This window comes from Rattus norvegicus, chromosome 5 (genome assembly GCF_021556685.1).
Source record: "Rattus norvegicus strain SHRSP/BbbUtx chromosome 5, alternate assembly SHRSP_T2T, whole genome shotgun sequence".
Taxonomy (NCBI): Eukaryota; Metazoa; Chordata; class Mammalia; order Rodentia; family Muridae; genus Rattus; species Rattus norvegicus.
The window spans coordinates 78,793,222-78,932,756 of record NC_141538.1 but is presented as its reverse complement, the minus strand read 5'-3'; the positions used below and the strand labels follow the sequence as shown (position 1 = coordinate 78,932,756).

Here is a 139,535-nt window from a genome sequence, read left to right as displayed (position 1 = left end):
TCTTTTACAAGAGTGCAGAAGAGAGAGAGAAACTAGTAAAGGCTGAAAGAAAACTCATTGAAAATAGAGTTAAAAAAATCATAGAACTGAAGAAGAAAGTCTGTGGTGATTTGGATAAAGGATTTCTCATTATTAATCAAAAGGGCATTGACCCCTTTTCTTTAGATGCCCTTGCGAAAGAAGGTATCGTAGCTCTGTGCAGAGCCAAGAGGAGAAAGGCTGACTCTTGCTTGTGGTAGGATAGCTCTGAACTCCTTTGATGACCTGCATCCTGACTGTTTGGGGCATGCAGGGCTTGTCTGTGAGTATACACTGGGTGAGGAGAAGTTCACCTTTATTGAGAAAAGTAACAATCCCAGTTCTGTCACTTAACTGGTTAAAGGATCAAACAAGCACATGCTGACTCAGATCAAGGATGCAATCAGAGATGACTCGAGGAATGTTAAATGCTACTGATGATGGCTGTGTTGTCCAGTGCAGGTGCAGCAGAAGTGGCACTGGCAGAGGCTCTGATTAAATACAAGCCCAGTGTGAAGGGCAGGACTCAGCTTGGAGTCCAGGCATTTGCAGATGCCTTGCTTATCATTCCCAAGGTTCTTCTGCAGAACTCTGGTTTTGGCCTTCAGGAAACACTAGTTAAAGTTCATGCTGAACATTTAGAATCCGGTCAGCTTGTAGGTGTGGATCTGAACACAGGTGAACCGATGGTGGCCTCAGAAATGGGTGTGTGGGATAACTACTGTGTGAAGAAGCAGCTGCTTCCCTCCTGTACTCTGATCGCCACCAACATTCTCCTGGTTGACAAGATCATGAGAGCTGGGATGTCCTCTCTGAAGAGTTTAAGCCTGCCTGTGATGCTACAGAGTGTTGGGAGGATTGGTTATTTTTGTCCAAGCTTCAAGTGATTTGGTAAAGAATTTTCTCTTCTTGATTGGAGAAAAGGAGCAGGACATTTGACACCTATTCAAATTATAATACTGTAAATTTTTATTTAATTTTTTTTTGCATTGAGTGAACACACTCAAAGGAGGTCTTTTTAAATCCACTGAACAAGATGTTTTCATTACAGGGATACAAAATTACATAATAAGGTAAGCATTGTTGTCTACCAGGTATGTTCCTTAAGTGTTCTTTGAAATTTTGTAATGGTTTTCTCCTAAATAAGGCATGGTGTTGCATGCCTGTAAGCATAGCACTTTGGAAATAAAGTCAGAAGTTCTGCACCAAAAAACAAAACAAAACAAAACAAAACTGTAATATCTGTAACATCTGTATGAAAAGGTTAGCTTAACACAAGTAACTCAGGGTTGAAGCCATTCTGGGCAAGCCATGGCATGAGCCAGCCCAGAGAAAAAGGTTTCTAAAGATACTTTTAAACTGGGGTAAAATTTTTATATAATTCCCGACCTAAAAAACAAACTTCTAAAAGATAGGGTTTAAAGCAATCTTTCTTTAATGAGGTATTGAAATAGTACCTCCATGTATTTGTATACAATAACTGTTCTTGTTAAACTATAATATCAAAAATAATGATTTTTGATTTTAGAGACTAGATTGTTAAAACTGTTAAACACTGGTTTTGTCTTCTATAAACTATGGTTATGCTCTATGACTTCACTCTCAAAAAAGAAACTTGAGGCTGGATCCCTCACTCATCACAGCTGTCCTGCCTCCCCTTGTGTTCTCCCGCCTCGTGCTCTCCTGCTACCGCCCCACAGAAATGCTTCAACTACCCACAGTCCTTCACCAGATGAGGCCAGTGACTCGGGCCTATGCCAAAAATGTAAAATTTGGTGCGGATGCTCGAGCCTTAATGCATATCTTTTAGCTAATGTTGTAGCTGTTACAATGGAGTCAAAGAGAACAGTGCTTATTGAACAGAGTTTGGGAAGTCCCAAAGTAACAAAAGATGGGGTCACTGTTGCAAAGTCAATTAATTTAAAGGATAAATAAAAAAATATCGGAGCTGAACTTGTTGCCAATGGCACCACCCCTGCACTGTTCTGGCACAGTCTATTGCCAAGGAGGGCTTTGAGATGATCAGCCAAGGGGCTAAGGAAGTCGAAATCCAGAGAGACCTGGAGGACGGCTGTTGATGCTGTAATTGCTGAACTTAAGAAACAATCTAAACCTGTGACAACCCCTGAAGAGATTGTTCAGGTTGCTACAATTTCTGCAAACGGAGACAAAGACATTGGGAACATCATTTCTGATTCAACGAAGGTTGGAAGAAAGGGCACCATCACAGTGAAGGATGGAAAAACCCTGAATGATGACCTAGAAATTATTGAAGGCATGAAGTTTGATAGAAGGTGTATTTCCCTGTATTTTATTACCACATCCAAAGGTCAAAAATGTGAATTCCAAGATGCCTATGTTTTGTTGAGTGAAAAGAAAATTTCTAGTGTTCAGTCCATTGTACCTGCTCTTGAAATTGCCAATGCTCATCGGAAGCCCTTGGTCATAATTGCTGAAGATGTTGATGGAGAAGCTCTAAGCACACTGGTTTTGGACAGGTTAAAAGTTGGACTTCAGGTTGTAGCAGTCCAAAGCTCCAGGGTTTGGAGACAATAGGAAAAACCAGCTTAAAGACATGGCTATCACTACTGGTGGTACGGTGTTTGGAGAAGAGGGCTTGAATCTAAATCTTGAAGATGTTCAAGCTCATGACCTAGGAAACTTTGGAGATGTCATTGTCACCAAAGATGATGCGATGCTTTTGGAAGGAAAAGCTCACATTGAAAAACGTAAAAGGAAAAGGTGACAAGGCTCATATTGAGAAGCATGTTCAAGAAATCACTGAGCAGCTAGACATCACAACCAGTGAATATGAAAAGGAAAAGCCTAACGAGTGGCTTGGTAAACTTGCAGATGGAGTAGCTGTGCTGCAGGTGGGAAGGACAAGTGGCATGGAAGCGAGTGAGAAGAAAGACAGAGTTACAGATGCTTTCAATGCTTCGAGAGCAACGTTTGAAGAAGGCATTGTTCTAGGAGGGGGCTGTGCTCTGCTTCGGTGCATCCCAGCCTTGGATTCATTAAAGCCTGCCAATGAAGATCAGAATATAGGTATAGAAATTATTAAAAGAGCACTTAAAATTCCTGCAGTGACTATTGCTAAGAATGCAATCTTGATAGTTGAGAAAATTCTGTAGAGTTCCTCAGAAGTTGGTTATGACGCCAAGCTTAGAGATTTTGTGAACATGGTGGAAAAGAGAATTATTGACCCAACAAAGGTTGTAAGAACTGTTTTACTGGATGCTGCTGGGGTGGCCTCCTTGCTAACTACAGCTGAAGCTGTAGTGACAGAAATTCCTAAAGAAAAGAAGGACCCTAGAATGGGTGCAATGGAGGGATGGGAGGGGGTATGAGAGATGGCATGTTCTAACTCCTAGAATAGAGCTTTGCCCTTATCAATGAACTGTGACAGGAAGCTCAAGGCAGGTTCCTCACTGATAACTTCAGAGAGGTCACCTGAAGAAAATGACTGAAGAGAAGGCTGCCTGATCACTGTAACCATCAATTACTGGTTTCCTTTGACGATATATAATGGTTTACTGCTGCCATTGTCAACACCTACAGATAGTTTATTTTGTATTTTTGAATAAAGTCATTTGTACATTCCTGAAAAAAAGGAAACTTTATTTTGATATTGCAAAAACAACTTTTAAATATTTTAAATATTTAAATAATAAAGCTATGGGACACTTTACATTTTATTAAATATTTTATTATAATGTCTTTATTAATATATGGTGGTTAAATGAAGGAAATTTTAATGAAAATAGCTATAATGATGATGGAAATGATGACTTTAAAAATTATAATGAACAACAATAATCATTTTGGACCCATGATGGGGGAACAATCAATAATAGAAGAAGCTCAGGCAGTCTCTATGATGATAGTTGTGGATCTGATATGAAAATAAAGGATATAGTAACACAAGATTTTTATTTTTAAAAATATAGCTACTGATTAATGCAATATGATGCCAATTAGATATACATTCCTGAGGTCATTTTGTCTTTTCCTTTTCATTACATTAGGTATATTGCCTGCAAATCATGTTAATGATTCCAGGAATAAAAATTAAGAAGTTTTAAGTTAAACTACCTTATGATAACAGCTTGTCTTAGTTAAAGGTTTTACTGCTTTGAGCAGACACCATGACCAAGGCAAATCAATGACAACATTTAATTGGGGCTGGATTACAGGTTCAGAGGTTCAGTCCAGTATCGTCAAGGCAGGAACATGGCAGTGTCCAGGCAGGCCTGGTGCAGGCAGAACTGAGAGTTCTACATCTTCATCTGAAGGCTGCTAGCAGAATACTCACTTCCAGGCAGCTAGGATGAGAGTCTTATAACCCATACCCACAGAGACACACCTATTCTAACAGGGCCACACCTTCTAATAGTGCCACTCCCTGGGCCAATCATATACACACCATCACACAGCTCTCTCAGCCAAAGTCCTTGCCATTTTCCCCAACTTGTTAACCCTTTTCTGTACTGATAGTATCATTAGCATAAATGTAATTAATTATACAGATAACTGTTATATTCTATAATGATATACCATATAAATGTCAGAGTTATGTTTATGGATTAAAAGGTTTTATTTTGATATTAAAAGAGGTTCAATTCAAAACTATGAGTTTTAAGGCTCAAACCTAACACAGATTGACAGTCAGTAACTTTATAAATAATCAAATCTTTTAATGTGTTCAGAAATATATTTGAAGTCATTCTAAGAACTGATGTAGTTAATTATAAGATTAAGCTTTATTTTGTCTCCTATTTTATGCTTGTAAGGTATAGTTTAGAGCAGATAACTAAAAACATACAAAGGCTGTTTAACTCAGATATGCTTGGTAGGAACTAGCCCTCAAACCCATCAGAGATCTGCTGAATATGACATTTATTTGTTTAAATTTACCATGAAGGACAGAGACTCCCTGATCCTAAGAGTGACCCCCCTGCGCCCCCAAGTTCTCCAAGAAGATATGGACATAATGATAAAGGACACCACTGGGTTGTGGTACCATAAACACTGGGCATAATTGCTTCAATGTCTTGCTCACTGCCAGGGCCCTGTATGAAATGTGGACAAACGGGACAAATGATGAATTGATTGCCATGAGTTGCTTAAGACAAGGTGAGGCCAGTCTCTTCCATGTTCTTCCTCCACAGAAAAAGCCTCTTCATATTCTAGGCCCGATGGCCTAAGACAGCCATTGCTGATGTGTGGCTCAGTGGCAGAGAGATCTATTGCAATAATGGAAAGCATAGATTAGCATTCCTCCAACGTCAAGGCCAAACCATAAAGCAGGAGATTTTACTGACAAAGATATTGAAAAATGTTATCAAGAACAGTCACGGATTGTCCAGTTTGTCAATAAACAAGACACAGCAGATGTTGGTCCTTCACCTTTATATGGGGGAGCCAATTCTGGCAGAACACCAACCATGCTTCCACTAAGGTAGTTGATTGATAGTCATGTTTAGGTAGAACAATGGCTATGAGGAAAAAAATTACAGGCACTAGAATAGCTAGTTGAAGAGCAGCTGGAGGCTCAACATGTAGAGGAGTCCAACATATGTCTCTAGTAAAATGAAATATATTTTTTGCATATTATAAAGCACATTACAGGTGTGCCACACAAACCTACAGAATGAGCAGTTGAGGAAAACTCTAACACTTTCAGAGAGATGCTTAATAAACAGAAAGGGGTTACACAGACCCCTGGAGATAGGTTACATAGTGTTTTATTAACGTTAATTTTTAAACGCTAATGAACAAAAACAATTGCTCTTGAGAGACATTGTAAAATATCTGCTGATCCCTCTACATGGGGAACAAGTTTGAAAATGGCTGAGACATGAATGTCTTCAGCCAGGGCTTCAGCAAATCATTACCAACAAATCTTGTTGGCTACAGAGTCCTCGGGACTTATTATTAATGCCAATCTTTCAAATGGCATGGATCGAAATTTATTGCAGTTATACAAGTATACTTGTATTGGTTATACAAGTCTGAACTGACTTATAGAGAAAGACAGATGCCTTTCCTCATTGAACATAGAGCAGAGAATAGCCTTTAGCTGATTTATGCACATTGCACATTCTATACATGTGTATTAGTCAGGGTTTCCATTGCTGTGAAGGGACACCATAGCCAAGGCAACTCTTACAAGGACAACATTTAATTGGGGCTGGCTTACAGGTTCAGAGGTTCAGTCCATTATCATCATGGCGGGAAGTATGGCAACTTGCAGGTAGACATGGTGATGCAGGAGCTGAAAGTTCTTGATCCAAAGGCAAATAGAAGACTGACTTTCAGGCAGCTGGGAGGAGGCTCTCAAAGCCCACCCCCATAGTGACATATTTCCTACAACAAGGCCACACCTGCTCCAATAAGGCCACATCTCCTAATAGGGCCACTTCCATGCGCCAACCATATTCACCATCACAGTGTGTTAATGCAGAAATGTATATTACTTTTAAAAGTTTACAGAGCAAAAGGACCAAACGTCAAAGAAGACAAGCCACTCAGGTGATCAAGCCTCACAGAATCCTCCAATAGCTATTTCCTGAAAGGTTTCATGAATTTTACAGGAAAGTGAGTGGAACTTGTGAATATCATCCTGAGTGAGGTCAGAGCCAGAAAGTCATGTGTAGTGTGTACTCACTTATAAGTGGATATAAGTGCAGGATAACCATGCTACAATTCATAGACCCAAAGGAGGATGTGTGCACCTTACTCAGAAGAGGAAACTAAATAGTCATAGGAGGTGGATGGAAAGGGGGAACTGTGTGAAGAAGAGAACAGGGATGTCAATTAGGTGTGAGGAGATGGAGGGAGGGAGAAGGCTGGGAGTGAGAATGGAAATCAGCAGGGTCACCTCTAGTTGGAGACTTGGGAAAGGAGAGGATATAGGGAGTCTATAGGTGTGACTCTAGCTGAGATTCCTACCAGAGGGGGATATAGAGACTGAAGTGGCCACCTCCTATAGCCATGCAGGACTTCCAGAGGAGGGAGGGAGTCATCAATCCACCCATAAAACCTTCAACTCCAAATTTGTCTTGCTTACAACATGTGCAGGGATAAGAATGGAGCAGAGACTGAGGGTACAGCTAACCAATGACTGCCCCAATTTGAGATGGATGCCATGTGAAAGAGTAAACTATTAATGATACTCTGCTATGCCTTCAGACAAGAACTGAGTATAACTCTCTCCTTCATCTGGAAGCCTCTCCATCCTGAGAGGTTGGAGGCAGATGCAGAGATCTACAGCCAAATATCAGACAGAGCTTGGGGAATCTTGTAGAGGAATGGGAGATAGAAATGAGCAAGGTAGAAGGGTCAAGGACACCAAACATAGACCTATATAATCAACTATCCTGGGACGATGGGTCCTACAGAGCCTGGGCCACCAACCAGGGAACATGCAGGGGCCAAACCTAGACTGTCTACACATCTGTGGCAAATGTGCAACTTGGTCTTCATGTGGGTCCCCTAACAAGTGGAGTGGGCTTGTCTTGTTCTCTGTTGCCTACCATTGGATCCCCTTCTCCCCTACCTTTGGGTCTTAGTGGGAAAGGATGTACCTAGTCCTGTTGGGACCAAATGTCCTAGGGTGGAGTGGTACCCATGGTGGGGGCTCCCCTTCTCTGAGGAGAAGGAAAGGGTGCAATGGTATTTGTAAGGACTGGGAAGAGAGGAGGGAGGGGGCTGTGATGGGATGTAAACTGAATAAAAATATCTGCATACAGAACAACTTCAAAATGGCCATTTAAGATTGTCTAGTCTCACAGACTGTTCCAGTCAGGACTGCAATTAAAGCCTTGGACTTTTCCATCACATAGACACTAGACAGCCACTGTTACAGCCAGCTTTCTTAGGACTTGACTATCTATCCAATTTTCTTACGGCCCCCAAAAGATGCTGCAACCCCCAGGCAGCAGGAAGCAATTTTATGAGAACAATGTCCCATTCCCAAGAGGTGGGTGGGTGGTTTTTGGTCATTTGATGTGTGGTGGATGTTAAGGGGGTGGGGGAGGAGGAAGAAGGGTTGACAGCAAGTTGTTAATGGTCTCGGTCAGGCAGGAACAAAGGCAAGGAGGTTGGTTTCAGGAATCTTTTTCTCCTTTTTATTTCATCTATCCTTCTTTCTCTCCTATCTAGTATTAAGAGAAAAGAGGGAAGAAGGGATATAGGGAAAAGAGAGAAAAGGGATATAGGGATGACATGATAAATCACTCAAACTATTGAATCTACTTTTGAACTAAAGAGCATTAACAGGTCAATACTTTACATCGGTATGGACTTTTGTATACTGATAGAAATTTAAGGTTACATTTTGCTGCAGCACGCTATGCATGCATGTTTCAACTCTTAGGCATTGTACTTATGGAACTAATTTAAAGATGTAATGTAAAGTTCTAGTCCCTGAAAGTTACGGTTACAAAATATTAGGATAATTAAGAAATGCAAGTTTGTGGTCAGTCTGAAATGGAAACTTAAGGGTTCTTTGGAAAGTCAGTTGTGTTGAATGGTGTTTTGCTGGGAAACACATGAAGCAATGTTTTCCTGAAGTGGACACTGGTGAAAGACTAAGGCAGAGTTGTGATGGAATGTTTTCACTGAAGCAGACTGTCTTAGTTAGGGTTTTACTGCTGTAAACAGACACCATGACCAAAACAAGTCTTATAAAGGTCAACACTTATTTGGGGCTGGCTTACAGGTTCAGAGGTTCAGTCCATTATTATCAAGGTGGGAGCATGGCAGCATTCAGGCAGGCATGGTGCAGGAGGAGCTGAGAGCTCTACATCTGCATCTGGATTGATAGTGGAAGACTGACTTCCAGGCAGTTGGGTAAGGGTCTTAAGACCATGCCCACAGTGACACACCTACTCCAACAGGACCACAACTCCAGATAGTAACACTCCCTGGGCCAAGCATATTCAAACCATGACACAGACACAAGAGAAAGGATGTTCTGCTAAAGCAAGCATGTGAAAGAACACGAGTTGAAGGATTTTTTGCCAAGGACGTGCATGTCTTGGTCTGCCTTATGTTGTGTAGTTGAGCTCCATTAGTTGGGACTCCATAGAGAGAAATACACCAAAAAACTTCTGGTGGTGTACTGCAGTTTTCTGGCCACTTCCTCAGGCTTGGGTTGATAGGAAGAATGATGTCAGCTGGGACAGATGTATGTGCTGTGGCAAGACACATGGAGAGCATGTGATGTTTGAAGAGAGTATAAGTACAACTTGATGGACAGTGACAAGGCTGAGCTAGGCTTACTTATAGAGCTAGCTGTGCAATGCTTGTGGGTCTCGTGTCTTTGCTGAACTTTGCTTCACCGAGAGAGGCACAACTGTGTAGAGGCTGAGGCCTGGCTGTCTCTGCTAGGTCATGGCACCCCTGCTGATTCATGTTTGCTATCTACACTCTACCAGTCTTGACTGCTGGTGTATCTGTGAGGTGTTTGCGAGTGGATGGAGCTGCATGGGCCAACCTGTGAACTGAACGGCCGATTTCCAGTCAACACAGATGGGAGCTGCTCCAAAGAACCTTTCTAAACAGCTCCACTCCCTGTAGCTTTCCTTTCCCACTACCTCTGGTGAGTGGTGGGCTACAAGGGAGGTTAAAGCATTTAAGAACCATCATTAAAAATCAGGTTTGAAAAAATTAGTTACACCAGTCAATCAAACTTGTGTTCATGTTTTGTATTAGTTTAGATAACTACAGATATAACCATTTTCAGTCTCCTGTACAAGTTTTCAAAGTTAAACAGATAGTAAATAGTTAGAAAGAAGCAATGTTTGCCTATTCAGATGAACTGTAGATAGACAAAAGCTCTTCAAATACTTCAGAGATCTACGGACTGTGGCGTCTAAAGATTTTGTTATTAACAAGGCTTTTCTTGACAGCTTTTCTTGACAGGTGCTCCTGGCAGCACCCCCATTCTCCTTCAAAGAAGATAATGGGCACCAGAGAACCCCCCTGTGGAGTATTCTTCAAATGTGGCAAAGCTAGCCACTGGGCAAGAAAGTGCCCTTCCCTTGCCTCAACTCCTGACAGCATGCTGTCCAAGCTCTGGACAAGCAGGACAAGGAAGCTGACTGCCACAGCTTGCTAAGTAGGCAAGTCCTTCCATGTTCCTGCTTCACAGGTAAGTCTGTCAGATATACTGAAGGGCCAGAAGCCTGAAAACTGAATGCTCTAACATTACAGAGGAACCTTGGCTGACTGTACAGGTTAGCTATCAACCTCTGTCATTTCTGCAGTTTTGGAAGCTGCTTACTCTGCACTTCCTGTCTACTCCGATAATATTTATCCATCTCAGGTCTCTGACAGGGTTGAGGACTAGATAGTTATAGTCTCATAATTAAGCTTAAATTGTTTAGGATTTAAGAACATGTTTTAAGGTCTAAAAAGATATTTATAGGCTGATAAATGTAAGTTATGATAGAAAATGATTTAGGTATAGAACCTTGGACTCACCAAGATAGGATTGGTCTCATTAGAATGCTTTCTCCAGTGTTGCTGTCTTACTTAGGGTTTCCTTGCTATGAAGGCACTGACCAAGGCTCTTATAAAGGCCAATATTTAATTGGGAATAGATTACAGGTTCAGAAGTTCAGTCCATTATCATCATGATGGGAAGCATGGCAGTGTCCAGACAGACATGGTGCTACAGAAGGAGCTGAGAGTTCTACATCTTGATCTGAAAGCAGTCAGTAGGAGGCTCTGGGTCACATTGGCCAGACTTGAGCATGTATATGAGACTTCAAAGCCCCACCTCCACAATGATAGACATTTTCTAACAAGGCCAATAAGGCCACACATCCTAATAGTGCCACTCTCTATGAGCCAAGCTTATTCAAACCACTATAGTTGCCATGCAAATGTACTGGACATTGTCAATATAATTCTTACCTGATAGTTTTCATACCTGTTCTTGCTGTATATAGTTTATTGATATTTTAGGAAGAGCCTTTTATTAGACCGGAAGGTAGAGACATTGGGGTGATGTTTTTATGCAGGGTGCAAAGATCGTCTATATATTATATAAATGCTGATTTCTGATTCAGCAAAGATCTGATTACAGGCCAGACTTTGCTATTGTTGAGTCTTATCTGTCTCAGTGCTTCATAAACACTCCCTCCCTCACCCGATTGGTTAAAAAAAGAATGGAAAGGCCAAGAGCTGAGGCAAGAGGAGGAGGCAGGAGTTCCTGCAGAGACAGGGAGACCAGGAAAGAAAGAAACATGGGCAGGGAGGCAGAGGAGCAGGCAGGAACCAGGACCAAGATTGAGAGATAATGAAACATGGGACACTACTTGGCCAGGACAATACTGGCCAGGGCAGTATTGTCGGGCTAGAATAGCTAATAATCTGCCCAGCTATAGTGCCTAAGCTATTATAAATATCTTATAACTATGTTTATTATTGTAAATATAGTAGGTCTTTGTGTCATTATTCAGAACTGGCGCTGGCAAAGAGAGGCCTACAGTTATGTGTGTGTGCCTGCACGCATGTGCACACAGGTAGTGGTGATGAGGTACAGGCCTATGTAAATGTACAAAAGGTCCTACCATTCCCATTAGAAGGTATTTCTCCAATATAGACATACATAATTGCATAAAGAATACTTTTTGATGGCATTGCTCATGATAGTAAACATTATGAACCTAAGTGCATGCTTATCTGTGTGTATGCATATCTGTGTGTGAAGGTGTGTGTGCACATGTGTCAGTTTTCAGGTCAGAGTTCAATGGCAGATGTCTTTCTCAGTCATTTTCCACCATACTGTTTTTGAGATAGGGTCTCTCACTGAACCTGGAGTTCTTGGTTTAGTAGATTAGCTGGCCAGCAAACCCCAGGAACTTCCTCTTTCTGCCTATCCTGTAACGGAAATTATATACCCATCCCGTGCTTTGGGCTTTTTATGTAGTTGCTGGGGATGGAACTCAGGTTCTCATGGTTGTACAACAAGCACTTTTTTGACTCAGTCATTCCCCAAGCCCTGAAAGCACAATTTAAAAGCCAGACCCTAAGGACAATTTAAACATATACTTTGTTATATATTTACCATATAGATGTTTAAAAGAATGAATAGTTCTGTACTTTGTGGTTATAGTGGGTAAGAATATGGGTGTGAGCAGGTGTGGTAGCACATGTAATCCCAGCTCTGGGGACTCTGATTTAGAAAATTGTGGAGGCCAGCCTGGTCTAAACAGTGAGTTCCTGGTTTAGACAAGTTTCCCTCCGAATAAGAGCTCAGTTTGTATCCCTGTGACAGAGTGCTCCTCTAGGGCTGCCTAACTAGTCAGACTGAATCAAGTAAGAAAACAAATATATTCAGAGTACTGACAGCATAGTTCAGTGGTAGAAGCCTGTTTAGTATGTACCAGGCATTGGGGGCCATTCCAACACAGCACAACATGCTATAGTACAGGTACAACGGAATACAACACAGCCAGACAAAACCAAACCACTCTAATCCACTGTCTAGACTCAAGCCTCCACTCCTCATTTACTTTCTAGTTTGTGGTGCTGCGGCTGTGTCCCTGAATCTCTCTGTGCCACAAAGATCCCACTTCATAAACCTGTTGAGAGGAGTATATGAGTCCAATACTTCATTTTGTACCAGGAAGAATTAACACTTTATTAACCATGATTATTATCAGTGATATGGAAAGGGTACTTGTGAGGTTTTAATTGGTATGATGATAACACACAATAATATGTACAACAAGATTCCACTGCTCTGGTTAAAAATCTCAGTGTACACACACGCCGGTGATTTGCACATGTGGAGACTGGAATTTCCATATATGATAAGTTGCTAATTATTCTTGTCTAAAGGCTAACATTGCCTCAGCGACTGTGGAAAGGCCTTCAGGAGACCCAGCTGTAAGGCATTTTCTCAACTAGTGGTCAAGGTGGGAGGACCCAGCCCATTGGGGGTGGTACCGTTCCTGGGCTGGTGTTCTTGGCAAGCTGAGCAAGCCAGGGGAAGCAAGCCAGTAAGTAACACGCCTCCATGGCCTCTGCATCAGCTCCTGCTTCCTGACCTGCTTGAGTTCCAGTCCTGACTTCCTTTGGTGATGAACAGCAATGTGGAAGTGTAAGCTGAATAAACCCTTTCCTCCCCAACTTGCTTCTTGGTCATGATGTTTGTGCAGGAATAGAAACCCTGATTAAGACAAATTGGTACCAGCATAGTGGGGTATTCCTGTGACAACCTGACCAGGTTTTGGGGAGGACTATGGAAGGACTTTGGAACTTAGAGCTAGAAGAGCTATTGGGATGTTAGGAGCTTTGAAGATAATGTTAAGAACAGTGCAGAAGATGGAGGCCTGGCTTCTGAAATTTCATAGGGAAGATTAAAGACTCTTGTCAGGGCTATGTTGTTTTGATTGTGAAGATTCTGTGGTTTTGGTTAGCTGGGGCTGAAGAATCAGCTGTGATTAACAAGATACCAGAACACTAAAGCAAACCTTTGCAGTACTGGAACTATTGATACTTGTCAGCTGGAGCTAAGAAATTAGTGGTGATTAAGAAGAGACCAGCGGGGTTGGGGATTTAGCTCAGTGGTAGAGCGCTTGCTAAGCAAGCGCAAGGCCCTGGGTTCGGTCCCCAGCTCCGAAAAATAGAAAAGAAAAAAAAGAAGAGACCAACATCATTGAGGTGAGATCTTCTGGGAAGTGTTTGAGAATACAAAGAGGCTGTTTTCCAGAGATAGCCAACGTGTAAGAGTCACCCAAGTGGTACTGGTTTTGAAGGCATGAAGGGGTCATGAAGAGCAGCTGAGGCTGGACACTGTGAGAGGCTATGGAAGGCCATTGGTGAAGGTGCAGCCTCAGTTGCAGTTGATGGCCCAGGACTGAAGGGGTCATGCAAAGGAGTTGAGGCCTGGCACCATGAAGAGAGCCTGTGAGAGGCTATTGGTGAAGCCTAGTTGCAGCAGAGGACCCCAGCGTATTGGAGATGCCAGTACCATGAGATGACCACCAAGAGCAGCAGCAGCAGTGGAGTACAGGCATCTGGAGCCTAGAAGACAAGGTGTGCGCTACAAAGGGCAGAGCTGGAGAAGTGACCTAAGCCCTTGGAGGAGCCCAGAAGATTGTGAGTGGATCCCAGACGTTGAACAGTTAGTTTGATTTTGCTTTTGATTGTTTGTGACTGTGCCCTGATATTCTTCCCTCTTGAAGGAAGAAAGTATTTTAGCGGAGTCCATAGTTAAGAGATTTTGAATTTTAAAAGATATTGGATATTTTAAAGGGATTGAACTTTTAATATGTAAAGTCTGCGGGACTCTCAAAGTTATTTAGATCTTGGGGATGAATAAAAAAGTAAGGGTTGAGACTTAATAGTGATGTGTTGTGTGTCAAGTTGACAAGAGGGTCAATTGTACTGGCTGGTTTTGTGTGTCAACTTGACACAAGCTGGAGTTATCACAGAAAAGGAGCCTCAGTTGTGGAAAGGCCTTTAGGAGACCCAGCTGTAGGGCATTTTCTCAACTAGTGGTCAAGGTGGGAGGACCCAGCCCATTGTGGGAACACCCTGGGATGGTGTTCTTGGCAAGCTGAGCAAGCCAGGGGAAGTAAGTCAGTAAGTCAGTAAGAAACATCCCTCTATGGCCTCTGCATCAGCTCCTGCTTCCTGACCTGCTTGAGTTCCAGTCCTGACTTCCTTTGGTGATGAACAGCAATGTGGAAGTGTAAGCTGAATAAACCCTTTCCTCCCCAACTTGCTTCTTGGTCATGATGTTTGTGCAGGAATAGAAACACCGACTAAGATAGTGGCCATCTTTTACTTGGTTTTTATTCGACATGGCTATGAAAGGATCCACCTGAAATTAAGGAAAGACACTTTCCCTAACCTTGGGGACTCAAGGCACTCAAATCTCTTTGAGCTTCCTTTTACTAGAGGTTGAGTAACATTAAACGCTGTGAGGTAGGTGCTGGTTCGTGAAGGGCCTTTAATGTAAATACTCTTTCATATCTTCTCCTTTTAAATGACCAAAGCTGTCGTGACTGCGCCTCTCGCCATTTGACAGACAACTCTTAAGGCTCTTCCCAGGTATCGGACTGTTTCGACTAGGAAATGTCAGTCAAGCCGTCCCTTTCAGGGGATTACGGCAGGATAGCTATCATGGTGGCCTGGCAGCTTTGAATACTGCATTGAAACCGAGGACATTCAGCTGTAGTTTTGAGCACCATTATGACGATATATGCTCTAAAGGTCTCATTTTAGGCTTGTCCATCCTAGTCAGCTTGCACTAGCTCTCGGAGACGTCACTTTCAACAGGGTAAGTCTCAGTGACATTTTGATGGGGCTACCTATCTTGGGCTATGTCTGCTTAGGCCAAGGGGAACACGTTCCCTGGTGACTCAGCAAAAAGCTCTTAATTGACACACACAAACTAGGTCATGATTGCTAAACACAAAGCTTTGACTGGTGGGGCTAGAAGCTGCTCCTAAACATGCTCCACCCTCTTTCTGGCTCTAAAAGCAGCCTGCTTCTTAGTCTCATGGGGTCAGTTTTGAAGGCTTCTTTTCCATGTATTATTTCTGTATCATATTAGGCTCCTATAAAAGTCTCTCTAGAGTGACCTTTCATTGGCCCACACACAGTCTTTACTACAGGTAGAGCAGGCTGAACTTGTTGCATGGAGAGAAGACAGCACTGGGGTGGTGTTCAGCCTGAGCAGGGGTACTAAACAGAAGAGGTGGAGGCAGCAGCGGGAATGAGAAAGTAGCTGGAGAGCTTCAGAGAGCAGCTCATGGCAGGAAACTGTAGAGAGAAGAGCCCAAAGGTAAGGAACCGTGAAGAGCTGAGTCAGTGAGGCTGAAAGCCCCTTCCATGGAAGACTTGTAGAGAGAGCTGACCAGGGTTCAGAGCCAAGGGTCCTGATAATTGAAGTTTGCTGCTGTAACACCAGCTGCTGGGTTCTGTGCCTAGAGTGATAGCCTCTGACCTGAGTTCCTAAGGTTCCAAGTCTCTGGCTGAGCAATTTTGGAGCAAAAGACCCCTGACTAAGGCTTGCTTTGACCTGAGCACTTACATGTATAGTATAAGCCTCTGGCTTTTAAAACTTACAGTCATACACCTCTGGGTCTCAGGGCTGGACTATATGCCTCTGAGTCAGTAAGCTTCTAATGCTCAAGAGCTCAGGAAGGCTAACACTAAGGAAGCTACTCTTGACACTTTGAGATTTTATTTATTTTATGTGTATGGGTGTTCTGTCTGCACACGTATGTTTGTTCACCACATGCATGCAGTGCCCACAGAGGTTAGTCAGATCTTGTGAAACTTGAGTTACAGATGGTTGTTAACTGCCATGTGGACCCTGGGAAGTGAACAAGGGTCCCCTGGGAGGGCAACCATGCTTTTAGGCTGAGCTGTCTCTAGCATCTATTTTTGCCATCTCTGAACATCTAAGTGAATCAAAAAGACCCTTGGCCAGCCTTTCACGACATTTGGACTGCTCTCCTATAGTACATAACTAGGAGAGTGTGTATGCATCAAAGTGCTGACAAGTTTTGAATTATTTCTGAGGAGTAAACTGAGGGGATAATGGTACTGGGAGGGGAGAGACGTATTTCTGTACTTCAGTATTGTGCATTAATGACCACTGCACACTTATTTTGGAAGAAATACCGAACCAAAGAGCAAGAATGTCCACTAAAAAGGGACTGAGGTTCAGAGAAGTATGTAAATCTATAGTCAGTTTCAAGGCCCCAGGAGGGAGAGTAGCACCAGATTGGGGAATATGGGAGTAAGGGTGGGGAGAAGGTAAATATACTCTCCAATCATTAATAAACACGATGGTAATATAGTTCTTTGAATTAATGTTGAAAAATGTTTGTGGGGGTTGAAAACATTTACCTAGAACCTTGATCCCCACCTGTGTTTGTTTTTCTGTCACTGTGAAAAATGACCATTTAAAACAAGTAAAATTATATTTGGCTCACAGGTTTAGAGGTTTGGCACATGGTCACTTTGTTCCATTGCTGTGGACTTGAGGTGAGGCTGGACACATGGCAGGCTGTGTGTAGTGAAATAAAGCAGCTCCTCTCATGGCAAACAGGAAGCAGACAGCAATGACAGGAAGAGACCATTGCAACACAGACCCTAAGGACACACCTCCAGTGACATACTTCCTTCAATTAGCCCAACCTCTTGCTTTTCCATGGGCAATGAAACTGTGCAATCATCATTAACCTCTGATTAGGCCAGACTCTGAGGATCCAATTATTGTCCCAAAGTCCAGCATCTGGCATAACAAGCATTAGAGAAGGAGCGTGTGTGTGTGTGTGTGTGTGTGTGTGTGTGTGTGTGTCCCCATATCCATGTTTTATCACTATGAACCAAACTGTACCTGGTGCTGTACCTTAGGTCTTGAAACATCAACAAATCTTACATTTCATAATTTTTCTCTTGGGTATGAGATGGATGAGGTATCTGAACAAGAGAAAGGATTATTTTTTATGATAATTATAAAGATAATGTAAATTTCTTTGTAACTGTAATATTACTACAGGAAGAAAGATAATGTAAATTTCTTTGTAAGTGTAAAATTACTACAGGAAGTAATATCATTGGTGTTTGTTGCTATTTCGCACTTGTCTGTGTTACATTCGGAAACACATGCATTCAAATTTCAAGGCATTGCTAGAGCCCTGGGGAGTCCATTTTGGGGGAATATATGCAATTTCAATTCATTTTTAGGGTCTCTATTATTTTTTTCTCTAAAAAAAAAGCATTTGATCTGGACCTAATTTCTTCGTATTCATATAATCCTTTGATTTGAATTCCATTTTGCAGCTGTACACGACCATAAGACCTCGTGGATAAACTAGAGGCTTAAAGTTAAAAGTCGGGATTTCCACTAAACTCGGGTTAAGAGGAAGGAATCTAAACCACGTCTTGGTAGCTCAAATATCGTGGTTCCCGGCTCGCAGCTCGCTCGGGAGGCTAACATTGTTAGATGGGCATCCCTCAGTGCGATCTCTCGGTGCAGGTCCCTCTGTGCTCTAACTTCGGGGTTGCTCGGAGGCTCGGCCTGAGTCAGCTCGCTGGCCGAGAAGTTGGGCGCGAGGTGCAGGGCGGGGCTTCCTCCTCCGACTCGAGCCCCGCTCTACTTTTCCGAGTCCGCGTTTCTTCCTCCGTCCGGGCGCGTGTTCCTTCAGCTCCGGCCAGGCGGACGTGACAGCCGCAGACCTTCAACGCCAGAGCCCGGGGCCGCACGCCTCGGGGAAGCTCTCTGGCTCAGCTCGGCCGCCCACAGGCTCTTCAGGAGCGGCCGCGGGTCTCCTCAGGCCCGGCCCATCCTACACCTCGCTGGTCGCCGCAGCATCCCGAGCTATGGATACCGGCTCCGACTCAGGTCAGAGGCCGCGTGCGTGCGGCTGAGGGAAGAGGCTGAGGTGGGGTTGGCTCGCCGCGTCTCCGCTCCGCGCTGGGGAAGCTTGGCGGCGGCAGGTGGGCAGGACGAGGCGCGAGCGAGCGAGGGCGGGCGCGCGGGGGGAGGGGGAGGATGGCTCAGCTCTTTCTAAATATAAGAGCCGGCAAGAGGCGAGCAAGCCGGGCGCCGTGCCGAAGAGCCGCCGCGCGGTCTCTTGGCCGCACGGGTGGCAGCGGCGGCGGCGGCTCCTCAGAGGCGCGAGGCTGAGGGGAGCTCCCGAGTCGTGAGCTCGCGAGGCGCGGCGAGAGCGACGCTCGCAACGCGGAGGACGCAGGCGGCGGGCGGGCCTCGAGGGCGCAGCGCGTCCCGCGTGAGAGACTCAAGGCGGCCCCGGGCCCCTGCGACACCGCACGGCGACGGCCGCGAGCCCCCCTCGCCGGCCGTCCGCCCCTCCCTCGCTCGCTCCCGGGCGCAACATGGCTGCGGCGGCCGCCTCCGCCTCCCAGGACGAGCTGAGTAAGTGCGGCGCAGAGCCTGCGGCCGCGAGCCGGACTCAGCTCCACACAGGGCCGGGCCCGGCCAGACACTGGAGGCTGGTGGGACGCGGGGCCCGGGCAAGAGGGCGTGCGGTGGTTTCGGTGTGCAGGGGGCTCGGGCGCTTGGGCCTGGCGGGAGGGCGGGCGAACGGGCGAGCCGCCGCCGCGGGCGCTTGTAGGCCTCAGGTTTGCACTGTCACGTCGTGAAATTGAAACCAGAGCTCTGGGCATAGCTAGCCCTGCTCGAAATCTGCTTCGGCCCGGGCTCTGGGGGATCCCGGTCTCCTGACTTGCTACCGGAGCTGGCGTGCGGCCTGTCGCCCTAGGTTGGACAGTGTCCACCCGTCCGTTCCGTCTGACCCCCGCATGTCCCCAGATTCTGACTGACGGGCGACTTCTGGAAATGGAGCTTTTGGGAAGGAGAGAGGGTGCCTTTTCCCCCTCACGTCCAAGGAATCAGCAGAAAGGTCACAGATAGGAGATGACTTTCAGGTTGAAGCAGTAAAGACCAATAGGGCCGCTGTTAATGGTAGAAAAAAAAGGACCCAAAACGCGGGGTGACTGAGCTGTCAGAAAGGAGAGACAATCCCACTCCATGCCAAGCGTTGCAATTTTCCATGGGATGACGATCCAAGCTCTCTGGGAGCAGTGGTCACTCTTAGTGCCAGGCCGCCCAGCCTGCTGCCAGTATTCCACTCTATGCTTTGTGGGAAGTGTAGTTCTAGGATGTTGTCGGCCTATTCTGGGGTCATAAATATTCAATTTTCATGGAATATGTAGAATAATTTATTTCGTTTTGGGTGGTTAATTCAAACGCTTTAGGGTATTTAAGAGCAACCCCCCCCCCCATGTTGCCCTTCAGTAAAGACTAAAGAAGAAAGGTGCTATTTGGGAATGATGTATATTTTAAATGCCGGGATGGGTGAAGTGTTGTAAGCTTATGTTTGTGAAGCTTATGTTATTAAAGCGTCTCAATCGCCATGTGAAAGTAGTTAAACTTAATTCATGTTTCTTTGGTGCTTGGCAGTTGAAAGCTACTTTTATGAATGTGATCTCACTTTTGCCCTCATAACAACCTTGTGTGACAGGTAGGTAGGAATTATCCTTGGTTTAAAGAGGAGGCATAAACGTTTAGAGGGATTAAGTTCCTTGCTGCTTTGAACTGGTGGAGCAGGAGTACTAGTTGCTGAAGTAAACGTTTGGTATGACTCTGGGAAGAAAGAAGAATCTGAAGAGAGCAAGATGAGGTCTCAGGGTGAGGAAAGGTAGATGTAAGGTAGCCACAACGTTGAGTGTTTGCCTGTCAGTCCCAGTGGAATCACCACTTGACCTTTGAAGAGACCAATTTCTCAATTTTACTTCTCAGTATTTTTATTGTGGTAAGATACACATTACAAAACTTATCATCTAACCATGTTTTAAGTGTGTAGTTCAGGGTCATTGTGTACATATGCTCTGTTGTTTGATCACCACCTTCATCCATCTTCAGAATTCCTCATCTTGCAAGACTGAAATTCTGTACTTGTTAAACAACTCTCCTTTCCCTCCTCTTCCTTGCATCCCCTGGCAGCTACTTTTCTGCTTTTGTCTCTGAACTTCCCTAGCTAACTTTTCACTGTGCTTGTTTTGGCGTGTGGTTGTTTTTTTTTATTTAATATAATGCCTTCAAAGTTTGTCCTTGCTGTAACATCTGCCATGACTTTCTTTTGTAAGATTGAATAATGCACCCTGGCATGTAATACATTTCTTACCCATTCATCTCTCTATGGACAAGTTGCTTTCAAATTTTAGTTGTCATACATAATGCTGCTCTGGTCCTCCCTTCGGTTCTTCTGGGAATATACCCTTAACTTTTGAGGAACTGCCATTTTTTGGTTTGTCGTTTGTGGCTCTGGGGATTGAAGACAGGAATGTTCACATACTAGGCGAGTGCCCTACCACGAGTTACCCTTACTCCCAGCCTGCCATTTGTTTTCTCAGTGACTGTAACCACTCCCACTCCCACCATCATTGCATAAAGGCTTTCACTGCTCCATATCATTGCCAATAATTATTGTTTTCTGTATTCTCACTGGTACCATTTTAGCAGATATCAGGTCATCTGATATTAATCAGGAATAAAAAATATATATTTTAAAATTGATATATCTCATGGTGTTTGGGTTTCTGTTGTAACACTAACTAAATTAACATTTCAGTTACTGGTAGAGATGGGAAAGAAAATGAGAAAGAATTAACAATTTGGAGTGGCTCACGTGTTTCTGTATCTACAGTCTGTACCTGTATATCAGGTACCTGTTAAAATGCTGATAGTATTTCTGGTTAAGGGATTTATTGACATTAGCAGCAAATGTTAAGTTAGGAACACATTGTCCAATTCTAGCTGTTCTGTTTTCTTTGGTCAGATTACCAAAGAAGTGTGTTGCTTTAGCCTCTGTTTTTATTCTGGAGAGATTAAAGACTTGATATTTGGTACCATAGAATAAGGAGATCATATACATGTACACAGGTTAAGATATATCAAATGAGGATGGTAACATTTCTGGCAATCCCAAGCATTTATAAAGCTGAAGCCAGAGTGACTATAGGTTGAGGTAAACCTGAAGTAAATAGCAAGAGTCCTCGGCCCTCCCCCCTCCGGTCCACAGAAGCAATTTTTTATTTTCGGTAAGAATGACAGTATTAAGAGGAGATGAATAGTAAAGGTGCCTTGAGGGCTCCAAGAAAAAGGCATCTGGTGGTATTTTACTGTTTTTGAGATTGGGCTTGTTATGTTGCACATGCTAGTCTCCAACTCTTTGGCTCCAGTAATCTTCCTGCCTCAGCCTCCAGAATGCTAGGACTAGTACTAACTACAGGCTGTTACTACTGTGTCTGACTTTCTGTATAATACATGATAATAGCATTCCTCTGGGTGGCAGCATCGATTTTTATCCTACTAGTTTATTATGGAACGCAACACTCAGAGAAACTGAAAGTGAACACACACACACACACACACACACCCCACCTGGTGGCATATTGTTCAGTTACATTAAGTCCTCTATCTTTCATATACACAGCCACTTTTAATTATATTGCCATAGTACACTGTAGGAGCTCCTGAGTAGCAAAACTGACATTCACTACATTCTTCCTTCTGTTATCCCTTCTTTCTTTCCCCTCACCCCCCTTGAAACAGGGTGTGAGTATATTGTCCAGGCTAGCCTCAAACTATTGGCTCTTTTACAGGCATGGACTACCATGCCCAGCCTTTGGTTGATTGAATGATATAGACCTTTGAACTTGGAAGTGACTAAAAGGTAGGAAGACGAGATAGTCTTCAGTTTTGTTAGATTTTATGTTCTTTTTAAAAAAATATTTAAATCATATATTTTTCTTCAAATCATATGGTTATAACAGAATAGTAGTAAAACTAATGTTTTTTTTGAGAGTAACTACTCTCTTGTACTCTAGAGAGGTCCTCTAGTTTGTACCTACTTACTGATTCCTGAGTGACTGAGTTTGGTGCTGTCAACCAAATGGTACCATTATCTTAGAGCATAGTTAGGGCTTGAACTTAGGTTCTTTGATTTAAAAAATTATGTCAGTTCTGCTCTGTCAGCGGTTAATTTCCTTACAGTTATACTATAAAGAAGTAGTTATATTTTCAATTTTTTTCTTTTAGTTTCTTGTGTAAGGATCAGAATCAGGGTGAGTATGCTGGAGAAAGCTTCTATTGTGCCAGTGTTCTATGTTTGATGAGCAGAATGTACTTTTGGATAGTATGTGGAAAGAGAGATTAATTAGTTCATATTAAAAGTGTTTTTTAAAATCTAGTTTGTAATTACTTATGTCTGGTTTTCTTTGTATTTAGGCTCATATTTGCAATTGGAGTGAATTCAGTAGAGGGCAGATAGCTAGATTTTATTCTAACATTATCCTTTATTAGTTTATGGAAAAACCAGCACTGTAACTGATTGAGTAGCTGGGAGAGGTGCTCCTGACATAGGAAGAAAGGACTCAAGAGTTTTTGCTTGAACGACTGCTTAGTAGTTTCATGGCCTTGGCTTATAACTGTTAGGCGGCATTCAAACCTGATCTTTGTTGGGTTATAGACACTCTTTAAGAAGCAACATATAATCTTAAGATTAATTTGATCTTAGGCACAGCCATGTGAAATCTTAGTGGTATCATATAATCAACATTTCCAGCAATCTTCAGAGTGGTTTTTTTTAGAGGGTATGTGGCAAGCTGGTATGTAGTTGGGTAGTTGAATAATTAATTATTTGGTCATACAGAAATAGTGCTTCAAAGCTAATCATTGTAATCACAGATATAGACTATTGAGTTGAACTTTGTAAAAAGGCTGTCAAGCCCATATCATTGAATTTTGGTTACTTAAGCAAATAGGAAGTTAAGTTAAAATGGAAAATGACTACAGGATTTCTCTTTCTCTCACTCTCTCTTATCCCACAGTTTATTACTACTCTATTCTTTTTGAATTATGCTTCAGGTAAACAATAATTTTAATAAAGGCCAATGACAACAGTTGGCATGGAGATACTGGTCTTGTTCAGAAGATAGGTGTTAAAACTGTAGGCAGTGCTAGTATGCTCAGATGGTTTGATCCAGTTGTTGATTTCTCCTTTTAGTCCTAACCAAGACTCTTGTATTATTTGTTTTATATACATATTTCCCAATTCAGTAAGCAGACTTTTAAGATTGAGTGAATAATTTTTGGTTTTGTCTTCAGAGTGCTTATAGTTAATTAGACACTGATTTATATTGTCAGTATAAATAGCTAATATGAAGCATGATATGAAAAATGTTTAATATGGGTCTTTGGAAACCTCAATGAATGAGTATAGTATTCTAGGGTCTAAGGAATAATCGCTTAAATTGAAACATGGAAGAAGAGCGATAATCATGCATTTTAAGAAAAAGGCTAAATAAGTCATATGAGAGGAATAAAGATGTGTTTTCTGTGGCTGTATGAAGAACTAGGAAAAGAAATAAACTTGGTAGTCTGAGATTTGGTAAATAGTGCCTTCATTTTTTGGGATCTAGAACAAATTACTTTTCTGAATATCCTTTCTTTCTCATAAAATGGAGTGATGGCAAGAAATACTCATGGTGGTGTTAAGATAGTTATATGTGCAAGTGCTCTGTATAAACAGTTTGGGAATCTAAATTTACTAGCATTTCGGTATGGGGAAAGGCAAGAACAGAAAACACTAGAAAGTTAGGATGGGGCCAAGGTATAGAAATGCCAACCAATGTAAAGAGTTTGAACTTAGTTCTGTAGACAGTAGAGAACCAGCAGAGTTCTGAAAGGGCTGTTACACAGCAGGAGAAGGTCTGCTTTATAAGGATAACAGATGATGGTGGTGAAATAATTAATTGCAAGAATCCACAGATCAAAAGCACAAGATTACAAGGAGGGGATCAAAACGGGTAAAGAAATGCAGGGTCTGAATTGAGACAGTGGAAATGGATTTGGCAAGGAGATAATACTAATTGGAGTCCTAAAGTTTGTAGAAATGATTGGGTTGTTATTGTATAGGTGACGGTTATTAAAGAGAGGGAAGAATTAGGTACAATCTAACTGGAGACTGTAGGATAGGGAAATGGGGCAGAAAGTAGCTTTTAGGCAGACTTAGAGAATTGGAAATGGAGAAGAAACAAAAATAAGATTATAGTCAACAAATGAATGAATGCTGGAGAAATCTTTATTGAATAGTTTAAGAAGAACGGTTTGGATGGTAATTCTGAAATTACAGTCAAAGCTGGTTTCAAATTTATCCATTTATCACTTTTGGTTAATGTGTCCTTGAACACAAAACTGCCTACCTTTGGGCCTTGGTATTCCCATTTGTAAAATAGGGTTATAACAAAACAAGCTTATAGGGTTCTAAGAATGGGAAGAATTGATGCATGATGCATGTTAAAAACTTGGTAGTATTTGGCACATGGGTTGCACATGGGTCCATGTGGGAAATTTGATTCTAAAGCTTTGAAGAGGTGGGGATGATGGGCTCATAGGAATGGATGGCTTGTTCTGAAGATAGCTCTTTGGAGCCTGTGAATATGTAGGGAGGGTTGAGATGACAATATTCAAGGAGCTAATAAGTCCTGGGAGAAGTCCTGGAGTTATTGTTATTAACTTTTGTTTTCTCCTGAGTTTTGAGACAAAGTCACACTATATAGCCCATGCTGACTTCAAACTCTTGATCCTTGTGTTTTGACTTCCTAAGTACTTAAGCATTTATATTTTTCAGTTACATTCTGGTAACATGTGTACTGGCTAACTAACCCTCTTCTTCCAAAACCACTGTGTAACTGAGATACTTCCTTCGATTTTAATGTAAGGTTTTAATATACTTATGATATGCACATATTTATATGATAATTACATGTTGAATTAGTACTGGAGTTTTAAAATCTTTAGTCAGTTATTATCAGTATATTTTTTGAAGCTTTAAGTAGGCTCAAATTCTGTTTATGCAATACCCTTCTTCACCAAATTTGATAATCACTGTATTTTTCCTTATTCTATTTGCAAAGGAGGGCATCAAAGATGTTAGCAAGAAATGAAAAGTGCTTATTTTTCTTAAAATGGTAGCTCTGTGTACAAGTCTTAATTGTATTTTTTTTGGTGTTCTAAATAATAGATTCTTTATACAATTGCATATGTACGAGTGGATGAACATACCATTGGTGATCCAGAGGACTTTTGTCAAGATTGGATAAACCATGTATCACATTGATTGTAGAGGTTAGTAGATTTAGTTCCTGAGGATATGTGCATTTTTATAGCAGATTTAAAAATGCATAGGTTATTAGGTAGAAATTTCCACTAAGATCTTCACTTTTCCCCCCATTTTTCCTTTTTCCTTTCCTAGTAACCTGAGACAACCAGTGAAGTTCATATTAGTTTGTATGTGTCTGATACTTTTATTCTCTGTGGTGATAAATATAAAAGAATGAGCAAAAAAAGAAGAAAAAAAATCTAAAACTTGAAGTTATTAGTTAGCAATGTGCACAGGTAGAAACAATGAATGACAGTTTATAACTAATGTGATCTGCTATACAAAAAACATTTTACAGTTTCAGGAACATTGTTATGGAATCAATTATTTTAACTTTGACAAAGAGGTACTGTAGGAGGCATCTTTATGGTAATTGGGTATTCCTGATTCTGCTACTTTAATATGTACTGTGATTTTTTTTTTAAGAGCTGTTTTATTCTGTTAGTGTTACAAAGTTTTGCTTTTCGATAATACTGGATAGTTCTTTGAAACTCCATGAATTCAATACTAGTGACTACTTGCGGTTTAGTAACTTCAGTCCAAAAGTCTATTGTGTGCCTGCCTATCTTCTATAATTCTTAGACTAATTTAACTATTATTTTATGACTTTAGTATGTATACTGCTAAATACAGTATATAATGGCTAATTCATTTAAGTGGAATTTTGAGGGCCGGAATGTTTTATAAATCAGATTTCAACTTCAGAATAAATTTGGTTTATTTTTGCTGTTTCTCATCTTTTTCTGTGGTATGTGGAGGAATAAAAATTGGGAGGTTGGAGACCTGTTTAGTAGAACAATGAGCACATTGCTTATTCCACCCTAGATTCTTTGTTTTGGAACCATGAGAAATGTATAATACTTTTATGATATACTGAAGACAAGCAGTCCAGAACACAAGTGCTAGGATTTAAATTGTGACTTTTTAGGCAGGAATGGTGGTTACATGCCTGTGTGGTAATCCCTGTATGGAGGAAGCAGACACAGGAGGATTACCACAACTTTGAGGCCGTCCTGGACTACATAATGAGTTCCAGGGCAGTTGGGGTTATAGTGTGAGATACTGCCTTAATGAACAAAACTCAAGCAAAGAAACAAACAAAAAAATTCAGAAATTTTCACATCCAAATGAGCATTTTTCTTCCAAGTAATTAACTGCTTTTGATGGATATTAACTCTTCTGCATTGGACTATTATGCAACCTGAATTCTTATGTAGTATCTCCCTCAAACTTGCTTTTGTAAGCCAAAGTGATCTTTCTGCTCACTACCTTATTAAAATTAATTTCTACCTGGTTCCTGCCAGTTGCTTGCTCTGAGGAGGAAGGCCTTTTTAGAGGTAGGAGTATTTGTAAACTTAAGAGTGTTTATTAGGACTCTGGTACTTAACTCACTGCATCTCATAAATTGATGAGGACTCTTGTCAAATCATCTGGTCCAGCTGTCATACTGCCTTCATGATTTCTTTCCTATGTGTATGTGTGAAGAGGTGAGAAGTTGAAGGCAGTAAGGAAATAAACTTGTAGGGAGTTGAGGTGAGCAAGAAGAGGGATGCCTTTTTATGGATCTTACTGAGTTGGTAGGGAGTTTAAAGTAGTCTGGCATCTTATACAGAAGGCAAGGATTTCATACATACCAGGAAATAGATTTGTAACTTTGCCTTGCTTAAGGAGTTTGCTACTAGTTTTGTAGATAAAAAGGCCCATGACTTCTGAGGATGAAATAATATCTATCCACCCCTAACATGTACCAGTGGCAAACTAAAGAAATTCTACCCAAGTTGAGCTTAGCCAAACAAGGAGTTTATCTGTGCTTCCTACTGGAGCCTGGGTGAGGGGCGACTTAAAGGAGAGCTCATTGCAAAGAATGTCAATTGTCACGAAAATTGAGCAAAGAGCTGTGTAGATGACTCCTCTTTTCTCTGCAGTTGTTTACTGTTTATGTGACTGGGGAAGGAATAGCATAACATTTTGGGCTCTTGAGCCTCCAAAGTTTCATTAGCTTCCAAAGTCTTAAGATCCTTTCCCCCCTCTCTATGAGGGAATGTTTCAGTTTGGAGAAAATAACTATAAAGGGCATTTTTAATTGGGCATTTGTCTTGGCCCTGAGGACAGAGAGACAAACATGCTTTGCCAGCCTTAGTTCTGCGGGGCAGGAGTACTAGAAGTGCTGCATAGGTAAGGAGGGCCATGCCGGTCCCCTCAGACTGTCCTAGCTAGAGGTAGGCAGCTTTTGCAGGAGCTGACAGATTGTTTCATTCTGGGATTCAGTCATTCCTTATTCCCAATATACTATTGTATTTGTGCTTTCTACAGGAGCACTTGGCATTTGTTTTTTAAAAAGTATATTTGCATTTAGTTGAGTTCCTTTTAAAAAGGCTGGAGTAGGGGCAAACTTCTATTTTAAAAAATCTTAGGAATGAAGATGGGAATTCTGATTTCTAGTATTATTTTATGAAGAAAAACCCTGCTGTCCTTATTTGGGTCCTGCAGGTGTTACAGAGTGACAGTTAATGACTTAAAGTGGTATTTAGGAATCAACAGATGGAGTGGACTTTCAGGACTAGAACTAGTTAGATTTATAAGAGAATAATCATATCAGTCAGGTCTTTCTTATTTTTCAGTTTTAGCCTCAAAATAATTAAAAATGGTTTTCAATGTTTGAAGATTCCCAGTCTCTTCTTTACATGTCTTGATCATCACTTCCAATTGTATAATTTAGTTCAATTTTTCTTAGCTTGTAGGTTCCCATTTTTGAAAACACTGCTTGGGTTCTGCTTATTTCAGGTTGACACAAGAATCAACTCACAACAGTGAGTGTCTGTCATACACTCACTATTTTCTTTACTCTTAAATATTTCTAAGAAATATTTATTATTATTTATTGAAGCTGAGGTAAGTTACAGGGCAGCCTTGTGTTTAGAGCACTTGATTTTCTATGCTTCAGTTGGTCCCCTTGTCATTTCCCTCTTTTTCTTTTTTCCTTTTGCTGTAGAAACAGCTTGCTGTAACTCCTCTGATTTGGATGAGTACAGCTTTGGCACATAACAGGGAATCTTACTTTCTTGTCATGGCATTAAAACATGTCTCATTTTCATCCTAATTATAAGTAATCACCAGTTTCTTTTCTTATTACAGTTGTTAGATGCATAAACTTCTAAATAGCTTTCATAATGCATAAAGAATTACTATTCTCTGCATTCAACCAGTATTTGAGCATTTACTTTCTTAAAGGAGCTGAGTTGAGTATTTGGTTAAAAGAGACTCAGTCATAGGTTCTGAACATAAGCTGGAAGAAGATGGAGGCATAAGCATGCAGTAGGGTAGAGTCTGATCAAATTGGTCTAGAAAAGGGAAGATTGAGCAGTTACAGAATATGTAGCAAAAGATGGTGATCATCAGAAGTATAGAAAATGTAAATGATGGGGCAGGTGTTGGGAGGGTGTTGAGCTGAGACAGCTCCAGGATGCCTCCTGTAGCTGCATTCAGCAGAGGCTGGGAGATTTGAATTGCCCACAGAAGAGAATTTTTGGAGTCAGTATGAACAGAATTGGAGTTCATTAAGAAGAAATCATGGGAATCGTTAGAAAGAGGGGTGCTCAGTGAAAATATAAGACAGACAAAAGTGTGGGTGTGGGTTACTCAACAGAGAGTTGCAATTACTTGTCTCTCTAATAATTATTTAGATGATTTTGGTGGGTTCTGAAGTTACATCTAATAGGGTTGTTAAGAGACTTAAATGTGGCCATAGGATGGTTTCTAATGTGCATGTGTTGTGTAGGATTACACTCAGTAGAAGTCAACCTTGGGTTATAGATTTCTTCTCTTCCCTCCTGAATTTTTTTTAAGCCTCTGTACTTTGTATCCTACCCAGAAAAGGACTATAGTGAGCCCATAGGACCAGGTTGAAAATGGTGTGTGTGTATAGTGTAGTGAGTAGCTTATGAGTTGGGCCGCAAGTAGGATAGATTTAGATATGTGTAGACAGAAGAGCGGTCTAGTGCATTTGGGAGAGTGCACTATGTTGAGTGACTTGCTTGGTCAAAAGAACTGGACTGGGATAAACTGGATGTGGTGGCACACATTTCGATTCTAGTACTTGGGAAGTGGAAGGAAGAGATCTGGAATTTGAGGACAGTGAGCTAGAGCAAGGATGTCTCAAAACATTTGGGCTGGGAGAATGTATGGCATATGTAAGAAACAGGGATTTGGATGGCTTTGGGGAGTGATAGCGTACATAGGTAAATGTTTGTCTAGGCTAGACAGCCTACTCCCAGGAAAGATTCCCTTTCTGATATTAATTACAATGCATCGGTAGCATGTTTTTTAAATGTACTTCATGGAGGTGTTTTTCTTTTCTTCTACAAGGTCTTTATTTATATTTGGATCAAGTTGATCGCTGGCTTAAACCAAGATGGTACTTGCAGTGAATCAAAATACTTAGGAACAGAGAGGGACCTTTCGGAGAGCCTTGGAATTTCAGCTAGAAATTGTTCAGATCTTCTTTCAGCTTTTCCAAGCCTTCATGCCATTCTTTCTTCAGTTCGACTTTCTCTGATTTTGTGATTGATAGGATGGGGTTGAGATATCTATCATATTTGTAGTTTATGATTCTAGATTCAGCCAGTCAGAGGAGGCTTGACTTTTTTTTTTTTTTTTTTTTGAATCCCAATTCTGAATACCTGAAGAAAGTTGCATCAGAGATCTGTCCTGATTGATATATTTGATACTGGCTGTGGTCAAGGTCAAATGAATGCTGTATACAGTTGTCTCAGGATTTAGTATCTTCTCTGTCTTCTTTTTCTGCTGAAACCAAGCTATATTTTAGCACACTGGAAGGAACATTGTGATCAGAGATGAACTGCCAGGTAATAGCTTTGTAATCTTGATCAACATAGATTTGTAGGTCCTTTCATCTCATATAAAGTGGAGTGACTTTTACCTACTTGAATAATGGTTTGTGGGAGAGATACTTCTGTGTCTCGTTTAGTTATCTTTGGCAAGCGTGTTAGGTCATGAGTTCCAGTTTTTATTTTCATCTATAAATACAAATATCTATATTATATCATGTTTTTCTGAGACCCAAAAGACCCCATGGTCATTTTACATACAAAAATTTAAAAAAAGTAACTATTGTTGAGAAGATGTTCATAAATTATTTTATTATAGTCTAGGATATTTTTGTGGTAATTAACCAGATAATTAAAAATATGCTGCAGCTTTAGGTGGTAATTGGTTTGCTATATGCTGGGACATGGTCTAGGTATTTCTCAGCTTCTTTTCCAAGCTCAGCTTAAGACCTCTAATATTTGTTTTAGCTTTTATTTTTCTGTGCTGGGTATTGAACTCAGGTTTTACACATGCTAGGCAGGTGTTCTACCACTAAGCTACATTCCAGAGCCCCTCATTTATATTCTGACATTTACTCTCATATTCATAAAACTTGATGTCTTCATTAGAAAATTATATAAAAACAGACTTATCACTCAGAAATACCTGTTTTCTTTTATGCTCTTGAAGTAATTAATAATTAAACAAATGTCAGGCAGTATGCTTTTTTTCTTTGCATAATCTATGAGGAGTGTTGTGATAGCAGGTTGTCCTGAAAAGGTTACCCTTTCCCATTCTTTTTGTGTTTTCCCCACAAGTAATGGTATGACTTAGAAATATATCTTTATATCTTTTTCCTTACATGGATATAATAGTTGGCATTGCTGAACTAGAAATTTTTTTTTTTGGGGGGGGGGAGTTACGCTTTAAAGTAGTTCTAAAGGTTTTGGTACTTTTCCTTAGACCAAATACTCTTATTTTATTCTTTTACATTTAAGATTCTTTAAAGGTTCTGTGATTAAGATTCTTTCCTTATTCTTGAAATAGAAATTATTTTAATTGTTCTGTACTTTTTAAATAAAGAAATTTATTGTTATCGAAATTTAAAAATACAAAGAAACGTCAATGATACATTTTCTTCCCTCTTTTATACATGTAAACATAAACAAAATTTTTGTGTATATATAATATCTTTAAAATAAATGTTTCAAGTAAATCCAAGAATATTAAGAAGAAATTGTGGAGAACTATGGTGAAGACTTGAGTTTGTTTGAGTTGTGTTGTCAGGGATAGAACCCTGAGAACATGTTAAGCAAATGCTCTATTACCGTCCTTTACCCCTACTTAATTGACTCATGCGTATTCTATCTCTCATAATTTTTGAGACTTTTTCTACTAGCTTCAGATCCTTTCTTTTAAAAAAATTGTAGAGATCATTCAAGTCCTCTGCTATTGCTCTTTCTTTCCCCCTTTGTATATTTCTTCTCCCTCCTCTCCTAGACATGGTCATTTATTCCTGTAGTGTTTATATCATGAACAGTATACATTCTGCATTTAGAAACTTTCTATAAGTACAAGTGCCTTGTACACGCCTATCTTTCTGACTTGTTTTCTTGCTATGATCTTAAGATTTTTTTCCAACATAGTACTATTGTTCATGTAAATATGACTCTTGTTTTTAATCACTTGTGACCCGCTACATTTAATCCACTCTCCTGTTGACTGATTTTTGGTTGCTTTCAGTTTTCACTCTTGCTATTGACCCTGTGACTATGAATGGTTTTATGCATATGTCCTTAGCTCTTCTTAGAAGATTTGTTCCTTCCACCTCCAGGATCATGCGTGCTATACAAAGTGCTATACCCAACGGCCTGCCTGCCTGCCTATCTTTTCTTTCTCTTTCCTTCCTTGATTTTCTTTGGATTTTGGGACAGCATATTTGGAACTCACTACACTGGCTTCAAATTTGTGGCAGCTCTCTGGAGTCCTATATGTGTGAGTCACTGTATCTAGCTTGGTTCTCTAAAGTATTTGTATTCAGTTTTTTTTTTAAAGTTAAAAACATACAAGATATTTATAATGTACTCCTTTCCCTTTTTACTTTATAGAACTAGTTTTTTAAAAAATATCTTGTTGGTATTTTATGCTCTGTGCTTGAGAGTATGTTTGAATTTTTCATTTCCAGATTTTCATTCAATGTTTAAAATACCTTAGTTTTTAATCCATATTATTAATTTACCTGAAAGTATTTTTTATGATATTTATTTCTGGTTATCTTCTGTATTCTCTATTTCAGTTTGTTGATTTGTTCCTCTTAAATATTTTTGTTATATAGACTCTTAATTACTGTAACTTTATAATAAGTCTTAAGATGTAGTAGAGTGACTAACTTTGTGGGAATTATTGGTTATCTTTGATATTCCATCTTATTTTTATTCACATTCCACCTGATTTTTATCTTTTCAACTTTCATGAATTCTTTTCTATAGAACATATTCTACTATTTTTATAATGACGGGTTTATTTGTAGATTTTTTACTGTCTTCCAGATATTTTTGACTCTTCTGGTACAAAATAAAGTCATGGTGGACTTTTGGCTAGGGACGTAGCATGACGTGTGTATAAGGCGTTGAGATTGGTTTAACCTCTTTGTAGAGCAGAAGGCCTGAGGTTATGAAGGCAGGCAGCAGGGTTTCAGCTGCAGTTGGCCTTGCCAGGTGATTGCTGAGCAGAGCCTTTCTACTGAGCTTTGGATGCTGAGTATTGTGGAAGGTTAGTGTCAGTTTCTTTAAATTGTGGGGACTTAGGCATTTTAATCATAGAATCCACCAACCTGTTTCATCTGATACAGAAATCTGAATATTTCTAATCTCCTTATTCTAGCCATTAGAATTGTTATAATTCAGAATACCATTTTCCCCTATAAGAACTTTGACGTGTTGCACACATTTTAATACTTCCTTTTTGGAGTCTGTTCTCATGTATCTCAGTTGTCTTCTTTACCCTGATCCTGTATGCAGCATGAACTTCTTGTTCCACATACTCTTCTCATAGCTATTATACAAGCTATGAGATACTGGCAGTGTATTCTTTATACTGCATTCTCATGAACCTTTAGTTCACTTTGCTTAGAAGTAGTAATAATGTGTGCTTTCTGTGTTGTCTGGGTTTTGTATGTAATATCATATTTGCTGTAGATTTTATAGAGATATATTTTGTCAGAGTGGTAATTTCTTTCTAGGCTGGTTGTTTTCAAATCTACATTTACCAGCTCTGCTCTGTGATACTGGGTTTCTGTATTTTCCAGACTCCTCTACCAATTAGCTTCCTGTCTTAAGCCTCCCCCTTTCTTGCCTCAGTAAGAATATTCTTTCTTCCTTCTAGAAATTGTATTGTTTTATCTTTCATATTTTGAGTTTTGGGAATGGTGCTAAGGATGGAACACAGGGGCTTGTTTATGCCCATACTCCATCACTGCCTGTCTTTAGCTTTTCATATTTAGATTTATGATTCATCAGAAATTTATCTTCTTTCATGTTTGATGTGATGAGGTAGGAGTTACATTTTGTTTTCCCATAATACAATGCAACTGTTAGTGCAGTTTACTGAAATAACAATATTTACTTACTCATTTCATTCATAACTTTGTTTTAAAACAGGTGACTCGTTTATGTTTATCTTTTAAGGATTTTGTATTTTTTTCAACTGGTCTGTTTTTTTTTTTTTTTTTTTTTTTTATTAACTTGAGTATTTCTTATATACATTTCAAGTGTTATTCCCTTTCCCGGTTTCCGGGCAAACATCCCCCTCCCCCCTCCCCTTCCTTATGGTTGTTCCCCTCCCAACCCTCCCCCTATTGCCACCCTCCCCCCCATAGTCTAGTTCACTGGGGGTTCAGTCTTAGCAGGACCCAGGGCTTCCCCTTCCACTGGTGCTCTTACTAGGATATTCATTGCTACCTATGAGGTCAGAGTCCAGGGTCAGTCCATGTATAGTCTTTAGGTAGTGGCTTAGTCCCTGGAAGCTCTGGTTGCTTGACATTGTTGTACATATGGGGTCTCGAGCCCCTTCAAGCTCTTCCAGTTCTTTCTCTGATTCCTTCAACGGGGGACCTATTCTCATGGCATTCGCCTCTGTATTTGCTGTATTCTGGCTGTGTCTCTCAGGAGCGATCTACATCCGGCTCCTGTCGGTCTGCACTTCTTTGCTTCATCCATCTTGTCTAATTGGGTGGCTGTATATGTATGGGCCACATGTGGGGCAGGCTCTGAATGGGTGTTCCTTCAGTCTCTGTTTTAATCTTTGCCTCTCCCTTCCCTGCCAAGGGTATTCTTTTTCCTCATTTAAAGAAGGAGTGAAGCATTCACATTTTGTTTTGCACTTTTTTTTTTTTTTGGTTCTTTTTTTCGGAGCTGGGGACCGAACCCAGGGCCTTGCGCTTCCTAGGTAAGCGCTCTACCACTGAGCTAAATCCCCAGCCCTGTTTTGCACTTTTAATTATTGTAGTTTTTGGCAACTTTTGATATCTTGTCATATAAGCTGTTTTTCCTCTTCAGCATCAATTAGTTTGATAAATACTGGTGTTTTTTTTCCTCTGACTTTTTTCTTTTTTCTTTTAAAATCATCCAGGTTATCCTTTGTAAATCTTAGTGCTTTGTAGAAATGGTAGAGTCAGACTTTTATTTAGTACTCTTTAAAATACTTTTGCATTGATATTGGATAATGTTTTCTACAGATCCGTTTGGGGATAATTGACGTGTTGTTAGTATGTATAAATTGTAACTCTTACCTGAAAGGCTCTGAAACAGAATATTTGATTTTTGTTTTTAGATTAAGAAGCTTTATGTATTTATAACTTGGTAGCTTATGGATGAGATCCAAGTCTAACCAGAAAATTTCCTTATGTCTTCCATTTACTTATATAATAGGCTTAATATACTTGCATTTTGACTGTGATCTATGTTAGTTCAAGTATAGCATCAGTAGTAGTCTTGGATTGTGAATATCAGATTTTAAATTATTGGATGAAGAGATCTGTTTTATTGTGATCCATGATTATTGGGTACTCTTTGAATTTTCTTCAATTTTTTACAGCACAGTACATTTTGGTTTTCTGTTTAGAGGTCTTACATAATTTCCCCTTAATATCTCTCTCTCTCTCTCTCTCTCTCTCTCTCTCTCTCTCTATATATATATATATACACACACACACACATATATGTATATATACATACACATATATGTATATATACATACACATATATGTATATATACATACACATATATGTATATATGTATAAACACATGTATATGTGTATGTACATATATATGTTTTTATGTGTCACTGAAAAAGATTTTTTCAAATTAGATAAATTGATTGACACAGTCTTGCCGTATAGCTCAACCTGGCCTTGAATACATGTTCCTATTGCCTTAGCCTCCTGTGTGCTGCAATTACTAGTTGTGCTATGTGCCTGAATCACAAATTCTATTTTTAATGATTTGTTATTAGTATATAGACAATTAACTTGTTGTATATTGTTATTTTAATAATTTATAAATTTTGTTGTTCTGAAAATATTCTTTCCAATTTAGTGCATTTTATTATTTTTGTCTTATTATTTTGAAAAAAATTTGCAGCAAATATTTTAGTAGATTTATTTATTTATTTATTTATTTGCAGTGCTAGAGATTGAATTTGGGGCCTTGCAAGTGATAGACAAGTGCTTTACTACTGACTTACATTCTTAGCCCTTGAATAAAATTCTTCCGTTTTTTCATTTTTTATTGGTTATTTTATTTATTTACATTTCAAATGTTATCTCCCGTCCCCATTTCCCTTGTAAACCCTTTATCCCAATCCCTCTACCCCCTGCTTCGATGAGGGAACTCCCCCCCCCACCCACCTACTCCCACCTTACCACCCTAGCATTCCCCTATATTGGTCTCCACAGGACCTCCCTTTCTATTGATGCCAGATAAGGCAATCCTCTGCTATGTAAGCAGCCGGAGCCATGGGTCTCTCCATGTATATTTACTCTTTGGTTGGTGGTTTAGTCCCTAGGAGCTCTGGGGGTCTGGTTGGTTGATATTATTGTTCTCCTTATGGGGTTGCAAACCCCTTCAGCTCCTTCAGTCCTTCCCCTAACTCCTTCATTGGGGTCCCAATGTTCAGTCTGATGGTTGGCCATGAGCATCCACATCTGTATTGGTAAGGCTCTGGCAGAGCATCTCAGGGACAGCCATACCTGGCTCCTGTCAGCATGTACTTCTTGGCATCAGCAGTAGTGTCTGGGTTTGGTGTCTGCAGATGGGATGGATCCCTAGGTGGGGCAGTCTCTGGATGGCCTTTCTTTTAGTTTCTGCTCTACTCTTTTCCCTGCATTTCCTTTAGATAGGAACAAACAACACTATGTCAGTATTTTTGAGATGGGTGGTTAGTCCCATCCCTCAACATGGGGCTCTATATATACCCCATATAATTATATGTGTGAGTTTTATGTGTGTGAGTGCTTTTCTGCATATACATGTGCACAGCATGGCATTCCAGATGCTCTTAGAGGGCAGAAGAAGATGTTGGATCCCTTGGAACTCCAGTTACAGATGGCTGTGAGTCTCCATGCTGCTGATAAACTAAACCCAGGTCCTCTGCAAGACCAGCGAGTAGTTTTAACCACTGAGTCATCTCTCCAGTCTCTGAATGGAATTCATACTAGTGAACTTTTTCTGTGTTATTCCCCAAATAATGGAGAACGTAGTTAGTATTTTATCATTAAATACAAAGCTGTAAATAAAAAAATAAAATTCTTATCAGATTAAAGAAGTTCTCTTTTTAACCGTATTCAACATGGATAATTTATTCCTGTCTTATTAACCTGGGTACCTTTTAAAAATTTGTTGAAATATTACAGATTTAACTTTTTTTAAATCCTGCTAGTATGATTAAATACATTTAAAATGTACTTAAATGTTAAATTTTAACATTTTAAATGTTAAACTGATTTTAAATGTTAAACTAACTTTTCAAACATTTTTGAAATAAGCCCTCCTTTAGCACATGATGTATTATTTTTATGTAACATGTCTTTGCTTTGCTATTTGACTTACAATTTTTACTTGCCTTTGTGTTCAAGTAACCTACACTTTATTATATATACACATAATATGTATTAATTATATGATTATGATTTTATATAGTACATGTTATATATGATTTTATATAGTACATGTACTTTACTGCCACGCTTGACAAGCTTGGATTTGACAGTTTGATCCCTGAGCACACATGGTAGGAAGAGAAAACCAATTCTAGCAACTTGCCTTTGGACTTCCAATAAATGTACTCTTTTGTCTGTTGGCACATGGGATTTTAACTCTCAGGCTGGCCTTAGTTTTCTTTTGGTGGTGGTAGATGGAGGTGTTAACATCCAGTATAGGACTCCTATTGCCTGTGAGATTCTACATTTAATCTTAGCTGAAACGTGTTCTGAAACTAAAAATGTGGCTAAGTTTCTAATTTATATTATTAACACTGAACCAGAGTTGCTGTTGAAGCAATGACTTTGGTTTTAGGACATCTTGCTCTAGTCACAACCTCTTCAAACAGTTTGCACTCACTGTGGAGTGCCATGACAGTGGCCATGACAGTACTTGGTGATTTTTAGATGATCCTACCTGTGTTGCTGCTATCCCCACTCAGAGCATGAGTGAGGTCATTTTTCCTTGTGCTTTAACAAAAACTGCTAGGCAGGAATCTGTGCACATTTAAAGCTTGTGATTGGTGGAACTGGAATCTGTGTACAACTTTGCTCTGACAGTTTCATTGGGCCAGTCTGAGGCTTCCCTTCTATGTACAACTACCCCCTGGGTTGCAACTTTTGGCTCCCGTAAAATTTAGTGTCTGTCTCTGTCTTTGCCTTTGTCTCTGTTTCTTCCTCTTTCCCCCTTCCTCTTCCCACCTCACTTTCCTTCCCTCTCTTTCTTCTCCTTCCCCCTTCCCTCTTCTTTTCCCTTCTGCCCCCCTTCCTTTTTTCTTTCTTGCCTTCCTTCTTAGAGCTCATGTAGTGCTGGAATTACAGGTATGTGACACTATGTTAGCTATTAGATGTGATTGTTTTATGTTAGATAATATTCTGTAATGGTTAATATTGTCAACTTGATAGAATTTATAATCCATCACCGGGGAGACAAATCTCTGGATGTAGCTATGAAGGAGTTTCTAGATTAGGTTAAAGTGGAAAGAAGACAGATCCTAAGTTCAGATAGCACCATTTCATGAACTAGGGTCCTGAGCTAAATAAAAACGAGAGAGGCCTGGAGAAATGGCTCAGTAGTTAAGCAGAGAACTGAATTTGAATCCTAGCACCCATCATGGCAGACTCACAACCACCAGCTCTGGGATCTGATACCCTCTTCTGGCCTCTATGGTCAATCATACTATATGTGTGGGCATGTGCATGCATGTACACACAAAATTTAAAAACATAAAAGTATTGTTTTTAAAGGAGAAAGTGAGCCGAGTACCAGCTTTCATTAGTCTTTGTTTCCTGAATAGGAATTCAATCTGACCAGTTTCATTGTATTCTTAATACCATGTCTTTCCTGTGCTGATAGATTGTGTTCCCATACTGAGATCCAAAATAAACTTTTCCTTTCCAAGCTAATTTTTGTCACTTATTAAATCATAGCAATGAGAAAAAAAAAGTCCTTTTCAATTCTGTGAATATAGTAAGGGTTTTTCCCCCCCTTTTCTTTTCTTTCTTTTTTTGATACTGGAGTTTGAACCTAGGTTTTTGTACATAGTAAGTATATACTGTGCCCTAGACTAAACCTGCAGCCCTCTAAATCTTTCCGTCTCTGTCAGCCTCTTTTCTTCATCTCTTCCCATCCATCTATCCATCCTCCTTTCTTTAAACAGGGTCTAATTGTGTATTTCAGGTTAGCCTTGGGCTGTTTCTTCTTTTACCTCAGCCAGCCCTTTGAGTGCTGAAGTTCTATGCTCTATCTTGCTTGGCCCACATCTGTTTTTAATCACATTTCAAAACACATTTTCCCCTTCTGGGCTCTGTGAGAGTTTCTAATAATTATGTGCTTGTGCTTTACATATTTTATGTTTTATTTCACAATGAATAAATCTTAAAGACTCCAGAAACAATTTAATTTCCTACATTTCTCCATATGCTAAAGGAGCATTTTAGATAGATTTTAAAGACTTGAATACAGAAAGCAAAATCATAAGGCATATGAAAATATAGAAAAATATATATCTTAGGTCTCTCCAAGGCTACTACTAGGTTCAGTACTTCAGAGTCTAGGAGGACTCAGAACACTGAACAGATATTTGTACTCTTAGATTTATTACAGTGAAACCCCCAAAGGGAAAAATGTATGGAGTGAGTCTGGAGGAAACCATGTGCAAGCTTCCAAGACTCCTTTGCTGGCAGTCACACAAAACAGGCTTTAATGCCTAATTCCTCTCCCATTGAGTTGATGAGCTATGACATGAGTGAAATGGTGTCTACTAGGGATAGTCATCACAGACTCAGTGTCATTCTTGTCATTTGGAACTGGTCACATTGACACTATTTGCCCAATGTAACAGAATTCTCCAAGAAGTAGAATAGTGTTTAGCATAAAGTATATTGTTTGTATAAACAATTCAGACATGGTGACCATTCTTACCTGAATGGTGAGAATGCTCTTGTCCATGTTTCCAGATGTCAGTTCTACTGTGCTTTTCTCTATACATTGTAATTTTTAAAACAATGATCTTGGCATGATAAACAAAATTTTAGGCATGGCTAGAAGAAACTAAATATAGCCATAAAGCAAAGTAATGGTAAATTGAACTGTATTTAGACACTGAGAAAAGAAAAAAGACATCTGGAAAAGAAAAAAAAAAGCTTTATAAAGGGTCAGAAGGGAAACTAAAAAGTGGTTTACTATATGGGGAAAAAGTGTTAAATTTTACTTGGCAAATATGTAAAAAGCTCTTATAAAGGCCAGCAAGATGGCTTAGTGGATAAACTTGCTTGCTGTTCAAGCTTGCTGATAGCATTTTGATCCCTAGATCAAAAAGGTAGAAGGAGAAAACTGACTCCACATATGCACTGTGGCACAGCTTTTCCTCCCTATCTTTACCTCTTCTTCCCTCCCTCCTGTCTTCTCTTCCACCCCTTACTCTCTCACACACAGTAGTGATAGCAAATACAATTAAAAACCTTTTATAAATAATCAGTAAACTGAGCAGTGGGTTTGTTTATCTATACTCCCCATATGTAGGAAGCTGAGACTGGAGGATCACAATTTCATTGCTTGCTTAAGGCATATTGTAAGTTTTGAAATACATATCTTATATGCTATGTGTAAAATCTGAAAAGAGATTTATCATTCTAAAGGCCTAAGATAAAAATTTATGTAAATTGAGGCCTAAGATAAAAATTTATGTAAATTGAATGCCAGCAGCAAACCACTGAACTGAGAATAGGACCCCTGTTGAAGGAATCAGAGAAAGAACTGGAAGAGCTTGAAGGGGCTCGAGACCCCATATGTACAACAATGCCAAGCAACCAGAGCTTCCAGGGACTAAGCCACTACCTAAAGACTATACATGAACTGACCCTGGACTCTGACCTCATAGGTAGCAATGAATATCCTAGTAAGAGCACCAGTGGAAGGGGAAGCCCTGGGTCCTGCTAAGACTGAACCCCCAGTGAACTAGACTGTTGGGGGAGGGCGGGGAGGGTTGGGAGGGGAACACCCGTAAGGAAGGGGAGGGGGGAGGGAGATGTTTGCCCGGAAACCGGGAAAGGGAATAACACTCGAAATGTATATAAGAAATACTCAAGTTAATAAAAAAAATTTATGTAAATTAAAAGAGGAAAGGGAGGCCAGGTTTGGTAGCGTACACCTTTAGTCCCAGCTCTTAGAAGGCAGAGATAGGCAGTTATTTGTGGGTTCAAGGCCTGCCTGGCCTGCAGAGATCCAGGATGGTCAGGGCTCTGTAGAGTCTCTGTCTATAAACAAAACAAAAGAGAGCCTGTCTCAAAACAATAACAAGGGAAAGGCAAAGTATAAATTAATGTTATGTTCTAGTTTTGAGATTATGTAATATTAACATATGAATAAAAATAGCTGTCAAAAATGTTTCCTGTATTTGAACTGGGGACATATGAGCCTCCTTCAGTGAAATGCTTGCTGTACAAGCAGGAAGACTTGGTAGAGATCCTCCAGCATCCTCACAAAAGCCAGAGGGTGGCATGTAGTTGTAATCAAAGTGGTGGGTCACTTCTGGGGCTTACTGATCAGCTCAGTTCACTGAATTGATGAGTTTCAGATTCAGTGAGAGATTTTTGTCTCAAAAAATGAAATGGAGAGTAGTGGAGGAAGAGAACTGTTATTGACCTCTGACTTCCTCATACAGTGGGTCTGCACATGGATACAACCCCCCCCCCATTGAATCAATTACTTTTCCTGTTGCTATAATAAAATTTGTAACAAAAGCAACTTAATGAAGGAAGAAAGCACACAGGCACACAGGAATTTCAGCTAGCTGGCCACATTGTACCTACAGTTGGGAAGTAGAAGTGAGTGGCCATATTTAATTCACTTTCTCCTTTTTCAACTCAGGATCTCAGTCCATAGAATGGTACTGCCTGCATGAAGGATGGGTCTTCTCATCCATGTAACTGAATTTAGAAGCTTTTTTATTGATGCATTCAGACTTTTGTCTCTCAGGTGATTCTAGATTTTGTCAAGTAGACAGTATTATCTCTTTTTCTCTCACATTCTCACTAACTCTCTTCCCCCTCCTATCCCTCCACATTTAGCTGATTGTTTAAAGGGAAATATTAATGTTTAAAGGGAAATAATAGTGTCTCCAACTTTTTGATAAGCAAAACAGTGGGAGTTTTGAGTAGAAAAATATGAAAAGATGGAGCTTTCTCCTGTTTCACATTCTGTTTATCATCTGTTAGAATCTACTGTGATAATTAGGAGAATATCACTTAGCACTAACAGCTTATGAAAGAAAGATAGATGTGAGTTTTAGATTCCCTTTGAATCTTCAGAACATAAGGTTCTATCTCTTCCTAATTTTGAAAAGGTCCTTTTGTTGCTATAACAGAATACTTTAGATAATTTATAATGAAATGCCTTTCATTTTCTTGCTTTTTTTTTTTTTTTTTTTTTTGTCCCTCTTCTTGAGACGGAACCTTACATATCTTAGGCTAACCTTGAACTTGTTATATAGCTAAGGATGTCCTTGAAATTAAAATACTATTGCTCACACCCCCTAAGAGACATCATGTTTGATAAAATGTAGTACTGAACTTTTTACCAGTGGATCCATACACATCCTCTCACCCCAGTATTTCTGTTCTTTCTGAAAGCTGGAAGTCCACATTGAGAGGCTTTCAAATGTTGAGGTTCTTTTTTTTCCTTTTTTTTTTTTTTATGTCATACCATGTGGAAGAATAAAAGTACAAGAGGGTCACAATCTTAGGAAGAAAAATACCTGTATGTCCTCATATGTGGATCCTCATGTGTGGATCCTAGGTGTGTGCATGTGTGTTTAGGGATGCACTTATACCACATAATCACATATATGGAGGTCAGAAGACAACTTGCAGGAATTCTCTCCTTCCACCTTGTGATCCTGGGAATCAGCTCAGGTACAGGCTTGGCAGCAAGTACCTTACCCTAGGAGCCATTTCTCGGTACCCTGCTCCCCTCTTTAAGATAGACTCTTGGTATGAGTAGGGCAGCCTTGAACTTCTTAGCATCCTGACTCAGCCTTCATCATGCTAGGATTGCAGGACTAGGTTAACCACACCCAGCTTGATTAGCTTGTACTTAAAAGAACATTGTTTCTAAAAGATGACCTGAGTAGTTATACATTGATCCTTTCTCAATTGAATGTGGAACATTTAACTGCCTGCTTGAGAAGTAATAAATACCCTTGTATGATGTTTGGTAATTTTTATATTATCACATTGCATTACAAATGATTATATGAAAAATAACTATAATATATGTCCCTTTTTAACTTTGTCATAGATTTTTCTAGGTTAATTTTAAGAAAATCTAACTTTTTGTCTTGTCTGTAAACAGTTTTTTCCTGCCTAGGAGCTGTAGTACACTGAAGAATATGCTTTTTACTTGGACCTTTCACAGATGTAGTGGCTGAATTCACCATTTCTAAGGAGCAAGTTCTAGGACAGCCAAGGCTACACAGAGAAATCCTGTCTTGAAAAGCAAAAAAAAAAAAACAAAAAAAAACAAAACAAAAAAAAAAAAAAACAAAAACCCCAAAAATTTCTTTTACAATAACATTCAGTGTTTATTAAGTAGAATCATCTTGTCAAGTATTCCCAGAGTTTACCTGCTTCACTTTCTTTGTTCTAGTTTCCTTTCTTAAACTAAACTTGAACTTTACTTGGGATTTTATTAGGCTTTTAAAAACATTTTATAGATTATTTGTGAGTTTCATATCATGTGCCCCATCCTGCTCATCTTCTTATCCCCTCATATCTGCCCTTCACCCTTGCAAAACTCCCCCCACCCCAAAAATAAAACACATACTTAGTTGTGTTCACATGCACGTGTGCTCACACTCCACCACCACCACCACCACCACCACCACCACCACCACCACCACCACCACCACCACCACCACCACCACCACCACCACCGAAACCCCAGAGCACAGAAAACATCTCTTGGTGGAAGCTGTAGTATGTCAACAGTGTGGCCCACTGTACATGCCTGTGTCCACACATTGTAAATATCTTTTGCAATGAGTCATTGGTCTGGTCAAGGTCTCTGGCTTCTGTGTCAGCATCAATATTGGATCCTCATTGAGACTCCTCCTGGTTATACTGTTGTTGCCCTGTGTCATGGAGATCCTGCAGCTTTGGAACAGCAAGACTGGGCCTTTCACCAGTCCCAACCATTCTCAGATGGTATAGATTTTGGGGTGGGCAATTCTAATATTATTATTATTGAATGTCTTTTGTTTCCCAGTATCCTGTTCAAGACTGCATTTAATAGTTAACCCTAGCCTCTCTGGGGCAGTATCTTAGTTTGCCTCCCCCAACCCCCTACCTTTTCACGATCTTGGCAGTATTGAGGAGTACTGATCAGGTACCCTATAGAGTGTCTTCCAGTTTGGATTTTCTGATGTTTTACCAGCAAATAGACTTGGATGGTGGGTTGTTGAATGAATACAAGAGTGCTAAAATGTCTGTCTCGTTACATCCCATCCTGCACACATTATATGATATGACTGCTGAGAAAAATGGCTTTTCTTGGGCGAGAGTATTTTTCCATTGTAAAGTTAATATATTTCCTTCTGTTCTAAGTAGAAACTAAATCCAGGGTACCCTGAAAAGAGAAAGAGGACAGGGATGAAGTATACTTCCTTTAGGAATATATTATTTTGAGTTCTTCCATAAGAAAGATTTACCTTTTTTCTTTAGTTTGTTGACATCAATAAAGACCTATGTGGGTTTTCTAATTTGGCTTTTTAACCCAGCCCTATACAATTTATTGTTTTCTGTTAGTTGATCTAGTATTGGCTAGCAGGAGTTCTTTCAGGTAGATTTCAGTACCTTTTTGACATTTTCATCTCTAGTACTATAAGATGTTCCAGGCTTCTTTTTAAGTCTTTTTTTCCTGTCCTAAGCTCTAGAATTATTTTCCCAAGAAGTCTATCTCCTTCTATTATATTTAAATTATATTTAAATTATATTTAAATATATTTAATTATATTTAAAATAAGATTCATGTTGGATACAGGGCTTGTATGTTTCTCTGTGTGTGTTGCTGCTGCTGTTCTTTCAGGGCTCACTGATTGATAGATCTATCTACTTTCTTTCACAGATGGAATATTTGAGGCAAACAAAAAAGTAATTCTTGGGGCTGGAGAGAAGGTTTTGTAGTTAAGAGCACTGTTCTTCCTAGCATCTATATGGCAGCTTACAACTGTCTGTAACTCCAGTTCCAGGGGACCTGATACCCTCACACAGACATACATACATATAAAATACCAATACATATAAAATAAAAAAGTAATTTTTAGTATCTGTTATAAAACTTAGCTAGTTATCAGTCAGTGGGTAGTCTGAGTTTCATTTATATGATTCCTGATGCCTGTCTTTTGGCTAACATTATTTGAAGTAAGTTTCAGTAACTGTATTAGCTCATCTGAATATTTTTTCATTTTTATCACTAAGTAGTAAAAATTTTCAAAAATAAATTTTAAAATTGAGGTATAGTTGGCATGATGCACTGATCAAGAGATAACATTTTTTCAGCTCATTCCTACTGATAATTTTTTTTTTACACACTGATTTGTGGTGTGTGTGTGTCTTTGTGTGTGGGTATTGTGTGGTGTAGTATTTGCCCACGTGTATTTTTGTAGTTATGTACCCTCATGCACAGGGAGCCCAACTCTATTAACTCCATACTTATTCACTTGAGATAAGGTTGCTTATCAGCAAGCCCCAGTAATCCTTTTGTGTCTGCTAGTTCACTTATAGGGTTATAGGTGTGCATGTGACTATACCCAGGTGTTTGCCTGGTGGTTTGAACTCATATCTTCATCCAAGAGCTTTTACTTGCTGAGACATCCCTATCTCTTTTTCAGACAGTTATCTTGTTAATACAGATAAGCCTGACCTTAAATGTAGAGTGATCCTCCTGCCTCAGCCTTTCAAATGCTGAGTTACATTACAGTCAAGCACCACTGTGCTCAGTGCTTCTTACAGTTTTTATAAGAGCCTTTGAGAAATAAATATCTCATTATGGTACTTTTTTTTCAGTGCTGAGGTTCAAACCTATGACCTCATAAATGCCTAGTATTTAAAAAATTAGCAGTAATTTGCAATCAGGTATTTGGCATTTGTGTGAATTCTCTTCTTCATCACCTTCCCCTCTGTCCTATATAGTACATAGGTCAAAGATATATGGTGGCTTGTTTAATAATTACTATCTACATTCTGTTGAACATACCCCCATGGTCTTGTCTAACATGGTTCTCACTATGGCTTTCCTGTGGGATACTTGTCTCTGATTTTCTAGTTCAGTCCCACCATAGCAGTGGTCATTGGTTTTGTCTTTGGAGAAACTTCATCAGTTTGTCCCTGAATCTGGTCAAAGTTCCTCTGTTGTGTTCTAGCCAGGTTTATAAGATTACTTAAAAAACAAAACAAAACAAAACACTTTTTTCTTAGTAACTGACTCCTTCAGAAAGACTAACTGAATTACTCTGGATTATTCTCCTTTCTAGAGATTAAATGTCTAAAAACAGTTGTACATGGTTAGCTAATAGACCCTTTTTTTAGCAGTACAGTCACAATCATATGTCTGTGGGGCTAGTCTGCTTCAAATTCTTGACTGAAGGATCTGCAGTACAGAAAAAAGAAATAAGCTATAAAAATAGGCTTGTTTATGTTTGGTTTGCCAAATTTTCTTGTTTTCTTTTATATTATAGATCAGCTCGAACGGGTCTTTTTACGACTTGGCCATGCTGAAACAGATGAACAGTTACAAAATATTATATCTAAATTTCTTCCTCCTGTTTTGCTCAAACTGTCCAGCACCCAAGAAGGAGTACGGAAAAAAGTAAGCATGTTGGGGACCCTTTAGGGAAATAAATGATGAATAAGTGAATATATATATATATATATATATACATATATATATATATATACATATATATATATATATATATATATATATATATATATATCTCATGAAGTGAGTTTTTTATTTTCATGTTGGAATGTAGGTTCATGATCCTAATTAAAGCTTTCCAAATGTATGGTAAGTCCAAGAATTAGCTTTCATAATGAAAGAGCTTAAATGCCTACCTAGTACAGCTGCCTTCACTACTTACTGCACTTGTTACCAGTGTCAGGTAATTTAATCAGGATAATTATCTGGACTGATTGAAAACTGAATATGAAAGCCAGTTTAGAAAGGGGAAATATTCTTTAATCATTAGTTGATGGTGAATATATCCTTAAATAAAGGTAAAGATAACCAAATAAGCTTTTTGAAAGCAAACTATTCATAAATAAGACTTAGACTTTACATCTTCAAAATACTGTTTCAAAAAGCTATATAATTATAATATCACTATTTATTTTTAAATTATTCTGTTTGGAGCACTTTCCCCTTTAGTTTGTAACATAGTTTATTATTTCTTTTCCAGTATATTTGTGACAGACCTTCTGGTCTTGCAGCTGTCATCGGGTTTCTTCCCTTGGGATACTATAATTGGTTGACATTGACTTGAATGTCTACCCTAAGAGACTCTGATTTGCTTTCAATGGGAAGAGTATCTCCCAGAATGTCTTTGTTGCAGGAAAAGATGGACAGTCTTGACATATACTTGTTATTTTTATTTGCTGTTAATCCTTATTTGCTGAGGTAGAGTGTGATTGATTGGTCATGCCATTTTCCTATTTAAAGCCCTTCAGTGGATTTTTCTTGCTTTTAGGGTATCAAAGGCCTTTTACAAATTGATCTTTACTTATTGTTGTTAGTCTGGTTATTTACTGAATTAGGATTTATGGTATATGCTATATTTGCTTTCCTCTTGCTGAGACAAAATATATAACAAAAGCTAGTTAAGGAAGGAAGAACTTATTTTGGCTCAGAGTTTAAGAAAGGATGATTAGAAGACATAGTAGCAAGAATATGAAGAATATGAAGGCAAATGCTCATATTATATCCACTCAGTAAGAAGAGAGTGGGTGGAAAGTGTGGCCTGTCTATAAAGCCAGAAGATCTGCTCCGCAGTGACCAACTTCTCTTAGTGAGATGTCCTATCCTCAAATGGTTTTATTTTTCAAAATAGCATCACCAACTGGGTACCAAGGAATAAAATATATGGGCTCATGGGAGCACATTTTACTTTTGCTGAGAGGGAAGAAGAAAGGAGAAGATGAAAGAACAGGAGGCCGTGGTTATGGTAGATGGAGTTCTCTTGGTTGACAAGGAGATCCACCAGATTAAGAAATGGTGGACTGAATGTGATTTCCCTGGAACTAAAGAGGTCACAGTGGATGACAGAATGAGGGATTGGAGGAAACAGGATTCTAGGGCACTGATTTGAAAGGGTGTTAGCGATATCTTTACTTGGCTGCTGGAGATTTAGAGTGGAAGCCCAGAGGAAGTAGCCAGAGAACCATTTAGACTGAGTATTTTTAGTAGATTGTAAAACAAACAAACAAACAAACAAAAAAACCCCTAAAAACTCAAACTTGTTTATATAAGATATTTTTATTTCTTTGTATTTGATCTTTTTTTTAGGGTAGAAAATCATCTATTCCTAATCATTACTAATTTTTGGTTATATACCGTTCAATTCTGTTGTACTATTTATCCTATTATCTTTTCAAATGGAGACTTTTATTCTTGTTCTTAGGTTTCTTTTTGTATGTATGTATGCATGTTTATGTGTGTGTGTTTGTGTGTATGTGTTTACATGCTTGTATATGCATGTGATTACATGCTTGTATGTGCATGTGATCACACATATGTAATAGCTAGAGATTGATGTTGGGTGTCTCTCCTAGTTGTATACCACTTTTTAAATATGCTTAAAGATTTTTAAATTTTCATTTTGTTTGCAAGGATGTTTTACCTACATGAATGAATGTCTATGTACCATGTGGATGCCTGGTGCCCACTGAGGCTAGAAGAGGGCATCAGATCCCCTAGAACTGGAGTTACAGATGGTTGTGAGCCTCTAAGTGGGTTCTGGGAATTGAATCTGGGTCATCTAAAAGAGCAGCTTATAGCTCCCATGCCAACTTCCCATTCCTTTCTTATGCTTTGAAGGAGGCCTGATCTCTTACTACACCTGGACCTCTCTGATTTGGCTAGACTGGCTGGCTAGTGAGCCACAGGGAACCTGCTGGCTTCATTTCCCCAGTACAGGCACATGTGGCATCATGTCCAGCTTTTTTCTTTTTTAAAATATGGATTCTGGAAAAAAAATGAATTCTGAGAGGTTGGACTCAGGCCTATGTAGCTAGCATTTTATTGATTGAACTGTCTTCTCAGTTCTTAGCCCTAGTTGTTATTGATTATTTTTTTTTTTTTTACTTATTCTTTAGTGGTGTTAGGTGATTTTTAAGGATAAAGTAAACATACTTCAGTGTTTTGCTAAATTCTATTATAATCCAGATCCTACTTTTATTTACTCTGGATTTACTCTGGATTTCAGAAAGATATAATTTGCTATATTTTTTTAGACCCTGATTCTTTTTAAAATCATTTTTCTCCTTGAAGTTTATTCCTTAGAACTCAGTGTTCCTACTACATTTTCTCAGAAGTACTCCTTGATTTGGCAAACCAAGTATATCTAGAAACAGTAAAATCTTATATTTTACATTGTAATAATCTTGGTATATTGCAAAACATAGATACTGTATTTCTGATTCTGATACATCCCATTAAAAGATGAAGTAGCTACTTCTCACTAAAATAAGTAATATCTAAGAAATGAATTTATTTTTAAGATATGATTGATAATTCCAGTTTTGTCCTTGCTTTAGGTAATGGAACTGCTGGTTCATCTGAATAAACGCATAAAAAGCCGTCCCAAAATACAACTTCCAGTAGAAACACTATTGGTTCAGTACCAGGACCCTGCTGCAGTTTCCTTTGTCACGGTGAGAGTTCTTTTGAAATGTTTTTGTTTTGTTTTGTTTTTATTTTTTTTTATTTTTTTAATTTTTTTTGTTTTTTGGCTTAAGTCAATCTTCTCAATGTTTAGTTGATGCCATCAATGTATATTGGCAAACTTAAAGTTTCATTCTTAGACCATACCTAACTGAAACAGTTCTTTTTAAAAAAAAAAAAAAGGTGTGTTATTTTCTCATGGAGTACTGATTCACAGGTACTACTGCTTCAAAGAAGTTAGAGGAACATGATAATGAATGGCCATTTATTGGGCAAAGAAATGTTGGTGAATAACTGTAAGGTATTTAATATAAAAGAAGAATGACTTTACTTACGTAGAATCTGAACAAGTTGGTCTCAAAGAAATTAAGAGTAGAATAGCGGTTATCAGAAGTTGGGGAAAATTAATTGCTAGGTACTAAGGTTAGAGAACAGGAACTTCTGTTGTTGCTCAGTTAGAATGACTGTAGGTAATCAATACTTTACATAGAGGTGCCCAGGATGATGATGGGACTTGTAGTTCCTTTGACTTGTTCGGTTTTTTTTCGCTTGAGCTCAGAAGTTTAGGAACAGCCGGAACAAGTTATGGAATGCTCTTCTTGAACAGCAAAAGTAACTCACAGAAAGCTATAAAAAAAGGCTCTCAAGGTTTCGCCTTAATGAAATGATTAATATTTAAGGGTATGTTTAACCTAATGGATTAATGGATAAAATGTATACATAAATTTAAGTGTCACATGGTACTCTATAATGTGTATACTTTTTAAAAAAATTGCAGTACAGGAGATTAAGTCAAGGGACTTTTGTATGTAAGGTAAGCATTCTAACTGAGCTATATCTCAACCCAGTACATATAATTTTTGTTTTTATGTAAATAAGAGTGATTTAGTTCTTAGTTTATGAGGCAAATCTGGAAAGAGAGAAGGGTTATAGAATATAGGCACAGTACAGCGATTCTCTTTCTGATGTGTGTACTCAAAAGATACCCTCTTTTGTAGTGCAGTAAACCTGAGACTGGCAAGTATTCCTCTTCAGTTCATGAAAACAAAGTTTAAAAAATGTTGGTGTTATATGATGACAGATAGTGTTTTTTCCTGGCTCTTGTAAGTTTTCACAGTGGGGCAAAATTTCCCAAATTGTTTTATCAGGAGTCACAAAACTTTTGGGAGGTGCTGTGTTTGTTTTTGACATATAAGTTCCATTATAAGACAGTATCTTTCCTTTAAGCAAATACAAACATTGAAGTCAGTAGCTATGCCAAACAGGAGGCCTTATGAGGCTTGTTCATTTTTGTGAAGAGTCCTTCAGATTAGCAACTATCCTATTTGTAAGTGTGGATTTATACTCATGAGTTTTATTCAGGTGTAAATTTTGCATGGGTTATAGAGTTACTGACCACATGTGCAGCGCCCAGCTTCCCTGGCTTACCTGTCATCCATTGCTGAGTTGTTACTGGATTGAGGAAACCACAGAGTGCTGCAGTTTCTAAAGATGGTTTTAGTAACTGACCTGTGAAATGGAAGCTTGAGATTTATTAGCATGTGATCTCGGATTAATACAGCAAACTGGGAGATCTGATGATACTGTTTGCTATTCAGGTTTAGATAGGCTAAATGGTTTTTCTTCCTAGCAATAGTGATTGCACATGTGACTGCTTTACCTTTCTTACATAAAAAGCTGACTTTAAAACAAACCGTTTGAAGAAGTTGTGCTTAAGTTCTTCCCCTGAGATGAGTCAGTTGGATAAGCTGTAATAAACAGAAGATGATTCTTGTGATGCTTTTGTTACAGCTGTAACTTTCTGTAATTAGACTTTTCTTCCATACTCACTTGCTTTCTCTTACTGCATTAGAATTTTACTATAATTTATGTTAAGATGGGCTATCCTCGCCTGCCAGTGGAAAAACAATGTGAGCTGGCCCCTACGCTTCTTACTGCCATGGAAGGGAAACCTCAGCCACAGCAGGACAGGTATGGCTCCCTCACTTCTCTGCTTCCCATCTGTAAGAGTCATCAACCTGTGCCTTTTGTATACTGGTCACATTTGGTTTTACTTGGCAAATGGAAAGACTTGGGATTAGTTACCTGAAGGATAGTTGAATTTTCTGTGATATTTTAGTTACTGTTTTATTAGTAGCATTATAAAATTCTTCATATGAATAAAAAAATGTGTAAGACTGATGACATTTTTCTAAATTTAACTGCTTCAAACTTTTTTGTTTTTTAAAGTTTATGTGAGGTTAAAAATCTTTTTCTTTGATTTGTTTTTCTTTTCATCTGGAGAGATGGCTTGGTAGTTAAGAGTGCCGTCTGCTCTTTCAGATGATCCAAGTTCAATTCCTATCACTCACATAGTTCTTGCAACTACTTGTTAACTCCAGTTCCAGGGCATCCAGCGTCCTTTTCTGGCTCTGGACACTAGGCTATCTTTGTAGTGTATATACTTGCATGTATGTGAAATACTCATGTATGCATTAAATAACTCAAAAGAACATTTTCCCTTAACATTTCTGTATTGATGGATAAAACATTTCTTAGCAAGTTTGAGAAGCAATAGAGTCTCGTTAATATAGGCACTGGAAAAAATGAAGGCCTTACATGACATCATTTGTATGTGGGCTTAGTGAAGACATCTTAATCTCAGACCTGTCAATGAGAAAGTTTCCAGTTCTGGTTTACTTGTCAGTCAATCAATTGTTTGATAATGGTCTTGGGGATCAAACTCAGGGCCTCACAAGCCTTGCTCAAAAGACTACAGCTGTTTACAATCAGATTAATAATTGAAGCAAATTTTTATTGAAAGAATATGTTGAACTTTACTTATCTTAAATGTAATATGAAGTACCTTCTGGTAAAGTCAAATCTACTTTATACACATTTTTCTAGATTTTTAAAGTGATGAACCATGTTGGCTAAATGCCAATTATCACCAATACTTTGAGATCTTTGTTCATTTGTTGCTTTTTTGTTTTTGTTTTTTGTTTTTTGGTTTTTTTTTTTGTTTGTTTTTTGTGGTTTTGAGACAGGGTTTCTCTCTGTAGTTCTCTGTGTTGTGGAACTTGATCTCTTAGCCAGCCTGATCTCAAATTCCTGAGTGCTGGGATTAAAGGCATGTACTGCCCCCATGCCCAGCTTAATACTTGAGCCTTTTATTTTTATTTATATGTTTTTTTTTTATTAACTTGAGTATTTCTTATATACATTTCGAGTGTTATTCCCTTTCCCGGTTTCCGGGCAGACATCCCCCTCCCCCCTCCCCTTCCTTATGGGTGTTCCCCTCCCAACCCTCCCCCCATTGCCGCCCTCCCCCCATAGACTAGTTCACTGGGGGTTCAGTCTTAGCAGGACCCAGGGCTTCCCCTTCCACTGGTGCTCTTACTAGGATATTCATTGCTACCTATGAGGTCAGAGTCCAGGGTCAGTCCATGTATAGTCTTTAGGTAGTGGCTTAGTCCCTGGAAGCTCTGGTTGCTTGGCATTGTTGTACTTTTGGGGTCTCGAGCCCCTTCAAGCTCTTCCAGTTCTTTCTCTGATTCCTTCAATAGGGGACCTATTCTCAGTTCAGTGGTTTGCTGCTGGCATTCGCCTCTGTATTTGCTGTATTCTGGCTGTGTCTCTCAGGAGCGATCTACATCCGGCTCCTGTCGGTCTACACTTCTTTGCTTCATCCATCTTGTCTAATTGGGTGGCTGTATATGTATGGGCCACATGTGGGGCAGGCTCTGAATGGGTGTTCCTTAAGTCTCTGATTTAATCTTTGCCTCTCCCTTCCCTGCCAAGGGTATTCTTTTTCCTCATTTAAAGAAGGAGTGAAGCATTCACATTTTGATCATCCATCTTGAGTTTCGTTTGTTCTAGGGATCTAGGGTAATTCAAGCATTTGGGCTAATAGCCACTTATCAATGAGTGCATACCATGTATGTCTTTCTGTGATTGGGTTAGCTCACTCAGGATGATATTTTCCAGTTCCAACCATTTGCCTACGAATTTCATAAACTCGTTGTTTTTGATAGCTGAGTAATATTCCATTGTGTAGATGTACCACATTTTCTGTATCCATTCCTCTGTTGAAGGGCATCTGGGTTCTTTCCATTTTCTGGCTATTATAAATAAGGCTGCGATGAACATAGTGGAGCACGTGTCTCTTTTATATGTTGAGGCATCTTTTGGGTATATGCCCAAGAGAGGTATAGCTGGATCCTCAGGCAGTTCAATGTCCAATTTTCTGAGGAACCTCCAGACTGATTTCCAGAATGGTTTTACCAGTCTGCAATCCCACCAACAATGGAGGAGTGTTCCTCTTTCTCCACATCCTCGCCAGCATGTGCTGTCACCTGAGTTTTTGATCTTAGCCAATCGCACTGGTGTGAGGTGAAATCTCAGGGTGGTTTTGATTTGCATTTCCCTTATGACTAAAGATGTTGAACATTTCTTTAGGTGTTTCTCAGCCATTCAGCATTCCTCAGCTGTGAATTCTTTGTTTAGCTCTGAACCCCATTTTTTAATAGGGTTATTAGTTTCCCTGCGGTCTAACTTCTTGAGTTCTTTGTATATTTTGGATATAAGGCCTCTATCTGTTGTAGGATTGGTAAAGATCTTTTCCCAATCTGTTGGTTGCCGTTTTGTCCTAACCACAGTGTCCTTTGCCTTACAGAAGCTTTGCAGTTTTATGAGATCCCATTTGTCGATTCTTAATCTTAGAGCATAAGCCATTGGTGTTTTGTTCAGGAAATTTTTTCCAGTGCCCATGTGTTCCAGATGCTTCCCTAGTTTTTCTTCTATTAGTTTGAGTGTGTCTGGTTTGATGTGGAGGTCCTTGATCCACTTGGACTTAAGCTTTGTACAGGGTGATAAGCATGGATCGATCTGCATTCTTCTACATGTTGACCTCCAGTTGAACCAGCACCATTTGCTGAAAATGCTATCTTTTTTCCATTGGATGGTTTTGGCTCCTTTGTCAAAAATCAAGTGACCATAGGTGTGTGGGTTCATTTCTGGGTCTTCAATTCTATTCCATTGGTCTATCTGTCTGTCTCTGTACCAATACCATGCAGTTTTTATCACTATTGCTCTGTAATACTGCTTGAGTTCAGGGATAGTGATTCCCCCTGAAGTCCTTTTATTGTTGAGGATAGCTTTAGCTATCCTGGGTTTTTTGTTATTCCAGATGAATTTGCAAATTGTTCTGTCTAACTCTTTGAAGAATTGGATTGGTATTTTGATGGGGATTGCATTGAATTATTTGTATGTTTTTTGAGGCAGGGTTTCTTTGTGTAGCCCTGGCTATCCTGGAACCAACCCTGTAGATCCAGGCTAGCTTCAAACTCACAGAAATCTACCTGCTTCTGTCTCCTGAATGCTGGGTATTAGGAAATCAAGGCTATTCCCTAAATTAAGATTTGTTCTTAATTGGTACCAAAGACGAATAGCTCCTCATATAATTGCCAATTTATATTAAGTGTTCTTTGCCATGTTTTTTATTTGCATGTATAAAAATTGATTTATAAAGTAGCTGCAATAAATACAATTTTTCTTTCAGCTTAATGCATCTTTTAATACCAACTCTTTTTCACATGAAATACCCGGCTGAATCATCCAAATCAGCTTCTCCATTTAATCTTGCTGAGAAACCAAAGACTGTGCAGCTGCTCTTGGACTTTATGCTGGACGTCCTTCTGATGCCTTATGGGTGAGTCAGAGTGACAAAGCCAAGCAGTGTGGTTCTGAGAGTGTGCTCTCTGGGGATTATGTACTGCTTTAAATGATTCCGCTTACTTGTGACATAGCTCTGAGGATTTGCATCAGTCGTAAATGCTGAAGTCCAGCTCTCCATACTGGCTGTATAGATGAAGTAATGCTGTTGTGAGTTTAGACTTCACCAGTTCCAGCTGAAGTAAATGCTGAGCTCCTAGTTCCATGTACCTGTAGGAAATCCTATCTGGCTTTTCTTTTTCTTTTTTCCTTGATGTCCTGAAATCTCTTTTGCACTGCTACCATTTAGTTGTGGATCTGTTTGGCTCTTACTACAATTTTGTTCTCATAGCTTCATTTTCTGATTCACTTTCTTTAGTTAGTGTACAAAATGAGATGTATATTGTACTTATGTGCATATCATCAGACCTTGCTTACCCCTCTATGTCTTCAAACAGCCCTGTAGAGTTGCCTGATTCTTAGCACAGATCTTGTAGCACATCTTAGAACCATCTTCTCAATAGTACATGTATTTAGTGGTTCATCCTCCCCTCCAAGTACTTTCTACCTTATTCTTCAAGGTAATGCAGTTCTCACTTTACGATGTTTCTCTACAGTGAAAAGAGCAAAGTCACTTTGGAAAATATCTCTTACTGGCTTGATGTCAACTCGGTGTCTGACAGACATTTCTCCTCCTGTGTAGACATATTTGCTCTACTTTCTGTGTCCCTCACAACTGCCACGAACCACCTGTGTAGTACTTTGTGTTTTTATCACATTGTGGACATTCCTCTTTCTGAATAGTTTGAAGTGTTTTAGCACACTTTTGAATCTGGCCTAGCTTCCAGATTGTGCTCTGCCATTAGCCACCCGATTTGGTCTTGTTGCTAGAGCTTGTTTTCTAAACGGCTACTTTTATTCCATTTTTTCCCTGATCTTGAGTGTATGTGCACATAGAGAACCATGCACACGCAGCAGAGACGAGAGGTTCAGGCTGTATGATCTTTCTCTTCCAGTTTACCCTCCTGCTGCTCCTCTAGTTTAATAGCTTGACTTTTCAGGGCCTTCACTGCAGGCAGGAAGCTGAGATGGTGAACTGGAAGTGGGGTGAGGCTATAAAAACTCCCATATCTCACCTTCAGTGACTTCACTTCCTCCTGCAGAATTCCACCTTATGGTTATGGGATGTAATCTTCCCCAGAAGCACCAGCAATTGGGAGCTCATTCAAACCACCACAGCTTCCAAGCTTTCAATTCTTTACTTATAATGAGAATTTTCGTATCTATTATTATCAGTATAGAATTATATCAGTATAGAGTTAAAGGGATTTCAACTGTTTATATCAAATATGATTATGAGGAATAATAGTTTTAATTGGATAAAAAATGAACTCATTAGAGTTCTTATTTCTACTCTACAAGCTAAAAAGTATATAAGATAACAATAACAAGGAAATACATACAAAGAGCTTTGAATATATCATGAAAAAATTCTTAATTTTTTTCAAATTTTCCTACTTTTAAAACTTTGTTATTATTCTTTATATCTGTACAGAGTATGAGTGGAGGTCAAAGTATAGTTTTACGGAGTTGGGTCTCTTACCTTTAATGGATTTTAGGAATTAAACTCAGGTTGTCAGGCTTGTGTGGCAAATGCCTTTAACCATTGAGCCATCTTGCCAGGCCCTGCCTTTTTCTCTTTAATGCCTTTTACTTTGGTTTTAACTTTTAGAATGTTATGTGCTTGTATGGTAGGCATTTGTGAGAGGCTTCAGTGAGTTTTCTTTTCTTTTCTTTTTTTTTTTTTGGTTCTTTTCTTGGAGCTGGGGACCGAACCCAGCGCCTTGCGCTTGCTAGGCAAGCGCTCTACCACTGAGCTAAATCCCCAACCCCTTCAGTGAGTTTTCTAATGTGAATTACAAAGTAAGGAAAATAACTGTAAAAGCTTTGTTTGGAGCCTAGAACAATACTAACTCATAAGCCTTGTGGAGACAACAGGCTTATGTCTGTATTTGTCATTAAAAAAATCAAAATGCAGTGAGTCTGTACTAATTTATCAGACAATAATATGTACTTGGAAATGGCATAAACATTTTGGACTTCATTTACAACTGCCTCAAGTGATTGGTTCTTCTGATTAATTTGCTGAAGATATAGATACCTTTGTGATTTTTATGCTGCCAGGCAGCCTTTAATCCTCACAGAGGCAGGTGGATCTCTGAGTTTGAGGCCATCTTGGGCTACAAAACCAAAATAATAACAAAAGTGATTCTTACGTGGAAAATTTTATTTTAGTTGTTCTTCTGGCACAGTGATGCTAGAAGTGACTCTTTAATAGAGTTCTACATGTTGTGATGACCCCAACTATGATGTTACCTTTGTTTCTATTTCATAACTGTAATTTTGCTAGTGTTATGAATTGTAATGTAAATAGCTGTATTTTCTGATATTCTTAGGCGACCCTGAGATAGTCATTTTACTCCCACAGGGAGCATGACCCAAAGGTTAAAAACCTCAGCTCTAGCATAATACTGTACACGGACAGTGAGTGTTTTTTGTATATATGTGCATATATATGCACAAATGCATGTTTTTAATAGAGAGTTAAAGTTTTATTTCCTTTTCAGATATGTGTTAAATGAATCCCAGAGTCGCCAGAATTCATCTTCATCACAGGGTTCTTCTTCAAACAGTGGGGGAAGTTCTGGAATTCCGCAGCCTCCCCCAGGAATGAGCTTTTATGCAGCTAAACGAGTTATTGGTGACAACCCGTGGACACCTGAACAGTTGGAACAGGTATCACACAGTTTGTTCTTTATAGGAGTTATTGGCCCTGAACGCTTGCCCCTATGAGGTTCATGGAAGCATGTGCAATGTAATTCCTGTATATTCAGGTTCTCAAAAGAATATGTTGGAAAGGAGCAAACTATGTAAAACGTTCTTTTCTCCTGTCATTTATTTGTTAAGCCCTAGGGATGGGGGGGAGTGGGAAATGATCTTAGGTTTTTCTAACATTGTTCACATCTTTCAAATACTATGCATAACCCATTTTATATTGAGCAAATTTAGCTTTCTGTCATTTTAATTTATAACTATAGGTCTTAATTATGTAGCTCCTTTGATGCAATTAAAATACAATCTATCTTCCATTATTCAATTTTTTAGGGCTTTACATTTTGTGTAAAGTGAGGAACCTCTATACGTCACAAGTGACAATGTGGGGAAAAGCATGACTCCCTTTTATATTTCTTCTTGGGGTTTTAAAATTGGCATTAAGAATTTTATTCTGGATTTAAACAGGACACAGATGTTCTCTGAGCAGCTTTTAAAAATGACTGGTGCTCTACAGAGAAGGTGCCTCCCTGTGTCTGTCACCAGGCACCTCAGGGAAGAACAGAGATCAGTATGTAATTATTTTGGAATTCAAGCAACATGGGTTAGTCTTCCACTCCTTCCTTTACTTCTCCATAGCAGTCTCAGTGGTGTGGTCCTTTTCTTTTGGGAATGTGAGTGATCATTGACAAAAGTGCTTTCAGGAGGGGAAAGAAGCAAGTGGCATTCTTGCCACTCAGAACTGGTAGTGTTGTATTCAGTGAGGGCTATGACTGATTAGATCTACCTCATGCTTATACACCTCTTATTCCCCCTAAGCCATAGTGTGAGTCTGGAGACCACTCTAATGAGTGTGACCTACGGCAGGCACTATACTGGGTACTTTGAGAACACTGTCTCATTTAATCCTCACAGCAACTAATGAGGTAGAGAAATTAAGCTCCTCTTCTAAAAGGTACGGAAGTTGTGAGATTCACCAGGGTCTCCTTTGTGTTACCACACTCTGAACCTAGTCCTCTGTGAGGCTTAAAGCTGGTTATACTGGAGAGTACTAGTTACTGCTAGTATTCATTTATGGTCTTGAGTTGGTCATTGCCTGCTGAGTTTAAAGGTTTCTGTATATGTTTTGTCTGTTTCATAATCTGGTGCTGAAATGAATAGTTTAGCTTTAAAAACAAAAACTTCTTAATTTTGAACACTGTTTTTTCTCAAATCAACTTTCTTTCTCTCTCCCTCTCCTCTCCCTTCCTCCCTTCCTCCTTTCCTTCCTTCCTCCCTTCCTCCCTTCCTCTCTCTCTCTTGGTTTTTCAAGACAGGGTTTCCCTTTGTAGCCCTGGCTGTCCTGGACTGTCTCTGTAGACCAGACTGGCCTCAAACCCAGAGATCCACCTTCCACTGCCTCCTTTGAGTGTTGGGCTTAAAGGCATGTGCTACCACACCTGACTAAATATTATCCATTCTTTTTTAAAAATATTAAAAATATTTTTTTTTTCTGATTCTAAAGGTAAAGGCTTAAGTAGTCAGGAATAGAATTAAAGGGTGCGGGATATGTAGCTTAGTCGATAAGAGAGTTTATCTAGCATGCATGAAGCTGTGGTTGAGGCCTGGCACTCCATGACTAAAACATGGTGGTGTATGTTTAAAATCCAGCACTCAGGTGTGAAGGCAAGGACATTCAAAGTGATCACAATTATTCTTGGTTCATTTGAGACCCTGATTCATAAAAAAGAAAAGAAACCCCCCAAACAGCAAAACCTCCCAAAAGAATGCTCAGTGGTAGAGTGACTAGCAGGCGGGTGTAGGGTCCTGAGTTCAATCCACAGCCCTACAAGGAAATGATGTAACAATCCGCCTCTAGTTCTGCCTCTTGTCTGTCTGTCTGTCTCTGTCTTTCTCTCTGTGTGTGAACAGTTTTATATAATACATTTATATTTGCCATATAATAGTTTCTTTCTGTGTGTGTGAACCATTTTATATAATACATTTTTATTTGCTACATAATAGTTTAGTCTTTTTACTACATAGTCTTTGAAGATTAAAGAAAAATTTGTCCTTTTACTGATTGTATAAAATTTAATTATGTAAATTATGTTTTAACTTGTCTTTTATTGATGAGACTCTTGTCATTTTTAGTTTTTAGTATATTTATTTTCATTACATATTGTATATTTGACTTTTATAACCATCCCCTTTGCAGTTTATTTAGTGAAACTGTATCTCTTATAATTAAGTTCTGCTGAGTAGACCTTTTTTGTCATCAGCTACATTTTTTTATTGGCATTCTTTTTCATTTAATTTTTAAAAATTTCTCATTTAATAATTGAATATTTTATTATTCCTAATTCATACATCTGAGAATTATTATGTAACTGGTTTTTAAAGTGAGGTTAAAGTTTTACTTTTCAGGTGTATTTGTCCCAGAATGATTGGTAGTGAAGTTCATAGTTTTTTCACATTTCAGGAAATTCTTAGGATCTATTGTGCTTCATTGAGCAAGTTAGATTAAATACTACTCTTTGGATTGAGTCACATTGGATTAACTAGCGTGGGTTTGAAATCATAGTCTATTTTTAGTCTTAAAATAGAGGACAAGGATGTTAGCAGTAGAGTAAAACTGAAATGTGAGTTGTTCAGCTTTTTTTCTCACAAGCATCCATCAAACACTGTCTGTAATGAGTCACCTTTCTCAGGATGGAGACAGAGATGTTAAGTCCTCCTCAGTCTAGGAAGGTTGTGTGCCCTAGTTCGGAGACTCTTCATTTGTGTTGCCGTAGACTTGTCTTTGAAGCCTACCTTCATCATTTGTTGTGTGGTTAATATCTTAAGACTTGCCTCAGTTCCTTCATCTAAAAGTGTCTGTAACAATATCTACCTCATAGGTTGTGAGGGTTAAATGAAATTGTGATGGTTATGACATTTAGTGTAGTGTCTGGCAGATTATAAACCTAAGGAGGAGCTCTACTGTCCGTTAATCCGTGGCTGCGACCATGTTGATATGTTAAACAGTAGTTTTAGTGAGTGCGCTTTGTTTTCCTGACCCTCCTTTCTCCTTCCCTTCACGTATTTACAGTGCAAATTGGGTATAGTGAAATTTATAGAAGCTGAACAGGTGCCTGAACTTGAAGCTGTTCTCCACCTGGTGATTGCTTCTAGTGACACACGCCATAGTGTGGCAACCGCGGCAGACCTGGAATTGAAAAGCAAGCAGAGGTAATTACTTCCTTGTTAAGCTTTCGAAATCAAAGGGCCAGCGCTCTTAACCTTTTGCAGGGCTTTATGAAGTGATGTATTCAGCTTAGGACACTAGGACAAAGTGCAAATGCATTTCAGAGCCGAGATAGGTTAGGTATGTCATCCTAGGAAGTAACACTCACTGCTAGGCAGATAAAGCAAGAGTTAATGTTGACAATGATAGACCCAAGAAATAATCAACTTCTGATTTTTCTTCTGTCTCAAACCAGTTAAGATCACTTTTAATAATGAATGTATATGTGTTATAGTTGTTATAGTAAAAACCAGGTTTATTGAAAGAATTGCTGAGTAAAACTTACATTTACATTGAAAAAAGATACAAAAAGAAATAGACTTAGAGAAATATTCTGTATGAATAAAAATCAACAGGAAATGAGTATCTTGTACCTATGTTAAATATAGCTGTTGGTATATGTTGGTAAATCCATTTACGTTTCTGCAGTAGTACTGTATCTTATTTCCTATTTAAGCAGCAAAAATACACAGACACAGACACAGACACAGACACACACACACACACACACACACACACACACACACAAGACCTGCGAATTCACCTTCTAATATCATTCAAAAGAAGAAAAATATATTTAGAAATGTTATAACTTTCGTTATTATATCATATCATATAGATATTGAAAAATAAAAACATCAAATTTCCACAATAGGGATAAATTAGTAGATAGACTATTGTGTATCTTTCAAAATTATAAAAATGTTGTAGCAACATATAAATTAAGCAGAATACAAAATGATATGTTTGTCTAATTCTAAAATTTAAACATTACATAGATCGAAGAATAACATAGATTGAATCTATTTGGCTAAAAAGTAAAATCAAACCAGACAGTAGTGGCTCATGCGTTATTCCCAAGTCGAGTGTCACATAATTCAGCACTTGGGAGATGGGGTAGGAAGACCATAGGTTAAAGTTAGCTTTTGCTACATAGTGAGATCCTGTATGTATATTTAAAGTTTAAGTGATGAGGTTTTAGTAAGTGGTTTATTTTGAGATGGTTTTGTTATGTAGCTGATGCTGTCCTTAGGCTTTCTACCGTTGTGACTCCGCCCACTGAGGATTATAGGTATGTGGTTCCACGTCCAGAAGGTTGAATGCATATAGTTTGTTAAAATAACATTTTACAAGACAGAGAAATAGTGAAAATGCCATAAAACTTTATAAATGCTGTATGTATTTTACTTTGCTTCCTCTAAGAAGACAGTGCAAGGAAGTATAATAAAATAAGGAAATTAACTTAATGAATCTTAGTTTGTTCTATTGCAGTGTTTGGGTAGTGGCTGGGAATAACTTCCACTAAAGAGCACATGAGGTGCAGGGCTCCGTAAACTTTTTTAAGTGATTTTTTTGTTTGTGATCCTTTTTGTTTGAGAATTTTTTATGTGAGTTTGGATATATATTGTATGAAATAGATTTAGAGAGCAAATATTTGCTGGTAATAAATCATAAACTCATGTAAAAATTTTTGCTATACATACAATTTTTCCATTTATTTATAAGGAAATCAGCTTTTTTATTAATAAGATGGATAGGCTTGTTCAGTTTTACACACAGAATTAACTCTTGGCTGGATATTGGTATTTAAGACAGAATATCGCTAACATGCTTGGGGTTGGTTGCTATTTTGGTTTTATAATGGTTACCACTAAGAACTCTTGCTTTATCTACTCAGTACAGAATTGCAGAAGGAAGGGTAAAGCATCTAGAAATTATTGGAGATTCTGTCCTAATCCTATGCCAAATCCCTTGCAATGATTTTTTTTTAAAGTTAAACTAAAGTCAGCAACTCAGCAAGTTTTAATCAGGTATTCTAACATGATACAATTCAAAGATAGACTCATTTGATATTTGCATACTGAGGAATGAAAGTAGGAAAATATACAAGTTTTATTTTCTGTGTTTAACCCAGTTTCTATAAGAGATGGAGTGAAATGTATAACGTGCTGGTCTTTAATAGGTTTCAGTCATGCTTGTGTAGTGTGGACTGATACCAAGTTCAGTGCAAAGTCTCTATGTAGCATTCAGACTAAGGCTGCAGGGAAGCTGCATGCTTCAACACAGGTTAGCACTGCCAGGACACTGGATGCATTACAGTTGATTTTCAGTAAACTTCTGGTTTTTCCATTTTTAGAAATTTTACTACTCAAAATTTGTAATGACCCCATATTTAGTAATGTGATACCTACATGGAAGTCTTGACCCACAGTTAAGGAGGGGGCAAATCTTAATTTTGCTCATGGCTTTTATTGATTGAATTTGAGAGCCAAGCTTAACCTGCTAGACTAGATGAAGAGAATTGAAGTACATTATTTTCCCTAACATTCTTTCAGGTCTCAATTTTTTTCTTTTCTTTTTTCTTTTAGTTACTATTTTTATTTTCAGGGGATGACTTACATGTGTGTAGGCATACCACACGCATGCAGTGCTCACAGAGCCCAGAAAAGGGCATTGAATTCCCTGGGACTGTACTTACAGATGGTTGTGAATGACCATGTGGTTGCTGGGAATTGAACTCAGGACCTCTGGCAGAGCAGTCAGTGCTCTTAACCACTGAGCCATCTCTCCAGCTCAATTTTTTTTCTTAGTGCTTATAATTTAGAGTATTTCTGGTATCCATTTGAGGGAACAAATTTTGGAGTGTTAAAAAATTCTTCCTTCAAAATTTTAAGTTTGAACTGGCATCATTTTGGCTTCATCTTTATACCATATTGTAGATTTTGTTGTCGGAAGCCTAAATGTATAAAAATGTATTAATTTTGCTTTTAGGATAAAAAATGTATATACCATAAAAATACATTAAGATTGTAAAATTCTGTGGGGGAGAACACATAGGTAATCATTTTATGGGAAAAAAAAAACCCTCAGAGTATCTCTCCAGGCTTTGTTTGTGCTGTTCTTTTTCTACTTCTTGCTGTACTGTCATGCTGTTAGAACCTGGAAAAAGATGTCACCACAGTCAGTGGTTGTCACAATGAAAAGCCGTAGCACCAGGTGGTGGTAGCACAGGCCTTTAATCCAGCACTCAAGAGGCAGAGGCAGGCAGATCTTTGGAAGTTCATGGCCAGTCTGGTCTAGAAAGTGAGTCTAGGATAGCCAGAGTCACACAGAGAGACTCCTTCTGAAAAAACAAACAAATAAAAGATTAACTGCAAAAAACATAGTCAGAAAAATAAACCTTAAAAAAGAATGGTAAAGCAAAATAAGAGGAACAGTGAAATCTCTCCTCAGTGGGTGATGAAGGACACGGAGCAGACAAGCAGTGAGTGGGGCAGCCTAACACTTTCACACAAATACAGCGTAAGCTGAAAGCAGAACAAATGCTGAGAGTCAGAGAGAAGACAGCATGGGAGGACTTCAGCAGTCAAACGAAGTGAAAGATGCTGCTATTATTAGGCTTGTAAATGAGTGAATGAGGCCCACTGGTGGTGATGGTCACTACTCCCCTTCTCTTTATAGAGCTCAGATAGGGATGCCTCTCTGTGACAGATGACTTTGTCACTTCTCAGATTTAGATATTGAGACTATTAGGCTAGTTGAAGGATTGGATGGTGCCAGGAACCAAATAACAAAATTGGAGAAAGACAATAGCTTCCAAGTTCCTAGGGTGTGAGATTTGAGGCATAAAACCATTTTGTTGTTTATCATTTTAAAATTCTAAATGGTTAAAAAGAAGCATCAACCACTGACCTAAGGGCTTTTGGAACAAGGGCAGTACATGTCTGCTCTTCAGAGTCACTCCATGGTGTTGTTGACTCTGACCCACCTGTGTGGGAACTTTGTCCCGTTTTCTCCCCACCTGTGGTGCCGAGAAGGGCCATTGCTGCAGTCATCAGTTGAGTCAAGAAGGAAGAACTGGATCTGTAGTTTTTAAAGCTAAGTTTGGCAGTAGTCACTTTTATTTCTTCTCTTCCACAGTATCAGTTGTCAATTCGTGTGTTTCTGACATTTTTCTTTGATGATAAATATTAGGATTATTTTTTTAATCATTGAAATGGGAACAAAAAAATTTTAACTATTTCTATTGAAATCTTCCATAGCTTAATTGACTGGAATAATCCTGCCATCATTAATAAGATGTACAAGGTATACCTTGGGGATATACCACTGAAAACAAAAGAGGTAAGCTGTTTTGATTTAGTCTCAAATTAGCATAAAAGCATTTGTTCTTATGAACTGTATTCCCTAGTTTGTAAGCTGAATCCACGGCTTTTGAATTACTAGTTTTAAGCCCTGTTTGTCTGTATGAATTAAACTCCTGAAAGGCGAGTTTCATAGATTTGGTGTTTTCAGTGAAGATGCATAAATAATCTAGATGAGGGATCTGCAAACTTTCCACAGTCTCTGAGCCTATAACTACTCAATTTCTATAACATGAAAGAAGCAATAGGCAGTATATAAATGAACGGATATGGTTATATTTCGGTAGAAATGATATAACTGATACTTGAATGTCATATAATTTCATGGGCTACAAATACTATTTCTTTTATTTTTTTCCACTTAAAAATATAAAAGCAATTTTTAGAAGTCTCAGTTCTTGTTGAAATAAATGATGGGCCATATGTGATTTATAAACTATATTTTACTACTTCCTGGCTTTGAATCTAGAACAAAAGATTGTTTCTGCAGCCTCCAAGTAAGATCATTGCTTAATAAGGTCTTCTCCCTGCGCCAGTCCAAACACACAGTGTGATTTGTGTATTTGGTTGCTTTCTTTTAAGATCATAAGTAGGAGCTAATAATTCTAGCTAGATTAAATTACTTTAGCAGAAAGAAGAATGAATTGAGGCCCTTGGAGTGTAGCTTTGCGTGCCTATACACAAATGTGTTTGGAAGAGAGATTTGGCTAATCATTCAACTCCTCTCTGCCTCGTATTCTTTGTGTAGAAAATGAAAGAATTGGATAGAGTACACTCTATTGACCTCTTCGGAGTCACACATTTTTAGAGATTGTCAGTTGTTTTTTAAAGTTGATATTTGCACTGATATCATAGAAGTGAAGGTGGTGCTACAGACCAAAGAAAGCTGTGCCTTGTGCTTATGGAAGAAGGAGAGGAAGGGAGAGGGAGAGCAGGACACAAAGGGACGGGGAGGGAGAGGGAGAGTCAGAAGGGAAGGGGGATAGTGGGGGCAGAGTAATTGTGCTTTTTCTTAAGAATATCTTCATGAAGCATTAGAAATTATTTTACTTGAATAGGTACATAAGCTATATGTATTATGACTGGTATTTTGACAGACCTTTTCTCTCAAAAGAAAAAAGAACATATTAATGAAAACTGAAGTGACTTTTTTTACCTCTCCTTATTGGAATGGTAAAAATTGAACTTACAAGGAAATATTAGAATTGTAGGAAATTTGAACTCATTGATATAATAACTTAGCAATATACTTCCTGAAGAGATTGATGTTGCAAGAAATATTTAAAAAATATGTATTGGGATAGTTTATGTTGCTATGTGTTGTTTAACTCAGTAAGACAGTATTTTCCAGATAATTGGTGATAATTACAGAAGCATGCAACCTAAGGACTCCATCCACACTGTAAGACAGGGGGACTTTATTTAACAGCATCTGCAGGAGCTCACCAATTTGGCTTAAACTCTAAATTATAATTAGGCTTTCAGAAACTATTATTTATTAAGCTTTGGTTTAGAATCAAAGATCTACAATTACTTTTAAAAAGGACAGAAATCATCTCTATTTTCTCACCATGTGTCCATGCAAGCTGGGATTTAGCCCATCAAGCAAAACAACTACCACAGCAGTTTGAAAACAGAGTATGAAAAAAACCCAGCTCTGTTCTAGATGCTTCCAAAAATAAAATGATTCTCTTCTTCAGTGTAGTTTTTTAAAAGTTTGCCTTTTAAAAGAAAACTATTGCTTATTAAGACATTAATTTATTGATGTCTCAGATTTCTCGGTTTTAATATCTAATGTAACAATTGTTGGTTGGTGATACTGGTAAGTGAGAGCTTTTGGAATCTTCAGTAATTAAAGCAATTTCAGAAAAAAAACATTTGTTTTATGTTTGTGAGTATTTTTGCCTGTCTGTATTGTGTGTACCACATGGGTGTCTGTTTCCCACAGAGGCTAGAGGAAGGTACTGAATTCCCTGAAACAGTAGTTATGACTGTTTGTAACCCACCATTTGAGCCCTGGGAATCAAGTTAGTTCCTCTGCAAGAGTAACAGGTGCTTTTAAACTCCTAGGCTTTCTCTCCAGGACCTAGGACTCTTAAGTACCTTTAAAGAGTAAAAAGACAAAAATAATTTTAAAAAGCTGTTATAACAAACATGTTTTTCTCAGGGAGCAGTTCTAAAGCCAGAGCTAAAAAGAGACCCAGTCAGTACCAGAGTGAAGTTAAAGATCGTTCCTCATCTCCTGCGTTCTAGACAAGCTGCTGAAACGTTCCCAGCTAACATTCAGGTAATCTCTATTGTCTGGAGGGAAAAAGTGGTTTCAACAAATAGCTTTACTTACCCCCGAAATGGAATCAGTGAATATTCAGGAAGTAGGCATATATATATATATATATATATATATATATATATATATATATACATACATACATATATATATGCTGATATATCATGACTAACAATTTTATTTATTGATTTTAACTGTGTAAATTATTATATAAAAATATACTTTGAATATGATGGTAACTTCATCCAGACCAGTTTTCTAGTCTCATAGGAAACAAAACTAGGCTGGAGGATGGTGGTGCACTCCTTTAATCCCAGCACTTGGGAGACAGAGGCAGGCAGATTTCTGTGAGTTTGAGGCCAGCCTGGTCTAAAGAGTGACTTCCAGGACAGCCAGGGCTACATAGTAAGACCCTGTATAAAGCAAACAAAACCAAAAACCAAACCAAAACAAGCAACAACAGAGTAGAACAAAACAAATAAAAAAACCAAACAAACTAATGTGTGTGTGTATCTTCAAAAATATTATCATAGTTATGTAAATAAGAGGCAGTGGGCAGTTCTGACTTTGCCTTCTCAACATCCTCACCTTCTGTGCTTATAGATGATATTAGCTCACTGTTGCTTCTTTTTTTTTTTTTTAAAGATTTATTTATTTATCATATACAAGTACACTGTAGCTGTCTTCAGATACACCAGAAGAGGGCATCAGATCCCATTACAGATGGTTGTGAGCCACCATGTAGTTGCTGGGAATTGAACTCAGGACCTCTGGAAGAGCAGTCCGTGCTCTTAACCTCTGAGCCATCTCTCCAGCCCTCACTGTGCTTCTTGATGTAATGACTGCAGAAGTCTTTCCCCTTGTCTCCTAGCCCCATTGAGTCTGTTTTCTGTGTTGACACCAAACTATCTTTGTAGTGGGAAATTATTGACAGTGTGGATGGGCGGGTACTGGGTGGGTTAAGGGTACTAGATCCTGCAAAAGGTCTTATTTTTAACCAAGTTACATCTGCCTCAACCCTCAAGGCAAATTTTTGGTAATCTAATGTATTTATATTAGTTCATGTTTAAAATTATGATATAATGCACTTGACATTTGCTGTCTTAGTCATTTAATACAGTTACACTGGCTTTAGAAAAATCCATTGCTACAATTCTTTTCATCCTGTAAAACTGAAACAGTTTATAGAACATTATCATTGTTCTTTACCCCCCTGCCAATCATTATTCTGGCTTTTGTCTCTGAATTTCAGTTCTTTATGAATGTCTCATATGTGAAATTTAATAGTATTTGCTTGTGACTAGCTTGTTTGAGTACAATGTCATTGAGGTCTATCTGCTGTAGCATCCTGGCATACTTTACATTTCAGTTTTTATATAATGCTGCCATGAACACGAATCTTCAGGGATCTCTTTGGAACGTTGTTCTCAGTTGTTTTCTGAATAGATTCTACTTCTGAGTTGTTTGATTATATGGTAATTTTCAGGTTTTGAAGAGTTGCCATACTATGTTTCTTGTTGGCTGTATATGATTCACCCTTTCTCCATATCTTAGTAACACTTAGTTTTCAAAGGAAGTTTCACAGGGAAATGGTAGCCTCCCTAGTAGATATGATGCCATGTTTCTTTGTAGTGTGCTTTTTACTGTTCTCTTCCCCCCCCCCCTCTCTCTCTCTCCCTCTCTTCCTCTCTCCCTCTCCCCCCCCTCTCTCTCCCCCTTTCCCCCCTTTGCCCTTTTCTCCCCTCCCCCCCGCTCCAACTCTCCCTTTCTAGTTTTGTTTTTCAGATGGGAGCTGCTTGCTTCCTTGCTTAGACTTAAGAATTTCCTAGCACAATTCCTAGTAGAATTGTGTGCCCTACTCCCCTCTCTGCTGGGATTTGGTCTCATTTTGGCTAGCACAGGGTGTGTGCATGCTGTCATAACCACAGCGAGTTCATGTGTGTAGCTTGTAGACTCCTTTTTATGGCAGGGCAGCATTCTGTCTTGGCCTTGGGTTTGGACTGTTGCAGATCCTCCATGGTGACTGCAGGGTTGACAGTGAGGGCAGGAGAAGGCCCCTCCTCCCTCACCAAGCTGTGCCCAGTTGTGTCATGTCTCATCTATGCATTGAGCCCAAACTGGTTGCTGCAGATCTTCAGTTGTGACCTGGAGTGTGATACTGGGAACCCCTACGCTCACATATATATTCTATATTATGTATAAAATGCCTGTTAGATTGTTCTTACACCTAACCATGTTTATGCTGTTCCTCAGCTACTGTCAGTGCTTAACAATGACTTTGGGTTTGTCAGTTAGCAGTGAGCATCTGCTTCTACAGTTGCTATTATGCTGCTTCTACAAGAGAGATTTTTTAAGTGTTGGTAGCAGATAAGATAGTCATAATTTTATTGGATTTATTATAGAAGTTCTTCCCATTAGGGTGTTACTGTTTAAAGGTGTTTGCTGCCAAGCCTGACAGTCCTGAGCTCAATCTCTGGAACCTACATTGTGGATGGAGAGATCTGACTCTTTCACATTGCCCACTGATCTTCCACACGCATGCCATGAAATGCCCCCACCACCAATAAAGAAATATAAAACAATAAAAAATGAAATGACAAAAATATAATCCAGTATTAGACTATTTTTGGACCTGGTGTTTTAAAAATCATTCATTTTATAATATGGCGAGGTGATAAAAGGATTAATTCGAATGCTGATGTTTTATAGAAGAAAAAGATTTATGATCCACATATGATATGCAATTGTTAGGTGTTTTCCCTGTTTGTAACAGAGGTGGAATATCATATACCTGTCAAAGGTGTACCAGGGAAGAAGAGGCTCATCTGCATAGCAGCTTGAAGGACTATGTGACTGACGGGGGAAGAGAGGCAGAATCAACTGTTAAGTAGAATGGTGATCCTGTCATTAGAAATGCGAATACAAGGAAAAGTAGAATCTTACGGAAGCTGGGCAATAAGTTTTGAAAACACTTAAAACTGGACTTATTTTCAAAACACAAAATTACTAGAAATGTTATTTAAACCCTATGAGATACATGAATATTTGATCCAAAACTTCTGGGAGATGTTCATGTATATTACGTACCATCTTCTGAATCAGAATGATCAGAACACTACCTAGGAAATGGTGCTTGGAGACTGGTATCTAAGTTGGTCCGTGGCCATTTTTCCTGCTTATGGAAACAAGACAGATCTGCAATCATTGCAATGTTAAGGAATCCATTCTAGATGTGGGAAACTGAGGCCTTTATCACCTAGAAGGATGAAATGGACACATAAACACCAAGCCATAGACTGGTGAGGTACTGTGGTAGAAGCCAATGCCTACCAATACAAGAAAGAGTGTGTTCAGTGGGAAAAGAGGTGTGACCTGGAACATTGTAGGTACAGTGGCATGCTTTAGTGAATAGCAGGACATGTGGACATGTTTATTACAGGAGAGGGAGTCTGTGCTGGATATGGGTTAAAGCAGCAGCATGAGAGAGACCTAACCATGAAAACTGTATTTAAGGAGCTTTTGTTCACATACAAGATGTGGGACCAGAAGGGGAAAATTCCTAACTATTCACCAGTTACTAAGAACAAGATGAGATTACCAGCTTCTGTTCTCTAAGCTTCACCCATTATTTTAGTCTTTGGAATATTGGTATGAGGTAGGTGTTAATAAAATTTGGGGTTTTTTTTGTTTTGTTTTATGGTTTTTAATTTTTTTTTTAAGAATCACAGAACATTTAATTGCACATTAAATTCACATCCATCATCAGACACTGGGATTATATTGGCCACTTCCACTGGTCAGCAGGGGGTCCTCCACCAGTGGCTCCCCTGGCTTCCATTGCAACATTTTTCTTGCCAGGCTTAGTTCTTTTTCAGCCTGAAGAATCACCTCTTCTACTTCACCACCCTGAAGCAAGTTTTCTAATTTTTTAACATCTGGTTCCAGTTTGACCATATCCAGCTTCTCACTGGTGATCGGTTCTGTGTATTTTCTGTAGGCTGCATGTTTAGGAAAGTGCTTCAGAAGATCAAGAAACTTTGTATACAATATTGTTAGTCTCTCGTGTGGTGTGTCGCAAACGGCCAATCCCACCAGACCAGTAGTCTTCTTCACCAAGCCTGCCATGACTCTTAAAAATTTTTTTTATTCAGTATATTTCAATCACATTTTTCCCCTCCTTCAAGTCATTTTAGAGTCTCCCTACCTACCCAATCCAGTGTTGGTTCTTTATCTCACCTCTCAACAAAATAACAGCAAATCAAAGAACATTCCTCCGTACATACTATAGTAACCTCCAAACAAAAATCAAAGCAAACAGGCAAAACACCAATAAGAAAGAAAAAAAAACCTCCATGAGTTTGTTTGGTGTTGTCCCGCTATTGGGAATGTGGTTGATGTATCCAGTGACGCTCCACTGCCAAACACTGATACACTGATCTTCCTTCTGCCAGTAGGTACCAGAAGCAAATAGCTTCTTGGTTAGGGGAGGGACTTGATGTCCATTTCCCCATCTCTGTGCTGAGACCCTGTCTGGCTTGTACCTGTGTGGGTCTTGTGAGTGCTGCTACAGTTTCTGTCAGTTTATCAGTGCATCAATATCGCTATGTCTGGAAGACACTTTATCATCTCTGCTTTATAATCTTTCCACCTCCTCTTCCTCATAGTCTCCCAAGCCTTGATTCTTGGGAAGAAAGAGCTGCTTTTGTGATGTGATAGTGAGGTACTTATCTTTTTTTTTTTCTTACCTCCGAATTTTATTTGTAGTGATGATGGGTGTAAAAATTTAAATATGAGACAACCTGGTCAAAGAAAACATGCCAATCCTACCTAACAGCCTTAAAAGTGGTGTTTGCAGAGTGGGATCATACCATTGCACACTCATTCCTGAAGTGCAAATGTTGCTATAATTTAATGCTGCTTTTGATTCATTTTCACAAATTAAACATTACACAGGATTGAAAAGTACACCCAGGGCCTTTACCCATGTCCCAAAGGCCCTCCCATTCAGTCTTCTTCCAATGTTAACGTGGACCCCAACGTGTTCATTGGAGTTTAAATTTACTTCCCACAGTCAACAAAGTATACGTGAACAGAAGCTCTGTATATAACTATATAAAGAAGACTGCATCATAAAGTCCAAGGGATCCAGGTGACATGAATATATCCGCAAACTGTCTTTACCATCCCCTTCTCTGAAACACGACATACGTGTGCTTCTTCCTGGAACACAGTCAAATGCTTCTACATCTTTGATTTCACTGTGGTTCTAGAGAAAACTCCAGCGTCACCTGACCTTTCCAGTCTATTGAATGAAAAGGCTGGTTGCTACTCGGACTCTATAACCTGAATGACGCTGACCCTGGGAAAGGGAAAAGTCAGTTCCTCTTCTGCCCGATTCCAGCCATGCTGCTTTCCTTTTTTTTTTTTTTTTTTTAAGATTTATTTATTATATATAAGTACACTGTAGCTGTCTTCAGACACACCAGAAGAGGGCACCGGATCTCATTACAAATGGTTGTGAGCCACCATGTGGTTGCTGGGATATGAACTCAGGACCATAAAATTTGTTAAAAACAGCAAACAAAGTAAAAGATAGGACCAGTGACGTGGCTTATCAGGTAAAGGAGCTTGCTATCACACCCAAGAAACCTGAGTTTGATCCTTGGAACCCACATAAGAGAATAAAAACTGACTCCAATTATGTGCTTTTCTGTCTATTAGCACAGGGGATTTTTCTCTCTCCGCCATGGCTTGATTTTCTTTTGGTGGTAGTAAATGAAGGTCCATTCTACAAGTAATCCCAGCTGAGTTTGTATTTTGAAACTGAAAAACACTTGGTAAATTCCTAACTTATATTATCATTTTTGGATATATAAATAATATTTTACCTTTTAAAATTGGTCAGCTAGTGTTGTTCAGTATAGAAACTATACTTGTTTTGAGGAGTGTGGTGTAGTGCAGAGGTTTGAATCTTGTTGAATCTTGTTGAATCTTGACTGCTATTTGAAAATGCCAGAGTGTTATTTGTTAATGGGTGTCTTTGACTTTGTTCATTTTACATAGGTGGTATATGATGGACTTTTTGGCACAAATACAAACTCAAAGTTAAGAACATTGTCCCTGCAGTTTGTACATCACATTTGCATAACGTAAGTTTTATTTTATCTTAGAAACTAATTAACTATTCACTTTTTTTAGAGTAATCAAGTTTCAGATATTTTTCTTCCATCTTTCCTAACAAGCAATTTTTGTTTATGTTAGAGGGCTTCCTCCCCCCCACCCCCCCTCCGGAGCTGAGGATTGAACCCAGGGCCTTGCACTTGCTAGGCAAGCGCTCTACCACTGAGCTAAATCCCCAACCCCTCCTTTTTTTTTTTCAGATTTATTTTTATCATTTTAAAATTAGTTGTACTGGATATGTCTGTGTGGGCATGTGCATGTGTGTGATGGTTCCTGCAGAGTCCAGAAGAAATTGTTGAATCTCCTGGAGCTGGAGCGGCAGCTTGTGAATAGTTTGTAAATTGCCCAGTGGCAGTGCTGAGAATAACACTTGGGTTCTGTGGAAGCCAGCAGTACAAGCGTTTACTGTTGAGTTATGTATCAAATCTCTAGAAAGATTCAGTTCTTAAATAATGTTTAGTTTCTTTTATTGCTAATATTTTAAATGATCTTCTGAAAGGATATCTTGATTTTTTTTTTTTTCAAGTTGCCCAGAAATCAAGATTAAACCACTTGGTCCTATGCTTTTGAATGGTCTCACTAAGCTAATAAATGAATATAAAGAGGTAAGTGACTTGTCTTAAATTTTAGCATTTCATAAAGTATTTAATGTAACAAATCTTCTAGGCCCATCCATTGATATAGTTAGTTTGGCATTGACCTTTGTTTCTTAACATTTTTATTTGAAGTGACAATTTTATATACTATTGCCATTTTTTTGCCTTTTAAAGAATAGTTGTGGGGCTGGAGAGATGGCTCAGTGTGTTAAGAGCACTGGCTGCTCTTCCAGAGGTCCTGAGTTCAAATCCCAGCAACCACATGGTGGCTCACAACCATCTGTAATGGGATCTGATGCCCTCTTCTGGTGTGAGTGAAGACAGCGGCAGTGTACACATATAGATAAAATAAATAAATCTAAACAAAAAGAAATGAAACAAGATTATAAAGTTTAAAAAAAAAAAGAATAGTTGTTAAAACTGATAATATCTTTAAGGATGTCATCACTTTAAGCCATGTATGGAAGCGAATATACTTTATGATACATGTATGTCCTATATAAAATTGAAGTTAAATTAATTTTATGCTTTATTTCTATAAAGAACTATTTACAGTTGACTTAAATAGTGTTAATTATTAAGGGGCTCAGATTTTACTAATTTATAATTTTATCAAAATATATATATATATTCAGTAAACTTTTGATTCTTTAAGTGGTAGGATTTCTTGGAGTGTAGAGTTTCAATATGTGATTTTCTTTGCTACGTTTCTTCCACTCTTATATATCTTGAATATGCTAAATAGATAAAGGATTAAGTCCAGGTAACATTGAATTTCTCAGGCTTAGTTAAACATGAGTCCATCTTTGCAGTACTTGAGATCAGTATCTAAAGCTAGAGTTGTATTTGCATCCTAGGTCTGTTCTTTGATGAGCTACTCAAGTTGTTTGGACTCTTGTTTATAGTATTCTGAAAATGAAATGTGTTAGCAAAGTTGTTTAGCATAGGCAGGACACGTTATTTAGATATTACAGATGGAACTGTTGATTTGTTTATACAATTTGGGATCAAGCTTTTTTCTTCCATTGGATAATGCTTACCTGTTTTTTTTTTTTTAAAAGCATTAGAAGTTAAAGTAAATTTTTTTGCGTTGCTTTTTGAACCCTGACTGTCCTGGAACCTGCTTGTAGATCTGGCTGTCCTTGAACTCAAGAGTTCTGCCTGCCTCAGCTTCCCAGTGCTGGGATTAAAGGCGTGTACCATCCCAGGACACTTGGCCATTTTTCCCCTTCAGGGTCTAATACATTTTAGCATTGTTTTATGGCATAGATTATGGTATAATCAGGTGCTTTAGAGTGGCTGGTAGAAATAAAAATGCTTTGAAACTTTTAGAGAGAAACCATATTGCAAAATAAGTTTCAGGTGGGTTCAACCTTGTGGATTATGATAGGTATGCATGTAGGGTAACCCAAAATTATAAACTGACGTAAAACGTACGTGTGTGTGTGTGTGTGTGTGTGTGTGTGTGTGTTCCCTCCCTCCCTTCTTCCCTCCCTTAGTCTATACCTCCCTCCCTCACTTTGTCCGTCTTTCCTCTTCCCTCCTTTTGTAACTCAGTTGCAGATTAGGTGACAATCATGTTAGCAAGTTGGACATTCCTGACCCAGTCCAGACAAAACACAGAACTGAATCTTACTTCCAAGTAGCATTTACAAACTTTCCCAAGAGATGTCAATAAGTCAATAAGTTGGTGTTCAGCCATTGGACGCTGAATTCTAGGTCAGATGGACAGTGTTTATCTTATAGCAGTTTTACTGTGTTCTGAGTAATGCTGATTCTCAGTTTTTGCGACGCTGTAAAGCTCTGTCTATATCTTAGGTGGACGCTACTTACTTTCAAATGACTCAGATCTCATTAATTTGCTATAGTATAAGAAATGAAAAGAAGCCATTTATTTTATTATAGGTGTTTAGAAAATTGTACTTATGTGTATTACAGTTTTGTTGGGGGAGGGAAGATAAGGGATAAATTTCCCAATAAGTCAAGTGTATTGGAAATTAATTTGGTGTTGGCAGAATACATGGTATTGAAAATACGATGAAAATAGTGCCAGATAAGAGAAGTCTTTCATGTGTGACCAGTGTATTTGGATGCAAGATTTTGTTTGTATTTTCTTGTGTTCTGGGTTAGGATTTTTTTGTGGTTTGGATGGTATTATTATGTAGGACACTGACTGAAAAGTAAAATAATACATGTGATTGTGGCAAAAGGACTTGCCGTTTATTGCATTTTTTTGTTGCTTTTTTATTATTTCAAGGACCCTAAACTATTGTCAATGGCGTATTCAGCTGTTGGAAAACTCTCTAGGTGAGTAATGTTTTTTCTTTCATTTTTGCTTTTTTCTGTGAGAGATAATCTGTTGGAAAATGAGAAAAATTTATCTGGTATTAATGGATGGAGAATAATTTGCTATGATTCCAATAGGAAATGTATTTTATAGCAATAAACTAATGTCTTTTTAGAAAAGATATGAGTCATTTAAGTTTGAAAAATATAATATAATCTTAAATTTAGTTTTCTAATTAAGTTTTAAACGTAATTGCGTCAAAATAGGTTACTATTATGCTTGCATAATAGATTACAATAGACATTCAGTTAACCTTAAGTGTTCTTGTTGCTTCTTATCACTAAATCTTTTAATGCCCTCTGATAGTACTTGTATTAGAACATGAATGATCCTGTTTTCAAGGATATGTCTATTTCCATCTGCTCAATACGATCTCCTCACTTCAGTTCCTTCTGGTGTCATGTTTCTTCACTCACACTGGAGGGGACAGATGAAATGTTGTCAGTGGTTCCATATGCTGCTGTGCTCCACACACTGGCTGTGCATTGCTCTCCTTTGATATAAAGGGAAATAGGATTCAGAAGAAAGTCACCCAAGGTCATTTTACAGCATGGGATTGTCACAAACTTTGTCTTTATATCTATCAGCAAAAAGTAGGAAAACCTCTTACTATGACAGATTTTCATTTAACTTGTAATTTATTATCTCGTCACATTAAAATCAGGAAGATTACCTGAGTATATGGAATATTATAGAAGGAATATCTGGAAAACATATATGTTAGTGGAGGATTATATAATTGAAAAGTTAAATAATCACTTTAAAAAATATTTGGTCCTGGAGAAAGTAAGCTAATAATACCGACATTCAGTGTTGTGAAAGTGTGAGTTGAGGAATGTTTCTATATATAGCTTCTTTTTCTCTCCTTTCATTCCATTGAAATTTATGATAATGTTATTCATACATTCTCTTACAGTCGAATGCCTCATTTATTCACTAAGGATATAGCTCTTGTACAACAGCTTTTTGAAGCCCTGTGTAAGGTAGGGAAACATTGTTAAGTATATACTTCTTCATGGATACTTTCCTGAAAGTCAGCAGGAGAGAACCACCATTTTTACTGCCTTTATAGGAAGAACCTGAGACTCGACTCGCTATTCAGGAAGCATTGTCTATGATGGTTGGAGCTTATAGTACCTTAGAAGGAGCACAGAGAACTTTAATGGAGGCACTTGTAGCTTCATATTTAATAAAGGTAGGCCCACCTATATGAATGACAATGGCCAGAGGTGTGTGTGTGTGTGTGTGTGTGTGTGTGTGTGTGTGTGTGTATTTTAGATTAACTTTTTTGTGTAAATTGTCCATATCATTTTCAGTAAGTGTGTACAGTTACATACTATTCCAAACAGGATAAATGAAAAATCCTCTTTCTGGTTTTCTTTTTAAATATGCAATATACTTTAGTATCTCTAGTCATCCTTTTATATACTGGGGCACCAGAACTTACTTTTTTGTATCTAACTTCCTTGTTACCTACCTTTCCTGATCTTTCCCTGTCCTCTATTTTTCTTTTTTTTTTCCGGAGCTGAGGACCGAACCTAGGGCAGCGCTCTACCACTGAGCTAAATCCCCAACCCGCCCCCCCGCCCCTCCCCCGTCCTCTTCTTTATCTGTAAACTGGCTATTCTCAGTTTCCATGAGAGCGACTTTCTTAGAAAGTTGTCTTAGGAAGACTGACAGGACTCTTAGAGGTATGGAGTGAGATAGTGAGGCATTTGTTTTTCTCTGCCTAGTTAACCTGTTTTGTAGTTCATTCGTGTTGCTGCATTTGACAGTACTACTTTTTAAATTGTTTTATAATTCTGAGGATTCAACCCAGGGTCTTGCTCAATTACAAATACTATGCAAATACACTTCTACTGAGCTTATTGCCATATTGTATAGTGTTTAGAAGGAAATTTGATTGTTTTTCTCTGTAAAATTTTGATTATTAAGAGGTATATTGGTTGTATTTATGACTTATGATCGGTTTTAATTCTTCATAATGGAAATGAGGTTTTGGGTTGAAGGGAATATTTGTAGGTATTTTGGAATGTCTATAGTATGTGTAATATATAAAATATAGATTATTACAGGCTATATATATTCGTAACAGGTATACATTATAGGTTATATGTATATGTGTGTTATATGTAACATATATATGTTATATGTATATATAACCTGTAATAAATAATAAAACATTATCGAATGTTTGCCTTAATTAGTTCTTTTTCTTTTATTTTAAGAGATAGAGGAAATTGAGAAAGGTAATTAATAGAATATACGGATGAGATTAACATGAATTTTTTTTTTTAAAGATTTATTTATTCTATATAAGTACACTGTAGCTGTCTTCAGACACACCAGAAGAGGGCATCAGATCCCATTACAGATGGTTGCAAGCCACCATGTGGTTGCTGGGATTTGAACTCAGGACCTCTGGAAGAGCAGTCAGTGCTTTTAACCACTGAGCCATCTGTCCAGCCCCATGAATATTTTTTTAAATTAGACTACCATGATATATTTAAGCATGCAATGGAATTCTTAAGAGGGTCAGAAAAAGCATCTGGTGTCTACTGAAATACAAAGAGCAAATTATATGTGTTTAGAAGCTTGCTCTGTGTGTGTGTGTGTGTGTGTGTGTGTGTGTATGTGTATATATATATATATATATGTATATGTATTGTTCTGATGAGCTCTTGGTGTGTTGTTTGTGTGCTTCATGGTCTTATATCATAGCAAAGTCTTAGACATATCTGGACGCTCATTAGAACACTTAAACATTTTTCCAGAAAATCTTACGAGTAGGAGTGATGCTTGCTATAATGCTTGCAGATAATGCTTCTGCTCACTTAAATAAAATCAAGTAGCAGTGTAACCAAGACAAAAATAAGCTTCTTTTTTTCATAGACTGCTTTTAAAGTAACCAAAACCGTAGGTTAAATTGTTTAATTTAAACTAGTCTTTAACATCATTCTTCTTTTTGTAGCCCAGGGAATGTAGATAGTATGAATTTCAGAAGAATAAGGCATATATTTCTTGATTTTTTTTTCACATACTTCACTTAGCTTTGTGGCTGGAGGAATATGTTGAGGGAAGGTATGTAGAAGTAAGCCTTTAGCATCAGTAAATTAAACTGCCAGTTTCATACATTTTTAATCTAAGTTATGTGAATATATTTGCATAGTTGAGTTTCAGCTTTGAAATCAGTTGTTAACCAGAACAAATCTAAGAAAGATAGAAATTTTTTTGTTGCAAAATTATAGTAAATAAGGTCAGATTCTGTTCCTTGTAAAACAGCTGAATTTCACTTTCTCTTGATTAAGAGTCTACAGCTGGGGAGATGAGGCTAGTAATGAAAAACCTCACAATGACCCACCTCCATGTGTGCACTGGAGATGTGTGTGTAGAGATTCTTTGTAGCTAGGATCTTTGTAAGTCATAAAAGCGCTCATTACAAAATGTTAAATACTTCTAAGCAGCATGATTCAAGGTCTTCAAAAGGGCTAACTAAGTAGTAGAGCTTGTATATAATAATTGTGAGATCTGGGGTTAATATCCAGCATTTCCTATCCCCTCAAAAGAGAGTTCTTGAACAAATGATTTTTATTTGTTTAGACATACATTTATTGATATGTTAAATTTGATATGTTAAATTTGACTTATGGCTGGATGGAGATGCTGATAATTGAATTCTTTTTTTGGGGTGTTTGTGGGTGGATGTCTTTGTGTGTGTGTTCAATAGCCTGAAGTTCAAGTTCGGCAAGTTGCAGTGAAATTTGCCAGCACAGTGTTTCCCTCAGATCATATACCTTCCAGATACTTGCTCCTACTGGCTGCCGGAGACCCGTAAGTTTAACAAGCTGTCAATTTGAATTTGGGTTACCTTTAAGTATATTTAAAATTACTAAAATTTATGTTGGTTGTTGTGTTGGCTTATGAATTTAGAAGTAATTTATTAAGGAATTCAAAGTATACCCCTTCAAGTAACTTGCAGTCATGTAGCTATATATTTATGTTGGGTTTGCTGGGAGTTGAACTCAGGAACTTTGGAAGTGCAGCCAGTGCTCTTTACCGCTGAGCCATATCACCAACACATCGTAAGATGTGTGAAGTACTCTAATATCTGCCATAATATGTTCTTATTCCTTTTAAATTAGATCATCATTTTAAAGCCACATTTATGATGAAGCACTAAATAAAATTAAGCTTCCTTTTATCACTTGCATATCCATTCTATATACTCTGTGGTCTTTTTAAAAATAACAAGAAGTTACTTGATAACTGTTTGAAAATTTTAACTAGTTCAGTTTTATGCCTTTAATATCCACTTTTGGTATAAATTTTATACCAAAATTTGTATACATATATATTTTGTACACACACACACACACACACACACACACACACACACACACATATATATATATGATCTTTTTGTTTGATATTTTACAGATCCTCTACTTCTGATTTCTGATCTTGATTTTTTTTCCCTTTTTTATTTGCGTTTCAGTTTGGCACCACTGGCTTGGATTGTTAATCTTGATTTTGTTGACCTTTTTTTTTTTTTTTTTTTTTTTAACCCCCTTTTCTACCTTAAGCTTTCTGACTACATGCCAGATTGCTTAGGGTTTTTGAGCTAATGTAAGATTAGAACAAGATTTCAATCAGGAACTTAGACAGACTTTAGCTGGTGTTTATTTATACCACACACAAAACAAAACAAAACATGACTCAGTATTTTTCCTTTTTAGTTTAATAAAAATTGTTCTGTTCAAGTGAGAGCTCCCGACAGTGTGAGACTCTGCCTGGTCATTCCTTCCTGTCTGCTGTTAATTAGGTGCTATCAGGAATTCAGGACCAGCCCAGAGGTAGTTAAGGAATATTCAAAAGACTTCTGTGGTATAGAAGCAAAGCTGTGAGGTCATTTTCTTGGTGTCTTGAAATAGATTTTATATTGTATTACTAATGCCATTCATTCACCAGGTTTTGTAGATTTGTAGGCTAACTACTGAGATGTGTGAGAATTGAGGGGGGATACAGAACACAGGATGCTCTACTATTTCTAATGAATGTTATAGTTGTTTGTGACTTAGTTTTAATAAGAGTAAAGCATGCAAATAGAGCTTGTTTTACATAATGAGTTGTTGTAATTAATTTGTCTTGTTAGCAGTGCATGCCAAGTGACTCTGTAGATTGCATTAAATTATGAAAAGGATATAATTTTTTTTATATTTAAGCAATATAGCCAAAAGTATACCCAAGACATTTTGTTAGAACCCTAGCTATCAAATAAAATTTGTTTCCATTTTTCAAGTGTTGACTTTCCAGTTAGTAAAATTTATGTTTTACTCTTACTTGTCCATCTCAAAGGCGAGAAGAAGTTCATGGTGAAGCACAGCGTGTATTACGGTGTCTTCCTGGTAGAAACAAAAAGGAGAGTGCTTCTAAGCAGATGCCGTCTTTTCCAGAAATGGTGTATTACATTCAAGAAAAGGTAGGGATTTTAACTATAGGTAATTAGTTTGAAACATTTAATAAATATTGAAAATCAAAATCAGCATTTTAGAAGTACAGTTGCAATAATTAAATAGTAAGGTTCCTAGGAATTACAGTATTTATAGTAAGAGGAAACCGCAAGGTAAGGAGACAAGTATAATTTTTACATGCAGTTAATTTGTTTCTTCAAAATATGAATGACTTGTAATTCCTTTAGTGCTTGTTAACATTTTGAGTATGTTGAAAAAAATTTTCCTTCGGTAAGGCATAGGTAAAAACAAATCTTTAAAAAAATTAAATTTTCTTGTTGTTCTTATTAGATACCAGGTGTTATAAATTTAAGGGTGCTTTAGAGAGCAGTTGAGATTTTCCATGATTTTTATTCCATATTTTGTTGTAAATCTTCACTTTGTACAGTGTTTCTGCAGCTGAATCAGAGCAGTGGTCTTCAGTGCTGACTTTTTACCTTGGTGTCACTTTGATTTTGTTAGAGCGTAATTACATTTTTGTGAGAGGGACAGGACACGCCCTGGGAAAGTGTTTTGTTCACACTGGAGGGTTAGCTAAGTGCACCTGTGGCTTTTGTAGTAGATGTGAATTTGATTTCCAGGACCCATGTACTCCTGCCTGTGGCTATTGCTCCAGATGATCCAGTGCATCTGTCCTCTGTGGGCACCCGCACTCACATGTGCATAACCACATCCAGATAACTTAAAATGATAAATAAGTCTTCAGGAGTGGAGAGAAGGCTGAGCAGCCAGGAACAGTGAAGAGCATTTGCTACCTTGCAGAGGATCTGAGTTTGGGTTCCTGTGTCCACATGACGCCTCACAGTTATTTCTAACTCCAGCTCCAGGGGATCTAACACCCTCTTGCCTCCAAGAGCTGTGCATGCATATGGTACACTTAGATATGTTCAGAGAAAACATGTATATAAATAAAACAAGAATAATTAATTTTTCTAAAAAAGAAAAACTCTTTAAAAAGGCAAAAGGTACCGAGAGATGGCTCAGGGGTTAGGAGCGTAAGCAGCTCTTTCGGAAGACTTGCGTTTGATTCCCAACATCTGCATGGTGGCTCACATTCTTCTATAACTCCCAATTGCAGAGGACATGGATATGATGCCCTCCCTGGCCTCGGTGCACACACACATTCAGCCAAACACCTATACATACATATATATGTACATATGCACACACATACAAACATACAAATGCATATATGAAACAAAACAAAAATCAAAGATAAATGCAAATGATCAGAGATAGAGATAGCTGTAAAGTTATTTTCAGCTGAATAAGAACAGTTAATTTTCAAAAATTTAATTTGTTTTGGGATTATTTTTATTAGGCTTCCCATCGAATGAAAACTCCAGTCAAATACATGACCGGAACAACTGTCCTTCCATTTAATCCAGCAGCATTTGGAGAGGTAGGGCTTGAGCATCTTTGTGTGATGACTGTGAAAGCTAACACCGTACCTGAGCTGTTGTGTCTGACCTTGTTGCTTTATAGGTAAACTTGTACTATGGTTGCAATGTACTGGTAGGTTGTTTATTTTGAAAAACAAGACCTGCATTTGGTAACTAGTTTTGTTTTAGTTTATAATTAACTCGAGGTTCTCTACCCATACCCAGCCCCTATACTGGGAATCAAATGTGGGGCCTTAGACATGCCAGGAAAGTACTCTACTGCTGAGTCAGTCCTAGGTTCCCAGCCCCAGGAAGAGTTTTGCTTGTTCTTATGACAGAACACTTGGTTACTTTGTAGTAAGTTGGATTTAACTCCTAAAGCCAACGTACTATTGAAGTTGCTAGAGTTTTCCAGGTTAGAAAGCAAAATAGGATTTATCACATATTTTAGGAGGATTAAGTTACCACATCCATTAAGGTGAATTTTATGTTTTAAATTATTTAAACTATTAAATAGCAAATAGTCTTGTTTAGAGTAAGAAGATGGGTGGGGCGGAATTCCTTGGTAGACTGTATACTTAGCATCTGAAAGAATATGACTTCAATCTCAGCATGAAGAAGAAAAAAAGTCAAGCTTTTTACTTTCATTAAAAAACATCTGGATTTGTGAAATCTTGTAATACCTTTTGTTAAATTATAATAATTTAGTTATCATTGAATCTTGCTTCCTGACTTCCATTAAGATTTTGTAAAGTTTTGTGAATAAGGGTGGGGATGTAAAAACTGAAAATTATCACTTTGACGAATATGCCCCAATACTGATTTTTTAAGAAGCTGATACTTTGGGGCTGCAGAAGAGCTGGGTTTAATTCCCAGGACCTACATGCAGCTTATTTAATTCCCAGGACCCACATGGCAACTGTCTGTAACTCCATTTCCAAGGGATCTGACACCCTCACACCAATGCGAATCAAATCAAATCAAATCAATTTTAAAAAAGAAGCTGGTATTTCTCATCCTTCTTGTTTTAGATAGTTCTGTACCTGCGCATGTGCCTGGCTCATAGTGCAGGGGTGGTGCCCACCTCTCAGAGTTTGGCCGATATGCAAGATCATGCTCCAGCCATTGGACGATACATACGGACTCTAATGTCAAGCAGCCAGGCCACAGCTTCATCTTGTAACAAGAGTGGAGAAACCAACCCTGTTCAGATCTACATTGGCCTGCTTCAACAACTGTTAGCAGGTGTTGGAGGTAGGAAGCTAATCATACTAAGAAAAATACTAAAGCAAGTAAGCAAAAAGTTAATTTTACTTTCTCTTCAGTATTTGCCCATCTGCCTTAATGGATAGGTTCCAAACTCATGGTCTCACAGGTGACCCTGGTTAAACTCTGTGGGCCTCAAAATAAAATAAAAAGACAGTAATTTGGGAGAGCTACTTGTAGGGAGAAGATAGTTATATATGCGTATGTGTGTGATGATAGGGATGAGAGAAATAATGGAGGGTTGAGGGTTACACTAATCAGAATATACTATATAAATAGATGAAATTATCAAGGAAAATTTGGTAACAATTTACAGCAGAACTATTCCAACCTTCTTGACTTCTGTAACTAAACACTGACCTTTGTTTACTTTCTAAGCCTACCTGCTTGATCCTTGATATATTTTTCATTTCAGAAAGAAAATGTTGATGTAGATACAGATTTTGTCTTTAATATGTAGAGTGTAATTTTTCGATTTTTAGGCCAGAATTTGTGTTTCAGCAGTAGCATTATATTTGAGAGAAATTTAGGGGTTTCTGTATAGAAAGTGCATTCTCTTTTCATGAGAGTTCAAATGGTTCTAAATTCTTACTTAGGTTTACCAGTCATGTACTGTCTATTGGAAGCTGTGTCGGTGTATCCAGAAAAATTGGCTACCAAATTTGTAGACAAAACAGAATGGATCAAGGTATCTCCTTATGTTTTTCTCTATGAATTCAGATATTTCAAACTAATCGAAACGTTTTGGTCTTCCTACTAGTCTTATGCCTTTCACTGCCTTCAGGACATTTAAAAATTCCCCACAAGCAAATCCTTACTGAAAAGCATGTAGGCTAACATTGCTCATGACCCATCTCCATGATGCTGGGAGACGAATTTAAGAATCATCAATTTAAAAAAGTTATTTTTCTTCTTCAAAAAATAACATTTTATAATAATAGGTATACATATTTTGAAAACACTTATATTATAAATTTAGTTGTCAGTAAAACACCTCTTTTCTGTAATTGTATACTGCCTCCTTAAATCTTTTCAATGTTCTACCCTTTTCTTGTTTCTGACAAACATGCAAAGTACATTAATCGTTTTATGGGGGAACCTTCTGTTTTACTTATGCACATAAAACAATGCATTTAAAATGATTTTCTTTCTTTTATAGAAAAGATAGTGCACTGTTACACAGTTTGTACCTATAATGGGTAGTAGAGCCTGTAGTTCATCTTATAGCTGTGGAGAGAACTCCCATTTATTTTAGCCTCACCATTATCCATTGCATGGTTAATTCTGGATCACGGCTGCTGACCACTTAGGATACTCATGTTTTCATGACTAACTACTATATAATTCTGTTTTTCATACAAGGAAATGTCACACTTTTTTTTTATAGCTAAGAGTTTTATTGTATTTCATGGAAGAGATGTAGTAGTGAGAAGTGTACTTTTATATTTCCCAGATGTGGAGGACATGGTGTCTGTGATGTGTACAGTGCCCAGTTTTCATGCAGGCAGCACTGTGCATGTGGCCAGCTAGGTGGGAGTGCTACTCGATCAGGGTAGCACTGCAAATGTTATCAGGTGTAGCAAGTAAGAATGTAAGTTACATTTGAGTCTTAGATTAGACATTTTAGTGAAAATATAGCCCATACAGTTATATACCTCTGTTGTGCTTTGTAATATAGTTCTTTTTGGAAACTGTAGCTTGAGTTATAGTAAAGTCTATGGATTTTATCTTTAAATGTGAAAAAGGGGATATAGTTTGTCAAGAGAGAATACTTTTGTATTTCTCAAGAAAAAATTTGGTCTCCTAAAAGTGCTTCTTGTTTTTTTTAAAGGCTTTTTATTCTTTGTGAATTTTTTTAATTTAAACTAATCTTGTGAGTATTGATTTCTTAGTAGAAGATAAAAGTTTTCTATGGGGGTTGGGGATTTGGCTCAGAGGTAGAGCGCTTGCCTAGCAATCGCAAGGCCCTGGGTTCGGTCCCCAGCTCCGGGAAAAAAAAAAAAAGTTTTCTATGATCTGAAGAGAGACTAGACTATGAGTTTGATTCCAATGCCTGTTATTTTGTGACTTGTGAACAAAAAATACAGTTTGACTCTTGCATTTTATGGTCTATAGGATATTAATGCTTTTCACTTTATTAAAAAAATTTTATGCTGGATTTTGGAAACAGGACTTTACACATGGTAGATAGGTGTTTTCCCTCTGATCTACAATTATAGTCTCTTTATATTTTTAAATAGTTGAAAAAAAGAACAAAGGACATTATTTCATGACATACAAACTGTAGTTCTCATTTTTTTGGAACCCAGCTGTGTGTTATCTGTGCCTGCTTCTGTGAACTGCAGTGGCACAATGTGGTAGTCTCAGCAGTGACTAGGTAGCCCATCTAGCCTGTTTGCTCCTCCACACAAAAAGATTTGCTGATCTCTATTTGAAATCAAATGTATTTATTTTATCTGTTTCAAAGTTTTGTATCTCTTTATGAAAATGCAGCTACGATTTTTATATATAATTTCAACTCATAAAGTTTTTTCATTTAATTTATCTTTAATTAAAATGTAATTATCATTCCTCCTTCTATTTTCTCCTTGTAGCCCTTCCCATGTTCCTTCCAACCTTTCAAATTGGTAGCCTGTTTTTCTTTTATTATTATTTCATATATATATGTGTGTGTGTGTATACATATGCACACATACATACATATACTCATATAATTTAATATTTGTTTTTTATGTGTATGTCATTTTAGGGCTGACCACTTTGTATTAGATAACCAGTCAGGGAGCTCATCTCTGAGAGTGGCTAATTCTCCCTCAGCAATCATTGCTTGCCTGTAGTTTTTTGTCTAGGGGTAGGACCTGGTACTATTTCCCTCTTGGTGTGTTAGCATGTCTATTGATGTTGTCACTGTTTGCATCTTGTTAATTCAGTCATTTTGAAGAGAGGCAGTCTTGGTATTCTGGCTCTTACAACATCTCTATCCATCAACTGTTTTTGCTATTATGTGAGCTAAAGAGGCAGGAACTATGCTGCAGATGTATCCATTCATGCTGAGTTTTCCCCCACAATCTATTGGTATTTTATTTGCACTATGTTCAGTTATGGTTTTCTATAACAGTCTCCATTGTTCTAGAGAGAAGCCTTTTTGATGAGACATGATAGCTGTACTTACAGTGATAGGGACAAGATTTAGAGTGTGGTTAGAAATTATCCTGGTGTCAGTAGTGCTAGTATATTCTCTTCTAAAGTCTGTGACCTCACCAGTCCTGGGCAGTTGGCTAACTTTCTGGTACCAGGAATAATTTTCCTCCTGTTGAATAGGTCTTGAGTGGTTAGCATGGGTGTGTGGGGACTGCCACTCCTGCACCTTTATGGATAGATGCCTTATCTATCGTGCCAGTCATTGTGATTAATAGGTGTCTCAGCTGAGTAGGACTGCTAATTGTTTCCCTCCCTTTGTAGCTTTCATAGTGCTTTCTGGTACTGTGGAAGCTAGATTGCAGGAAGAAGGATTTCAGGTTAGATCCAGTTCAAATATATTAAGCTTGTTCTTTCATAATTTCATATGCATACATAATTCTTTCTGATGGTTCTCTCCCTCATTCTCCTTTATCTTCCTTTCACCCATATTACCATCCCAGCACCAGCCTCTTTCCCATATTTATTACTTTTGATTTTGTTTTTGCTTTTCGTAAACATTTAATTTAACTGACCATGTGTGTGACCTTTGTATTATAACTCTCCATTGAAGCCTTTCAGAGTATTTTTTGTTTTAAAAAATAGCTTTTGCATTATTTTTTCATGGATACCAATAGATTGAGTGTTAAAATCTATCATTTACTTTTGTACATGTTAGCTGTCAGCAGGACGATGGTTATGATAGTTATCTATTTCTTTTTCTCTTGCTCAGAGCTTGATGAGTAGCAGTAAAGAAGAAATGCGTGAATTGGCGGCTTTGTTCTATTCTGTGGTTGTGTCAACAGTGTCTGGAAAGGAGTTAAAGTCAATGGTAGAACAACTGATAAAGGCCACAAAAGACAATCATGTATGTTATCAGTTTATCTTCTTTGTTATTTAAATAACTTTGTATTTTAACAAAGCACAGAAACTTGCATCTGATATTTAGGCACTGTTATTAATCATAAAGGCAAAGTTTGGTTTTTTTTTTTTTCATTCCAACAGATTTATCACACTTGAGCTAAGTACTGTTATGGCAAGAACTTAGGAATTGCTTTGCTAGAAAGCATCAGTTTCTGCTTTGAGCCTGTAAGATAGTGAAAAAATATGAAAGTTTGACTTTTTTTACCCTTTCTTTCAGTTCTGAAATAGGTGAATCTCACAGGACCATCTTCCTAGATTAGGAAATTTACTTATAAGGTTGAATTTACCTGATTTTGTTAGATCTTTTTGAGCCTGGGTCTCACTGTGTAGTCCCAACTGCCCCTAGACTTGCGATCTTTCTACCTTAGCATGTTCCACCACATCTCGGCCCCATTCTTCTTCAGTAGACGATAGGGTTTTACAAAATATTTGATAGTACTAGTTTTTAGGTTTCCATTTATAAAGTAAACTTACAAATTCTTCGCCTTCATAAGTAATAATTGAGATTGTGATGATTTAGTCATTTCATTTAACAGATTTTAATTGTTTCTGAAAAGTACTGTTTTTAAGGTACTGTGCACATTGTAGTAGGTAATTAATTGGGAATCCCTAGAACTGCCTGGTGTCCAGAATTATTAGCTCTCCTGCCACATCTCTGCTACCACTTAATCATAGTACCTACAAGAAAGCAAACTTTATTAGTATAGTGCTTACTTGTATTTGAAGATTTTAGCAGTTAGAAAAAGGACTGCTCATTGTATTTTGTTGGCAGTATAGAGAAGAGAAATTAATTACTAGCTATATAGTGATATAAACAAGAAAGTGTCATGGATTGAAGTGATGCTCAATGGGTAAGGACACTGGCTGCTCTTTGAGAGAACCTGGGTTCAATTTCCAACACCCTCATGGTTACTAAAAACCATATGTAACTCCAGTTCCAGGGAGTAGACATCTTCTGGTTTCTGGAGGCATTGCATGAGCATGGAACAAAAGCATACATTCAGGCAAACACTCATACACATAAAATACAACTAAGAAAGTATAAGGACCATAGAGGCTTATTTTAAATGTCCCACAGCTGGAGGTTTTATGAGATTAAGGTACCTAATTCTGGATGTCAGTAAAGATCCAGCTTAATTTCTCAGAATTCTGTTAGAAACTCTTGTTAAAAATTGCCATTGCCTAATTTTGATTCATTGACTTCCAGTAAAGGCCAGAGTAATCATTTTCTTTTTTAGTCATAGGTTTATCAGGGACATTATCCTAACAAGTTATTTCAGTGTATTTCTTCATGTGTGAAAAAGAAACAGTGCTGTTACATTGTTAAATTCAGAGCCCTGAGGTACAACATGGATCCTTGCTTGCCTTGGGATTCACGGTGGGAAGATACTTGGCTAAGAAGAGAGTGAGAATGGCAGAGCAGCATGACCTGGAGACAGATGATGACCTCTTGCCTGAACAAGAGGAGGTCATTCGGAGTGCTACAGAAACAATAGGTCAGTGTGTGAACTGGTTTGCGTGGCTGCTTCAGGTTTTCAATTATTTTAAAATTTTAATATGGTATTTTTGTTTCTTCTTATAGCACTTGTAAAGGCACAAGCTTTTCCATAAAATAATTTCTGTTTTTAGTAAAAATGAAAGTGTGTGTGTGTGTGTGTGTGTGTGTGTGTGTGTGTAAACATGTTTTTATATTCCGGTGCCACTTATGGGGAAAAAACTTAACATTCAAGGACTCTAAGCCTTATTGCCATGGTATCTTACTGTTGCATAATGTCAACAAATGGTCAATCAGAAAACGTTATAGACCTTGATTTTCTGTTGCTACCTTAAATAATTAGTACATAGCCAATTGGTTTAAATCATAAGAATAATTAGTATGTGATTCTCTTGTGTCTAAATATGCTTACAGGTTCATTTTTAGATAGTACATCACCTCTGTTGGCAATTGCTGCCTGTACAGCCCTGGGTGAAATTGGCAGAAATGGTCCTCTCCCGATCCCCAGCGAAGGATCTGGATTTACTAAGCTGCACCTGGTAGAAAGCTTACTCAATAGAATTCCTTCCAGTAAAGAAACAAATAAGGCAAGCCTTTTCATTTCTTCCCCTTGTATAATTCTGTTTCTATTCATAGCTGTATAATCTAACAAGACTGGGTTATTATGATTATAGTCATCTTCCTATATTCATCCATGCACACTGCAGCTAGAGTAAGGTTTTATTAATGTGTTAAAAATGATAAATAAGAAACTTTGATAAACTTAGCATTTGCTTTGGAATCAGGGAGATGTGTATAAACTATTTTGTGTTATCTTTTGACCTAGTTATTCTAATTTAACTCCTTTAACAGTTAGACTTACAGTAAAGTTAAAAATTCATTGAATAACCATTTTTTTTTATACAAAAGCTGGTTAATAAAATACTAGTTTCACGATTTGTATAATTTTAGGGCAGTTCTAAATCTTATTTTTCCTACAGCCAGTTTTGTTTGAAGCAGAATGAATAATCTGAGGAAAAGAACAGTTGTAGGTTTTTTGTTTTAAATTTTTTTATTAGATATATTTCTTTACTTACATTTCAAATGTTATTTCCCTTCCCGGTTTCCTGTCTGTAAGCCTCCATCCCTTCCCCTCCCTCTACCCCATATGGGTATTCCCCCCCATACATTCCCTTTACTGGAGGTCCAACCTTGGCAGGACCAAGGGCTTCCCCTTCCCCTGCTGCCCCAACAAGGCTATCCTCTGCTACTTATGCAGTTGGAGCCCTGGGTCAGTCCATGTATAGTCTTTGGGTAGTGGTTTAGTCCCTGGAAGCTCTGGTTGGTTGGCATTGTTGTTTTTATGGGTACAGTTGCAGTTTTTTTAAGTTGAGATAATTGTTTTCATAGACATTAAGACATTCTTTATAATTAAGTACCTGATGTTGAAAGAAAATGATTTAATGAGTAGAAAATATCAGTTTACTATAAGTTAAAAAGATTTTGTAATCTTCTTCTTGGTTTAGCTGTCACTTAAAACCAAAACAGTCACACGTGTCACTTTCTTTTTAACTATCATTAACCAGTCATCATTAGCCATTGATAAATAATACTGCAATGTGCCCATGGAATATGCTATAAGTTTCTCATGTATTAAAATTAAGACTTTAAAAAGATACCATGAAATAGATATAGTTGTCTTTTCTGTGAGATAGCAGAGCACGACTTTCAGAGAGTTGATATAATTGCCTAAAGGATGCTAGGTAGTAGAGACAGTTGGTTCCTGGGTTCTCTGGGCTTGTCAACCACATTTGCGATGTTGGCAGTTTACATGGTAAGCCTAGGGCTTTCTTCTTAGTTTTAATTTTTGAAGATATGGGTCCTTAATGGGCTTAATTTTCTGTTTTTAATGTCTTTAATATAATCTTGTAAAACTGGGTGCTTTTGTGACAACGTAGGCATCAGTACCTGAGACAGGCTGCCTCTTCCTGCCATCTTGGGAGCACTGTTTTTGAAGTAAAGTTTCTGTTTGTTTAAACTTAAAACAAGAATCTGTGCTCTTCCAGATGAAAGAACGAGCAATCCAAACATTGGGCTACTTTCCCGTTGGAGACGGGGATTTTCCCCACCAGAAGCTCCTTTTACAAGGTCTGATGGATTCTGTGGAGGTATTTATATTTTTAGTTATTCAAATAAAATGTGATTTTAGTTGTTTTGTTTACTATGAGATTTTAGAATTTTGTTTTATTAGGAGGTTATTAATTTAGTGTCTATGTTAGCACTCGCATGCAGTGTTCATAGAGGCCAAAAATGGGAATTGGATCCCTTGAAACTGTAATTACAGATGGTCATTAGTTACTGTGTGGGTGCTGGTGACTGAACCTGGGTTCTCAGGAAGAACAGTCAGTACTCTTAAGCACTGAACCATCTCTCCAGCCCATACTCTTGAGATTTTTTTTTTAAAAATTTAAACATTTGTTTCTTTATCAAATATTTAATTTTGAGTTTTAGCTTTAGGTTTACTACTGTGTTAGATATACATAGCTCTGTAAATTGCATGTCTGGGAAAGACTCTAATTGTTTTTGAGCGAACCATGGTGTAGTATAAGTAGAAGAAACCACTTAGCAATCTTTGGGGAGTGGAGACTGGTTCTCTAGTTGTTCTTGAGTTGCTGATGCCTAATGTGGGGACAGAACTCTAGGTAGTGAATTGTAATGTGTCTTAGCATGACCTAATCTTTTCTCTACCACATTAGAGGTGATCCTTCAGATTTCCTCATACATACTTTGTATGCCCACCTGTTTGCTCTGACCCTCTGTAAACCTTGTACTTCCATTTCAGATTATTGTTATGCTCCTTGAAATAATTTTTCTGACACTTAAACTGTTAGATTCTTTTGGAAACCTTTTCATTATGGCATCATCACACCTGACTGTACCCGGAAGGCAGGGTCTGCTTTGCTTATCATTACACAAGTATCTAACAGTGTGGTTGCAAAGGTAGATTCTCATAAATCTTGGTAGAAGTGTGAATGGGAATGTATTTGCATAGAATCAGGAGAACACTAAAAGGAGTGTGCGATTGTGTCCAAGATGTCTGGTGTAATCTGCTTGGAGGGGAAGTTACTGCTGAGCCCTGAAGGATGAGAAAGGGGATAAATGTTAGTTGAAGATAAAAGATGTAAGGATTGAGATTACTGAGTAAGAGAACTGGTATTGAAGTTCAGGCTTAGAGTCTTTTGTTTCTCCTCTGTTGGAGAGTAAATCCAGGGCCTTGCCCATACTAAGCATACACTCCCCTGCTGAACTGCTTCCCAATTCTCATGTAATGTTTTCAAAGTGAGTTATACTAATATCATTATCATCATCAGATGCCTGATGTCTTAGTTACTTTTCAACTGCTGTGACAAAACACTACAGCCAATGTAACTTGCAGAAGAAAGTTTATTTGTGGCTTACAGTTCAGAGTGTGAGTTCATGACTTTCATGGCAGCAGGCAGGCAGGTAGGCATGGCACTGGAGTAGTAGGTTGAGAGCTCATGTCCAGATCCACAAGTCCCAAGTTAGAGAAAGCTGACTTGGAATGGCCTAGCTCCAAAACCTACTCCCAGTGACACACTTCCTCCAACAAGGCCATGCCTCTTAATCCTTCCCAAACAGTTCTACCAACTGGGGACCAAACATTCAAATATATGAGCCTACGGACTAGCCTGAGTCACTGAGTTAGTTTCAGTGTGGCAAAAGAATGAAAATAAAGCTGAGAAGTAGGGTATCAAGCAGCTCTTTTATCGAAATGGATATTTCTCTTATTAATGGGTTTCACTTTCCTTCCTTGTAGGCCAAGCAGATTGAACTTCAGTTCACTATTGGTGAAGCCATTACCAGTGCTGCAATAGGAACTAGTTCTGTGGCTGCCCGAGATGCCTGGCTGGTGACTGAAGAAGAATATATACCTCCTGCTGGTATCAAATACTTACCTAATTGATTTATAGTTGCTGAGTGGTTTCTTCTCTGTTAGTTGCAAAAGTAATGTTTTCCCCAAATATTGATACATGCCTTACTAATTTGGTCTGCCAAGCAGGATTAAAGAAGATTGAGCATAGCTGGGCATGGTGGTGTATGCCTTTAATCCTAGCATTCAGGAGGCAGAGGCAGGAGGATCTCTGTGAATTCAAGGCCCACCTAGTCCATGTAACAAGTTCCAGCCAGAGCTATGTAATGAGATTCTGTTTGGGGGGAAAAAAGGAAAGATTGAACATGAAAATTAGAACTTCCTTAGACTCTTTTATCTAATTCTTTACTACGTAAGGAGACTTCTCTGTCCTCTGCCAGTCCTGGAAGTACATTACAATTTAGTTACTGCATCATTTGAAAGAAAATTTTGAGCATATGTTAACAGATACTAAAATCTCAAACTAAAATGATGTATGCTTGAAATCCCAGCACTTGGGAAGCTAAAGCAGGAGGATTACAAGTTAGAGGACATGTGGGATATATAATGAGATCAGAGCCAGTCTGGGCAACACAGTGAGACTTTATCTCATAAACAAAGCAAAACAAAGCAAAAACCAACAACAAAAGAAAAAAAAGAAAACCAAACAAGGTCTAGTGAGACCACTCAGCAAGTGCTGCCAAGCCATGGCCTGAGTTCTATCCCTGGATCCACATGGTGTAGAAACAACTTTGGCAAAGCTGACCTCTGACCTGCACGTGTGTGCTGTGGCATGTGCTCTCATGTATGTGCACATATGTGTACATGTACACAGAAATGTGAATAAGCCTAATGTTAACAATTAAAGAAGAAACAACAGAGCAAAACAAAAAAAAATCCGAAACATAGACTCAAATAATTATTTTAGTTGATTTAAATTTAGAATTGAAATACATTTTATTATTGGATCAGGATTTTTGGTTTTACTTTTTAAAGCTAAAAGAAAAGTCAGAAAGCATATGTATTTTATCTTCTTAGTTGGGAAAATTGAATAAGAATATTTTCATGGCAACAGTACTATTGTGGATTGTATCCATACTGAAAACAGTTACTGCACTTAGTCTGAAGTTAACATCTAACAGTGCAGTGTCTTCTTCATTTCTTGTTTGGTGTCTGTCATAGAGAGACTGTAAAGGAAACGGGGAAACAGTTTTTCCAGTAGTAGTAGGTACCAGTAGTAGTAGGTACCAGTAGTAGTAGGTACCAGTAGTATTAGGCAGGATGACTGTGACTGGTAGAAGCCAAACTAGCTGGCCGAGGCTTTTGTTTGGATACATAGACAGTAAAACAATAATGGGGAGAGACAAATGTGTCACAACTTGAGGAGAAAATGAAACCCAATGATATTGTTCAGTTTTTAGCTGGAAATTTAGAAATATTTAATAAAGAAAAATTGCCGAGATTGAAGAGACTAGGATAATTTTTATCCAATAAAATTTGAATAATATGAGATTATTATTCAGATATTTATTTGAATAATATAAGAAGATTATTTAGCTTATGTTAGCTTCTGGACATTCTTGGTCATTTGGATTTTAACATTGGGTTATTGTGTGGTTGTTGATTTAAATATGTTTTTTTAAAGAAAATTATATTTGGTTATTTTAATTGTAATCTTTCTTTGCTTATTCCTCAGGTGCCAAAGTGAATGATGTTGTCCCATGGGTTTTAGATGTTATTTTAAATAAACATATTATCAGCCCCAACCCACATGTGAGGCAAGCAGCCTGCATCTGGCTCCTTTCTCTTGTGAGAAAGCTAAGTACCCACGTAGAAGTGAAGGTGAGTTTCATAAAATTCATTGGATACGTGATGAACTCTGTAAGGATCCCGAAGTACTTAAGAATTGAAAGCAGGAAGAAAGTAGATCAGAGTTGGAATCATTGAAAAGTAGCAGAAGTTTTGAAATAATTACCATGTGAAGCACTAAAGGATGGTGATCTGATTAATACTGGCAAGAAAATGATCTAAATGCAAAGATGTCGAGTCAGAAGGGCTAAGAATGAAAGACTCATATTGGGACAGTGGTTAGACTGGACTGAGTGCTTAGACAACCTGTGTGTGGTACAACCTAAGACAATATGGATGCCTGGAAAGTTGACCGCATAGAAAGGGTCATGACTGCCATGATCCTTAGACTCTCTGGCCTCAATGGACAATAGCAGTGAGAGTCTTGTTTTCTTGGAGAGGTAGGATTTCAGTGCTCTAATGCCTGTTCTTTTCTTCCAGTCCCATCTTAAAGAAATCCAGAGTGCATTTGTTTCTGTTCTGTCAGAAAATGATGGTAAGTTGTTGGTAAATATTTGATTTGTCACCTTTATTTTACTTATATTTAATTTTAAAAGTGTGAGTGAATGAATTATAACACAAAAACTTGAGCCATGTGACTAAAACAAAACTAGCCACATGCCTTTAATCCCAGCATGTGGAGCTAAAAGGCAAGGAGGATCATGAGTTCTAGACCATCCCGAGTTATATATAGTAAGGCTCTGTCTCTACTACAGAACTGCAATAAAATTAAAAAATAAAGATAATTGTATTAAGGTGAAAGCCAACACTAAGTACCACAGTACTATCTTCCCACTAACGTTCTGAAGTACAGGAAATAGACATTCATTCTTTTACGCACGTTAGAACATCTACAGTTTTACATTTTTTAAATGCAGCTGAGGCCTTAACATTAGTGTTAAAGTTCTTCTATTTTGGATTACTTTTCCTTTTCGATTAAAGCCAGCAGAACATGTTATATGTTAGAAATTTAAATAATAATTTAAAAAATCTTATTTAAAACACATGGACTAGTATTGCCTCTATTTTTCTAAAATTGGATATGGATGTCTTAAAATCCTAGGAGAGTATATTATCTCTAATATAAACAGTATATGTAGATATTCTGATACTGTGGCTTTTATAGTGACACTAGTTCATTGGCATTTTATTAGTTTTTGGTCATGATTCTCATCTTTATTTATTGATGATGCCTTTTCCACTAACTTGATTTAGGAAAATAAGAGTACTTCTACTTTTTATATCTTTACTTTTGTAGAATTTTAGAGTGAAGAGAATACTTGAAAGAAAGTAAGTGGCCAGGAGACAAATTTCTTTTAGAATAGTATAATTTTGTCTACCTTTTTTGTAGAACTCAGCCAAGATGTCGCCTCAAAGGGGCTCGGGTTGGTTTATGATCTGGGCAGTGAGCAAGATCAACAGGAGTTGGTGTCTACACTTGTAGACACACTTAGGACTGGCAAAAGGTACAGTGCACCTCAAATTTCAGCTATGAATGCTTTGGACATTGAGGATGACATATGGAAGAAGAAGAATTCCACCTTCTGCTTACTAAGCCATTGCATATAAATGATTGCAAACGGTTTAATTATCCCGATGATTACTGTTAACTTTCAGAAAATGTCAAAATTGAATGGTCTTATGACACAGCATTGGATTAGAAAAGCATTTTAATACTTTTGGTAAAAAAAAAAACAGTTAAGATGTGATATGAAGAAACTTGAATGTCATTCATAGTCTGATGTGGATGATTACATGGAGGGAGATTGGTTTTGTAATTGCTTGCTGCTTTCTGTGACTCCCTTGAGGAAAGGGTAGTTTTTATGTGTGATATATTGGCTGTAATTAATTTGTGAAATTTTTTGTTTATATTTGATTTTAGAAAATTTGCAGTCTGGTATGAAAGAATAATTTTATATATTATATATACTAGACACAGGTTTTATCAGTTTGCAAATGGATTGTATCCCATTGTTGTTGGTATGGAAAATTTGAAGCTAATTTAAATTCTTACTGATTTGTTTTAGAGTGAAACATGAAGTTTCTGGAGAGACAGTGGTATTTCAAGGGGGTGGCCTTGGCAAAACACCTGATGGGTAAGTGTGCTAAATCTAAACACATTGATCAACTAAGGGAGTATAGGAATGTTGTTTGCTGATGGATTAAATAAAAATGGCCTGGAAAAAACCCCTACTGTCTTAGATTGGGTTTTACTAGGCTTTAAGATAGAGATTTATATGCTGCAAGTTTATTGGAGAATACCATTAGGATTGTCTTTGGGAGCAGTGAGCCAGGAGACTGCTGGTGACAGAGGGAACGTTGATCTGAAGCCATAACCTCACTAGATTCTTGAGGATCTTCAAGCTAGGATCACGTGAACCTTCATGGCTGTCTGCTTTGAGCCACAGAGCCTGGCCTTTCGGCTTCCTTCTTAGGCCTTTATGCCTGTTCAGTGAGTAATCATTTGTGACAGGCTGCTCAAAGACTAAAGTTAGTTCTCAGAGACTGATACTAGGTCTAGAACTGTCTGCTTCTAGGAAACTGAGTCCTGAGTAGATATCCTACAGTGTAGAACTACATTAAATTCATCTCAATTTTTTTTTCTGGAGATACTTTTTGTGTTTGATTAGTCTGCTAGTTTAATATTTCAAATTTACTTTGGTGTTGTCCCTCTTTCATTATTATTATTTCAGTATGGTTATATTGTCATTTGTTTCCTCTAAGAATTGTCAGATAATTGCTGTCTTTCTGTGACATTTGGAACATGAGAACATTGCAGGTGGTTTCTCTGTCCTATGCTATTCTTTATCTTACTGTTTTCACATTCAAAGTTCTTTTTATTTGCTTGTTTTTCTAAATTTTTCTGAGCTTTTCTCTTTGTTTTCTTCTTCCTCCTCTCAACTTTTTGGGTGGGTGAGGTCTCATTATCTTATCTTTGTTGTTCTTGAACTAGTTGGCTCAGTTGAATCCTCTGGTACAACTACAGATGTACAAACCACTTCTTTATGAATTTTTAAAAAGTGCTAATGTTTCATAAAATGATATACCTAGAGGATATTTAACATAGTGATATTTTCTAATCACTCATGGTTATGAGAGATTGCATACAACATGATGAACTTTCAAGGTGTCTCCAGAGCTACCAAGAGCTTCACTTCCGGGGAACATGCAGGCACATTTTAGGTATCGTGCTCGTGACTGTCAAGTATCAATCCGGTTTACAGTTGGAGGCTGTAAGGTCCATCATAGAAGGGAAGGAATGCGTGGTTGCAGGACTCTGCCTCCTCACCCCTTAGCAAAATAGAAATTGAGATTGGACAGGAATTGGAACCGGACTCTACCATCTCAAAGCTCACCTCTTAGTAACCTCCTTCCTCCATACAACAAAGATCCACCTCTTACAGATCCTGCAACCTTCCAAAAGAGCAGCCTGAGCTGGGAGCCAAATATTCAAACACTTGAGCCTATGGGAGGTATTTCCCATTTAATTTGCAATAAATAGGTGTTTACCAGCAGGAAGATTCAGGAATTATTGATAACTGAGGTGTATGACTTTTTATATTTTCCTCAACCTAGTTTTCAGTCTCCTCAGGGATTGTGGTATTAGCAATGGAGGGGAATACAGTTTAAAAGAGCCCCTGCAATATTGATGCTGAAATTTAAATCAGGCCAAAGTAGCTACAAAAATATTTTATTGTGTGTTTCTTTTTGTTTGTTTCTAAGTCAGGGCCTCTCTACATACAAGGAGCTTTGCTCTCTGGCAAGTGATCTCAGTCAGCCAGATCTGGTTTATAAGTTTATGAATCTGGCAAATCATCATGCAATGTGGAACTCCAGGAAAGTAAGTTGTTACTTTATTTCATTTCTTTCTTCACTTTTTGCTGGAGAACAAACTCAAGCTGTCATTGTATATATGACAAGTGCTCTACCACTGAACTTTATACCCCAGCTCTTACTGAGTTTTTAGTTTTTTACTTTAAAACCAAACTTGTTACATTAGCCATGTAGAGCGAGTTCGTGTATAGTTAGTTTTGAAAATCTGTGTCTGAGAGCCAGATTACCACATTAGCCATTATTTGGTAAAGCTGGAATACTAAGTAATGTTCTATTTAGGGATAAATTTGGGAAAGAATATTTGAGGCCTTTTTGTATTTAATATGTAAACATTTGATTATGGCAGTCATGTATAAATTAACCTTTATTATTTTTAGGGTGCTGCTTTTGGTTTTAACGTAATTGCTACCAGAGCTGGAGAACAGTTGGCTCCTTTTCTGCCTCAACTAGTTCCTCGACTTTATCGTTACCAGTTTGATCCCAACCTGGGAATTCGACAGGCTATGACAAGCATTTGGAATGCATTGGTCACCGACAAATCAATGGCAAGTATCTGTGAACCTGTTTGCTGAGGAAAACATGGTAGCTTGCTTGTGGCACCACATAGGATTTAAACCAAACACCTGCTGGCCCTTTTATATTTCTTTGCTTTTCACTGCTTGTTTGCTTTTTTCTTTCAGTGATGCTGTTCACTGGTTAGACAGATAGTTAAAAGAACATTAGTACGTTCACACAAATGGAGTATTGTATGTTCATAAGGACCACTGATGCCATGGAGAATGAGTCTCAACCTATGCTTAAAGAGTTATTTTAGTTGGGGAAGACAGACAAAAGAAATCAACAGAACCAAGGAAATATATTATTATATATTGTATAAATATATTAATATATATATAACATATTCCCTTGGTTCTGTAATCTGGCTGTTGATTACATTCAATCCTCCTTTCAGATGTGAAGGTTTCTTGAGAACAACCTCTAAATACTGTTGTCCTCTTAGCTTTCTTTTTACTAACCACTGGGCATATAAACAGTCCATTTACTGTAATGGTATTACTCAGTTCTGTACTGGCTTAGATAGGACATGTACTCCATCCATGTTGCAAATCGAATTTCCTGCTTCATGTCTTCACTTGACTGTTCTTTACATGTACTATGAATATAACAGATCCAGTCAGAAGCTGAAAAGAAAAGACAAAAGACACATTTCCTTTGTTCTCACTGCTCATGTATTTGTCCAAGCCAGACAGCTTGATATCACCCCCCCCCTTTTGTCTGTGTCTTATAATGCCCAGAATCCCACATCAAATTTAGCAGTAGTTTCTGTTGATTCTGCTTCTATCAAATGTTCCTTGAATCTGCTCCAGTCCCTGAATTCTTCCTTTTCTTCTCTGTCCTGTGTTTTATTATCCACATAGCAGTAAAAGTGGTTTTTAAAATTACAAATTGGATTTTGGTTAAAATTCTTAAATGAATTTTTTCAGTTCATGTTTCCCCCCAGTATTGGAGTTTGTACCCAGTCTCTTAAATGTGCTGGGCAAGTGCTCTTCCACTGACAATACTCCCCTTAAAAACACCTATTTTCATACAAGATCTCGATCTGTTTCAGGCTAGGTCTGAACCTTTGTGTTTGCCCTCATCCTCTCGAATATCGTAGGTTACAGGGGTGCGCAATTACTTTTAGCTCGCAGCCTACTGTTATTATTAAATTGTTATCACAAAAGCTTAGATCAAACTCACTTTCCTTCTGAGCCATTATCTAATATTTATTTTTGTACCAAGTGCAGACCAGTGAGATACCATCTTGCCACTGAAGTCCTGTGTGATAGAGCAGTGCAGTAATGCGTTGTTGGATAGGGTTTAACCTCAAGAGGGTGCTGTAGGAGCAGGGGAGAGCCAGTAGGCCAGGATTCTCTGAGTGCGGTCACTCCGAATCTCTATGGACAAAGATTGCACATGGAAGAGAACTGAGAGGTATTATATGTGTGCCAAGGAACAGAACTGAGACTAATAAGAAACTTTTGTGACAAGATGAGTCACAGTGGGCATTGTGTTGTATAAAGCCCAAGTAATTAGACTTCATTCTCATGCACCATGGAAAAGAATCATCTTTCTTTACATTTTTAAGTTATTGGAAAATAGTAAGAGAGTTTCAGACTGAGAGGCCTACGGTCACTTTTAATTAAAAAAAAAAAAAAGATCAGTGTTGTTGGAAGGCAAATAATTGGATTGTTAGATTTTACAATTTTCATTTTATCCTTTTGCTTTTATTAGGTGGATAAATATTTGAAGGAAATTCTTCAAGATTTGATTAAAAACCTTACCAGCAACATGTGGCGAGTTCGAGAATCCAGGTATCACTTGGAAACTTTGATTAGCCAGATAGAGCTGGAAAATTCCCCTTCAACTTTCTAAGGATTTTTTTTTAATATGATGCAACAAAAATTAAGTTAAAACCATCATATTTTTAGTTGAGTTCTTTAATTATTAAACTCTACTCACTTTGCTTGAGTAGTAGTAGTTTATATAAGTATGAAATTAAAAATTTGTGAATCATTTGTTAAATTGATAGACATCAAGTTGTATAATTTCATGGCTTTATATTTTAGAATGTATTTATATATGCAGTTTGTACACATTAAATGCTTGTTATGTACTTGGTGATGTATTGGTTTATCATTTAAAGGGATAGATTTGATATATTTGAGGTAATACTAGAATAATCATGATTGTCTTAGGGTGAGAGGTTAGGACTAGAAGTATAGGTAGGAGTCTGTTATTGTTCAGTATGACTGTTTGATAGTAAAATATTGGACTTGCTTGATCATATATTTGAAATCAAGTTTTTATTTTCAGCTGTTTAGCTCTGAATGATTTATTGAGAGGAAGACCTTTAGATGACGTCATTGACAAACTTCCAGAAATGTGGGAAACACTTTTTAGAGTACAAGATGATATTAAGGTATTAGAGAAATAAACCTACATTTATATATATTCGTACATATTTTTAAAGTGGAATCATTAAAATATACTATAGCTTTTTAAAATGTATTTCAAAATTCCCTATCTTGATAATTTTGGGAAACTGTTTTATTTCTAAATTTCAGCTTTCATGTATATGTCAAGTTAAAAGTTTGGATATCTTTATTTGGGTCTAAACTGAACTGACTTAAAGTGATAGCTACAGCCTGCCTTTTTCAATAGAAATTTCATGATGATGTTGGATTAGGAGCAAATCCCCGTTATGAAGTAATTCATAATGACTAAAGTTTCAAAGTTTAGGCATTTCCAAATACTGTGATTAATGCCAAAGTATCTCAGTTTCCTAGGGTACCTCACTTGCTTCCTGGGATCACTGTAAAAGTGTTTAGGTGATTATTTTGAAAGGAAAATATCTAAGCTATTTTGGAGATTGTTATTTTATCATAGATGGATGCTGTTGTCGCGGTCCTATGACCAAGGCAGTCTGTCAAGGTCAGATTCTGGGTAGAAGAAAACATTTACTTGAGATAAAGAACAAAGAGAAGGAGGAAGAATCTGAGGCCTGGTAATCCCCTTCAAAGGCTTGCTCTCAGCGATCTAGACTTTCTTCCCCTATTACTAAGACTGTAGAAGTGCCTTTCCTGGGACCCAGCCGCTAGCATGTTATCTTTTGAAGATAAGCAACTAAAGTTGGATCTATACTAAAGGATCGAAAGCTGGACTAAGTTTGAAGCTATTTTGACAATAGCTTAAAATTAGGTAGACGACTAAGCTTGTCTGTCTTGTTGCTTTATTCATCAGGAAATTTTTTGACCAATAGCTATTTTTTTTACATGGTCAAAAATAGATCAAACATATATGTTCTTTAATGGGCTAAGAGTCTAACAGAACAACATGTATCTAAACCCGTTATTGAAGATTATGCTATTTCGTATTCGGATCTAATTAGAGAATGGATGAAAATGAGTGCTGTCTAGTACGGATAATGGCAGGCTTTTTCCATTTTGTAGGAGTCTGTACGGAAGGCAGCAGAGCTAGCTCTGAAAACTCTGAGCAAGGTGAGAATACTCATCTCACGGTGGGGAACAGGAGGGTGGGATGCGGTTCACCATAGACTGGACAGTGCTTTTTTTTTGTCATATGAAGTAGTGTTTCCTTGTAATTGGCTTCTTGTGTAGTTTACTACTTTTAATAGCGAATAAGAGAGTGGGTCTCAATATACTATGTTTAGTGTATATATGTAGTGTACCTTGAAAGCCTTTTACTTTTGGCTCTTTAAATGGTGAACATCTGCAGGACTCCATGAGAGATATGTGTTTGCTTTGACCCTGAAGAACACATGGCTCACTTAAATGAAGCCACATATGCCTTTCCCAAATTAAGAGGGTGACAAGCTTTTTGAAACTAAATAGTCTGCCCCTTGGACTTAATTTTGTAATTTACACTCTAATTGCCTAAGCCTTATCCTCTATCACATTACTGAGTAGTAAAAGAGTACATTTTAAATCCTGATGCCTTTCATGTCTAGGCTTGTGTTCTTTACCACAATGTTGTCCTGCAACCTGCAGTGGTGAAAATGGTTACACACAAGCACTTTAAAAAAGTGCTCTCTCAAACATTTTTCATCATATTTTTAGCTCCTTTGTTTCTCACTATACAAATTAGAAAGTCAAAACTTAAAAGAATAGAATATATTATCAGATTTTCTGTTTAGATAGAGCAGTCCTCTAGGACTTAGTACTGGTCATTCCTCTATTTCCCTATAGCCCCCACAGTGGCATAGAAAGTAGACTCAGTTTTTATTCCCAATAGTGACATAAAAAACACTTTGTCAGAGAAATGCTTTAATAGTTGTGAGGCCAGCTTCACTAATGTCCCTGCTCTTTGTATGTGAGGTTTGTGTGAAAATGTGTGACCCTGCCAAAGGAGCAGCTGGCCAGAGAACCATTGCTGTCCTCCTGCCCTGCCTTCTGGACAAAGGAATGATGAGTCCTGTGACGGAAGTCCGAGCCCTCAGGTGTGGTTTGGTTGAAGTGAATGTATTGGAATTAACTTAGCTTCTAGCCAGTCTTGTAGAATATGTGTTTTCTTGAATGTTAGATCACTAAAAATTTGAAAATGGATGGAGAGAATCCATTGAGGTAACTTAAGCCTTTGTGAAAAGATGTGGGCCAGAGTATTGTTATAGCCATACCTCCCGGGGACCTTGATTTTGACTACTATTCTGAGTTGCATATATTCTATTGGCATTGGCCCTTTTCCTTAGCAAACACATATCTTCCTGTTATGCCACATGTCTTGAGGGGCTTGCTTGTTGAGCATAACTTACTGTCCTTGGTAAACTAGTCTATATGGTGATGGTTAATGGCTTCTAAGTCTACCAGCTAAAAGGCAAATGTGGAACTTAGTGATGGTTCAGGCTTTCCAAACTTGAGCCCAGTCATGACTCTAATAGGGTAAAATGACTCAAGAGGATGTGCATCCTGATGTAGTGGGATAGGATATATTCAGCCTTGCTTAAGAAAGAGCCTTGTCTGGTTTCAGAGGCAGAGTCCACTCATATTAGATATATATATATAGTAGCCCAGCCTGGTCTCAAACTAGTGATTCTCTGGCCTCATACATCATATTTTTAAAATAATTGAACCTTGTTTTAGTCTACACATATGTATAGGGGATATGTTAAATAGCACAATTTGAATGGAATCAGTGAGGTTAAATGAGAAAACAAGAGAAAGATCCTGGTAAGGTTTCAAGAATCAAGCTGGGTATGATGGCACATGCCTTTAATTCCACTACTTGTGCATAGAGGCCATTAGATATCTGTGAGTTCAAAACCAGCCTGGTCTAGATAGCAGGTTCCAGGTTAGCCAATGTTGAATAGAGTGAAACCTTGTCTGGAAAAAAAAAAAAGAAAAAAGAAAAAAGAAAAAAGGAAAGGAAAGGAAAGGGGGAGAGGTGGGGGAAGCTAGTTTGAGAATGGTAATGGATAGACTTTGAACTCTGAGTTTGGATTCCAACAGACTCATTTTTTTTCACTCCTCTATGTGTTATGTGTGCTTGCTTAAAAATATCCATAATTGCCAGATGGTGGTAGTGCATGCCTTTAATCGCAGTGCTTGTGAGGCAGAGGCAACCAGATCTCTATGACTTCGAAGCCAGTCTACAGAGCGAGTTTCAGGACAGGCTATTCAGAGAAACCCTGTCTCAAATAAAACATTGCAAAACAAATCTGTAATTTTTTTAAGTGCCAAGAGATGAGAGAACCTGGGTCCAGTCATAATCAGAAACCCCACTTTTCAGTTGCCAGGATTAGGCTTTGAACCATGAGTGTATATCTGAATGCAAGTGCAGAACATCCTCATGATTAGGTTGTAGGCCTTCTTATTTGTGAAGGGATTCAGACAGTGTTTTCTGTGTGTCCAGCATTAACACTCTTGTGAAGATAAGCAAAAGTGCAGGAGCCATGTTGAAACCACACGCACCCAAACTCATACCAGCACTCCTAGAGTCCTTAAGTGTGCTGGAGCCTCAAGTTCTCAATTATTTGAGTCTCCGGGCTACGGAACAAGAAAAGGTAGGTTGATAGCAGGAGGTATATTTGTAAGTATTGCTAAGGTATGATCACTGTTAAGATTTGTTCAGTGCCCATAGATAAACACTCTATGCAGTGGATTTTCTTTGTTTTTTAGATTTTTTTAAAGGGGGAAGGTCCTGTTCAGCATATATATTTGTTAATCAGATAAAAATCAACAACTTATTAACATAATTTTAACAGTCTAAAAATTATTTTTATACTTTTTATGGCTGGATATCTATCTAACCATCTACAAAATGTCGAAGTAAAAATTTATTTGTAGACTTTGATCTAAAGTTGCTCTGCTTTGTCTTTGATAGTTATTTTTCAAAGGTTGTATATGAGTCATTTATTGAGGAAAAATTAAATCAACCTGGAAGGGTAGGAAGCAATCCCCTAGAGTCTCCTCTATGAACAGTTTCCTGGGGGATTTTAAAAATTCTTTCATACTTATAAGTCAAAAAAGCCCCAGATAATCCAATTTAAAAACAAAATCAGACTTGAGGATCTTTTCAAAATCTGTCGATTGCCGTTTTGTCCTATTAGTCTTTTCCTTATAGAAGCTTTTCAGTTTCAAGGTTCCGTTTATCAATTGTTGATCTTCGAACCTGAGCCATTAGTATTCCGTTCAAGCAGTTTTCCCTGTACCAATGTGTTCAAGGCTCTTTCCCACTCTCTCTTCTGTTAGATTCAGTGTATTTGGTTTTGTGTTGAGGTCCTTGATCCACTTGGACTTGAGCTGTGTGCAGAGTAATAAACATGGATCAAATTGCATTCTTCTACATGAAGACCAGCACCATTTGTCAGAGAAGCTTTCTTTCTTCCATTGTATGGTTTTGGCTTCTCTGTCAAAGATCAAGTGTTTATAGGTATGTGGGTTTATTTCTGGGTCTTTAACCTGTCTGTTTTTATCACTATTTTTCTGTAGTACAGCTTGAGGTCAGGGATGATGATTCCCCCAGAAGTTTTTTTTATTGTCGAGAATTGTTTTGACAATTCTGGGTTTTTGTTTTTCCATCTGAAGTTGAGAATTGCTCTTTCCATGTCTGTGAAGAATTGTGTTGCAATTTTGATAGGAATTGCATTGAATCTGTAGATTTCTTTTGGTAAAATGACCATTTTCATTATGTTAACCCTACTGACCAATGTTCATGGGAGGTCTCTCTATCTTCTGAGGTCGTCTTCAATAATTTTTGTTCTTCAGGGACTTGAGGTTCTTGTCATACAGATCTTTCACTTGCTTGGTAGAGTCACACCAGATGCTTCGTATTATTTGTGGCTATTGTGAAGGGTGTTGTTTTCCTAATTGCTTTCTCAGCCTGATTATAAAAGAAGGCCACTGATTTCTTTCAGTTAATTTATATCCAGCCACTTTACTGAAGTTGTTTATCAGTTGTAGAAGTTCTCTGGTAGAATTTTGGGGGTAGCTTATGTATACTATCATATCATCTGCAAAGAGTGATATTTTGACTTCTTCCTTTCCAATTTGTATCCTCTTGCTCTCCATTTGTTGTCTAATTGCTCTGGTTAGAACTTCGAGTACTACATTAAATACACAGGGAGAAAGTGGGCAGCCTTGACTTACCCCTGATTTTAGTAGGGTTGCTTCAAGTTTTTCTCCATTTAATTTGATGTTGGCTGTTGGTTTGCTGTACATTTCTTTTATTATGTTTTGGTATGCGCCTTGAATTCCTCATTTCTCATGAAGGGGTTTGGATTTTGTCAAAAGCTTTTTGATCACCTAATGAGATGATCATGTGTTTTTTTTTTCTTTTATTTATATAGTGGATTACACTGATGGATTTCCATATATTGAACCATCCCTGCATCCCTGGGATGAAACCTACTTGATTGTGGTGAATGGTGTTTTTGATGTATTTTTGGATTTGGTTTATGAGAATTTTATTGAGTATTTTTGCATCGCTGTTCATAAGTGAAATTGGTCTGAAGTTCTCTTTCTTTATTGGGTCTTTGTATGGATTAGGTATCAAAGTAACTATGGCCTCATAGAATGAATTAGGTAGTTGTCCTTCTGTTTCTATTTTGTTAGAATAGTTTGATTATTCTGTAATTGCATTTTTAATTTACTGGGGTATAAAGTCTATGTATGTTTTATTTCATTCTTTTTAATTCATTCATACTAAAGTCAGGTGATTACATTTTGTACGGAGGTTTTACAAGAGTAAAGGCTATAAACCCCCTTTTTTCTCTATATCTTTGATAATAGTGAGTAATTGAATATAATTGCATTGAATTGAATATAATTGAACAACATCAGTTTTATTTTGAATGTCTCTTTTATATATGTTGTCCATTATCTTTTTATACTCTCTTAGCTCCAGCCTGTTCATCCCCTCCCACCTGCCCAAACCGAGACCTTTTGTTTGGAACACTGTATCAACTGAGCTAAATTCCTAACTCTTGGATCTAAAGAGATATCATAGCAATTAGCTACTCTTATAGAGGCCTGGAGTTCGATTCTTAGCACTCACATTAGACATTTTATACCTTTCTGTAACTGGCATTTGTGAGCATACAGTTATTTGCACATGCCTTACTTTTATACTTTATGACTCTTGTTAGCCATTTATATATTTCTCTGAATTTTGTTTCTATTCTGTACCTAGTTATTTTTTTATATTTATGTTTTGTTTATTGGGATGATTTTATATATTATATATATATAATATATAACATGTAGTGTCAGTGTTTTCTCTCAGTTCACTATTTGATTATTAATTTGCATAATCTCTTGTAAATTACTTTTTTCCTTTGCTTCTTAATAATGTTTGTTGTTTCTTCTTTTTTTTCTTTTCTTTTCTTTTCTTTTTTTTTTTGGAGCTGGGGACCGAACCCAGGGCCTTGCGCTTGCTAGGCAAGCGCTCTACCACTGAGCTAAATCCCCAACCCCGTTGTTTCTTCTTTATTGGGCACTCTTTCCTGTTTCAGTAGATTTGACACCTCCTATAAAATATTTACTAGTATTAAAAATTAGGGAACATAAATTCTATATCTTTTTGCAAACCTCAGCAAATCACTTGTACATGCCTAACTCTCTGGATAGTAATAACCTTTCCATTAGTGTAGTTTTGATCAAAATAGCATTGTAAATATGAATCCACATAATAAAATTAAAGAATTAAATGGATTATATAAACATATACACTATTTTGGTGGGTTCTTTTTAGACAGTGTTTTAAACATTATGTTGTAATTCAGTGTATTATCTTTTTAAGTGGCTAGAGAACCTGAGACTCATGAAGGTTGAATGACTTGCTTAGAGCCATGGTATCTTTGTTAATAAATACATCATTACTTAATTTCTGGTAGTAGAAGGGATTGATCCTGGCACCTTGTTCGTGTTAAGCTACTAGTGAGGTGCACTACCAGCCCTCAGATTTTGTTTAACTGTTGTCTGAATTGGGATATGCTAATTTTACAGTTAAGTGAGGTCAGAAGAAATTAGAATTAGTCTGTCATCTGGTTTCCATATTGATTGATTACTTAAAGACCTTTAGAAATAAGACCCTTTAGTTAGTGTTTGTATGGTTAATTCCTGAGTATCTTGCGTTTCTGCTCTTCAGGATGCAATGGACAGTGCTCGGCTCAGTGCTGCCAAATCCTCCCCCATGATGGAGACAATCAACATGGTGAGTTCCAAACACAACTGAAAATATGGTTCTCCAAAGACCTAATGCTGTGTACCATGACACAAACCTAAGGGGATTTATTGATAAAATACTATGACCGCAATTGTTTCTTTCAAAATTCTTAAGTATTTGACCAGCATACAAAAATTTTGCTTATTTATAGACATTTTTCTTAACTACTAATAAAAGTAAATTGTCTGAATAGCAAAATTTGTCAAATTTCATGTTACATGGAAAACTGCATATTAGGAGATCTATCTGTAGCTTGTATCTATTTTTGGTCAGGTTCAGTGATGTGTTATTTACTTTATCATCATTAATTATTTTTATTATTATCATTGTCGTTGTCATTGCTCTCTTGCCTACCTCTGTTGGAGAAATGTCTTTGGAAAAGAAAGGTGTAAGATGAGAGGCATTTTAATGAGATAGACAGCATAGAAGGTGGACAGGAGCTGAGCGATAGTGGTGTGCTACAGGTGTTAGAAATGTGGAGTGAAGAGGTCGTGGCACCGGGAGGCTCTGAGAACCTTGGCAGAGTCACCTTCTGGGCATTTCCTGTAGTGATTATTAAGAGCTTGCAAGCTACCAGAAACTGATTGCTAAGCAGATGATAAATGGGACAAAAGTCAGGTTTTAGTGTCTACTGGGGACTGCTGCCAATATTCTAAGAATCTTATGTTTTAGTTTTATTATTGGAGCAAATGAGAGGAATATTTAGCAAGCATCATTTATTTAGAAATATTTATAAGTAATGAAGTGTGTGCTTGTATTTTAAAAAATATAACAAGCTATGATAAATCATCTAAGAATCTGACTTATTTGTGGTCTAGTAGGCTAGCCCCAGTATGGAAGGTCAGTTGTAATCTAGGCATTTTACATTTGATATAGATTGATAGAGAGGGATTGAAGAGAGGTAATCATTTATTTCCTTTTAGTAAATTCATGCTTTTCATTATTTTGTGTTTCAATTTAATAGTTGTTTCTAATTTAATGTCAAACCATTAGTGAATTTTCTGTTTGTAGTACTGTAGTAGTTTTAATTTTTCCAGAGCAAAATCAAACCAGCGATTTTTCAACTTAGTATTAAAACTAGTAGGTGCATATTTTGACAGACATAGTTTTTAAGTAAAGATATGGTACTGACTTAATTATCTGCTTAGGCTTACTTTTATATTTACTCTCTTTTCAAAGTGCCTGCAGTATCTCGATGTTTCGGTGCTAGGTGAGCTAGTTCCTAGATTATGTGAGCTGATCAGAAGTGGTGTAGGTCTTGGGACAAAGGTAAGATTTGTGTGTGTGTGTGTGCGTGTGTGTGTGTGTGCGCGTGCGTGTGCGTGTGCGTGTGTGTGTGTATGTGTATGTGTTGGGGGCATGTATGTGTGTGTTTATGCACATGCATGTGGAGGCCAAATGTATCTTTATTTTTACCTTTTTGTGTATCTTTCACTATTGCTTTCCACATTATCTTTTGAGAGTGAGTCTATTGCTGAACCAGGTGCTCACTGACTGCCTAGGCTGGCTGCCAGCGAGCTCAGTGGATCTCGCTCTCCCTGCCCTCAAAGTTCTTAACATTACAGATATGAACCCAGGTTTTTATGTTGATGCTAATGTGATCTTAGGTCCTCATGGTCCTCATCGTAGGTTCTTCACCTACTGAGCCATCTTCCCAGGTCACAGAAGTATATTTTTATAAGAGCAAATATGTGTTTGTGATAATTGTTTTAAACAACAAAAAAATGACCATCATGTTTAAAAATTAATGTTTCTGTAAAACATAATCCACATTAAGTATTTTGTTTCTCTGGTTACATGAGTAACTTAAAATGTGTAACTGATTCGAAAGTATGTATTTATTTAAGATAAGGCCTCTTATAGTTTAGTGTAGTCTCACGCTTACTATGCAGTGAGGATGGCTTTGAACTTTGATACTTCTGCCTATTTTTCCTAGTGCAGTGATTACAAGTATCATGTTGTATACTGTCGTGCTTACATGTTTCAGACTCTGCTTGTCTTGTTTTTGTTTATGGTTACCATGTAAGTGCTCTTGAATTTTCTGTTATTACCAGTTAATGGAGAAGCTCACTTATCTGTTAGAGGAGTAATCATTTTAGATAGTAATTAGAAGTTTTCATGTAAGGTTTAATAGATGTTTGGGTAGAAAAATACCTTTCGTTTGTTTGTTTGAAAATCTTAAAAAGGTCAGATACTCCCTTTATCTGTTTAACTTTTCCTATTGTTAATTTTTTTTTTGTTGTTGTTTTAGACTAAATCTCATGGTGTCCCCACACTGCCTTCTTGCATCATAGTGCTGAGATTGTGCGTGTCACGGGATTCAGCCTTGCCTCCTTTTAGATGAAATAGATAACTCATTTCTTCATCTGAAAAATTAATACTTGAGTTCCAATTAACATATAAATCAGGAGAAAGTTAAAAATGCCAGCACTTTTTACCTTGCAGAGAAAACGGCTGTTTATGTCTGAGTGTTTCCCTCCCATGTGTTTTCCGCATGCATGTCTTCCTCTTTATCTTCTCTAAAGGGTACATGATGCTCTGTTTATAACGGCACATCATTTATTTCAGTCAAATAAGCAGCATCTGATTTTTCAGAATTTAAAGAGCTATTAAATACAGTACCCTTTTTCTCTTTGTACATATAAAAACTGTTTTCTTAGAGATTTCTGGTCATGGAGTTGTTAATGCAGTTGTTTGTAATAACACGTGTTATTTCCAAAGTTATACTTGTCTTCTTTCTTATTCACACTTTAAGTTCTTACTCCTTTTTTTTTTTTTCTTTTCTTTTTTTCGGAGCTGGGGACCGAACCCAGGGCCTTGAGCTTGCTAGGCAAGCTCTCTACCACTGAGCTAAATCCCCAACCCCAAGTTCTTACTCCTAAAATAATAATGTGTGTAATGATTTTAAAATGTTTTCCTTTTTCTATATTGAATCTCAGAGGGCTATTAGACTGTGTATGTTTTACGTTTAAATTATTGGTGCCTAAAGGAAGTAGTTTGATAGTGCATAGAGACAACAAACTTAGACCTTTGTTTTGGTGACCTTAAAGGGAGGCTGTGCCAGTGTCATCGTGTCTTTAACTACACAGTGTCCCCAGGACCTGACACCTTACTCAGGTGAGTTTTTCATATGTAGGGGGTACTGCTTCATGACTGTGTTTATTTCAGAGGGTTTTTTCTTTGTTTCTTTTTGCTTTTGTTTCTTTGAGACATGGTTTTTCTGTGTAGCTCTGACCGTCCTGCAAACTCTCTGTAGACCAGGCTGGCTTTGATCTCAGAGACCTATCTGCTTTTGCCTTCTGAATGCTGGCATTAAAGGCATGCACTACCACTGCTTGGCTATTTCAAAGTTTTAAAAGGAAAATTACTGGGTCATGTTTGTGTGCTTTGCATCCACTTAACCTCTGACCCAACCATTCTGTAAGCAAACTTTTATTGTCTCACAGTTAAGTTTGTCAGTAGCATAAGGATATAAAAGTATCTTTCATTCTGCAGAACTTTTTAATTGTTCAAAGCTAATTTTACATGAGTGCTTTTTTTTCTTCCTCGTCTAGATAGGCTTCTAGGTGAGATTCTATATCTACCTCTCATTTTTGTACCTTTTTTACGATGTTCTGGACAGAAGTTAATTTTTAGTTTTGAATGAAATGAGATTAAGAAAGTAGGTAGTACACATAATATTTAAAAGACCTAAACTTCTATGTAGTAAACCTGATTAACAATATTTAGCCAACCATATAATTGACTGTTTTTATTATTTCTGTAGGTAAACTTATGAGTGCTTTGCTTAGTGGTCTGACAGATCGGAACAGTGTAATTCAGAAATCCTGTGCATTTGCCATGGGCCATTTAGTTCGGGTGAGTTGACTTTCATTCAGTTAAGCACAAGTCTGGTAATTCTATAGAGAAGTGATGAGAAGTGTTTGTTTTCAGACTTCACGGGATAGCAGCACTGAAAAACTGCTACAGAAGCTCACTGCCTGGTACATGGAGAAGGAAGGTACTTTTGTTAGTCATTCTAAATCAAGATATTAGCCAAATAAGCTGTATACTGTTTTGGTGGAAACATTTAAATTGCTTTATCTAGCTTACTTACCCTGAAAAATAGTTAAATAACAAAATTTTGGTTTCTTTTCTTTAGAACCTATCTATAAGACCTCTTGTGCTTTGACAATTCATGCAATTGGAAGATACAGCCCTGATGTATTGAAGAACCATGCTAAAGAAGTTCTGCCCTTAGCATTTTTAGGCATGCATGAAATTGCTGATGAGGAGAAATCCGAAAAAGAAGAGTGTAATATGTGGACTGAAGTGTGGCAGGAAAATGTACCTGGTTAGTAAATGATGGTTGCAAAATAAACGTGTTTCCTATGAATACAGCTGGAATTTTTGACTCACATTGTCTGATCATAACTCTCCCAAGAAGTTCAGCAACATATATCACATTTTGAGCACATCCTGATTTATTTCTAAGTTTGCAAAGTGCCACTCAGAGCTCTTCTCTTTGACTTGCTACTTTCTGTGTGAGAGAGAATATAAACAGTATAAAGCAAGGGAGGGCTTTGTGTAGGTTAGCGGAGTGTAATGTGATCTTGTGTTGCCTTAGGGTGTTACTGTAGAGTTGTGTTTTAACCTCGATACACATTGTGATGATGACCTTTTAGAGTAACATTCCTGGCAGTGTGTCCAAGCTCATGAATTCCTACTGTTAAAGAAGCCATACTACCCACTGTCTCTCCAGTTAGCAGGTGATATGCTTTATCAGCTGACAGTCACTGCTTTAAATGAATGACACTGACTTACTCACAGTTAAAAATTATCTTTTAAAAATTTTCTTGTCACTTAAGTGTTACAACTTCTCTTTTTCTTTTTAAATGTAGGTTCCTTTGGAGGTATTCGATTGTACCTGCAGGAATTGATTACTATTACCCAGAAGGCTTTACAATCACAGTCTTGGAAAATGAAAGCCCAGGGTGCAATTGCTATGGCATCAATTGCAAAACAAACAAGCTCTCTTGTACCTCCTTATCTGGGGATGATACTGAGTGCATTGGTACAAGGCCTGGCTGGAAGAACATGGGCAGGAAAGGTAAAGGAATTCATGCTAAAGAATTGGGACTGGATCTTCCTGTAGAATAGGAATCTGATTTTATGTGACTTTGGATTATTTTTGCAGCTAAATTTTCTAGCTAGAGGAAGACTGCCTCATTATCTATGGAATTTTATTTCAAAGTATGCCCCATATGTTCTTGATCTTGAATAAAGCATAGTAATACTGGAGATTGATATATTTTTACATATTGAGCTTTACAAGTTACCTCTTAAACGGTTACCATTTTGTGCCCACTGACCTTCAGTAGAGCCAGAACTGGTTATATGTGAAACTGAGTGCACTGAACTGCTTTGGATCCTGACATCTTTGAGAGTTGGGAACTCTCAAGGGCTATAGAGAAGTGTGTATAGTGAGCATTCTATGGAGCATACATTCTATGGGGCAGTGTATGTACTCTGTTTCATAAAGGCCACTATTGGCCACCATAGTATTGTGGACATAGTACTGAATAGCCTGTAATCTTGATTACTAGTTCTTGGGCCTTTATGAATTAGAGATTCATGTGCACAGTGCATTAAAGGTGAGATAAATGTTACTTTTGTTGTTATGAGAATGTAACGTGTGGGTTTAATAGTTTTCTTTCATCTTTAATGTATCAGGAAGAACTATTGAAAGCCATTGCCTGTGTAGTGACGGCTTCCAGGTAAATCTTCTTTTAATGAACGTATCATTTCCTAAAATGAAACTTAAAGTTGTAGCTTTCCTAACTACGCTGATGTTTTTGGTTGAATCCTATAGTACAGAGTTGGAAAAGTCTGTGCCCAATCAACCCACCACAAATGAAATTCTTCAGGCTGTCCTGAAGGAGTGTTGCAAAGAGAATCTGAAATATAAGATTGTTGCAATCAGCTGTGCAGCTGATGTTCTGAAAGCCACCAAAGAAGACAGGTTCCAGGAGTTTTCGGACATTGTCATGCCCCTCATCAAGAAGGTAATGGCTGCCCATGTCATCTCTCAGCTTTTCATCCATCCTGGCTGTATGTTTTGTTAGGTGGGACAAGGTTAGCTGCAAAATAGCAGAAAAATCCCAAAGTATTAAGGCTTCAAACAAGATGGAAGTTTGTTTCTCACTTGCTAGATGGAAGCCCCATAAATTCTTGAGGGATCCCCTTCTTATACATTACTCTCACGCTCTGTGGTTTATCTGGGTCCCAGGAGATGACAGAATAGATGAAGTACGGTCATAGTGAGCTCATAATTTCTCTCAAGAAAAGTTTTGTAAATGGAAACATCATGTTGATTCATGTTCCACCAGCCAGCACTTCATCACATAGCCCCCATTGGCAGCAGCTGAGGTTGGAAAGGTAATTTTCCATGTGAACATCCAGTCTCTGCCTGTTGGAGGAGGACGAGAGTACCTATGTAGTGAGCAGCTTCTACCTTTCCCTTGCTAGCGTGTGCACATGCCAAGTAGTTATTCAGTATGAACGCAAGGAATACTGTGTGTTGTATAGTTCACCTCTGCATTGTCCTGGGGAAATTTTTGGTTAGAAAAAAGATGACCTGCTTAATTTGGAAACCAATGTTTCAAAAAAAAAATTTTTTTTTTTTAATAAATTGGGCATCATAAGGAAAGAAGGATGTCATTGGTTTCTTTACTTGTTTTGGTTTTCTGAGACAGACTCGTTTATTTTACTGTAGTGCTAGCTGTCCTGGAACCCACTATGTGGTTATGTATACCAGGCTGGCCTCAAACGCACAGAGATCCATCTGTCTCTGCATCCCAAATGCTGGGATTAAAGACATGTGCCACCATGCCTATTTATTTTTAAAGCATGAAATATTTTAAACATTCTTATGTCTTATGTTGCCCCTATTTCATATATTTGTTTTCTTTCAGTAATAAGGCTGCCTTGGTTATTTCTCTAATAATGTGTGGGTCTTGGAGGCATATTTTAAGTGGATTATATTGCCTATAAATTGATTGGTCTTTTTACCAGTTTATCAAGTTTGTGTGTTTGAAACATTGCCAAGTTCTTTCCATCTTTAATTCTCCTGCTCCAAATGCAGGTCTTTTTAGGTTATACTCAACATACTACATATATAGTATTTTCAGATACAAATTGTTTAAAAGTATTTCTCAAATTTATTCGATATGTATAATTTTAATACAAATGGAGAACTCCCGGTAGAGAGCTCAGCATTTAGTTCTTGGTCAATATCTCCTGTTCTACACTCTGTTTTAATAGTATAACTGTAGCTTTAAAGAATTTCCTTCCCTCTCTTCTCCTCCCCCTCTTCTCCCTCCTCCTTTCTTCCTCTCCTCCCCTCCCCCTCACCTTCCCCCCACTCCCCTCTTCTTCCCTCTCCTCTGATATATCTTAGAACTCACTTGAAAGCATGGGAGTTCGTACAACCAAAGCTGAAGACGAAAATGAGAAGGAAAGAGAGCTGCAGCTGGAGTCTCTGCTGGGCGCCTTCGAGAGCCTGGGAAAAGCATGGCCTAGGAACCCAGACACCCAACGTAAGCACTGGAACACACATTTATACAAGTGCTGTAGCCAGGAGTCACTTAGTAAGAACATAGTTTTTTTTTTTCTGTGTGGCATAGTAATATCCCTTAGGTAGTCTGAATATTAACAGTGAGAATTTTTACTCTTTCATCAGCAAATAAGAACCTGGATCACTGTATTACTAGGGATAGAATAAGAAAGAGAGATGGCTTAGCACTTAGGCATACTCATTGGCTTCTCTCCAGAGAACCTGATAAGTTTGATTCCCAGTACCCACATATGTCATCCAAGGGCACTGGGCACCCATGTGATGCACAGATACACATGCAGGCAAAACACTCATACACAAAAGAAATAAGATAAAAATAAAATAAATCTTTAAAACAAAAGTATCAAGAACTGGATGGCTTTAAATAACAAGAATTTCCCCCCACCTCCCAATTCTGGTGAGTAGAAGTCTAAGATCAAGTTGTTGGTGGGGTTGGTGTCTTCTGAGATTTCTCTCTTTAGCTTCTGAGTGCTTGCCTTTCCTGTCTTCACATGGCCTCCCTCTGTGTTGCTGTGTCCTGATCTCTTGTAAGGGGGTCCCATATGAGTCTTTTAAATAAGTATATCTTCTAGTACAGCACACTAATGTTGGTTGTACAGTTGGATGCATAACAACCACAAAGTACTTTATGTAGATAATTTGACTGTAGGTAGAGGGAATAACACTCGAAATGTATATAAGAAATACTCAAGTTAATAAAAAAAAAGTTTTGTTAACTTTGAATTCGTAGCTATTCTCTGATAAACTCACAATAAATATTAAGAGTTCCTTCCTTCCAAAGTCGCCTGCCTTGCCGTCATGTCTTCAGTAAGCAAGTGATAGCTGTTTTATTGAGAAACTCATGACAGAGATTTTCAGAATTAAACATATATTTACAGAAAATTGAATAGTAAGCCATGATTATTAGTTCAAGTTATAGTTACAACCTATTGACAAGGCCATTACATTTAAACAGGTGCTATTTAAGTTTGTCTTGTTCTGGGAACTATACTCTGTCCCAATGACAGTCTTTGTGTTAATTATTTGTAAACTCAGGCATAACATTTTCTTTGAGCCTATCATTCTTTGTTTAACATATGAAGAATTTCCTAAAGAAACTATCACTTTGTGAGTAGTATTATGGATTATAGTAGAAGTTGGATTGCTTGATACCATTAGCATGAATGACTGTTGCTTAATAGCCAGAGAAAGTTGAAAAAGGGAATTCCATAGGAAAGATAGCATTCCACGCGAAGAGTTTTAACACAAGACATGGAAAATGTACGTTAGTTTACCAGACACTGAGTAGAGCCAAGGGTGTTCTCTAAGAATGTCAGCGTTGCATACGAGCTTCTCACACTTCATAGTGTCAGCGGGAATTCCTGGGTTTTGTCTTTTTAAATTAGAGAAACAAATTACAAGCCGATAGGGGTAGAATTTTTACCCCTTCCTCTCATGTTTTATATTTTAACCTTATTAAATTTTATAGTAGATATCCAATTTATGACCTGCCCTTTGGCCGTGTGCCAGCAGGGTAGCTATGAATGTGGCCTGACATGTTGAAGTGACCGAAGTTTGGAAAGCCCTGTTCAAAGCATTTAAAATCAACTTCTATTTTTTATTTTTGTTGAGTTTATTCTCCTATCAGTATATTAATTGTATAATGATGGTGACAATTGTGATCAGACTAGCTTACGATAAAAGACAACTGACCATTGATAAACCCACAGTTGGAAGAGTATTTAAGGGTACTTAAGGGTTCCAGACCTTTTGGTTTTATTAAGGGAATTTACAAGGGAAGGGGAGTGTAGCTAAGCTATTGTCTCTATTTTATGGAGGGCAAAATGCCTTAAGATCAAATCATTAGAATACATTCGTGTGTGTGTGTGTGTGTGTGTGTGTGTGTGTGTGTGTGTGTGTGTGTGTTAATGTTAATGGCTTAGGGAAAATTCCATGTCTTTAGTTAAATTGCCCTCACATTACTCCACTTTAGTCTTTGTCTAATGCTACTTTCTGTTTTTTTCTCCATCCTTTGTTATCTTACATATTTCTTCCTCTTTCCCACTTGGTCATCTGCCTAGGTTGTTATCGTCAGGAGATGTGCAAACTGATGTGTGAGCGGCTAAGACTCAGCACATGGAAAGTGCAACTAGGTGTCCTCCAGTCAATGAACGCCTTTTTTCAGGGGTAATGTGCTTCATGATTCAGGTTTTTATTTTATCTCCCTATTGAATGGATTCCTTAACCTTTACACATTCTTCTTTCAAAACAGAAAAGATTCTTTTCTCATACAGTATATCCTAATTATAGTTTATTCTCCTTCTACTCCTCCCCGTTTCTCCCCACTTTCCCTCTCCTCTTATCCACTCCGTTTATGTCTCCCATAAAGCTCTCTTTAGGCTTCTAAGAGATAACAACCAAACATGACAAAATAAAATACAATAAGATGAAACAAAAACCATCACAGCAACCCAGTGGGAAGAAAAGAGTCCCAGGAGCCATCACAAGAGTCAGAGAGCCACTCGCTCTCCTAGTCAGGAACCCCATAGAATTTTAAGCTAGTAACTGTAAACTATACGCAGTGGACAAGCTGTAGAGCCATAAAGCCCTGTGCTTAGTGTTCCAGTCTCCGTGAGCTCATATGGCTCTTACTTGAAGTTGGTGTCCTCCTCCCTTCTTGCTCTTAACAGTTTTTCTACCTCTGCTTCCTAGGAATTTCCTGAGCTCTAAGGGGAGGGATTTGATGGAGACCTCCCATTTAGACTCTTTCCCCACATTGTCTGGCTGTGGGTCTCTGCATCTGTTCCCATCTGCTTCTGGTGGAAGCCTCTCTGTTGATGACTAGATAAGGCACTGATCCATGAGTATAACAAAATATCACTAGGAGTCATACTATTGATACTTTGATACTTTTTATTTTCTTCTTAGACCAGTAGTGTTTGGTTTTATGCTAGGTCTCTGGGCTATCTAGTCTCTTTGTTCTTGGTTACCCAAGCAGTGTTGGATATGGGTTCCTTCTTATGGAGTGATACATAAGTCAAATCAGACATTGGATGGATTCTCCCACAAGTTCTGTGCCACCATTGCCCTAACATATTTTGCAGGGAGGACAGATTTTAGATCAAACGTTTTATGGCTAGGTTGTTGACATTTCTATTTTGGTAGATTGCTGTGTACCTTCCCACACCAAAGAGACAAGAACGTAAGGGTGAAGGCTTCATGTAGGCACCAGCTCATCTTCACCATGTTAATGAGTTGTGTGGATGTTGTCCTCTGCATTGGGGCCTTGATTTTAGTTTGCAGAGAGCCACCCTTTGTCTTAACAGCAACTTGGGTAGTTTGGGGATTTCCATGGGATCCCCTTGACCAACAGCTCAATTGAATACAACCCAGTCCTGCTACTGGGATCCTTGCCTGGCAACAAGAGATGACCAGCTGAGACTCTATCCCATTACTAGGAGTCCTCATTACGATCACCTCCATAAATTCCAGGTTTCCACTGCACTAGGTTTTTACATCACCGTATGAATGCCTACCGGTTTCAGCCATTTCTCCCCATATTTTCCTCTATCTCCCCCACACCTTGCCTTTCCCTGCCTGCTCCCATCCTTATTCTCTCCCAATCTGCCTGTAAATCCAATTTTCCCCTCCCAGGGAGATCCATGCATCTCCTCAGACTTCTCTTTACCTAACCTCTCTGAGTCTATGGATTGTAGCTTGGTTATCATTTACTTAATGGTTAATATCCACTTATAAATGAGTATATATAAAATTTATCTTTTTGGATATAGGCTACCTTATTCAGAATGATTTCCTAATTTCATCCATTTGCCTTCAAACTTCATGATGTCATTTTTTTTAAACAGCTGAGTAAGACTCCAATGTGTAAATATACACATTCTTATGATCAGTTTAGCTATTACAAGTGTCTCAGATAACATGGTAAGATGTCATGTACAGATAGAAGTTATGTTAGGCAGGATTTAAATGGTTAAGAGTCGCATTATACATCACTTTCACACTTACAGGTTAATGCTTCTGGAAGAAGAGCATGCAGATCCTGAAGCTCTGGCTGAGATTCTTCTTGAAACTTGTCAGTCAATTACGTATTCTTTAGGTGAGCAAGTAACAAGAACTTGAGTGATTTGTTGTTGTTGTGGCTGTTGTTTATTTTGTTCTTGGTGTTTATGATCAGGCACAGTCCCTCATGCGGCCACTCTACCACTGAGCTGCACCCTCACCCCTTTTTATTCTGAGTTAGGTCTCGTTGTGTTACCTGGGCTGAGATTCACTTTATGGCCCCAGTCACCAAGGTAACTAGGATTATAGCTTGTGTCCCGATACTTGGCTTAAATAACCCTGATTTTAAAACTAAGGAGCTGAGTCTCAGGATCTAGACTTGTGGAACAACTACTGACTGTTCTGTTTATGTGCCACATGTCCCCCAGCAGGGGCATGTTATCTAGAATTACAGTAGACTTTTAGATTGTACCTTTACTTTATGTCAGTTTTAAACACTAGTTCCTAGTTTATAAAGTAGTTGTTAAAATAGGTTAGGTAGTACGTATATATACTTTATGTTTTTCCTGGGATGTTTAAAAGTGTATTACTTACAACTTGTCCCTTTATTACTAAATTCTTCAGTGTATATTCCTTTTTATAACATCATTATGGTATCAGATTTATACAGTTTTGCATGGATGCAATGTTTTATTGTTTTTTTCCCTCATTCATACTTTAATTTCTTCAATAATTTTTTGTAGGATCTCATATTCCTTATTACTCTCCATTAAAACATTACAGTCAAGGATCACATATAAAATATTATATCTTTTAGTCTCTTCATCTGGTACACTTCTTCAGCTTCTTGTTCTCTTATATTACACTCATGATTTTGCAGGATAAAGTCTTTCCCTCTCTCCTTTTTGGAAAAAATAATACAGTTCTCATTTGCTCTTTGTCTGACATTTCCTCAGGCTTGGATCTGGCTTATGAATTCTGATGCTAATGATAACAATTTTTCTTACATCAAGAGGCATGCCATGTCCACAGCTCTGACTTTCAAAGATAATTTTGTTTACCTAATTCAAGGTACCATGGTTTTTCTCTATAGTATTGTTCTTACTTTTTTTTTTTTAATATCTAATAGGTAGTGCTTGAAAACATGCTATTGCTACCTGCCTTACCTCCAGGAACAGGCTGCACTACCAGCTCCCACCCAGAGTCCTTTGAACCCATGGATAAAAAACACAGACACACACAGTTGTTCAGTTTCGACTTGCCTTTGACACAATTGCTGGGTGCTACTTATCTCCCACCTGGAAAAGCACGCCCTTATCAATACTCTGAGCTCCTCTCCACCTGCCCAAACTTTAGCTGCTCAGTTATATCTAATCCCACCTAAACATCCCCAACTGCCCACTTGTAGGATCAGCCTGTGGCCATACAGTCTGAGGTCTAACATGGCTGGTTCCCTTTTTCCCCTCTCTCCTCGCATGTCTCTTTGCCTGTGGGGAACTGGAAATCCTGCCTATTCTTTCCATCCAGCAATTGGCCCATGGCTTCTTTACTGACAGATTAAGAACCAATTGGGGAACAGGACCTTAGCATCAGAACCACCCCTACAACATACTTTAAGATTATTCAAATAATCTCTTCGAAATTGTAACTGTTAAACAGTCCATAAAAATACAAAATAAGGCCATGTAAATGTACTTCTCTCCAAGGTGTTTGCTTTAGATTTTTACATACATTTGTGATTCTTCTATGAGCCAATTTAACATTAACCATTTAGTAGCTGGCATTTTATTTTGAACAAGATTATTCTCTTTTTCTTTATTTATGCATCATTAACTGGTATTAGTTCATACCCCCTAACCTCTTAATGCTTTGTAATTAATTATTTTTAGGATTTATTTTTAATTATGTATATGTACAAATAAGTACTACTGTCCACAGAGGCCAGAGGTGTTAGGCCCTCCTAGAACTGAAGTTACATGCAGTTGTGAGCTGCCAATGTGAGTGCTGAGACTCGAACTCTTGGCCTCTGCAAGAGGATTATATGCTGAGCCATCTCTCCAGCCCCTGATTATTTTTATTAATTAGTTAATTGTTTAGGTGACCCAGGTAGGGTTAATGGAAGTCTTTTAAAGCTGAATGCCCTGTCCTTTTGATGGGTCACTATTGGTTTTTGTAATACATCTTCCCCGCTGTGGACTAGGATGCATATTAGTTTTTGTTTGACAGTTGATCAAAAAATTCGATGCCTTTTGTAAAACAGTGTGAACCAACGCAAAATTTGTTTTATTTGTAATTTTTGGAAATAGCTTGCATTTCTAGATATAGAATAGAAAGCTAACAAAATTGTCTTTTTAGGTTTGAAGGTGTCCCTAGATGATATTCTTCAGGGAAATGAGGAGGATCATGAAGATCCAAGATTGGTCTTAGGTGTGACATGATGATGACTGTGCGTTTGGGATAATACTTTTAAATCCCTCACATCTAAGATGGGTCTTTTAAATATTACCACTTAGGATTAATGGATGGCTATCTACAGCGCCTCAAAATAGTGTGTGTGGACATACAGCATAACTTAAGTATTTGATAATAGTTATTGAATAGACCTTGACTTCAAGAATGAATCCATAAGAGTTTTAACTTTTTATCTTTCAGTAACATTAATTTAATTTTGGAAGTTCTCTTTTTACAACATACTCTTGAATTGCATATTTTTCTTCTTAGAAAATAAAACCTACTCGTCTGTGAGAACAGAAGCTTTATCTGTGATAGAATTACTGCTTAAAAAACTTGAAGGTGAGTTCTTCATAACTTTGATTAGAGCACCATAAATCCAAGGTACATCCTGTGAAACACTTCAGAAAATTTTTTCTGTTTTGCGTATATGGTATAAAGTGCATATTAATGTATCTGTACATACAAGTAGACTATAGAGAACTAAAATCATTAAATTTTAATTTCAATCTTGTTCTTTTTGTTTACATATTTCTAATGATTATTAAGCTATATTATCATAAAGTAATAAAGTTTTGTTTCTTTCATGAACTCTGACATACTCTTGGTTAATTACAAGAAGTGGTTGGCAGTGATAGAGTAGACTTGTTTGCATGTAAATAATAGGACACAGCAAGAAGAGGGCCAGGTTATTTTATCAAAGACCCACTTGAGTTTACCATATTTGACAACAGCTTACTTTTAGTCCTGTTTCTTTTCTTTCTCCTTTTTCTTCTTTATGAAACCTTATAAATTTTATGTTGTGTCAATGGTAGAAGAAAAATGGCTTTTTTTCCTCCCAGTGTTAAATATCTGTTACTGGTTTCAGTGAGGGCCCCTTCTGCCTTCACTGCCTTTTCTTTTTCCTATTCTGGTCCATGAGCTAATAGTGAAGATGATGAAACAGTTTACTTCCCACCCTTGTGAATTGGTGTTTGTACTTTTTCCTCTTTCGGCCAGAACCTATCATAGGTTTCTACAAAATGGGCCCTTTAGTCTCAGAGATATCATATGATCTATTTTTTTCTTGTTAAAATAAAAAGGCATAGGCACTTGGCCATATGGTTGAATTCTCAGTTTTCCAGGTAACTTTCTTGAAGCTGGACATGTTGGTACAGGCCTGTAATCCCGGCCTTGAGAGGTAGAGGTAGAAGATCAGGAGTTCAAGGCCAACTTGAACTACATGAAACCCTGCTACAGTTATAGTACTTGCTTGAAGTCACATCACTAGAAAATAAAAGCATTATCAATGGAGTTAAGATTTGCTGTGCTTCCTTGTTTTTAAAACTTTGTAGTATTTATTTGGTTCTTTAGGGCTTTTGTGTAAGAAAGGAGTAATAAAGTGTTAACTATACAATTATAAAACCTTTTAAGGTGCTTCTTTTTATGAGTCTTACTAAATAGCATTCTGTTATGGTTGAAGTGACTATCTTGCTCCTGTGCCTTGATACGTCATTCTTCCCTCTGTGCTTTGGTAGTTTATCTCCCCAATGTCTCAGTCTCACTCATACTAGGGAAAGGGTGGAACTCCCCAACCTGCTTTCAGGCTATTGTCAGAAATTGGGTTTGAGACACCTGACCAACCTGTGATTGTTATATACTGTGCTCTTAATGATAGAGTTGCTGTGTGGTTGTTTGGGGAATAGGATATAGAAAATTTTTATTCTTATTCTATAATGATTTTCTTTGTTTTCTTTCCCTTCAGAAGGTAAACAGTGGGAAAGTTTGACAGCAGAATGCAGAAGACTTTTGATTGAGTCTTTAGCTACTATGGAGACAGACAACAGGCCAGAGCTGCAGGAGAAAGCCTCAGTATTGAAGAAAACACTTGAAAGTCTGGAATGAATGAGGAGGGGAAAAACAAACAAGTGCCATGTTCTTTCGGGATTGAAAATAGTGGTGATTTTTTAAAAACCAAGTGGGGGAAAGTAAAGGTTACTCTGTAGCATGCATCATTCCGTGGCTGAAATAAAAAAAAAAAAAAGCCTTAAATTTTGCTCCTTATTAGCTTTATTTTACTTGTCTTTAAAGTATGTGGGCTAAGTGAACTATTAACTTGGGTTTTTGAAAGGTAGTTGTAAATATGTCTGGCAACCATTGTTGCCAAAAGAACTGAAACTATTATAAATGAAATACAGGGCAAGCAGGATTAAGATTTTAGCACTACATCCATGCTGAACTCGCTGTAGAAAGGGATCCTGTAGGTCACTCGATATGTAACCTTACTTCTTGCACTCCCTAAGATATAGGATCGGGATGGCAAAGCCTCTGAGGCCAGGCGCCAAGGCCACAGACCCAAAGTTTAACATCCTGCCTTGGATATTTTTCTCAGCCTCTTACCAAACCAGTGTTTATCCTGCCCCTATCCTAGAAATTCCCAAAGTGAGGTACATTTTAGGGTGTCATACAACAGTTCTCATTCTAGCGCTAAACTGACTCTTATCACTGGACTCTGAAACTCACATGCTATGCATTTCCTGTGCATAGGTGGTCACTTTTCAGGGAATGGTTTATTCAGCCTGTTTATAGGTTGAGAATATTCGAACTTCATAAAATTCTGATTGCTGTCATGTTACTGGAAAATAAAAGTAGATTGGAGTAAGATTAGAGCAAGTCTGTCTGTATTTGTGATCATGTATTTTTCCAAAATCTAAAATAGCAGTAAAAATTAGAGATTGCCTTGGTTTAGACCACTTAAAAACCTGGAAACAGTAACTAAACACTTTCTACTGTCATGCATACAGTGTGACTTGGAAGGAAGGATGGGAAGCCTTTTAGTTAACTGTCTGAGATTAAATGCCCTCTCTCAAATTAGCATGATACCATTCAAGTAAACTGTTGTTGCCAGGGTCTTCCCCCTGCTTTCTGCTGCTCCTGTACCTGCTGAAGGGTGCAGGGTTGTTAACTTAAGTTTATGGTAAGCTAAAACCTCTAGCTTGTCTTTTTGGAGCACAAGATTGATTTATATATTCAGTACTATCTCTTTGATGACATCAACACCTGGAATCTTCATGGTCAGTATTTTTGGTCAAAACTCCATGTTTAGTTTGGTAGTCTGCAGACCAGTGTATTTCAAGTATTTTTAACTGTGACTCACAATAAAAATAACATCTGATTCAGAATGTGTGTGTGTCTGTGTGTGTGTGAGTGTTGGTGTATGTATGTGTGAATGTAAAGCCCTTAACTGAACTATTTCATGAAGAAATACTTAGTTGCTAAGTTTGGTACACTTTAATCTCTTTGTGTCTCACTGTTGTAAATGTTCTTCAGACTCACTCGATTCATTTCCTGATTCACAAACTAGGTTGCTATTTAAGTTTGAACAATACTGCCACTGATAACACCTAAACTTCTACTGTATTTGAGACTGTTTCTGACTGAAGCTCTCTACTGAAATGTTCATTGCTCATTTGGTATCATCTTTGCTGATACTGGACTACAGTAGTGAGTTTGTAGAACATCGTGAGTTCTAAAGAATCTGTCGTAGAATTGCATTTAAGAATGGCTTTTGCTCTAGAGAAAAACAAATGGTTTCAAATGTTCTTTAGAAAGATGTGGCCTCTCAGGATATGATGGGTTTTTTTTTTTTTTGGATCAGCATTGAATGCATTAAGGACCTACCTGACTTTCATTTGTAGTGTCCAGGACGCTGCCTTGGCAAGAATGCAATGCAGGTCAGGTATGTTGTTGAAGATGAGAGGGTAAGGGCAAGAATAATGTACTTGGTCTGTAGCAAATGTTGAAATCTCATCCAATTTTATGCTTTTTAAATTTTTTTGTTATTTAACATTGGGGATTTCCCTTGGTGCTGAGATGGTGCTAAGACACCTGAACCTTAGTGCTATTGCTTTACATGTCTTTTACTTTCCTGAGCACATTTCTAATTATATACTTAATGCCTTCATGCTCACCAGCAAATCATCTTCACAGCTAGTAATGCTGTGTTACTGTTTCAAATATACTTTATGCTTGGTATGCATATATGTTTATTTTAAAAGGTTAATAATCAGGACTCTGTAATTGTAGAATGTTGGTACTGGTGAACATGTGGTAAAGTACCTGTACATGCATATATCATCAGTCTTTATTTGCCAAAGCTATCTTGAATGACTTGATTTTTCTCTATATATTCATTTCTGTTTGTCACACAAATAACTAGTTTGGAAGACTTGTTCCTTATTCCTGCCATTAGTTCAGTAACTCTATCTTTATTGAGACGTGAAAAATGTCTGGATTGTAGCAGTTGGGTTGAATATGAAAATGGTCTACGGTTTGGTGGTCAAGAGTAGCTGTTCCATTGAATGTTCGTGTCCTGCTTACACTTTCTTGGGGATCTGTCTATAACACAGTCCACTTAAATAAGAGGGCTACCAAATCCCCATTGCTTTGCCCTTCCATTTTTTTTTTTAAACTCATGTATTATACAGTAAGAAAAGAATGTGACCTCACTGGTTGGTGCCCTATCAGCAGTTGTGCTGTCTGAGCACTGCCTGCCCTTGTGGAACATTTCTACCTGCTGCTGTCACAGTATATTCATGCTGCTTGTTAAGTTCAGGGAGTTATTTTGACATTGGCACTTACAAAACTGTGCAATCTGTCATTAAATGGATGTATATGTAACAGATTTTTGTATTTTATATGCAACTTCGTAGATCCTCTGCAATATGTACTTAGCTACCTAAGCATGAAATAGACTTATTTGAAAGAAAAAAACCTCACTTACTCCCCAAAGATATTAAATGGTAAATAAAAGTTGCATGACCTGGCATTTTGACGTAGTGCTTTAGTTTTTCCTAGTTCTGTAGGAAAGTAATCTAACTGCTAACACGTTGATTGTTACGCTTGAGGAAGGAAAGAAGCCCCACTATTCTCAGCTATGTCTAATTAATCAAAATTGCTGGCTTAAATGTCTGGGGTACTTAAGTTCCAAAACAGCATGAACTGCCGCTGCTGCCACATCTTGGAAGAAAATTGTTTCATGATACAATTTTCTGGTAAAAGTGACTTTCCATGAGCAAGTGGAGACAGCAGGTAGTTGTGTTGATCACGGCGAATGTACGTCATTGTGGACAGTGATGCTTAGGTACAGGAAAACATACTTGCAGTATAGAAGATAGGATTAAAGCATTATGTTGATTAGTCACAGGTAAAAGCTTACCAGCTTGAGCCGTTAAAATGCCTTTAGTAGTCTTGTCATACTGGCTTTGAATTGATGAGAAAGGATTGAAATAGCCAGTCTTTCAAATGATGTTTATGGAATTATTAACAGTTTCTTTACCTTTAAAATGGTATGTTTAGGGATTGGGGGGTAAGATGGTTGATGAAATGTTTTTTCTAGATAACTATTAATAAGAGTTGATAAGAAAGGAGAAACTAGGATATTCTGAGGAAAGGAGATAACTAATAGTAAAGACAGATGAAAAGAATGGAAGATTCGGAATGTGAGGAAGAAAAGAAATAGCTCACGACTCTAACCCTGGCTTTCTTGCCTGGGAGGGGACCATGTAACTACAACTAGAAGGTAAGTCAGGCAGCCCTGTTGATGACAGACTGGCAGCCTATAGGAGATGCCCATAGTCTTCAGAAGCCTTAAATACAGTGTGACAGCGACTCCTACACTGCTAGGCTAGCTCTAGAGACGAAATCTATTTCCTTTTTCTGTACATCTCAGGTTGCTTTACAGCCAGGTACCTTTACCTTGAGAGGGAACCTATTTGAGAGATGGAGCAACCTTAGAGATATGTGAAACGGCATCTCAGGGACCCTAAGGATACCCTGCCACAGTGTCTTCATGGGAAAAGGTTGTAAGAGGCAGCTGTGCCGAGGGCCAGATTTTAAGTTTTGGGGAGTGCGTGGAAGGTGTGGTGGTGGTCCTGCCTTCTGTGGCTACCTGTTGGTTACTGCAGAGGCCTTGAAGGATTGTTTAGCCTCAGACTTGCCTTTTCTGCGTTTATGGTTTGCTGTTAAATGAGACTGCGGTGGTGGGTTACTAGGATTCCATAGCCGCCTGCCTACCACAGGGGATTTATAGCTAGGGAAGGTAAGCCCAGCAGAGAACCATTGATTTTGAAAACTTGAATTGGGGAGATCTAGAGAAAATAAATATACATTTAGGTACATAGGGCTTGCCAAAATTGAACTGTAGGGTTAAAATGTTCAACAATCAGTGACATTGAAGAATAATAGAGTTACTCAACCAAGAATGGTTCAGGACTAGATGGATTCACAATTGAATTGTGCCAACACTCAAAATTATTCCATAAAAATTGAAAAGCATATTTCTTTATTGAACCTATAAATCTGGCATTCAATATGTAATGAATACAACAAAAACTATAGGCAATTTCCTTAATACCTACACAAAAGATTTTAACTTTATATTGATTCTTTGTGAGTTTTACATCATGTACCCAGTCCTACTTCTTCTCTCCTTGTCCTTTTGTATCTGCCTTCAACCCTGAGGCAAAGAATCTTAATACTACAAATCAAATTCAGCAGCATAATTAAGACCATATACCAATATCATGTTGGTTTCATCTCAGTAAAGGTGTCATGTTAAAGGAAAATCAATAAATAGAATATAGCATACAATAGATTAAGTATATAAATCATATTACTAGATGAAAAACCTTTGACAGAAATCCATATGATAAAAGCCCCAAAGAAACTAGGAATACAAGGACCTATACCTTACTATGATAAAGGCTGTATATATAAAAGTCGTATAGCCAATATTTTACAAAATAGGAAATGAATGTTTAGAAAACATCTCTAAAATCAGAGATGGCACAATGTGTTCCCCCACCTAAATATAATACTTGAATTGTTGGCCACAGCCATTGGCAGGGGGAAATAAAGGGAAGCAAGCCAGACTGGAAGAAATCAAATTATTTCTATTTGTAGATGATATTTCTGGGGAAATTAAGTGTAGAGGAATTTTAATCCAGCAACGTGGCTACTCTGGCTAAGATAGGAGACATGCTCTAAATACACTCGATCCTAAACAATGAGGGTAAAGTTAGTGTGTAGAAGGAAATACCCATGCTTGAACGTGATGTCTAATTGAGAGACAAAATGATGAATCAGGAAGATTTGACAGAATAGCATATGCCCAACTCTCACAATAACAGAGAAAAAAGAGAGGCTACTTAAAAGGGAACAGTGCAGACAGGAGGAGAGAAGCAATTTTACCAAGACAGTTATAGAGACAGGTTGCAGAGAGAACAAACAAGCTAGACATAAGTGAAGACAGAATGAGCCAGAGAATGAGAAGGAGCCAGGTTAGGACATGCTGCCAAAATTAGTATGAGGCCAAGCAGAACAATTCAGTCAGAAGCTGAAAGCCAGTTTGAATCAGCATGAAGAGTTTTGAACAGAACAGCTGAGTTGAACCAACCAGCCAGAGTTCAGAAAGAGCTAAAATGGGTGAGCTTATTCAGCATAAGTCTCAGAAGCTGAAAACATTCTAAGCCCGGATAAGATTGTGCAGATGTTAGAAATTTCCAGAATTAGGCCTAGGTTAGCAGACACCTTCAGGGACAATTCAGGTGAATAAGAAATCCTTTGACAATTGAGTGCCCTCTCAGGAATTTTAATCTTGTTAATAAAAGAATTAAGAACAAAGTCAGATAAAAAATTCCAGGACAATTTTCATGGGAGTTTTAAGAGGAAGATCTCAGGATGGGCAAAGTAAATATTGAGTGCTTCCAAGAGGAGGAAGATAGAAAAGACAAAGTTGTGTTATCTTTTTGAGTTAGACATGGGGATTAGGCAAACCAGGCCAAAAAGTAGTCACATGCAAAAGGAGGTCAAGAGTATTTCAGAAAAAAAGTGTCAAGTTCAAAGTGTCAGTAAACTTTGCTTAGGGGAAAATATGGGAAAATGATACTTATCTGATTCAGAAAGTTGGCCAGACTTACGAAGATGTGTGGCTAGGGCTCTAAGCAACTGCACTAAGGGTAGACTTTCTGGGAGGGACAGGGACATCTCAGTAAAGGGGTAACTAGTCTTCTATCTTTTTAATGTGGTTTAAGGTGAAGCTGCCTTCCTGGGGCAGATGATTGACTGCCCTAACTAGACTGTTAGGCTCTACTCAGGCCAGAGCTCTCGTTCTTTTAGCTAGAAGTAATGCTTTCCATTGGTTAGGAAATGGGCTGAAATTGGGAGATTGATATAACCTATTTTTACCAAAAAAATCAGATGTCCAGTCCTGAAGCTGCCCACCAGAAGCACTTAGTGCCTAGACTAGAGTTTTAGTTCCTTATGGACAGCCTCCAGGTTGGGGTGTTCACTTAGGAGATAAGAACCCTTTGTTCCTTTCTGAGATTCCTGGCTAGAGAACCAATGGCATCGCTGGAACTGCTGCTTTTGAGGTCCCTGCTCTGAGCTGCTTGTTCAATTCCTATTTTCTGTTCTGAGTTTGATTTTACTTGGAAGAGCCTGAAGACTTACAGCTAATAAATATCTTCAGCAAAGTGTCCTGGTACACAGATCGGCATAGCTTTCCTTATATACCAAAGTGAGCATGCTGAGCAAGAAATCAGGAAAATAGTTAATAACAAAACCCCAAAACAAAGAAATCTAAGAATAAACCTAATGAAAGGATATAAAGTCCTCTACAATGAAAACTATAACACTGAAGACTAGAAAACAATGTTCCTAGATTGACAGAATTAAGTACATATAAAAATGGTCATGTCACCAAAGGGAATATAATTCTTCACAGAACTAGTTCGAACATGAAACAAAAGCACCTCAAATAGCCAAAGCAATCTTGAACAAAATAAGTAATGCCAAAAATATCACAATACTTGTTTTATTATACTAAGAAGTGATAAAAATAATATGAGGCTAGCCTTGAAACAGACACATGGACCAATGGACTAGAGTGTCAGTTACATGTCTGGATTACAAATGGTGAACTTGCCCAAGTGCACAGATCAGATGATCGAGAGGAAGGTAAAGGTTTAACATCTTGATAATTATAGGCATTATATTTCCTTTATTAAATATATACACAAATGGATTTGTGATGTCATCTAAATAGGTAGTCATTGTTGGCTGAAAAATTGTAAAATGATTGATTAGAAAGAATCTTCCCCATTGGAATCAAATCATTTGTTTTCTTTGGGTTTGTGTTGCCATTAAATGGGAGTTAGTGTTCTTGATATGCCTTGGGGTCTTATTTTTTATCCCAAATATTATGGTGCTTAATTTTATATAATTAAAACTATATTATAATGAAACTCAATCTTTGAATAGTACCTACTTCTTTGTGTACAAGATAGTGAATTATTTTTTTAATGTAAATTTAACATAAAATGAGTTTTCCCTCAAATCTCATTTTAAAGAAAAAAAATGAAGTAGAATGCTAGAGAGTCCTAATGACTTAGTAAACTCTATGAAAATGTTCATTGCAAAGAATCATTTCACTTCTGGATTACTTCATTAGTGAAATTTAATTTCCCCCTAATTTGAATCTTACTTGTTTCATTGTCTGCGCATTGATTCCGTCTTACAACTGTGGTGTGAGCGTGGCCCACAGGACAAATCCAGCCTGCTCCCTGTTATAGATGAAGTATCATTGGAATGCAGCAGGGTCTATTTGTTTACAGTTTAGTCTATTGCTGCTTCCATGCAGAGCTGTGTGGGATTATGACAGAGATCATAAGGTCCACAAACCTAAAATATCTGTTCCTTAAAAAGCATGAGCCCGACCTCAGAGAATTGGTAGAAGAAAACGAAGAGGGCAAGGTATACAAGTGTATCTGTTTCATCACTAGTTCCTTTAAAACATTCTTACAAAGATTAGTTTTTTGTGAGTGTTTTTAAGTTCATAAAAAAAAGATTGAGCGGAAAAGTGTAGGAATTTCTTATATAGGTACCATTTATTGATGAATGGTTTATTAACTAAAAACTAAGTGTTTTTTTTTAAGGAAAAGATTGATTTATACATTCTTACAACAATTATAGCTGGTCTGTAGTTTTAAGTAAAGGAGAGAATGTGGATAATGTTGCATCTGACAAAATACTGAGAATTCAAGATTTAAAATTAGTTTCCAAATGTAGTTTAAAGTATAAAATCCAGGATATTTATTTACACCTGAAACTTCTGCCTGCTTACTTATTTTGATCCTTGTATGTTGGATTGATTTAGGGTCACTTTTTTTTCTACATTAATTTTCCTAATTTGATCTTGAATTATTTTTCTTCAGTAATTTTAGAAATAGAGTTTCAAAGTGAAATATTCCTCTGGAGTAAGAAAATACAAGGGAAGAAAAAAATCATGAAAAACATTTAGAGTGTTTCTCAGAGAAAGGATTGTTTCTATATGTTTTTGTTTTGGTGCAGGGACTAACTGTCCAGAATTCACAGTCTATAAAACAAGCTGCAGTTAATTTAAGAGGATAAAATTGTAGAGATGTTCTATGATTGGTGAGTGGAAAATGTGGCTGAATAATCAAATCAAATTTGGGAGGTTAGAAAAAGATAATGTGGAAATTAAATATGTCATATGTTAAGTAGTTAGTGGACCGAAGAAGAAATCAAGTACAAGTCTCAAGTTGATGCTCCAGTCTTTCTCTTATGTATATACCAGGGGGGAAAAGTAAAAACAAAACAACATAAGTCCAAAAGACATAGAAAGGAAGAAGTAAAGTTCTGAGTACAAGAAGATAAAACCAGGGGTATTAAAGATGAGAAATGGAAATTGAAATTTGTCTTTTGAAAAGTCAATGAAGTCGACAAGCCTGTAGCTGGACTGACAAAAACAAAATAAAACAAAAAACTTAATTTTTAAAATAGGAATGAAAATTAAAAGTAAAGAAATGCTATGAATAACTACAGAAAGACACAAAACTCAAGATGTAGAAAATTTTGGTTATGCTCAATAAATTGAGTTAGGAACAGATAACTACTCACAAAGAAAAACTATGCCTGAATGGTAAATTTGACCAAATACCTTAAAAACTACTTCCTCCCAAAAAATATAAGAGGGAGTACTTCCTAACTCCTTTTATGTGGCCAGAATAATTACCATGATTTAAAAAAAAACAAAAAACTAGAGGAAAATGTAAGATGAAAAACCGTCAAGCTGCTGATGTATGCTCTCGTTTCTTTTTGGAGGCAGGCAGAGTTATGAGTTTTCCTTTTAGCAGTTCTTTCATTGTCCCATATATTTTGGTATGTTGTGCCTTCATTTTCATTATATTTTTAAAAAGTCTTTCATTTCTTTATTCTTTGACCAAGTTATCATTGAGTAGAGGGTTGTTCACCTTCCATGTGTAGGTGGGCGTTCTGTCGGGGTTTTTTTGCTTGCTTGTTTGTTTGGTTTTGTTGTTGTTGTTATTGAAGACCAGCCATAGTCCATCATGATCTGATAGGATGCATGGGATTATTTCAATCTTCTTGTATCTGTTGAGGCCTATTTTACGATTATATGGTCAATTTTGGGAAAGGTTACCATGAGGTGCTGAGAGGAAGATATACTCTTTTGTCTTAGGATGAAAGGTTTTATAGATATCTATTAAATCCATTTGGTTCATAACTTCTGTTAGTTTCTCTATGTTTCTGTTTCCATGATCTGTCCATTCACTCAAAGTGGAGTGTTGAAGTCTCCCACTATTATTGTGTGAGGTGCTATGTGTACATTGAGCTTTAGTAAAGTTTCTTTTAGGAATGTGGGTACCCTTGCATTTGGAGCATAGATGTTCAGAATCGAAAGTTCATCTTGGTAGATTTTTCCTTTGATGAACATGAAGTGTCCTTCCTTTTCTTTTTTGTTAACTTTTGGTTGAAAGTCGATTTTACTCGATATTAAAATGGCCAATCCAGCTTGTTTCTTGAGACCATTTGCTTGGAAAAAATTTTTCGAGCTTTTTACTCTGAGGTAGTTTCTTTGTTACTGAGGTGTGTTTTCTGTATGCAGCAAAATGCTGGGTCTTGTTTATATCTGTTAGTTTCTGTCTTTTGGGGGAGGGGGTTGAATCTATTGATGTTAAGAGATATTAAGAATAAATAATGAATAATAAAGAATGATTGTTGCTTTCTGTTATTTTTTGTTGTTAGAGGTGGAATTATGTTTGTGTGGCTATCTTCTTTTGGGTTTGTTGCAAGAAGATTACTTTCTTGATATTTCTAGGGTGTAGTTTCCATCCTTGTGTTGGAGTTTTCCATCTATTATCCTTTGTAGGGCTGGATTTGTGGAAAGATATTGTGTAAATTTGGTTTTGTCATGGGATATCTTGGTTTTTCATCTATGTTAATTGAGAGTTTTGCTGGGTATAGTAGCCAGGGCTGGTATTTGTGTTCTCTTAGAGTCTGAATGACATCTGCCCAGGATCTTCTGGCTTTCATATAGTCTCTGGTGAGAAGTCTGGTGTGATTCTGATAGATACACCTTTATATGTTACTTGACCTTTTCCCCTTATTGCTTTTAATATTCTTTCTTTGTTTTGTGCATTTGGTGTTTTGATTTTTATGTGATGGAAGGAGTTTCTTTTCTGGTCCAGTCTATTTGGAGTTCTGTAGGCTTCTTGTATGTTCATATGGGCATCTCTTTCTTTAGGTTAGGGAAATTTTCTTCTATAATTTTGTTGAAGGTATTTACTGGCCCTTTAAAGTTGGGAATCTTCACTCTCTTCTATACCTATTATCCTTAGGTTTGATCTTCTCATTGTGTCCTGGATTTCCTGGATGTTTTGGGTTAGAAAATGCATTTTGCATTTTCGTTGACTGTTGTTTCAATGTTTTCTATGGTGTCTTCTGCCCCTGAGATTCTCTCTTCTATCTCCTTTTTTCTGTGATTCATGTTCTCTTTCCTAGGTTATTTTTTTTTATCTCCAAGGTTTTCTCCCTTTTTTATTTATTTATGTTTTTTATTTCCCTTTTAGATCCTGGATGGTTTTGTTCAATTCCTTCACCTGTTCGGTGTTTTTTCCTGTAATTCTTTAAGGGATTTTTGTGTGTCCTCTTTAAAGGCTTCTACCTGTTTACCTGTGCTCTCTTGTATTTATTTGAGGGAGTTATTTATGTCCTTACTAAAATCCTCTATCATCATCATGAGATGTGACTTTTAAATTTTTAAATTTTCCGGTGTGATTGAGTATCCATGACTTGCTGTAGAGCGATGATGCCAAGTAGCCTTGGTTTCTGTTACTTATGTTCTTGCCTTGCCATCTGGTTATCTTCTAGTGTTAGCTGCCCTTGTTGTCTCTGACTGCAGCCTGTCCCTCCTGTGATTCTGGTTGTGTCAAAACTCCTCAGAGTCCAGATGTCTCTGAGATCCCATGATTCTGGGATTCTGTGATCCTGAGATCCTGGTTGTGTCCAATCTCTTGGGAGTTGAGCTTCCTCTGTGATCCTGTGATCCTGGGTGTTTCAGAGCACCTCTGATCCTGGGCGTGTTAAAGCACCTGGGATTCGGGTTTTCTCTGGGTGATGTGGGAGTGGGTGGGGAGCCAGCATTCAGCGTCTGCTCAGGGCACTGGTTCAGACTGGAAGGGACCTGTGCCACTGGCTGGTGGTGGTTCCTGCGTTCCTGGATCCTGGGGGACCCAATTACTCCAGGGTTGGGGCAGATGTTGTGGCCTTCTCACCTCTGATCCTGAGTATATTAGAGTACTTGGTAGTTGGACTTCCTCTGGCTGTTATGGGACTGGGTAGAGAGGCAGCGCAAAGTGTCTGCTCAGGGCACTGGTTCAGACTGGAAGGGGCCTGTTCCCCTGGCTGGGTGGGGGTTCCTGTGTCCCTGGATCCTGGAGATCCCAGTTACTCCAGGTGTTGGGGCCGATGTTGTGGCTTCCTCGCCTCTGAACCTTGAGCGTGTTAGAGCACCTATTTTATTTTTTTAATAAACAAATGATACTGGCACAGGATGTCTACCTACGAATGTATGTATGGTGTTGGACTTCTTCCTTCTATCAGACAAAAGTTCCAAAATGTGTTAAATATAAATAATGTAAAAAAACTAAAACTATGTGTGCTGGAGAGATGGCTCAGTGGTTAAAAGTACTCACTGCTCTTCCAAAGCTTCTGAGTTCAGTTCCCAGGCCCCACATGGCAGCTCACATCTGTCTGATGCCCTCTTCTGATGTGCAGATGTACATGCAGACAAAGTACCCATAATACATAAATAAATAAAATCTTTAAAAAAAAACCCTAAAACTACATTTTTTAGAAGAAAATGTAGACATAAATTATTATGACCTTGAGTTGGGCCAAAAAAAAAAAAAAGTATGTCTTAGATACC

At 37.8% G+C, this 139,535-nt stretch overlaps 1 protein-coding gene and 3 pseudogenes across 9 annotated transcripts; 3 read left to right on the top strand and 1 right to left on the bottom strand.

Annotated features, from left to right (window-relative positions):
• The window catches only part of Cct6a-ps4 (chaperonin containing Tcp1, subunit 6A (zeta 1), pseudogene 4), a 1,985-nt pseudogene extending 754 nt beyond the window's left edge, over nt 1-1,231 (top strand).
• Nucleotides 1,688-3,625, top strand: Hspd1-ps10 (heat shock protein family D (Hsp60) member 1, pseudogene 10; annotated as a pseudogene).
• Ecpas (Ecm29 proteasome adaptor and scaffold) lies at nt 18,136-130,055 on the top strand. Of its 8 annotated transcripts, none has more exon segments than NM_001431170.1 (50): nt 18,136-18,406; nt 25,614-25,717; nt 47,071-47,201; nt 50,147-50,263; nt 52,126-52,244; nt 55,813-55,962; nt 58,592-58,760; nt 61,867-62,006; nt 66,105-66,186; nt 68,374-68,493; nt 74,557-74,642; nt 75,200-75,278; nt 77,527-77,576; nt 78,533-78,599; nt 78,689-78,811; nt 81,344-81,447; nt 82,972-83,095; nt 84,448-84,528; nt 85,540-85,762; nt 86,371-86,462; nt 89,685-89,819; nt 91,209-91,371; nt 91,785-91,957; nt 93,416-93,517; nt 95,188-95,311; nt 96,977-97,122; nt 97,570-97,624; nt 98,480-98,594; nt 99,156-99,224; nt 100,852-100,969; nt 101,340-101,507; nt 103,237-103,316; nt 103,819-103,924; nt 104,955-105,002; nt 105,840-105,961; nt 107,371-107,521; nt 111,106-111,171; nt 112,363-112,452; nt 114,234-114,300; nt 114,950-115,041; nt 115,117-115,183; nt 115,325-115,516; nt 116,064-116,272; nt 116,896-116,939; nt 117,035-117,227; nt 118,622-118,760; nt 120,859-120,964; nt 122,806-122,894; nt 125,519-125,590; nt 126,993-130,055. In NM_001431170.1, coding segments are annotated over 49 exon segments (5,520 nt in total). In that variant the 5' UTR covers nt 18,136-18,406; nt 25,614-25,695; the 3' UTR covers nt 127,133-130,055.
• On the bottom strand, nt 72,171-72,623 carry Ndufa5-ps4 (NADH:ubiquinone oxidoreductase subunit A5, pseudogene 4; annotated as a pseudogene). The gene has a single exon (XR_015620902.1). The product of XR_015620902.1 is annotated as an NADH:ubiquinone oxidoreductase subunit A5, pseudogene 4 (transcript).
• Nucleotides 130,056-139,535: the final 9,480 nt, after the last annotated feature.

What these genes read in the sequence shown, in the direction of transcription:
- Ecpas (XM_087548920.1), top strand. Translation starts at nt 18,901, where the DNA reads ATGGCTGCGGCGGCCGCCTCCGCCTCCCAGGACGAGCTGA. An exon ending in ACTGTTAGCAGGTGTTGGAG is followed by an intron (nt 85,763 to 86,370) that starts GTAGGAAGCTAA and finishes ATTCTTACTTAG; the next exon opens with GTTTACCAGTCATGTACTGT. An exon ending in AGGCCACAAAAGACAATCAT is followed by an intron (nt 89,820 to 91,208) that starts GTATGTTATCAG and finishes TGTTAAATTCAG; the next exon opens with AGCCCTGAGGTACAACATGG.